The 144,179-nt window shown below is 34.1% G+C and overlaps 6 protein-coding genes, 1 long non-coding RNA gene and 2 pseudogenes across 8 annotated transcripts; 5 read left to right on the top strand and 4 right to left on the bottom strand.

The window, feature by feature from the left end:
• The first annotated feature begins 32,883 nt into the window (after positions 1-32,883).
• On the top strand, positions 32,884-35,274 carry LOC18436197 (putative E3 ubiquitin-protein ligase RHC2A). The gene has a single exon (XM_006846219.4). It carries the CDS (start codon positions 33,608-33,610, stop codon positions 34,805-34,807), a length of 1,200 nt encoding a protein of 399 aa, XP_006846282.1. The 5' UTR covers positions 32,884-33,607; the 3' UTR covers positions 34,808-35,274.
• Positions 35,275-47,083: 11,809 nt separating this feature from the next.
• Positions 47,084-53,847, top strand: LOC18436198 (uncharacterized). Its single transcript, XM_006846220.4, has 2 exons — positions 47,084-47,436; positions 53,624-53,847. Exons 1-2 carry the CDS (start codon positions 47,117-47,119, stop codon positions 53,760-53,762), a joined length of 459 nt encoding a protein of 152 aa, XP_006846283.2. The 5' UTR covers positions 47,084-47,116; the 3' UTR covers positions 53,763-53,847.
• A 13,215-nt stretch (positions 53,848-67,062) lies between these two features.
• On the top strand, positions 67,063-67,497 carry LOC148780746 (uncharacterized). Its single transcript, XM_088873841.1, has one exon. The coding sequence runs from the start codon at positions 67,063-67,065 to the stop codon at positions 67,495-67,497; it is 435 nt and encodes a 144-aa protein (XP_088729967.1).
• A 5,244-nt stretch (positions 67,498-72,741) lies between these two features.
• Positions 72,742-74,753, top strand: LOC18436200 (glycerol-3-phosphate acyltransferase 5). Its single transcript, XM_006846222.4, has 2 exons — positions 72,742-73,379; positions 73,591-74,753. The coding sequence occupies exons 1-2, from the start codon at positions 72,795-72,797 to the stop codon at positions 74,488-74,490; spliced, it is 1,485 nt and encodes a 494-aa protein (XP_006846285.2). The 5' UTR covers positions 72,742-72,794; the 3' UTR covers positions 74,491-74,753.
• Positions 74,754-75,337: 584 nt separating this feature from the next.
• LOC148780745 (U4 spliceosomal RNA) lies at positions 75,338-75,494 on the top strand (annotated as a pseudogene).
• A 24,569-nt stretch (positions 75,495-100,063) lies between these two features.
• LOC148780744 (U4 spliceosomal RNA) lies at positions 100,064-100,220 on the bottom strand (annotated as a pseudogene).
• Positions 100,221-100,804: 584 nt separating this feature from the next.
• LOC148780743 (glycerol-3-phosphate acyltransferase 5-like) lies at positions 100,805-102,816 on the bottom strand. Its single transcript, XM_088845629.1, has 2 exons — positions 102,179-102,816; positions 100,805-101,967 (listed from the first exon to the last, which is right to left on the bottom strand). Exons 1-2 carry the CDS (start codon positions 102,761-102,763, stop codon positions 101,068-101,070), a joined length of 1,485 nt encoding a protein of 494 aa, XP_088701755.1. The 5' UTR covers positions 102,764-102,816; the 3' UTR covers positions 100,805-101,067.
• A 5,211-nt stretch (positions 102,817-108,027) lies between these two features.
• Positions 108,028-108,462, bottom strand: LOC105420789 (uncharacterized). The gene has a single exon (XM_011625871.1). It carries the CDS (start codon positions 108,460-108,462, stop codon positions 108,028-108,030), a length of 435 nt encoding a protein of 144 aa, XP_011624173.1.
• A 24,820-nt stretch (positions 108,463-133,282) lies between these two features.
• Positions 133,283-137,645, bottom strand: LOC105420778 (uncharacterized). 2 transcript variants are annotated; one of them, XR_002281226.2, is made up of 3 exons: positions 136,909-137,645; positions 133,996-134,555; positions 133,283-133,902 (listed from the first exon to the last, which is right to left on the bottom strand). It is a non-coding gene; the product is annotated as an uncharacterized LOC105420778 (long non-coding RNA). The 2 variants fall into 2 exon arrangements; XR_016039753.1 differs by having other exon boundaries at positions 133,996-134,356; positions 136,909-137,538.
• Positions 137,646-144,179: the final 6,534 nt, after the last annotated feature.

Genomic DNA, 144,179 nt, shown 5'->3' with positions numbered 1-144,179 from the left:
AAAAAACTCTAAAAGTATATTTAAAGCAATGATTTAACAAAGCACATCGTTAAAAATTAATGAAAAAAATAGATTTTAAAAAATCCATTTGTATTCCAAAGAATATTATGTTGACCACTTGGTGACACACCAAAATCCTAAATTTTAGTTTTACCTCTTCGCTTCTACTCTGTTTTTATAAAATCTTATTTGATTTGTTACATCAACGCTTACAGCCATCAATATCAATATTTTATACACTAATATCAGGTATGTGTTGTATAGATCATTCATTTGAATGAGATTTTTAATAAGAGCTGCATTTGGTTGTGCATGGCTTCTCATGAAGGTTGGCTTACTTATTTTTAAGGCTTTGTTGAGCCTATGTTAGAGTGAAAGACTCGCATTATTTTTCGTATATGTCGTCGACCCAGTTGTATAAAGCAATCTTGGTTTCAAAATCCCATAATTTTCCTCTATTTAATACTTTATCTAGAAAGTTAATATGGATAATGAGAGATTGGGATGAACTAAATTTACTATGTACAAATTAATGTTTGTTCTTTCTCTCTTTAGTTGTAACTCTTGTAGGTAGTGTGGAACTCCATAAACTAATGTCATGCATTACTGAGGATGGTTGTAAATAGTGTTTTTTTTTTTTTTCTCAACCATTGTATTGTGGGTAGATCCCCCAAACCCTTCCCCCTATTAAGGGGGAAATATTACTTAATTATGCCTTTTCGGGGTGCTTTTTTTCACCCTCGATGATGCCGCTTATGCACTATGTGCTATACAGCCGCATATGCGGACCGATTTTGTTGTTGGGAGCAGGTATGCAGGTGCATCCCAATAAAGCGCATATGCATTGTTTTATGATGCACTATGTGTTATGCGGCTGTATTTTAAAAGACTAGCTTGTTCTTCTTTAGTTGTAGCAATTTCCCTCTATAAATTATATACTAGATTTGTTTCTCCACATTAATAAAATAAAATTTTGGACTTGTGTAGTCGTTCCATATTAAACAAAATTCTCTCTTGGAATCATTTTTTTTACAATTTTCAATAAAGGAAATAGAGGTTCTCTTTTGTTTTGAGCTTCCGAAGCATGGTAGGCAGGTTTGTAAGTACGAATTGCATGGATGAAGGGATAGTTTTGAGGATTTCGTGTGACATCTCGTTTTCTGCTTCTTATTTCTTAGGTTTTGATATTGTATCAAGATGTGGAGGATTGCATCAACGTGGAAGAGGGGCGTCGTTTTTTGTATTGATTTCTTTAGTTGTATGGAGCAGATGGAGGAACGAAGAATGAGAATGGGCTTTTCACTTTTTGTTTACTCCTTTTTTTGTTGAAAGATTTGTACAGGGGGCTCATAATGTAAAAAACAAATGTGGATGAGGTGTACGTGTGTTTTTCTTTTCTTTTTTTATATATTTTTTCTCTACTTTTTTTAATGGTTTTTGTATGTCTGAAATTTGAGAGATGTTGGTAAATGGCTGCAATCATTAAATAAGAAGCCATGTGCCCATCGTGGATGTTTTGGTTGTTCGTTAATAGAATGGAGATCTATGAAATTTGTCTTTTTGATGAGAAGCCCATATTTTTTTGGTACTAAAAAATATGGAAGGTTAAGAACATTATTGTTTCTGAACTTGTATAACCTTGGCTATTATATCAAGCCAATATTTTCTAAATTTGATTTGAGAAATATCGGTAACTGCATATTCAAATGTAAAACAATATGTCATAGGGCAACAATGATCAGTTCACAAGCTTCTGCTTCTTCTTCTTTTTTCTGATGACATCTATTGCATATACATCTTTAGAAGGATAGTAACAAGCAAAATAACACCTGGAAAACCCTTTTGTACCATACAAGATCGATATTATTCCATGTTTTTTCCATGCAACATCAAATTAGGCCAGGCAGAGATGACAAATTGTTCTACTATGCCCATTACTAAAATTCAATGAGTATGGATATATTACAGTCCAATGCACCCTCTAAAATAGGACATGATCCTTGAGGTGAGATGGGTCATCCTCTAGGGAGCTACTCTATCCCACTGTCGGAATGAGCCTTGTCGAGCATGCAGATCTCCAAAGGCAAGTAGAACAGTTGATGAGGAAAGGGCTCGTGCAGAAGAGTTTCAATGCTTATGCGGTTCTAGCCCTTCGTACACCAAAGAAGGATGGCACATGGAGGATGTGCATCAACAGTCGGGTTGTGAACATCATAACTGTGAAATATAGGTTTTCAATTCCTTGACTAGATGACATGATAGATATGCTTGTTGGTGCAAAGGTTTTCTCTAAGATTGATTTGTGAAGTGGTTACCATCAAATACGGATAGAGTCGAGTCGGGTGATGAGTGGAAAATTGGATTCAAGACAAGGATGGTCTTTATGAGTGGTTTGTGATACTATTTGGACTGTCCAACGCACCAAGCACATTCATGAGACTTATGACCAAAGTGTTTAAGGGAGTTTATGGATAGATTTGTTGTTGTATATTTTAATGACATCTTAATTTACAGCAAGGATGAACCACAATACCATGAGCACTTGAAAAGTGTATTTGAGGTTCTTCACCAGAACAAGTTATACATTCATCTGAAGAAGTGTTGCTTCATGACTAATCACACTCTATTCCTGGGTTATGTGGTGTCTGCATATGGCATTCAAATGGATGCTGAAAAATTTTATGCCATTCTTGATTGGCCTACTCCCAGAAGTATCACTGATGTGTGTAGTTTCCACGGCATGGTTGCATTTCATCGGTGATTCATAAAAAATTGCAGCAAATTAGTTGCACCCATGACTGATGTATTGGAACATAAAGACTTTCAATGGACTGAGGCAGCATAAAAGGGATTTCAATTAATGAAATCAAACCTCACGAAAGCATTAGTATTAGCATTACCAGATTTCTCTAAGACGTTGCAAGTGGAATGTGATGCCTCACATGTTGGTATTGGTGCTGTCCTTACTCAAGAAAGAAGACCCGTGGCTTATTTTAGTGAAAAATTAAGTGATACCGAGAAAAGGTACTCTACTTACGATGTAGAGCTACATGTTGTTGTTCAAGCTTTATGCTTTTGGTGCCATTACCTCATCAATGAGGAGGTTATCCTTTACTCTGATCACGAGGCACTAAGATTTCTCAATGCCCAATAAAATTTGAATGCTTGTCATGCAAAACGGGTTTCATACTTGCAATAATTGAATTTTGCAAGCCTTGCAGCTGCTTCTGATGCTCTTAGTTGAAAAATGCAGCCTACTAGCCACCGTTTCATATGAAATTATTAGCTTTAAGCTTTTGCCTGAGAGCGATTTGATAAATCCATGTTTCTCAAAATTGTAAAAGAATGTCAAGAAAGAAGCTGTGAAGGCTACGTCATACATAAAAGTTATCTTATTAAAGGACATCAGCTATGTCTGCCTGCTGGTTCCTTACGACTACAAGTCCTCATCGAGTTACATAATGGTGGACTTGGTGGGTATTTTTGACGAAATAAGACTGAGGCATTGGTAAGGGAAAGATATTATTGGCCTTTACTAAAGCGTGATGTGTCACGCTTTATGGAGAGATGCATAATATGCCAGCATGCTAAGAGCAAGACACAGAATGTGGGTTTGTACCAACCCTTACCCATACCCAAACTTCCTTGGGAAGACCTTTTATGGACTTTGTTCTTGGTCTACCTCAAAATCTATGTTTGTTGTTGTTGATAGGTTTTCAAAGATGTCACACTTTGTGCCTTGCAAAAATCAAGTGATACATTTCATGTAGCCATACTTTTCTTTCGTAAAATTGTAAGGGTACATGGCATACCAAGGACCATTACATCCGATCTTGATATGCGGTTTGTGAGCCACTTTTGGCTCCTCCTTGGAAGCTTATGGGTACATGAGTATCATTTTCATGTGCCTACCATCCACAAGCCGATGGTCAAACCGAAGTAAATAGAACTCCTGGGAATCTCTTAAGAAGTTTAGTGGAAGAGAATCCAAAGAGATGTGATGCCATACTACCTCAAGCTGAATTTGCTTACAACAATGCCAAAAATCGTTCGACACAAAAGTCTGTATTTGAGATTGTATGTGGTCGAAACCCCCTTCATGTTTTGGACCATTTACCATTGCCTAATCTTGGGCGAACCAGTATGGAAGCAGACGAGTTCGTTGAACACATCAAAAGTGTGCACAAGAAGGTCCAACAAAACTTACAACCGGCGGCCCAATAGTACAAAGCAAGTGTTGATGGGGCATAGGCGCCACGTTGAATTCAAGGAAGGAGATCTTGTTATGGTTTATCTACGCAAAGAAAGATTCCCAAGAGGCACCTATAATAAATTGAGGAAAAGAAAATTTGCTCCTTGCCACATTCTAAGTAACTGGGCTGAAATGCCTATCGCGTAGAACTAACCCCAAACTTGGCCCCCATCTTTAACATTTGTGACCTCTACAAATCCAACATTTTTAGAAACTGCATATTTATCTACCTTGTCAATTCCTTTGCCTCGAGAAACTATTGATGTTTTGGACATGCTCTCTATTATAACTCGTCGTGGGACTCGAACACAATACCTTGTTCGATCGAAGGGTAAACCGAGTTCTGACAAAGCTGGGTCCCGGAAGAAGAGTTAAAAAAACTTGACGAACAGCTATGGAAGGACCTCACTCTGAACTCGAAGTCGAGTTCTTTCCAAGAAGGGGGAAATGATATAGTTCTGGGCCTACGTTCCTAGTAAGCCCAAGGTGGACTCCTAGTCAGCGTGGTTGTTACCTTGGGCTTGGGAATTGCATAATGCATGTGCAAGGTTTACTTTATTTGAAAAAATTGTGTATGGAAAATAGGAGTGCTGCATTGAAGTTAATGTATTTTGCATTAGAATTTATGTTGCATGGGTAATAGGTTAGTTTTGCATGTAGTTATTATTTTAAGAGTTCCAAAAGCGCGTTTTGGTCTTTCAATGCATAGGGACCTGATTAGATTAGAGGTCTTTAGAAACATGTAGACTTAGTAGGTTTTGAGTTTATAAAAAAGCTATACAATTGCTGTAAAAAAAGACTATGAATTTTGAATGAAAAAAAAAATATCGTTTGCTAGCAATTTTCAGCAGCACTTGGAGTTGATGGAGTCACCCCTTGGAGTTGAGTGATTCCTCCTTTCCAGTATGATTGATTCCACCCCTATCTTGTCGGTTGAAAGATTCCTGGCAACATCTCGCAGACCTTGGCCTGCATCAACTTCACTTTTACTATAAGCCATGATAGCAAACTCTAAATTCGCTTAGAAAATAGAAAAAATTAAGAAAGAACTATTGACACAAACCTTGATATTATATTCTTGAAAAACCTATTAAAGCGTTCAAACAATCGAACTAATGAATAAAAAATTTTGCTCAAAGTAGTTGGAAAGGAACTCAACACAACTGAAGTATCACAAGGTTCAAATATCATTCCACAAAAGACATCAATGATAAAAGTAAATAATCCAAATCGCCTTTCTACGACCTAACACTGCTATTTAAATAATAGTGAACCCTGAAAACCCTAGGATGTTCCTTTAAAATCCTTGCACATCGATTCCTATCTTGTAAACTTATTCATAAATACTCGCATTACTCAAAGAATCACAAGTTCAATTTATTTTCAACTTTCTCCTGTGCTAGTTGTACACACCCAATTTCAAATTCATTAATTCCCTTAATATTAAAACCCTATATTTCCATAAACCTGTAACCTTAAGCCAAATGGACCATACTAGCTTAGTTTACCCTAACCAATAGTCCACAATTTCTAGGAAAAACACTGAATCTATTGAAATTTAGGTAAATAGACCTAAATCCAGACCAAATCTGACACTCCAAAACTCATCAGAACCACCATTGTTGGACTTAGCAGGAGGCCGGACACCTCCAAAACAAAATTCAACAAAAATGGACCAGCAACGCTGTACGCATCCTTGCGTCAGTGACCCCTTTTCGACCCCAATTTTCAAGGTGTTCCTTACATACTGGATAAAATGTTTTTCCTTTCTAGCATGATGTCTGATTTTGCTTCTAGACGGTAGTTTTCATGAGTTTTCCAGAATCCTAGAACTTGTACAAGGTTGAATCCTTTGACCGGTCGACTAGAACTCAATGGAAGCCTTGAATAAACCTTGGAAGCCCTGAATAAACCTTTGTAGCCTCCTATAATTCACTATAAAAAAATCCTAGAATTTTGTTTAGAAATTAAAGAGAAAATCCTTTATGATAAATAAATGCTAGGAACCCAAGAGAAACTCTAGAGCTAGGAAACCCTAGGTGACTTAACCATAACCCAAATCCAATTTCTCTACAAATTTCAAAACCCAAATTCATAGGGCTCAGGAAGATTATGTCTTAAGCAAAATCAAAACCCTACAAGGAACATGATACAAATTCTTGAAGAAAAGATAAAATAAAGGAGTAAATCAACCCGTTTTTTGATACAGATCCTAACTTTGGTTTTGGATATCTTGGGCCAAAGGACTTGAGTTCAGGTAAATTTCATTTCTTTTCTTTGATTTTAATTTATTTTTTTATTTTTTTTCTGTTTTCTTGGTTTCTTTATGGCTTTTGTATAATTCCAAGCCGGCTTTGCTGATCGTGTATGAAGAGAGGACTATTTCTACGGATCTATCTCATCATATGTTGTAATTCAATGGGCACCACATTCTCTATTGATATTTTTAATTGCTTAGTTTGAAGCATAATATCAACACCCCTTTGGTCCCAAAATTCATGACTTATTTCATAAATAATATCAAAACCCCTTTGGTCCCAAAATTCTTGACTATTTCATAAATATGCATTGAAACGCAAAATTCATGACTATTTCCTCCCATTCGTGTACAAGTTTAGCATATGAAAGTTTCTTCTTTCCCATGTTTAGTGAGAACACTCTCTAAAAAAAAGCGACTCTGGTGCTTTAGATCTCATGGTACTTGTACATTTATATTGGTAAGCTAGTCTTCACAATCTTCTGCTCCTATGTATCCCGTTGACAAATTTTCCTCATAGAAACTTATATGCACACTGATTCTCTTCAGTAAGGCAAATATTGTCTCGAAAAAGCGATATATCGTGATATATCGTGCCTTTGATAAAAAGATTGTAACGTCTTTTGTCTCTTATTTTGCCCTATGTCACCCTCTCTTATTTCGCCCTATGTCACCCTCTCTTATTTCCAACAGCATCTGAGTTTTAAAACATTGGTCCCGCACAGAAAATGACTTTGAGAGATAATACAAGAAATTCTTTTTGAGCAATAGCCATTAAAAAAGATTCTCTTATGCAAAATAGTGATTTAACAAAGTCGATCCATATTGGGCTACACACATTGGGATGTACCAGTTTCTTCCAACTTTTGATGTTGTGTTTGACTATATTTGTTTTGCAACTTGAAAAGTTGTACAAGGCAAAACTTTGTTGTGCAAGCGAAGTAACTGGAATCAAGAAAAGAAAATTAATGCAACAAAGCCTGAGAGGAAAAAAAAAAAAACATTTTTTACTTGCAAAATGGTTTTTAGTTAAAGAAAAAGTGTACAGAGAGACCATTTATTTTTAGCATAAGAATGTCGCAATTAAACCTGTCTGTTAAATTTTAAATCGGGTAGTTGTAAGTATGTCATTGAATTTATAAAACGTGGCACATCCTAAACCATCAAATTTGACATCCAAAATGATTGTAAACTTCTTGTAATAATAGTAAATGTTCTCAAAATACACAATCCCATAGTTAAATTGTCACATTTCACACGAGATGAACGTGAAGCGGCACGTTTATATAGCTAGTTTAAAGTAAAAGTCACCAGTATGGGGTTGTCCGTTAAGTTCACACCTAGATTGATGTACCTTTGTTAAGTCTTGAAAGGATTGTATGCACCCACAGGAGGGGTCAATGCACACTTGGTCCCTCAGGTCAAAACCTCGTTATTTAGGACCCCAAATTTTGGGGACGTAAGTTCCTTGACCTAGCTACCAACCTGCAAAAACGAAAGTGAAAACATACCCTACATTTAACTTAAAAATTATGTCCTAGAATTGAACAACGATTGTTTGACCTTTGGATGGCCAAATGTAGTAGTCAGGAGCTCAAAATCTTTGTTCCTTTTGCTTAAAAATATTCACTTGGTAATTCTAGCAACCATTTGAAAACTTAATTTTTTTTTTTACTTTTCTTTTCACCGGTCAGAATGAGTGAGTATTATGTCTACTTCTTGGACCCTAAACAAACAACGGCATTTCAATAATTTGGCTCGCTCAAGGAGCATGATCAAAATGGTAATAATACCCATGGATTTTAAAAATTAATGAAATAAAACACCAAATTATGATAATACCCTTGGTTGCTCAATTAGTAACACAAAGGTTATTTTTTCCATTGTAAAATATAAACACATGTTTCGTATTACTAACCATGAACAACCAAGCATGTTATCATCATGCAGCTCTAGCCATTTGAGTGGACAAAATTATCAAAATGACCGTGTTTGTTTGGGGTTTCAAATCTTGAAAGAGCTAAAATGCTTTTTTAATGAGGTATCCATGTGAAATAAAACTTAGATGATAACTATTTGAATGTAAATAACATGATTTAACTAGCTTCATGATTTATGGTTGTTTGATAATTTAATTGATATTTTCCCAAATTGTAAGTGGGGTAACTTATGTTTGTTTTGCAATGATCACATGCATGGCATAAAGGAGAAAACAACCTTTACACAAAAATAAAAAGGGGAAAATTTGGGTTAAAAACAGAGGGGCAAAGAGGGGAGAAAAAGAGTAGAGAAAAATGGAAAAAGTAAAGGGAAAAATATAGACAAAATTATCATTTCACTTTTTTGATAAAAGGCCTTATTTCAAAATTATCAACGTTAAAGTAATAACTATTATTTCCATTTTTTTTACATTATTTTATTATGAAAAAAAATTATATATGCTTGCAAGCTTACAATGTAGAGCTACGGATGCACCTCAAAAATCCATCGGAAAAGGTAGTTTTAATGTTGAAAAAACCTTTGATTGATCATTTCGACATTGAGATGTATGACCATGAAAAATAAAAAGATTTTAAGTCTTATAAATAGTGCATTTTACAACATATTATCCGTACCGTCCATTTTCAAGATTTTCGTATGTTTATAGATCTATTTGATTTTAACTATTTTTTAAATTTAAAATTTTATAATTAAATATAAAAATATATTTTGAGATAATCTTAAAAATATTTTACATTAAAATTATATACCATGATAAAATTTGAAGACGCGCCTTACCTCTTACGGCTATGGATGCATCTGTATGCCAACTGAACCCTTTTATTATTGAAATGGAAATGTGATGTCATGTACAGTGAGCCACTACCACATAAAGGTCGTTGAATGGAAATTGTCGCCGCTTAACCCACGGTTTAGGCAATTACTTAAGGAAAAAGTTTATATAAGGCTGAGGGCATAAACAATTAAATTAAGGTGCACTTGAAAACTTTACTAGAAAAGGTTATTTTGATGCTAAAAAATCTTCAAATCGATCATCTCGACCTCTAGATATATGGACATGAGAAAAAAATAGATTTCAAGTCTGGAAAATAGCCTATCATGTAGTGTGTTTTCTAGATCATCAATTTACAATATTTTTCTAACCCCATCAATTTTCAATGTTTTCAAATGTTCGTCGTGCTCGATCTACACTCTTTTTTAAGCTTTAAATTTTACAATTAGACATGAAAATAAAGTTTCAAGCCATCACAAAGATTTCCAATACCGATGAAATATTATGACACTACTTAAAAATGTGCCTTACTTTGATTGTTTGGGGCCTCAGCCGTATACAAATCACGCCTATTATTTTACTTTAATCCCTATTATCCTGAATCTGTATATCTTCTTATTTGACCATGTTGAAGTGGTAATACTTTGGAAAAGTAATGATTAAACCATACCCATTACTTTACTTTAATCCTGATTATCGTTAATTTGTATTTCTTCGCATTTGACCATGTTGAAGTGGTAATACTTTGGATAAGTAATGATTTCGATTAATTTGTATTTCTTCTTATTTGACCATGTTGAAGTGGTAATGCTTTGGAAAAGTAATGATCTCGATTATTTTGTATTTCTCTGTATTTGACCATGTTGAAGTGGCAAAAATTTCCAAATTTCCCTTCGTGGATAGGAATCCTGATAATTAGGGATATTTTAGTAATTTGAAGTCACTTACCTAGCCCAAATCATTTTATGACAAGGAAAAGTGTTTTATGAGTCCGCAGGGTACAAGAGCCCGTTGACTCTTCAACGCTCATCTTTATGATGGACGTTCTGTAAAGCACACCGGGTCAAATTAGATATAGATGGTGCCAAAAACGTCCCCATAAAAAACATATTTCAAAGTTCAATTTTTTTTTCACATTTATGATAAGCTTGGCTTAAGCGATGAATCCCTTAAATTTTGGATAAAAAATCTATCTTTAATGTGAATTTTAAAGGGGCCCAATGTGTACATGTGAGTTGGTTGACTCATAGAAACCCCATCCTTGCAACAATATTCGTGCTTGTTCAACATTAGGAACATGGAACTATCTAATGACAATAGCACCTCTAATTATTCAAGGTCAACAACATGAACCTTATTTTCTATCTTTGTAAACCCTTGCTCTAGTTTATAAATCTTAAAAAATTAGGGGCATTATCATCATTTGGCTTGAGCTACTTAAAGTGAGTCCAAATGGCCAAAATGCCGTTAGCTGATCTGCTTCCAGATCTTAAACATGGCAATTAGGGAAATTTTTAAGAAAACTTTCTAGGAGGTACTACAGTGAAAATGGAAATGTCACTAAATATTGTTGTGGTAAATAGTAATATTTGACAACCTTGATGATTTTGTAAGATGGTTTCAGACGATTTAAGTGATTTTCCCCTTCGATTTATTTCCACTTTGTTCTTGTTTTGTCTAGAAAATTGGTCATAGTTTTTCAAAATTTTAAAGAAATATTTATGAAACGTTAGCTTATTCAAATGCTTTATGACATGCAATATTCGATTTTCATATGTTACGGTAAAGACAATTGTTTATGGTCCATCAAAAAGGAATTGTAACTAACGGTCCAAATGTTTTCTTAATATAAATATTAAATATATTCATGATCTTCAGGTTAAAGATTATATATTCTCTAAAAATTAAAATATATATTCTCTAAAAATTAAAATATATATTCTCTAAAAATTAAAATATATATTCTCTAAAATTAAAATATATATCTTCAAGTTAAAAATTATATATTCTCTAAAAATTAAAATATATATTTATTGCGAAGCCCACATTTCTACAATATGCGGGCGGGCCGCATAAAAACCGTTTATGATAGACTTTGTTTTTGCCAAACCTAGCGGAAAATTCAGAGCTTACGTGATCAAACGTAATCAATGACGAGCCTATTGTTGCTTTAATTTCAATGAATGTCACCAAATTATGTATGGCTTTAAGTCATTTCTATGATAATGATAGGTATCTCCAAATTATTTTTCTTAGAATTTGGAACTGACAACATAATGTGAAACATAAGGCTTCATGTATGGGAAATTGAGGTAAACATCTTTTTCTAGGGATATTAAAAAACATTGTTTCCATGAGTCCATGTAGAAATAAGTCACATCTTAAAAATCTATTTTTGAGATAGATTTTTGGAACTAATTTTTAAAGACATGTAATCTCTAACATGGAGATCATGGATATGAAAAAATAAATAAATTTTAAAAATTAAAAGTAATAATTTTATAAAGAAATTATTTGAGCCATTAGTTTCATTTATTTTTAAATGGACAACCTATTTGCATCTATCTTTAAGATGGAAGCTTTATGCCTCGGGGACCGCAAATGTAGAAATGTTGTTCCTGTCACATGAAACAATTTTTCTTAAAAAACATATTTAAAGAATAATGATCTTATGATACTTTCCCACACCCATGTGGGTAAGACCCCAAAGGATCACCTTTAAATTTGGCACAGATCTCTAAAAAAGTTATTATATGGGTGTGGGACTTAACTTTTCTAAAGATCTGTATCAAATTTAATGGTGATCCTTTGGGGTCCTGCACACATGGGTGGGAGAGGGTCCTGTAGGATCATCACTCGTATTAAAATATGAGTGATGATCCTACAGGACCCTCCCCCACCCATGTGTGCAGAACATCAAAGGATCACGGATCTCTAGAAAAGTTATCATATGAGTGTGAGACTTGATTTTTCTAGAGATCTGTGTCAAAATTAATGGTGATTCTTTGGAGTCGTACATACATGGGTGGAAAATGATCATATATGATCATTTCTTTTAAAATATTAGATTTTATGTAGATGTACCTGTTTTTCTGTGGTAATTTCGCAATTGTTAGCCTTATTGAAGGAGTTTGAGGTTCCTTATCATTTTGGTAATGCTAAAGATGAGGTGGTTTGTCAGTTGATGGTCTAATTTTTTGTTAAGTCAGCAAATCAGATTCTTTTTCATGACCATGCGAGATGGGAGCAACTAGTATTTAATTAAGATTTAGAAATGTCTTAATAAAAGAGGCAGGGTTACTGTTAACATTTGTTTGTTGCGCAAGGAGGATGAAGAAATGGGTGGTCATTTGTTCTGTTCTTTTTTACAGACCGTATTTAGGAATTGGCTCTTCATAAGATGGGGATTTCACCATATTTAGGAATTGGCTCTTCATAAGATGGGGATTTCAATGATGCTACCAAGAAGACAAAAAGACATTAATGAGCCGTCTGAGATTACCAAAAATAGTTAAGACGATTTGAAAGATTTTTAGAACAGCATTATTGTAGGAGATTTTGTTAGAAAGGAATAAGAGAAATGTCGATGGGTTAAACTGAATTAGGAGAGAATTAAAATAAAACTATAGCATTTTATGGAGTTGGTTCTCAGTTATTAAAAAAGGTGTATGGGTTTCCAAAGTGGAAGCGGTTCTCAACTTGACGAACTTGATCGATCAGAGCTCTATGAAGTCGATGCTTAAAGGGAGGTGGGTCCCTCCAATGTTATCATGTATAAAATTAAATTTTGATGGGAGTGTGCTTGGTAAACCCAAAGCAGCAGGACTAGGAGGAGAGTTTAGAAATTTTGGGGGTTTTAACATTTTTTGTTATTCTGATCCGTGTGGAAATGTTTCAACAAATAAGGTGGAGTTTAATGCTCTCTTGCAAGGATTTAAGCTTTTATAGGGGAGGCACAAGGACGATTTTGCATAGTGGAGGGAGACTCTTTCAATGTTATTTAATGGTGCAATAAGAAGTTAGACCACCTTTGAGACTGCAGGCTATGAATATATGCAACAATTTGGAGGTTTCTTTTACACATATATAATAGAGTAATATTATCAAAATATAAGAATAACAATGTATTAGGGATTTCTTAAAATGGATGTATATTAACAAGCTAAGACAAATGTAATGATTTTCTTAGCTTAGCCAAAAGGAAAAAATTGTGCTTCTTTTCATTAATGCTTTAAAAAAACTATGTATTTATTTTTATTATTATTTAAATTATCTTCCAATATTTATCAGGTAAGACTTTTTTAGAAAATTGCTCAAAAATCAACTCATCTTAAATCTATGGTTTGGACCTTAGACCAAAATTGATACCATGTAGTCAATTGGCTCATTCACCAAACCACAGGCAGGCTCTTAAAATCCATGCTTCTCCAAACATTAATTACAATACCCATGATTCAATTCAAATGTCATGCATCATGTTGCATATGTAAGTAGATGAAATGCACCAAAAATGGATTACTATACTTAACACATTGATCCCACTTGTGCAGCAGCTTTGAACGTTCTAGATGCATTGCACCATGCAAACTGCATAGCATTAACAAAATTTGGTGTACATAGCCAAATTGGTGTAATGGGTTCCACTTTCTTTTCGATGGTTCAGATTTGAGGGGACATAGTTTGCATTTTAATCTTCACCTTAATATTTGTTGTTCACTAGTTTGATGGACGTTTCAGGTTTCAAAGAGGCACGTTTGTCTTTTGAATCCTCGCGGCCATTCAATTGTGATCCCATTTTGATTAAGATATTCTTTTTAATTCTTAAGGAGGTGTCACTAGAGGTGGCAACGGGTCGATCAGATCCGGCCAGACTTGGGCCCCAAAAAAAAATTTATGGGACCCGACCGGATCTGGCCCAAAAAAAATAAATAAATAAATAAATATTATGTTATATATATATTATTTAAAGGGTGTGGTTTGTATAGAGCCAAGGATCTAAACAATCAAGTTAGAGCCCACCTTCAAATAGTATCGAGAAATATGGTTTCAATGCTGGAAAGTTTTGTGATAGCCTTAAATTATATTTTCATCTTCATTTATAAAATTTAAAACTTCAAAATAGTGTAGATCGAGCTGATCTATGAAAACCTTGAAAATTGACGGTTCAAAAATGCCTTACAAGATGCACTATTTCCAAAACTTGAAATCCATTTTTTTATCATGTCCATGCATCTTGATATCTAGATGACCAATTTAAAGATATTTGGTCATCAAAACAACCTCTTCTAGTGAAAGTTTTGATGTAGGCTCTAATTTGATTGTTTAGAGCCTAGGCTCTATATAAACTTTTCCCTTACATAAATATTATAACTCAAAATATATAGTTATGTTTATTAAATATTGTTAAAATATTATATCTTAAATATTATTTATATTATGACTCTATGCGAGTTGGGTCCGGGTCACATCCACGTAGACCTGGACCCAAATAGTGGGTTGGTCGGGGTCCATTGCCACCCCTCGTGTCACAAATGGTTTATTGAAATATTCATTAAACAATAAACTCACAATTGTATTCTCTAGCTGATGCTTCCGGTTAGGAACTTGGAAGGTAAGCATCAAATACCTGGACTACAGGGGCCTCCCATCTTCTAGAAATTGACCTATTTGAGCTACGACCATTGCACTCTTTATTTTATTTATTTATATTTAAGTCAAAGGTGGTTGGATAGTAAGAAATATCATAGATGTCATCCGTGACTTTCTTTATTTTCTAATAATGTTTTAAATTCTGGATCACCTGTAAATACATTCCGTTGAATAGGTAATCGACCAACTCTATACCAAAAAGTAAAAGTAAAAGTAAAAGTAAAAGGTCAAGGTAAGGCCGCGGCCTTATAATAAAAAGTAAGGCCCCATTCTAATTCTAGCTGGAAATTATTTAGAAAAATATTAAAATTACTCCTAAGCTTTACGGAAAAAAGTAAAGCCTCATCTCAAAACTCATGGAGAAATGTGCATTTTGGCATCAGAAAAACCTTCAAATGGATCTATCAACCTTGACTATTATAGTTGTGAAAACAATTGGGATTTCAAACCCTAAAAATAATGTAAATTGTATTACATTAATTTTTTGAGCTATAAATTTGGTAATTGGTAGTGGAAACTTATTTTAGAGCTATTATAAAGATTTCTCATGATGATAGTAGTTTTCAGAAGCAAGGTTTCAATATGAGGCTTTACTTTTTTTGTCATGAAGCCTAAAACCTTATAAAAACTGCATCTAATTATTTTTTGATGAGGAATATATATATATATATATATATATATATATATATATAAAGACATTTCAAACTCCATTATTTCGATTGTTATTTTCAAGTGTTTGCAAATTCATGATATCTGTTCCATTTTTCGAGCTTTAAATTTCATAATAATATATAAATATTAATTTTCAAGCCATCATAAGAGCTTTTTTTACGTTGAAACTAAATTTTTTAGTGAGATTTTGAGGTGCCACCTTACTTTTTCCGGTAAAGCCTCAGCCTTAGCTAACCGCACTTAAAAGTAAAATCCTTACTTGTAACAGATTATCACGAAAGATTACGATATTTTTGGTGACTCAAGGCTATTATGAGTTTCTTGATGTATGAACCTACAGTTCTTTGAGGTCGTATATTGAGACACAAGAAAGGAGGGCATATAACCTTGTGCCCTAGATAATACCATTTTTCTTTTATTTGTTTGCTTCTCCCAACCCAATTTATGGGTGCGAATGCTAGTTGGGCGTGGTTCTTTTGGATTTTATACAAATGCTTTGGGTTGGGAATAGCAAAATACGGGAGATCATTGTTTATGTTATCATCATCAGAATCTTTTTCCAATTATTTGGGGTCGCCTAGAACAGTATCCACATATTCAGTAAATAACATTAATTTGAACATAATTAATAATTATCTACAACCATTTTTTTTTTTTTTTAATAAACATTAACAACCATTAGGATTTTAAAAACGATGGTGCTCCCATGGAAGCAAAATGTCCACTTGCTCCCATGGGCAAAAGTGCAAGCTAGGAGTATCCTACCTTGTTTTTAGGTGAGTCAATGAAGAGAGGGCCCTTACCCTTTGTAGGAATTGAGCCTAGGATTGCAAATCGTCAAACGCTAATCAATTAAGGCTGGCTGAGATTGCAATCTAACCTATCGAAGCCCCAATTTTGAAAATGATCTCATCGTGAAACTTCCCAAAAAAATTCATGTCCCAAGAATGCATTAAAACTTTTTTAATTTATTTTTGGATATTTAGATCTAGGTGTTTATGAACTCAATTTTCTTAAATTATTTATATAGTGATTTAAAGTGAATCCACAAATTTCAGATAAAATATATCTTCCTAAGTTGGTGTTTTGCCTGAAGGAGCAAGGATATAATTGACACTTATATAATTATACTAAGAAAAAGTTTATATAAGGATGCAACAGAAGTACGGATGCACCTCAAAAATCCATCGAAAAAGGTAGTTTTAATGTTGAAAAACCCTTTGATTGATCATCTCGACATCGAGATGTATGATCATAAAAAATAAAAAGATTTTAAATCTCAGAAATAGTGCAATTTACAACATGTTATCTATACCGTCCATTTTCAAGATTTTCATATGTTTATAGATCTACTTGATTTTAACCATTTTTGAAATTTAAAATTTTATAATTAGATATAAAAATAGATTTTGAGATAGTCCTAAAAACATTTTACATCAAAATTATATAAAATTATATACCATGATAAAATTTGAAAGTGCAACTTACCTCTATAGCTACGGATGCATCCGTATGCGAACTGCACCCTTACACTAAAGTGCAATTATAATTTTTGTGAAAACCCTATTCAGTCCAAGTAGGGGAAGAGAAATATGCTGGAAAATTTGAGCTTTCAACTAAAGTGTTCCACACAGGACCGAGATAAGCTTGGCGTACATGCATCTGAACCAAATTCAAACCGTGTGCCATTCTTTTCTTTATTTTTTGTGGAAAAGTATAATATGATTACATGCAGCGCACAAACAGTATGTGGCATGTTATTATCGACCACAGGCAGTCGAAATGAACCTTCATCCGCTCAAATCCATCAATGATTGCTTGGTTGAGGTGACAGCCCCTTGATCATTTATTATTAATAAGGACCCGGTTTCTATGGCCAAGCCCACCCGCATTTGTAGAAATGCACCTCTTAATCTATTTTTGAGATGGATTTTAAGATTTAATTTTTAAAAAACATGTAATCTTTAACATGGAGGTCATTAATATGAAAAAATAAATAAATTTTAAAAATTAAAAATAATAATTTTAGTAAAAAAACAATTTGGACTGTTAGCTTCCATTGTTGTTAAATGGAACTCCTACTTGCATCCATCTTTAAGATGGATGCTTCAAACTTTCTAGACCGCATAAATGCGGTCCAGCCCGCATGAAACAATTTTTCTTAATCCGCATGAAACAATTTTCCTTAATAATCGACAATCGAAGTTACATGGAGTATTTTGTTTTCATGGTGCATTTATCATAGCATCAATATTGGAAAAAAATTTTGTAAGGTTGAGGCCCTAAACAATCAAATTAAGGTGCACCTCAAAAATGTAGTAGAATAAGTTGCTTTGATGCTGAAAAACGTTTAAATCTGATCGTCTCGGACGTGAGATACATGGACATAAAAGAAAATGGACTTCAAGTATTGAAAATAGTGCATTTTGTAATGTATTATCTAGACCGTCATTTTTCAAGTGTTCATAGATCTGCTTAATTTACACTATTTTATAAATTCGAATTTTTATAATTAGAGATGAAAATAAATTTTCAAGCCCTCACAAATATCTTCAAGTTGAAATGACTTCTTTCGACACTATTTGAGGGTGCGTCTTACTTTGATTGTTTAGGGCCACAGCCTTATACATACTACACCCATACTTATTAATATTATTGTTGTTAGTATAATTTTTATTATTCTTGCCATTTTTTTGTTTTTGTCATCGTTGTCGTCGTTGTTGTTGTTACTCAGCCGAGTAATAGGATGAGACCGAGTTTCCCCAAGTTGGGTGCAGAACTCTAGGATATAAAAATAATTTCTAAAAAATTTGGAAAATGTTGGATGATATTCTTTTATATGATTCAGATGTATTTGGTAGAGATTGGTGAGTGTTTTTTTTTTTTTGACATAATCACTATTTCTATATATTTTTAAAAAAATATACCTAGGTTGGCTTTTTTCAAATCCAATTTCCTTTATATTTTAAAGCTTGTTTTAAGTTTTTTAAGTTTCAATATACTTTTATTGCATGTTTATTATTTTTCAATTTTTCTTTTTTTATAAATAAAAATTATTGGCCTAAAAGGCCATATACAGAATTCGGACGAGTCTTGAGGACTTACCTGAATTACTCGCCTCCAACGGCAAGTACCTTAGCTGTGTCGATTTTCTCTAAAACTAATGAAAATTTAGAGTTTTAAAGGTCTCTTGCATAATGACATTTTGAAAAACATAATCATGAAAAGTACACCATAATAAACTGTGTATTACAAAGGATACACTACTGGTGGATTAACCCACCTGTTTACGGATAAAGGGCAATCGGGCCTATATGGATGTGTTATTTCACCGAATGCTACCTAACGGTACCGTCCTTCCTTAAGATGTAAGGGTGGATGTTACAAACTTGCAGTGTGCAATTATGTTTACTTCCATATAACTTTGAGGCTTACACGTAGGACTAAAACCTACATGGAGTAAGGGTTATTACGTTTGGTACACGCCTTCATAATTCCAAATAATTTGTGTGACAACCAAATTGAACAATTTATATGAATGATTAAAATATTGTCGATCAGATTTGGAATCGCCCCGAGTTAGATCGTGTGGGATGTGGACGATTATAAATAGCAAATTCCCAAAACGGCTTTATTTTCGTGGTTTTTTTTTTCTTGAGAAAATATCAATCAAGGGGTTAAAGTCGCATTAAAAGGGTTAAATAGTCACAGTTTGGATTTAGAGACTTGGTTTTAAATTTCAATTTCAACCAAGTATCTCATAAAAATTTAAAAGTTTTGAAATTGCCTTTTTTAGAGAAGGGAAGTCCAAAAAATTAAAATCATTTTGATAATTTTATATTCAAAGAGGCGTTGACAAAATGGTTAAAATACCTATTTGACTATAAATTTACCAAAATACCCTAAATTGTTAGGGCTTCCCAACCCAAAACAAGCCAACTTGGTAACTCTTTTAAAGTGTTTTTTTGAAAAGATACCTGATTCAAATAAAATTTTGTATGATGAATGCAAATTGCAATCTTTTGAGCCCTTTAATATATTATAAAGAGTTTCATCCCCTCAATTGATGTTTGCCCTTTTTATTGAATTTCACTGTAATTATAGTCTGACTAGAAAACTATCCAATTTAAACAAAGAGAATCGGAGCCTGACCCTACCGATTTAGGGCTGATCCCGATTTTGTAAGGTGCAGTTGGCATACGGATGCATCCGTAGCTGTAAAGGTAAGGTGTACTTTCAAATTTTATCATGGTATATAATTTTGATGTAAAATGCTCTTAGGATTATCTCAAAATCTATTTTTATATCTAATTATAAAATTTCAAATTTCAAAGATGGTTAAAATCAACTAGATCTATAAACTTATCAAAATCTTGAAAATGGACGGTGTAGATAATATGTTGTAAAATGCACCATTTCTGAGATTTAAAATCTTTTTATTTTTCTTGATCATACATCTTAATGCCGAGATGATCAATCAAAGGGTTTCAACATTAAAACTAATTTTTTCGATGGATTTTTGAGGTGCATCCGCAGCTCTACATTATAAGGTGGCAACCTTATATAAACTTTTTCCAACATTTATTTTGGAGCCTTGAATATTTTTGGTGTCAACCCAGTTGGCAACGAGTGACATGTGACGTGCCACTTAAGCCAAGCATGGTGACAAAGTGGCTGTGGGATCCACTTTTTAATAGACGGCTCTGATTCATTAAGGCACGTCATTATGAAATCTCGACCTTTAATTTGCGTTTGGGGTAATGACGCAGCCAATGACGTGAAATCCTAAATTGCCTATGAATTCTCAGTGTTCCACCCAAATAGAGCTTCTTAAAATAAGACCACGGCTTTAAGGAGAAAAATAAAGTCCCATCCCAAATCTCATTTAAAATTGTAGTTCCGGTGTTGGAAAATATTTAAATTGATCATTTGACCTTGATCATTATGATTGTGGAAAAAAATCATATTTCAAATATTAAAAATAGTGTATATTGTAACACATTATTTAGACTGCTTATTTTGAAATATTAAAAATCGTGTATATTGTAACACATTATTTAGACTTTCTATTTTCAAGTGTTCATGAATCAACAAGATCTGTATCATTTTTTTGAATTACAAATTTCATATTGGGTAATGGAAATAGATCTTAGAACCATGTTAGATAATGTTCTCTAGACAAGATTCTTAGGCGAGGCTTTACTTTCTTTTTATAAAACCTAGGCCCAATAGAAACTACATCCATTACTAAAAGGAAAATAGTTTGAGCGGGCTGCAACCCTATCAAAATATGTAAATCCTCACTTCATAACTCATATACATCAATCATCTCGACTTGAACATTATGGTTGTGAAAAAAAATAAAATATCAATATCTAAACATATTGTATATTTTAACCAATTATCTAAACCATCTATTTTACTTTAAAAATAAGCGGTCACAAATCCGCAAAATCTATATAATTTTTTGAGTTCCAAATTTTATTGTTAGAGTTGGAAATTGATTTTAGAGTCATCATAGAGATTTCCATTGCGGAAAATACTTTCCGTTCGGGGATAACAAGTGAGGCTTTATTTTGTTTTCATAATGCTGAGGCCCTATAGAAACCTCATCCTTACTAAAATATCAGAAATAATACAGTTTTTATAGAGCCTAGGCCTTATGAAAAAAAAGTAAAGCCTCACCTCAAAATCTTGCCTGAAAATGTGAACATACTATTCAAATTGACCTCAATATCGTGCTGAAAATGTGAACATACTATTCAAATTGACCTCAATATCGTGTCTAAAAATGTCAACATACTATTCAAATTGACCATTAGAAGGCATTTATAAATTCTTCCCCTGTTTTAAAAGTTGATTTCACTTTGTAAACTGGGTTCTATCTTGGGATGCAAGGCATAGAACTCCAAAGTCCAAAGAGAGGAATGACGTGAATGTTGTTGAAACCTATTGCTTGAGAAACACAATGGTGTGAGAGATGACGCAATTGTGCTCTAATAAGTTGCTAATTTCTTTATGCATTATGGTCAATAAAAATATTAACCACATTAAAATAAGGGATTCTATATCATGTGACCATTTACACTCTTTGCCAATATATTTCATATTGGATGGTCCAGGGTGTCTTATGAAGGTCAATATATATTTTTTTGGGGAAATATCTTCGTATCACAATGGGGACATCAGCATAAAGTTATCATAAATGTTCGTGACCCGGTTGAAAACTCCCTCTATTTTCATGGAACAACCATTAGTAAACAATCTCATGCTCCTGACATTGGGTCTCTATTTATATTAACCAGTAATATGTATGTGCGTTGCACATGATATTTAATATTAATCATTGAAAAAATTTCAATAAAACATGATCTAGAGAGAGAATTTAATGCATTATCTTCACAATTGAATATTTTATTAATTAATAATAAATATGATAGTAAATATTATTTTTAAAAATAGTAAAAAAAAGTTAGACGAGATGGGATCACAACATATCAGTTATTAATGATTTTTAATAATTCAAATTTCATAATTAGAAAATAAAAGATATTAAAGTATCTCAAAAAATAAAGAATCAAATTTTGTATATGCTAAATCACATTAAAACATATATATAGTATAGTTATTAAAAAACTAATGTAATATTAAAATAGTCATAAAAAATTTTAAAATATAAAAATTATAGTTAAAATACGCAAAGACCAAAATTGAGATATAAATAAAATTATTATTTATTTTATTTTATTTTTATTATTAATATTAATAATATTATTATTTTTTATTTTTAAAATATAAGAATAATAAAAAGACTGGAATATTATTATTATTTTATTTTAATAAAAATAAATTATTGTTATCATGATTTTACTTTATCTTCTAAGGTAAGGCCCATTGATCTTGAATACTAAAGAAAAATAATCATTTTTCTTTTGGATGCATATGTTAAATGATAAATTGACTTTGCTTCGATCTCAATTTTGCCATTTGATTTTGTTTTATAATAAAGAGTTCAAAAGAGGCGATAATACAGTTAGAAAATAACTAGAGAAAACTATTACTATGGTTAAAATCAGAAAGGGTGAAATTGAGATAAAAACAAATTTAATATAATATAGCATAAGAATCAAGAAGGAAAAAAAATCATTTTTTCCATTAGCATTTAACATTATGTTATACGATAAAAATAACTTATAAAATAGAATTAAAATATTATTTCATAATAGAGGAATAATAAATTTGGAAAATAGCAAATGAAAGCTAAAAGAGACAATAGCATAAATAAATAATAATAATAATAATAATAATAATAATAAGTATTATTTTATTACTATGTTCAAGTTATAATAAAAAAAATTAAAACTATTCACGAATTTAAATCCTTAGATTTTTCAATCTAATTGAGTTTCACGATATGTGAGAGAGAGATAGATCAAACCCCCTATTTTTTACATGTAAAAAAATCATATTACAATTTGAAAAATATAATACTATTTTATTACTATGTTCAAGTTTATAATAAAAAATTAGAACTATTCAAGAATCTAAACTTTAGTTTCTTCAAACCAATTGAGTTTCACGACCTAAGAGAGATCAAACCACTTAGTTTCTATATGTAAACAATTCATATTACAATTTTAAAAATATACTACTATTTTATTCATATGTTCAAGTTTATAATAAAAAAATAAAACTATTCAAGAAATCCTTAATTTTTTCGATCAAATTGAGTTTTATGACCTATGAGAGAGATCAAACCACTTATTTTCTATATATAAAAAAATCATATGACAATTTGCAAATATACTACATAGAGATAGAAACATACGTAGTACATTTTACCTTTTTTTTAGTAAAATATTTTCAAGCTAAAAAGTCTTTATGAGAGATCAGTAAAGAAATGAACTTTAGAGAAAGACAAATACATTGTTTTCTCATAGGATAAGGTGGGGCGTGATAGGCTTTTGGCCTGGGCGAGAGTTTATGACGAGAGAGGATGGAAGAGGTTTTTCCTAAAGAGATATTTTGGGAGGGAGAAATTAAAAGAGAAATCAAAGGAGAACGAAATGAGTGAAATATGAGAAATATTATAGGAGAGATTTAAGATAGGAGTTATCACATACAAGGAGTGAAAAGTAATGGGTTTCTTTATTATACATTTTTTGGAGTCACTACAAGATAGATAAAATAAAGAGAGAGAAAAACTGTTGAGAGTGACCTTTGAGAGGGAGAAATTTTAAAAAAATAAATAGGATAAAGATTTTATCGAAAGAGGGAGAGAGAGATAGAAACGGTAGATGAAAATATAGATGATATAAATAAGAGAGATATATGAGATTTTAGAAAAATAAATACGAGAGATATTTTAGGAAAGATGGAGAGAAATAGAATCAGTAAAGAAGAAAACCGTAGATGATGTAAATATGAGAGACAAAAAAGAGAATTTAATAAAAATGTAAGATATTTAAGTAAAAGTGTAAGAGGAAGAGAGAGAGAAAAAAAAAAGAGAAAATCGTGTGGGGTGGGGGGAGGGAGATATTTATTAAGAAAAAAAATGTTGGGAGTGGTGGTTTATTAAGATGGAGGTTGATGAAACCCATGGCACAAAACACGGGAAAGAATTTTAAAGAAACGTGTAATAAGGAGAGAGAAGAAAAAACATCGTCTGGGTGGGGGTAGGGATTGTTAAGAAAGAAAAAATGTGATACTTGGCACAAAAATAGTGGAGGTATGCCTCTAGGTTAATATATAATAAATAAATGGACAAATAAATCTATTGAAAGGAAAGTAACAAAATATGGGGTTTTTATTTGAAATTTGAAATTTCTCAAAAATGCATATTATATGAAAGAATAAATTGATGTATTTTTTTCATATATTTTCCATAATTTTATCAAATTTTTGTTATATTATATTTTGAAAAAATTTCTCGATATACCTCAATTTGATGTATCATTTCTTAATAAACCCACATAATAGAAAAGTAGCTAGTGGTTTCATGTTTTAAATAAGATTATTTTTTAACCCCCAAACCCATTTGACCGAATAATGTTTTAAGGTCGCAAACAAATTTTGAAATGATGGACTCTTTTTCTCTCTCATTTTTACCATCCTCTCTCTCTCTCTATTTATAAGGCCGAGTGACCGTCAGTTAATAACTCACTAATATTATCATGTGTTCTTTGAGCTCTTTGCATGCCTTTCACACCCTAAAACATGCCCTCATCCATAGAGATGAAGAGGGGAAAATAGGACGGTAAAAAAACTAAGAAAAAGAGAGCACGTCATTTTAAAAATTGTTTGGGACATAAAAACTTCATAAAATATAATTAAATAGGTTTACGAGGTTAGAAGATAGCTTTTCCGAAAAACTAATGATGTTGGATATATTTTGAGTACGTGGGTCTTAGCTTTTTTGGAAAAACTAACGCCGCTAGAAATATTTTCAATCTATCGGTCTACTAAAAATGATACAATTTTTTTTTTTTTTGACCTTTTTGCATTTTTAACTCTTTTTTATCCTTGTGGTACGAAACATGTGAAAGCCGTTCTTTGAACCTTGCATACATAGGACATAACCATGCCTAGAACGTGTCATTGCAACTAAGCCAAGAAACCACAAGAAAAGCATGAAGCAAATAAATGTAAATGACAATTGTTTGGGAGCACGTGCCAAAAGCTAGATACATGATGTCCCCATACATGGTGATTTGAAATAACCCAAAGTTCCACGAATGGGAAATCCCAAGCCCTGTCTTTTAGGTACCTCATTTTGAGCCATTCCACACACTCAATGAGGCATTTCATCAAGGCAAAAGTTTATATAAAAATGCAACTTTATAATATAGAACTACGGACGCACCTCAAAAACCCATCGAAAAAGGTAGTTTTAATGTTGAAAAACCATTGATTGATCATCTCGACATCGAGATGTATGACCATGAAAAATAAAATGATTTTAAATCTAAGAAATAGTGCATTTTACAACATATTATTTACACCGTCCATGTTCAAGATTTTCATATGTTTATAGATCTACTTGATTTTAACCAATTTTAAAATTTAATTAGATATAAAAATAGATTTTGAGATAATCCGAAGAACATTGTACATCAAAATTATATACCATGATAAAATTTGAGGGTGCACCTTAACTCTACAGCTACGGATGCGTCTGTATCCAAGTGCACCCTTTCATTAAAGACTATATAATTAGTTTTCGGAAAGAGTTTAATATAAGGTTGCAAACTGGTACTATTGAAGTAAGGTGCACCTCAAAAATCCAACATAAGAAATTGTTCCGGACTTGGAGAACCCTCCAATTGATCATCTTGACTTCGAAATATATGGATATAAAGAATAAAAAAGAATTCCAAGTCCAAAAAATAGTGCTTCTTGTAATAAGTTACTTGGACCATCAATTTGCAAGATTTTCAAATGTTTATTGATCCGCTTGATCTATACCATTTTTATAATTTTAAATTTTATGACTAGGGATAAAAATAGATTTTCACATATTTTTTAAATTTTCCGACACCATAACATTGTCTCTGACCAAAATTTAGAGGTCCACGTTACTTGTATAGTGTAAAGAGGCAACCTTATACGACCCTCAACTTAATATTCTCTAAGCAAGTAAGACAAATAAGGAGGATTTCATAGCTAGGTTGTCAATTAGTTTCTTATATTAAATAGAGGGCATCAACTTTCAACTGAGTCGTCAAAAAGTAGATGGTCCAATTTAAGCAAAAATATCCCAAGCTTTTAGAACTGGACCACAATAATTGATTTCAACCTCCATTCCTATTCATAATAATCTTAATTTATGGTTTGTCATGTGATTAGGTGTTTAAAGAGATCCATAACATTTACTCTGGACAGTCAGGGGTTCGTTAAATGGTTTGAAAATCCAAAAATTGCAAGTTTGATACAACTACTGGAATCAACACTCAGAACATAAATAAGACAGTACTCTCCTCAATTCCCAAATCTTAATTATATTGTCTAGGTTCATTGTCCCACACTATTGCTAATTAGGGCTTGGCCGCGTCTCTATAAAAAATGGGCACACTTCTTTGAAAATTTAGCTATGGGTTGTTGAGGAGTGGTATAAGGGGGCCGCCTTATACTATTCGAATAAGGTGCACGCTTTTGCTAAGAGATGTAATTCCGGTGTTGGAAATCTTATGATGGTCTTGAAATCTATGTTCAACCTTACGTATAAAATTCAAATTTTAAGATTAGTACAATTCGAGCTGATCTAAAAACACTATAAAATCTTGAAAATAAACGATCTAGATAACTTGTTATAAGATGCATTATTTTTAGGACTTGAAATTTTTTTTGTTTTATATCCATACATCCTAGAACGAGATGTTCAATTGGAAGGTTTTCCAGCATACAAAGTTGCAATGTTATATAAACCCTTCTACACACACTTTTATTGCTCATATCCACTTTTAACAATATTTTCGGTCTACTTTCTGACCATTTGGTTGCCATCCAATGGTTGAGACTTGAGAGTGAGTGTAGTCAATGATTTTTTTTTTTTTTTTTTGTTCCAAATCAATTAGGGTTGAGATTTTGAAGGTATTTTTGCCTTACTTGGATGCACCCAAAGAAATTAAAAATAATAATAATAATAATTCAAAAAAAAAGATCCAAATTAACCATATATTTTTAAAAGGGTATTTTGATTATTTTGTTTTAATATTTTTCTTATTTTCAGCTATGCGAGGTGAGAATATGGCCAAATTTTTAAGTGAATTTAATGTGTAAAATATTAAAATTTAAATAACAATATATATTTTCATCCATCCAATGAAAGATTAGACTGCATAGAAATAAAACAAAATATTATAAAAGATAGGTCTAGGACTATTGGTAAATTTCTATCTATACATATATGGACACTGTTTTTATGCTGTTAGCCCGCATATTGTAGAAATGCGAGCTTGGCAATAAATACATTTTTAAATTTAATTTGATCCTAGGTTTTAGAGAATATATAATCTTTAACATGAAGATCTTGAATACGTAACAAATTTTTTTTTGAAAACCAAAAATAATAACTATATTAAAAAAACATTTGGACCGCTAGTTACAATTATTTTTAGATGAACCATATATTTTCATAAAGATAGATACTTTATACCTCTAGACCGCACATTGTAGAAATGCGGTTCAGCCCATATGAAACGATTTTCCTATATATATATATATATATATAGACACAAATTTTTTTTTGGTAATTTTGCATTAAATTTGAGTGGTGTTTTGTCTCACATAAAATGACAATGTTGGCTTCGTTGGTTAGGAAAAGTAAATGCAAGTGGCCCTAAAACAAATAATTTTTCTCCCTAATTAACGCAGGCAGGGAACAAAGCAGGGCATCTTGTCCACCCCAAGTCATCTCTTTTTATCTCTAAATAAAATCAGGGTTTTTTTTGTTTGTTAAAAAGGAAAGAAAAAAAAAAGGCCGGATTTCCTCATGTGGCTTCCAGAAAGGAGGTCCCACACCCCGTAAGTATGAAACAAAATAAAAGAAAAATATTTCTTTTGATTAGCATTGAACGTGGACAGCATTGTAAGAACGTGATCTTGCCACGACGATGCGATCCATGCCGCACGTGTTACGCGTGATTCGAAAAGAAGCCATTCTTCGTGTCACACTGACTTCGAATATCACCTCCGAAAATTCACCGACATATTTAAAATCTCAGTGTCCACTAAACCCAGGAAACCTTTAACGAAATTTCCATTCAAATTAAAATTATGCGAAAATCAAACCGGCCTCGGAAACGGGCCAAGGGTCAAGTCCGAGCAATCGGTAAACGGGCCAGTTCACTCGCTGGTTTAAAAAGTACTAAAAATTAAAAAATTCAATAAAATATGAAAAATATATTTAAAATATGATCAAACAAAGCATATCCGAATAAAATTGAAAAGTAGTAAAAAATAAATTTTAAAAATCATTTTATACCTAGAGATATTTTTTAAATTTTTTTAAAAATAAGAAAGTGTAAAAATAAAAATTCATGATCAAAACACTTTTCAATCTTTGTTAAAATAACAATAAAAATTCAAAGACACATTATAAACAATAGAAATCCCTCTTTTTTGAAGTTTTATATATATATTTTTTAAAAATATCCTGCCAGACCACCAAAACTGGCCAATGAAGAGTTAAAAAATGTTGTTACATCGCAGCCGAAATTTTGGATACAAAGCGATTTGATTTTCCGCTATGTGGCCTCAATTCGGATAGTATATGCTATTTTTGAATTATTGATAGTTGGGTTTGTTTTAATAAAAAAAAAATATCTTCTATCCGGGTTGTTAACAACCGGGCCGAAATATTCGGCAATATATTGCGGACAAAACTTCGGTCCTGCTTATCGGCGACGACGAAGCTTCCGATCGGGAGAAATGAGAAAGCCGCGTAGTTTCTGAAATCCTCGGCGCCGGGACCCGATTTACCGTCGGCCGTAAACTGATTCCGAACCGCATCAACAGGCTTTTGGGTTACATTAGGCAGTGAGAGACCGGAAAGTCATCCTGGGCAGCCACGTGTCGGTTCTCTCCTTTCTGTCTCATTCCTTTCTCTCTCTAGTTTCTCGCTCTTTGTTGTCAACCATATTCTCTCTCTTGACTCTTCTCTCTCCCCTTTCTCTCTCTAGTTTCTCGCTCCTCTGATGTCTAGCATTTTCTCTCTCTCACGCTCCTTCCCTTTCTTTTCCTCTCCTTTAATCATTCGCATACTTTCTCTCACCGCTCTCCGTTTTTTTGTATGGATTTCTAATGAGCCAATGAAGAAATGAGTCGATTTTTAAAAATTTATTTTTGAGATAGATTTTCAGATCCATTTTTATAAATTTAAAAATTAAAAATAATAATTTTATGAAAAAAATTGGAACGTTAATTTCAATTGTTTTTAGATGGACCACCTATTTGTATCTACCATTAAAATAGATTCTTTATACCTTGCGACTCCATATTGTAGAAATACAATCTAGCCCCGCATAAAACAATTTTCCTTCTTATATTTCATTATTATTATTTCTTGGATAACTGTCTTGTATTCCATCTTTGCTTTCTATTTATTAGTTGGGATTTGGAAAGCTAAGTGCATAGTAGTAAAAGATATATTCCTTCCTTTGTTAAAATAATATTTTTCATTTTAGATTTTTTGAATCCACAAGAAAAAAATTGAAATGGTGAGGTTTATATAAGGGTGCGAATTTTATTTGTATGGGTAATGTCGTAATATTCTACATCTTATATTATATTTAGATGGTGTAGATTTGACGTGTTTTTTAAAATAATATCAACTAGTGATAAGTATTTTAAGATAGTATCAAATTTATACGATCTAAATACCGTTCTAATTAAATAGACAGTATAGATTAATGCAACTTTACATCTACAAGCAAGATTGCAGCTTTTTGTTTTAATATTAAGTAAGGTTGTAACTTTATATAAACTTCTTCTAAAATCAATAGTTTTCATATGATATTTTGATATCCACTTTAAAAATTAATTAGTTATTTAAAAAAATACGTGTTGGTATGAGATTTAATTGATCATATTAACTTTCATGATATTATTTTCTCAAACACATATAAAATGCATATGATTTTCTTTTTAGGATAGGATACGATGAGACCATTTACTATTATTACAAGAAGATCACAAATATCCCTAGCCATCCGATTTCAAATTAGATAGCTTTAGTTATTTTACATAGTTCGAGATTTTTTTTATCTTGAAACTTAGTTAGTGACACACTCAACACCACCCCATTTAAAGTAGCTCCTCATGTTTAGGATATTTTAAAGTAGCTCCTCATGTTTAGGATATTTTTGGGTGAAGCATGTTTAGAAAGTTACTCACGTTTTTTATGTTTAGGAATTTGTTCATCATCCTCATCTTTTATTTTTCTCTATTAATAGTCATATCTTCAATACGACCAAAAGTCATTATATCTTTTTTCTATTACTTATATTCATGTCTTTTTAGGGATTTTTTTTACGTTTTTAGAGCTTTCTACTTGAACCAAATCGCACTTTTTAACCGGTGTTGTATTAGGTCTAGTGTACAAATAGCCAGTGTTGTATTAGATCTAGGGTACAAATAGCGAGTCCACCTAAATTTACTTTCCCTCTTTTTATTGCCTATTGAAACCACACTTGAGTTCCATTGTATGTACTCATTTAGAATTCTATCATTTCTTGTCATGCCATTCGTCTATCTTAACTTCCTCATCCAGCTACACCCATTTTATAAATATATTATTTTTTTACTACCTGATATTATGTCCCATAAAGCATGATTGATCTTACAGTCGTCTTATAGATTTTCTCATTCAGATTTTTAAAAAATTACTTTCTCTAAAATATTTGACATTCCCAAAATACTACTAGATAACCTTATTCTAAGGAAGTAATAGCTGCCAAAAAGAATATATGCTCCTCCTTACACATTTCTTAGTATTTTTAGGATCAGAATTTTGTAATCTACGCTGCTAAAAAAACAAAACATTATATGCACCATTTATGAAAAATAATGTCCTAATGTTAAACAGGACAAAGATATGGTGAGTCTACTTATGAATTTCCTTATGTGAATATACTTATGCATTTCCTTCTCAAAAAATGGTACTTGCACTACACCTCAAAATGGATATTGGAAAAAAAATCTTTTTTAAAAAATAATTTTTATTTTTCAAGAAAAACTTCATATTTGTAATTACCACTATAGTTGAGATTAATAAATCTAAAATTTTGAATCCAAAATCCATCTTTACAATGGATTTTGAAGGGGGCCGCACTTCAATAGGTGAGTCGACCAACTCACGAAACACTTTGCCCTTAAAATAGTTGAATCCAACTATTTAGAAATTCAAAATTTAATGGTTTTTCTTCAAAATACTCATCTTGTCATTATAAATTGGACAACAAAAATTTAAGATAGAAAAGATGATTGAATACTAAAATGATTGACCTTTTCGGTCACACTTACTCAGAACCTTCAAATTTGAAATCTGACAACTTGAACTGTCTCAAAAATTTAAAATTTTTGGAGAAAATTTTTGAGACTTTAAGCCCCATATGTGGCACATTTTCCCCCTTATGAGACGGAGTGTAAACATGACTTCGCGTACATGATAACTAGACTAACTGCGCATTCTTTCAGCAATAGAAATCATTATATTATAGGAGATTTACCAAGATACACATTAATTTTCAACAATTTAACGATGGAAATTTAGAGAAATACCCACAGGAGATGAATTATTTAACATTTATTGATTTGTAACTTTTCTAACTTGTGATTATGTGAGCTAGTATTTTGAAATTAAATCAAAAGACATGGTCAACCGTTAAATAGTTTATCCCTTATGAGAATTTGCATAAATTTTGTATTTAATAATTTGATTTCTTTTAATTATTCAAACACGAATCAAGTGTATTTTGAGGGGTATTTTGAATTAAATAGAAAAATAAATAAAATACTATGTGGGGGGGTTTATATACTGGATTTTTAGATTGAGGTTATCTTATCTGGATTGAAATCGTATGATCTGGACTGGAAATTAATGATGGCCGACCTAGTTCTTAATTAGAGTTGGGAATCAGTTATTTCAAACAGCCAGGGAATCCGAATTGACCGAATCACTTGGTTCCCACATATTTTATTTTTATTGATTAATTAGTTATTTTTATTTTTATATTATTTTATTTTTATCAACTGATCTCACCCAAGAGAACCGAAACATGCTAATTTCTTGGATAGCTGGTTTTTCCAATTGATCCATATTTTAAAGGGGCGGTTTGTACATAGCTAAACAATCAAAATAGAGCACACCTTCGAATAGTGTTGAGAAATGTGGTCTCAATACTGGAAATCTTTGTGATAGCCTTAAAATATATATTTTTCACTTATAATTATAAAATTTAAAGCTTAAAAAGTAGTATAGATCGAGCAGATCTATGAAAACTTGAAAATTAAAAAATTGAAAATATAATATAAGATGAACTATTTTCAAAATTTGAAATCTATTTTTTTTTCATGCAGATCTTGATATCGAGATAATCAACTTGAGGATATTTAAGCATCAAAAGAACCACTTCCAGTGAAATTTTTGAGGTGGGTTCTAATTTGATGGTTTAGAGCCTCGGCTCTATAAAAACTTTTTCCCTCTCTCACTTTTCTATTTATTTTCAGTTATTTCGCTTTTGTCTTTATTTTGGGTCATTATTTCCTTTTTGTCTTTCCTGCGCAAACTTTCTCTCTCTATATGTAACTTCTCTCTCCCTAACCGAGCTGACGGAGCGTCGTTAACACGCTAAAGTGAGCACGCGTCTCCGCCCTTGAAGCTTCCCTCGCGTCGCTTTTCGTTTTAGCTCCCCCCTTAAAAGCAACCCCCTTTCCCCTTCTCTCTCAATAATTTTCTCACTCCTCTTTCTTCCTCTATCGACCCACCGAATTCCGGTCATTTCCCAACGGCCGGCAAGTCTCCGGCCACGGAAACCACCAAATCGAGGCTCTCTTCCCCATTACGCCTCAAAGCCAGCTGTTTCCCTGCTAAAAAGGCGGTTTTCCGGCGCCTGTAACAAGATATATCGAGCTGGTTTTTGGCTTTTTCTGGAATCGAAGGGTGATTTTCTATCGTCTATAATAGGCGAAAAGACAGGTGCCCTTAGATCTCAAAGGGGTTTTCCAGCTCCTATAGGAAGAGGAAAACATCGGACTTATTCGTCCCCTTAGATCTTCTTCAAGCGGTTTTCTGAGATCCCAAGGCCGTTTTCAGCCTCTGTAACCAAACATCAAAGCGGTTTTCCGGCTGACAGTGAAGAAAAAAAGCAGCGGTCTTTTGGCTCCACCCCAATCTTAGAGTTTCAAATTCAAAGCCAAGGTTTTGGGGCATTTGGGTCCTCTGCGATTCCAAAATTTTTACATCTTTGGGTTTTATATTAAGAAAAAAGCACAAGAATATCCATTAATGTCTTCCTCCCCATCAAATTCCTCCTCTTATTGGTGCCACCGCTGCAACCGCTTCGTGCAGGTCTCTAGCGATCCCATCTGCCCCGACTGCCAGTCCGGCTTTGTTGAAGAAATGTCTTCCCGCCGCCGCCGCAGCATCCCTGCTGCCATGTACATGGTTGGCAACAACCCCAACCCCAACCCCAACCCCAACCCCAACCCCCACTCAGAGCCCCGCCGCCGCTCGCGAACCAACGCCGACCGAACGCCATTCAATCCTGTGATCGTCCTGCGTGGACCATCTGATGGAGCAGACGGCGCCGAGAACGGCAGTTTTGAGCTCTATTATGATGATGGTGTAGGGTCGGGGTTGAGGCCATTGCCTACGAGCATGTCAGATTTTTTGATGGGATCGGGATTTGAGCGATTGTTGGATCAATTGACACAGCTGGAGCTCAATGGTGGTGCTGGCCGGTGCGAGCCGCCCCCGGCATCGAAGCAAGCAGTGGAGTCGATGCCGACTGTAAAGATCGTTTCAAGCCATGTTTCGATGGAGTCCCACTGTGCAGTTTGCAAGGACCCTTTCGAACTTGGCTCTGATGCCCGTGAGATGCCTTGCAAACACATATACCACCAGGATTGCATCTTGCCCTGGCTATCGCTGCGAAACTCTTGTCCTGTTTGCCGGCACGAGATGCCTCCTGAAAGCCACAATGAAATTGATCGAAACAGGTCTTCAGAGACTGTGCCGGAGAATGGGGAGGAGGAGACGGTGGGGTTAACAATTTGGCGCCTCCCAGGTGGTGGCTTTGCGGTAGGTCGGTTTTCAGGGGGGTCGCCTGCGGTGTCAGGTCGGCATCCCGTTGTTTACACGGAAATGGACGGTGGATTTAACTCAAATGGTGTGTCCAGGAGGGTTTCATGGGGGTCCAGAGTCTCCAGGCCTAGACAGAGTGGTGGGATTGGCAATGCATTTAGGAGCTTCTTCTCCTTTTTTGGTAGGTTGGGAAGGGGGTCTTCTTCAAATTCGAATTCAAGATCAAATTTGAGTTCGGCGGGTTCTGGTTCAGGTTCTCCTGCTCTCTCTAGCTCAGCTTCATCAAGGTCAAGCTCGGAAAATGGTAGCAGCAGGCGGTCGAGGTCGGTTTTTAGCAGGAGCTCTAGGAGGAGAGGTGGGGCTTGGGATATTGAGACTGGTGCGAGCTTGCCCAGATGGTGAAGGTAGATTACTGGGGTTTTTTGTGTGTTTGAATAGATGACCTCCTCTCTCTAAATGGATATATATTCATTGTTTCTGCTTTGCTACTGTAAATGTAAATATAGAAGAAGCTTGGTGCTGTTTCAAGAGTCCTACAACAGGTGGAGTATCGAAACTAAAGAGAATTGGGGGTTTTGGCCTACAGGTAGTGATTTTTTGGCTGAAACTCGGCTGGAAATCTCGATGTTTGTTGCCGGAATTCGGATTCTCTTTTTGGAATTTTGGCGATGGAGATGGAGGGAGACCCATCTTGTTTAATTTCTTTCATTTGTTCTTCTTTTATTTTTCATGTTTAGATCAATTCATGAAAAGTTAGTAGCCATGATGGGTGAGAGGACTTTAATGGAGCAGCTGTACAATTAAGAAGCCATGGAATTTCAAAGAAAAAGAAAAAGAAAGAAAACATTCTTTATTTTTAATTACACAAAGCCTGCATCTTTCTTTCCGCGAATAATTCTTCTCCAATCGAGAAAAAAAGTTGTTCTTGAAGGTTAAAGCGGGTTCATTTCTTTGAGTGTTTTCTGGAATGGCATCCATTTCTTTGATCTTTTGTTTGGCACTTTCAGCAATTGATGTTGTTTCTGTTCCTTTTGGAATCTCAAAGTGCTTAATTGCAGGGCCTAGTGGATCATTCATTCACAACCCTAAAGGTTGGGTTCTCAAAATTGCAGCAGGTCAAAATGTAGGACTTAGGAGAGCAACCCCCAATCGCCCAACCTCTCTCTCTCTCTCTCTCTCTAAAATGGGTCTCTTTCTCTCTCTAAGTGAGGACTCTCTCTCTAAAATGGGTGTATTTCTCTCTCTAAATGAGGACTCTCTCTCTAAAAAAATCTCTCTATCTCTCTAAGTGAGGACGCACTCTCTTTCTCTCTCTGTGAGTGAAGTGGGCTAATGGACTTTGGGGACTTCTATCTCCCCTTCCCCCAAAACACCTTTTCTCTGTGACTAATCTCTCTCTCTCTTCACCTCTGACTTTAGATTGATCTCTCTCTCTCTCCTTCTGATCTCTATGACTTTTTCTACTGTGGCCTTTCCTCTCTCTCTCATCTTTCATTAGCTTGCTCCTTAAGGCTAAAAGTGGGAGGAAAAGGGTAATTGTTTAAATTTTGTATAGTAAAAGTATTTTCATTAACATTTCATTTCTTGTTTATTCTCATTTATAATATATTATAAGTGGTGCCAGCTATGTGTACACTTGTTGTAGAGCTGGCCTTTTAGTTTCATATTCCTTCTTGGAGTGGAAAAGGATAATTTTCTGAGCTTGAAATGGACAATTCCTTTTTTTTTTTTTCCAACTTTATTCTCTTTCTAGTTTTTTTCCTTTCCAACTTTTTTCTCTCTCTAGAATAATTGGTTTTGGTGGCCAACTGGCAAAGCCAGCCAGAATTCCACACCCGTTTTAACTGTTTGATATTTTATAATATTATCCTCCTTTATGAGTTCTCTCTTTTATTTTATGGCTTACATGCTCTGAGATATTTGGGGCAGTGCGATACCTGACTTGTTTCTAGAGAGATGGGTGGTTTGCCTTATTTTTATTTTAGGAAAATTGTTATGTGGTCCACAAAGTGTAAAGCATGTAAGTAGGTGCTGCATCTAAAAATCAATAGAAACTAGCTGTCCAAATGTTTTGAATTAGTATTTTAATTTTAAAATTTATTTATTTATTTATATTCATGATCTCCATGGCTTTAAAAATTAAGTATTAAAATATATCTCAAACATGAATTTATTAAGAGGCCTGCATTTCTATTGATGCGGCTTGGCCGCATAGAAACCAGGTCCTTTGTTTTAATTTGGTGTTTGGATAACGGTGTGAATCCACGAACAAGTATACGGCTACAATATTGAGCTGACCTTGTCCGAAAATAGTTTCATTAATTGTACGCGTCCCAAACCTACCACCTCGTGAGAGGTATGGACTAGGGAGAGGTGGGCTCATCTCTCTCATTGACTCTCTCTAAACCGGATAGGAGAAAAAATAGGCTGTCTCACCAACCTGATTAGAAATAACACTAATAAGCATAGCATGGCATTGCAATGGCCAACATGTTATATGAGATTGGGAGATCCAAATTCCAAATCTTGTTTTGCTAAGTAGAAGATTGGAAGTCAAAAGATGTACTCGTGCGAAAAGCTAAGTAGAAGAGCAGAAGTCGAAATATGTATTGGTGTAAAAGGTGCACTAGGATCAATTGATGTGAAAATATTTTCACATCTAACCACACGAGAGAATTCTTTCATGGAAAAATATTTTTCAAAAAATATTTTTATGTGGACATGTTTGTTTTACATGAAAATATTCTATGAGAAATATTTTTACTTAACAGAATTCTATCGTGTGGTTAGGTGTAGGAATATTTTTACTTCAATTGGTTCCAATGCATCTTTTCACACCAACAGACAACTAATAGGGTATAAAAATAGGGAATATTTTTCATAAAAATATTTTTACGTGAATCAAAGATGCCTGTAAAAAAACTCCGTCATGTGATGGTGTGAGTTTTTCCTCATCAAATTGCTATCAATTGGCAGTGTAAAATGCACTCAAACCAATTAGTGTAAAAAAATTCCTATACCTAATCATATGAGGGAATTTTTTTTAATGCAAAAATATTATGGAAGTATTTTCGCACACACCAAATGTGCCTGAGATAAAAATTGAAGGCATATCACATAGGCCCCAAAAGATATATGCTATTGTAGAAGGGAAAAAATGCCATGGTAAAGGGGACCTTTTAAAAACACACTCGTATATGCTATTTGGATTGAGAATTGCTCATCTTGATGAATTTCGACAGGTTAGCAACCTAGCCCCCCGAAATCACCTGATTTCATTTTCCTAATTTTTTCTTTATGGATGTCTTAGATCTAGGTTGCCTATCTAGATTGGTCTAGTTGGAGGTCGATTCACACAACCGTTATGAGTTCTAAAAAAAATGGAGTATAAAAGATCACCTATCTGGATCGCTAAAACCCGGGCTCAATAGACGCAGCCGTTGTGGTTTCTAAAACAATATTTTAAAATCTGGTTATTTCTGATCCAGATTTTCGATTTGGATGTGAATTAATTAGGACTGACCGGTTTTGGGATGGGATGGGTCCTGGCCTGATTACCCTTTAAACCCCTTGTATAGCTTATATTTTCTTATGTTCCCTTTATAACCTCACCCAATAAATTTCTATTTTATTTTATTTTATTTATTTTTAACATTTTTTTAGATCATCGAATGGATCCAGATTTGATCTAAATCGCCAATCCAACATCCAATATGAATCTATACATGAATGATCTACCTACCGATCCGTGTTTTGAAACACTGCTTTTTAACCTTGGTGGACATGATCACTGCAACTAGCAACTCTGCAAAGCATCTATGCAAGAAAACTAAGGGAGAGAACCCAAAAGCTACTATGTTTACAAGGAAACATGTATTGTCTCCAATCAAGCAAGCATGACATGGGGCCCGCATAAAAAATTGGACCTCTCACATTCTTAGATTTTAAATCAACAGAAGTGGATGGTCAAGATGCTCCACTGCATCCAAGCCACCATAGATAGAATCACTCCAATGGATGAAATTGCAACAATGAAACGGAGGTGCCTTTGTGTGGTCACCCATTACATTGAAGGATTACATATATCAAAAGCAATCAATCTAGTTGAAGAAAGGGACTTTACTATGCAAAAGCGTCGTCTAAGAAAAGGCATAGCTCTAGGAAAGGGGCCGGGTCATGGTGGTAGCAGTTCTATACCGAGTTGTCATGTTGTGGTTTTCAATTCTGCTGACAATACCCACGGGCAACTTAAAAAAAAACTAACTCCCTAATCTATTTGAAAAAACGGGCATTTCGATGCGCCTCATGACACCCATCCAAATGGGAGATAGATAAGGAAGTGGAGAGGAAGTATGGATTTAGATGGCAATTGCTGGTATATGTATCGGAGTATACACCTTTAGAAAGGAAGTGTGTGAGATGGCAATTGCTTGTGTGTGTTAAGAGTGTACACCTGTACATATTACAGACGTGTTCGGCTATCAAACTCCTTAATCCTAACATGGTTTTCTCTTATAAATTTGGTAGTAATCTCAGTCAAAATTGTTTAAAGTTGGTGTATATATTTCCAAACTTAGGGGACCACATGTTCCTTTCTCTCTAAGCTGACTTGACAAGTGATGTTTGATTTTGTTAACCTTTTTAACACACAATGGAGTGGAAGTTTCGACGTTGTAGGACAACTAGGAATCTTATGCACACCATTTCCAAAAGGAAAAAAAAAGCTTATATGAGGTGTGATTATTGAAACACGACCTTAAAAAGTCACTGGAAAAAGCTGTTTTGATGTAGAAAAACCCTTCAATTGATCATCTCGATCTCGAAATTAATGGATGTGAAAAACAATTGGCCATTATAAGGATTTTCCATACATGAACGACATCTTTCGACATTGTTTCAAAGTGCTCCTTACTTTGATGGTTTAAGACGGCAACCTCATACCAACCTCAATTACCGCGAAGAAAAGCAAAACCTTTGATTGTCCTATAGCTTTTTTTAAGGGACCCACTTGGCAATGCTGCCTCCCCTTTTGACTCATCTAATATGTGTTTATTATGTGGGTAAGTGGGATTAAAAGTTTTAATTAGAACTTTTGGACAAGAGTGGGGCATCACTTAACACCTTATCTACGGTTCAAAGTCTCGGTTAATCAAGCATCTTTGTCAATTAATGGCTGAGATGGGCTGCGTATGGGTTTTATGCATTTGTACAGTATGCATGTCCTGCGTCTTTCAGTCAAATCATTTTGGCCGGTGCGGACTTTGGCCCATTTGTCATTTGATGCACCACTAATTTTGTCCTCGAGAGAGTCGAGAGCATTACAGGCAACCTATTAGACTTGAAGCGTTTGGCATCAATGAATCGTCCAATAGGAACCTTAGAGTTCCTTCTTTATATTCGTGCCCTTCAAGCGTTTGGCATAAATGAATCGTCAAGGAACTCGGTTAAATCCCCACTAACTTACCATTTTCTTTATTTAAAAAAAAAATTAGGGAATTCGACCTACTTGAATATACAAAATTGTAAAAATTATGAAAATGTGGACTACCGTAAACCGTTATATACGGAATTTGGATAGCTTTACCAATGAATTTCGAGTTTTTCTTATCATATAACCTATTTTTATAATTTTTTTTTTTTTTTCATTTTTCTAAGATGTCTCCAAATAGATTTTTTTTTCTTTTTCGAATCTATGGTTTATATATTTTTGGGTGACGTTTTTGGACTTTTTATATTGCCTTTAGTTTTATTTCACTCTTATAATTATTGATTTATTTTTTATTTTCTTAAATTTTTAACTTCTTAGAGGCCTTTTGGGCAATGCGTACTACATGGTTGAATCCACTCGGACTCGACAGAGTTGCTCACCTCCGGCCATAGTCGAGTCTAAGGCTCGAGGTGAGTTATAAAATAAAAACAAAATCTTTGGGAACTTGGCAAAACAAACGGGTTTTAGACTCGTACCATTACCCACTCGTTCCAAACTGGTTTCAGCTGTTCCGAACAATTTTTAATACGATGTGCCAAACGCGCTTCACTCAAATGAAGCGATGTAGCAAAATTTCCTTTGCTTTTACAAGTTCCAGTCATGGGAAAACTTACTATATCTTCTATCGTCCCATCTAAATGGAAATGGACAAATAAAAAAAAAAAAAGGAAAAAGTTCATATAGAGCCAAGGCTCTAAAGAATCAAATTAGAGCGCAACTCAAAATTTTCACTAGAAGAAGTAGTTTGATGCTCAAATATCCTCAAACTGATAATCTTTGATCATCTGGACTATGCATAGACATGAGAAAAAAATGGATTTCAAGGTTTGGAAATAGTGCATCTTGTAATGCACTTTTGGACAGTTAGTTTTCAAGAGTTTCAAGTTTTCATAGATCGGCTCGATCTACACTATTTTTAAAGCTTTAAATTTTATAATTAGATATTAAAATATATTTTCAAACAGATTTCCAATATGGAAATCACATGTCTCGACGCTATCGGAAGGTGCGCTCTACTTTGATTGTTTAGAGCCTCGGCTCTATAGCACCCAAAAACGAAATGACACTCATTTAGTCATTCTCTCCCCCAAAGAAGCCATGGGTATCTCTCTATACATTGAAAAGCCCTCCCTCTACTCTCCAATCCCAAATTCATCTACTGCAATGCCCCCACTCCATCTCTCTCTCATTCCCTATATTACTCCCTACATCACTCTGTTGAATTTCCCATTTTTCTTATACCATGATCTTTTGTTGCCGCATTGCCCTAGAGAAGTAGGAGCATTCATGTTGATTTTAGGGAATTAAAGCAGTAATTAGGATCAATTATGGTTTGTGATTTCTTTATTTCTTTTTTATGACTTGATCATTGACTAAAAAAATGAGGGTTGGGTAGAGGATAGAGCATAGAAGAAATTGCATTGAGTTTTGTGAGGAGGTACCACCCCCAAAGTGGCACAATTTTCTTGTAAGGAGGTAGTCCCTTGAAGTGGCCAGCAACCAGTTAGTTCTTAATTTTTCTATTTATTCTTGATTTTCTATTTGATTGTGACCTATTTATTATCCTTTATTCTTGTATTATTTCCTGGGATTCGTTTCAATACGAGTGAGGGAGAGCGAGAAGCGCATGAAAGAGGCGGCCATGAGGGTAGAAATATGGAGGCTATAAATATGATTTGAGAGGGGGGTTTTGTAACGGTAAGGACAGAGAGGGGTTAAAAGATGGTGGGGAAAGAGAAATGGGGATTTCAGTAGATAGGAAAGAAAGAAGGTGGGGGACAGAGGAATTTTAGATTGGAGAGTACAGGGAGACAGAGGGTTTTTCAGCACAAGGCTTCATTGTATGAGAAAATTGGCAACCGATGGACATGCATCAGTTGCCTGATTTCTAGTTTTTTGTGACATCATCATTCAAGCTATCTTAACTATCTATTTGTAATGAACGGTTAGGAACAACATGTTAAGATTTAGGGAAATTATCGTTAATATACTTAAATTTTAATAAAATCGTAAAAACATCCTAACTTCCCAAAAACTCTCCCACACCCTTTTTTCCAATTTTCGGTGTTTTTTGGACGAAAATACTCTTTACGGTAGTCTTTCTACCGTAATATATTTTGATCTTTACGGTAATTTAAATACCGTTACAAATTGAGATAGTATTAATATATGTAAAATACCATAATAGTATGAAATTATATTACGGTACTTCGAGTACCGTAATAACTAATCTTCTTTTTACGGTATTGTTAATACCGTAATTGTTTGAATTATTACCGTAATTTGTGTTGAAGTCCTTACGGTATTCTTATTACCATAGTAGGTTGAAAAGCTTCAAACCGAAGCTAATATCAGAGTTACCTCTCTCCTCCCTGTCCTCCTCGTAATTATCTGTAAATTACAAAAATGAAAGAAAAAAATTTCAAATTACAAAAGATCTCACTAATTCAAATAAAATCAGGTTTTTTGCTAAATAAACCTTACAATAGGAAAACCCGAACAGAAATCATGTGCAACGAAATACTATCATCCAAATATAGAGAAATTTTAAGCAAAAACCCTGTATAACTCCCGTTGTCAAGATTTAAGACTGAAGGTGCATCAGGCATGGTTGAGAGGAAGGGAAACAATGAGAAAAGTAACATTAAATTTTCAAAAGAAAGAGGAGAAGGGTAACCGTGATATTAGTTTCGGTCTGAAGTTTTTCAACCTATTACGGTAATAAGAATATCATAAGGATTTCACCACACATTATGGTAATTTAATTACCATAATAATTCAAACAATTACGGTATTAAGAATACTGTAAAAAGAAGATTAGTTATTACGGTACTCGAAGTACCGTAATATAACTTCATATTATTACAATATTTTATATACCGTAATACTATCTCAATTTGTAACAGTATTTAAATTACCATAAAGATCAAAATGTATTACGGCAGAAAGACTACCGTAATAGGTATTTTCGTCCAAAAAAAGTTGAAATTTGAGAAAAAAGGTGTGGGCAAGGATTTGAGAAGTGGGTTTTTTTTTTGCTATTTTATTAAAATTTAGGTATATTAGCGATAATTTCTGTAGGATTTAAGAACCTTCTTAGATACAAAAATATGAATCTCAAAGTTGGATTCCACCAAGACCGTGTACTTATCGAGCTAGAAACAAAAATAGGAGAGAGCATGAGTTATAATACGAGAAATAAAACATGAAACACACAACACAAGCACAAATATTGATACGAGAAATAAAGCATGAAACACAAAACACACAACACAAACACAAATATTGACATGGTTTATACAGGCACAACAAACTGAAATCCACTATACAATGAAAGTTACATTACAAATTTTGGGACATAGAGTTACCTCTATAACCCTCGACAAAGCTCAGTCGAGTAAACCCTTTTATACCTAGTCTCCTCATCAGTACCATCATTAATCTCATCTCTATTTCACAACTAAACCACTATCTAGGAAGAGACCATCTTCATTCCACAGCTAAACCATTGTTCAGGAGGAGAACTTTGAGAGCAATTGAGGCTTTTTCTCTTTAAAAGGGGAAACCATCCAAAATCTTCATGGGAACCACTTCTCTATAAAAAAATCAGTCTGTCAAACTACAAGAGGCACATCGGGGTGTTTCTTTCCATAGGAAGCCCTCTTCTCTCTAAGGGAGGCCGATGCTGAAGAGGCCCTGTCTCTTTCTTTAGAGGAAGCCGACGCAAATAAGGCATACAAATTCTCTGTACTTTATATATATAAATATATATATATATATATATATATATAAAATATTAAGAATCCACACTAAATAGAAAACTTCCTATAAGTGTTACGTATATTTCAAGAACAAAAAGATATATCCCAGAGTCCTAATCTTTTTGGATTTCTATTTCCTTTAAGAAACTTATCAATATCAATTTCAATCCCACATAATATGGGATTTTCTTATGTGGATGATTTTGGATAATCACCACATCCAAAAGAATATGTCATATTTTCTTTTTATCATAGTAAATTTTTCCTCAAGGAAGTTTCTCTCTAGCAATCTCCTTGTTTCTCTTCACTTTATGGTGAGGTTTGCCTAATGCGCTCTCCTTACACTGTAGAAATAAGGTGCACCTCTACCAGGAGTATTGAGAGATTCAAGTAGGTCTGTTATCTTATGTTATGTAGGGTCTTGTGGGCTTTCAACCTCAAATGAAGTGGGGTTTCGTGGTATTTTGCAGGGCATAAGATGCGTTAAAAGGAATTTGAGGGGGTCATAGTTATGGTGGAGGGTGATTATGAGAATGTCATAAATTGGTGCAACAAAATTTCAAAGCCTTCATGACGGTTTTATTCGATTTGGGTCAAGATAGCGGATTTGACTTCCCCTCTCTTTTAAACACGTCTAGCAGGAGGCAAATGAGATAGCATATGGTTTAGCTAAGTTTGGGGTGTCATTGGCTGAGACAATTGCCCTTGATGAACTACTTCATGTTTGATATTCTTGTAATAGCTTTTTGAGCAATAAAACTTCTTAATATTGTCAAAATAAAAAGAAATAAGGTATCCTACTAAATTTTGCATGAGATATATATATATATTTTGGGTAAATCAGTAGGGATTTGGACCCTTACCTGTCTTTCATTAATAAATAAGAATGGTACAAAAGGATAAAGAGTTTATGGTGCAGTTCTCTCATGAGAAGTCCTGACCATATCAGAATAAATTAGATGAGAAATAAATTCAGGTGGCAGGGCATGCCAAACCGTGGCCTCGGAGAGACTTGTAGCATTCTTGGCCAAGTGCTCGGCCACCGAGTTGGTCTCTCGGTAGACATGCTTAATACTCCAGGGGCGGTCGTCCAAGTGGTAAAGGCAATTTAGTGTCATAATAAGGAGATTCCAGGGGGGGCTTATGGCTGCTGTAAAGGGACTGCACTAGAATATGCGAATCACTCTCAATTAGTAGTGGAAAGTAATGCAACTCAATAGCTAGCTAAATGCCCATATCAAGGGCTGAAAATTCAGCAACATTGTTAGATGTGTGCCCTAGAGGAACTACAAAAGCAGCACAAAATCCTCCCATATCGTTTTTGATAATTCCTTCATAAGCAGCTACTCCATGGTTGCAAAGGGACGAGCCATCAATGTTTAATTTATACAGACCTACTGGGGGTAGGGACCATGAGACCAATATCAAAGTTTTAGGATGCATTGGGTGCCACTAGATTTTTAGGTTATCAACTATAGGCTTCTCTTATGGGTGGAAAGTTCATCCTTTCACCTTTGCTAAGCCCACAACAATAGAAATGATCTAGTGCAATAGTTGTTCTCTTTTAGGTTTCTTTCCTTCAAAGATACACAAATTCCTCTTAGTCCAGAGGAGCCAGATGGTTATGGAGAATAGAGAAATCCAAACATTACATAATCTTGCTGATCGGAACCGAAATTTGATACATCTCCCAAATATTGAAGGTATCGATGAGACTATAGGGAAACTTTTGCCACATCACCATATAATAGACCGCTAGAGAACCAATGAGAAAGTACATAACAAAATAATATGGTTAACAGAATCACGTTCATTCAAGCACAAGCGGCAACGGTGTGCTAGATGGATCCCTCTGGACTGTAGTAGTTTAGATGTAGGGAGGCGAAGATGAAGGGCAATCCAAATGAACCATTTGACTCAAGAATGAGAATGAGAAGCCCATAAATTTTTGAAGATCTCTCTGGTGGGGGCCTTGTCTCTAATATAGTTCCAAGGGCTCTTAATAGAAAAGATCCATCCGAGGAGTGAATCCATACAAGGAAATCATCAAAAGGTTTAAGAGGGATTGTGAAAGACTTTACCGCTTGCCAAGCTCGAAACAAAAGCCTTGTAGTAGTTCTCCGCAGAGAGTAGGGTTCAGTGGTGAGGTAAGGCAGACACCATTATTGGGGATTATCAAAGAGAAAATCAGCATGACTAGACTTCGCAGGCAGAGCCAAGTCTTAATGTATATTATGTCCAAACTCATCCCTGAGAGAGACCTCTGAAAGTCATGGATCTGCTCAAAATTGGATGGAATTACTGTTACCGACAACTCACTTAACATTGCGCTTGAGTTTATTTAAACCAGAAGAGATGCCCTTCCAAGCGTGAGACGAATTCTTGGTCTTAGAGAGCCATATGGAGGAGTTTCTGAAATATCTGTGCTGGAAAAATCTAGAAATAAGTGATGAGGGTTTGCAACTAGCCTCCAAGCAAGCTTCATCATGCCGGCCAGATTCACATCTTGTGGATGTCTAATACCAAGACTTCCCTCCTCAAAGGGAAGACATATAGTCCCCTAATTTAGAAGATGTAGTCCCTTCATATCTAATGTACCTGCCCAAAGAAAGTTTCGTTGACATCTCTAAAATATTGCACATCTGAATTAGAAAAAAAAATGATAGAGTCCAGTAAATTGAGGAAGCACTTAAGACCGATTAATCAAATGAAGTATCCCTGCAAAAGATAATGTTAAAGCTTGTCAGGATCCAAGTTTAGCAACTGTCTTTCCCACTAAAGCCTAACAATGGGAGTATTTTAGAGCGCCATGAAAGAGAGGCAACCCAAGAGATATCGTTATGGAAATAACTTGAAAATCTAATTTTATTCCTAGTTAAAAAATGGTACAAATCGAGAATTTATAAACACTTGAAAATATTGAAAATAGACAATCTCGATAACTTGTTACAAGATATACAATTTTAAGACCTAAAATTTATTTTTTATTCATATCTATACAAAAATGACCTACAAATTATCCCGTTCCATTGTTTGATATTAGATGGCCTTATGAATATATATATATATATAAATTGGTCGGATGTTTCAAACATCTGACAGGGTCCAAAGCTGGAAAAACCAAAAAAAAAAACGAGGGGATTAATCCTTCAGTGTAAATACCGCATATTTTGAGCCTTTTAATTGTAATGGAAAAATAAATCGGTACAAACATAATTTTTTCCCATACATCCCATGTCATCTTTACATATCTAATTTTTTTTTTTCCAGTTCATGTTTGAGCTAGATGCAAAACAACAAGATTCTTTCCCCTCCCATAATAGACCATGAATGAGAAGATACTTATCCTTTCTCAAGGTCACTTTTGTCATTTGAAGAATTTAACATGAACCACATGACCATATCTTATTTATGGATAAAACTGGAAGCTGACATGGCCTTATCCAAAAATTGAAGCATGAAATGAAGAGGCTCAGCAGCCCCAATCACCTACACACATTCTCTTCTCTTGTCATGGCCTTCTCAGCTGCATCATCCTCTCTTCTCCCTCCTAAATGCCCCAAATTCTCTCCTTATATCCCACAAAAGAGCAGAATTTCCAACTTCGTCCCAAATAGGATTACTGGTTTTGCCCCTAAGCAGAGGATGGTGAAGAAGCCCCTCACAGTGGTTTGTGCGGTGGGGGATGTATCCTCCAGTGGGACCTCATACCTCATTGCTGGTGCGGTCGCCGTTGCGTTAGTGGGAACTGCTTTTCCGATCCTCTTCTCTCGAAAAGATTTGTAAGATCGATTGCTCTTTATCTCTGCACAATAATGCACATTTTTTTCTTTCCCAACTTGTATTTCTCGTAGTTTTGTGATTTTGGGCTAGAGAAAAAAAGAGGAAAGGTAAGTTTTTGTGGATTTTTTTTTCAAATTTGGGTGAATGCATCTGAGGGCAAGATTTGTAAGATCGATTGCTCTTTATCTCTGCACAATAATGCACATTGTCTTTCCCAACTGATATTTCTCTTAGTTTTGTGATTTTGGGCGACGGAAAAAAAAGGAAAGGTAAGTTTTTGTGGACTTTTTTTTCCAAATTTGGGTGAATGCATTTGAGGGCGGGTGTTTGAGTGCTAATTTTTTCAGACACCGTTTTTACGAGTCTGTCGACACACATGTAGATATGCATCCTTTCTTCATGATCCATTTTTGACATAAAAAACTAAAAATAACAATTTTTGAAGGTTTTAGAGTCCTTAGAGCTAGCTCATTTGCTCTCCATTTTCTTTTTTCATTGAAATAAATGGCGAAAACTAGTAAAGGAAAAGTATACATAGAAACCTTCAATGGCTACAAATAGTCTCATTGGGTAGATATCAAATTAGGTGATTGTAAGAGTATGACTCGATTCAAAGTTAAAAGAAAAATTTTTAACTTCATGACACATCCCAAGTCATCTATTTGAACATCCCAAGTCATCTATTTGAACATGGTTAGAAGTAAATAATTGTGATCTCCTTGTAACAAAGATAAATGGTCTCATAGTATACAACCTTAATAGTAAAAACGTCTTCCATCCATACTATTAAGCTGGCACGGTCGATTTCGAAAACATTAAATTTTATTTATTAAGATTTATACTAGCAACCATTTGAATTTCAAACCGTTTGCTGCTCCTCAACAGTTAATGCCCACTATAATGCTAAGGATATCAATCCCACAATAAGATGATGTGAGAAAAATTAGACAGTTTGAGTGACCCTTCGACCAACCAATGGATGAGAAAGGACTTGCTTGAGTGCTAGCACATTGCAATGGAGGAACGTCCACTTTCTTTCTCCAAACCATACTAAGCCTTAGATTCCCAGCTAATTTTAATTTAAAATGGGAAAAATGTTTGGTGAGTCGTCGACTCACACTATTCTTGTGCGGTCTCTTCACAAAAGTATATCTCAAAGATGTATTTCGATCGTGGTCTCTCTACAAAAATATATCTCAAAGATGTATTTTCGATCACGGTCTCTCTACAAAAATATATCTCAAAGATGCATTTTCGTTCCAAAAGTTTAAAGTTCAATAATCTCAACCATGATAATGATCTAAATTTGGATTTCCCAAAAGTTTAAAGTTCAATAATCTCAACCATGATAATGATCTAAATTTAGATTTCTATTTTAAAAAAAATATAAATGTTGTTTTTTGAATTCCTTTCTTCAGTTTTAACTTTTAGTGAATGTAACATTTTTTGACGTCCATCTTAAAGATGGATGTTAAATAGACAAGGGACTGCACGGTAATAGGTGAGTGTGCCGACTCACCAAAACTGTGTCCTTTAAAATCACGTGGTCTAACTTCTCAACTATCTCTAATGGTGTTCATGGTGTATTTAACGTTTAAATGTGAATTTTGTACAACCTTGAACCTCGTCTCAATATCAGATATAATAGGATGTAAAGTTGCACCTTTAAAAGGAAAGCATAAAGCCTAGGCTTTACACAAAAAAGTGAATTTGCATCTTAAATCTCAAAAGAATTTTTTCAGGCGTTTGATGGATATGGAAGAAAAAAATTTCGAGCCTAAAATTAGTGTATATATTACCTAGATTATACATTTTTAAATGTCCACATATATGTCAAATTTACATTATTTTTAGAGCTTTAAATTTCATAACAAGAGGGGCAATAGATTTCAAACCATCTAAGGGGTTTCCAATGCCCAAGATTGTACCTTTTGCGGGGTTTTGAGGTGCGTCTTTGCAAACTACATTACTCTATTATAAAAAAAAAAAAAAAAAAAGACCAGACTAAGGGCCACATGATAATTATGTGCGATACCAATGGACAATTAGAGGGTAGTATAGATTTAGTACTTTTTGTACCAATATAGGTTTTCCTTTATTTATTGGCTTTCACTTTTCCTTAAGTTATTTAAGTTACTTTTCTTTGATCTTTTGCAACCTAGTAACATTTTTCTATTTTCAATTTCATTGGATTGGAGATTTTGAATTTGTCACCATTACATGGTATTTTATCCCTTCTAAACCTGATATATATATCTTATCCCATCCAACATCAAATGCTTAGTATTTTTTTCCTTTACCTTGATCTCTTATAGCTGTATTTCTTATACCTTAGAATTTAAGAAATACAACAAAAGGAATTCCAATAATATATATCGCCATTGCATTACCTCAATTGTGCTATAAATCATTAGAAATAGAGATTATAAATGGTTGATTGTGAACACCATTAATTCCTGCACTGCACAAATTAGAGTTCATTAAAGTTAAAATGTTTATACTCCCCCCGGGAGTATACTATTCTTTTACTTCCCAAGTAAAACCCAATATAGGAGTAAATTTAGGGCCTCAAATTTCGGGAATTTAGCATTTTCACCCACAGACTATCCTTAATAAAAAAGAAAATTTTCTTTGTACTAAAAAAGGTCTCAGACTTGAACATAGACTGTCCAATTGAAGCGTGAGATCTAAGAGTCAAGAAGGCTAAAAAATTCACACTTTTTCTTTTGAAAATATTCATCTAGTAATTCTTCTTAGGTGGTTCCCAAAATTTTTCAGACAAAAATCAAATCCTCCCAAGCAGTCTTTTGACTAGGGGAGTAGATGCACAATATGTCCTATAGAAATATAGTGTATGCGAGACTTCTTAAACTTATATCTTATGTGTTTCTACCAATGGTTTAAAAAACGGATCGGTGATCCGGATCGGTTTTCCAAAAAACAGATCCGGATCGGCAAATCGGCGATCCGGATCGAGAATCGGGTGAATCGTTCAGAATAAAGCTTAAAAAAAATTCGAAAAAATTATTAAAATTCATTATAAATATTGTTTTTTAGGAATTCAATAAAAAATGAGGGTACTCCATTAAGAATTTTCATGTTTTTGAATGAATATGCGAATATTGATATGTTCTTTCCCTGCATGAACCGCCATTCAGCATTTAATTTACAGTATTTCGTGCTCATCCCTACACTGTTGCTGTTGGGACTCGATATGTGAATAATATGGCTGGGATAGGGTGGCTTCAGAATCATCATCTCTCTCGTTTTCTCTTTGAATAATATGGATTAAAAAAAAATAACAAATTTTCAAAAAAATCAATCATGGATTAAAAAAAAAATCACAAATTTTCAAAAAATTCTATCATGGATTACAAAAAAAAATTCAATCATGGATTAAAAAAAAAAATCACAAATTTTCAAAAAATTCAATCATGGATTACATAAAATTCGATCATGGATTACATAAAATTCGATCATGGATTACAAAAAAAAACAAACAAAAAAAAACAAACAAAAAACAACAAAAAATTTAATCGTGGATTACAAAAAAAGAAAAAAACAGTTCGATCATGGATTACAAAAAATTCAATCATGGATTACAAAAAACTCTATCATGGGTTACAAAAAAAGCAAAAAACAAAAAATTCAATCATGGATTATAAAAAAAAAAACAAACATTTCGATCATGGATTACAAAAAAAAAACAAACATTTCGATCATGTATTACAAAACATTCGAACATAGATAACAAAAAATTCTATCATGGGTTACAAAAAAAAAAAAAAAACAAAAAAATCGATCATGGATTACAAGAAAAGAAAACAAACATTTCGATCATGGATTACAAAAAATTCTATTATGGGTTACAAAAAACCAAAAAATTCGATCATGGATTACAAAAAAACAAAAACAATTCGATCATGGATTACAAAAAAATCGATCAAGTATTACAAAAAAATCTATCATGGATTACAAAAAACAAAAAAAAAAAAAAAAAAAAAAAAAAAAAACCGTACGGACTCGCCGATTCACTGTTCGGACTCGCCGATTCCGTACAGTGAATCGGCGATTCACTGTACAGAATCGTCCGGTTCTCTCTAGAACCGGACGATTTCCGATTTTTAAGCGATCCGGTCCCATTTTCACGATTTTCGAGTCGAACCGGGCGAGTCCGGTTCGACTCGGCGTTTTTTAAAACGCTGGTTTCTACTATGTTAATACACTTAGTAATCTACTCGGTTCCCTTTGATGTTGTAAACGGAGTTCTTAGAACATGTTTCAGCACATAAGGCCTTGCATGATATGCTAGTATTGGGTTTCAAATAGTATGCTACCAATTCTTTAACCGCCAATATCAACAAGGAACGGTTGTGGTGTGTCTTTTATCTGTTCAAAGTCCTTCAAGAAAATGTTAGCATGTTTTCCATCAAATATTCTGATGAGCGTATTTCTATATTCCAAGATTGTCGCATTTATAAACTTTTTAAGAAATACAAACTTAAGGAAGGGAAAATGAACTACTTCCCCTTCTCCCAAATTTATTGGCCAAATAAACCCTTGGGTCCACCAAATTCATATGGAACCCATCTCACAGTTATCTATATAGGCCGATTACTCCCCTTACCTTTTTTGGTATTCATAAATGGAAAAGCTTTTTATGTTTCCCCTGCAACATAGAAGTTCTATGTTCTCCCTACTATCCAGCCGTCCATTTTTTATTAAGAGAGCCACTCACCATTTGATCTTAGAGACGTCTTAAAGTATTTTATTTTTAGTTTTTTCAATACAAATTTTTTAAATGTGAAATTTGGTATGTTTCATCTTTTCATTGGGGCGCATCTATAAAAAGTATTAATAATAATTTTTGATAAAACATAATGACCAAAATACCCCTTGATACTTTCAGGGGTATTTTGATCATCTTATTTTATTGAAAAGTTAGTACGAGTTTAATATAAGAATGGACGACCAAAATTTAGTGTCAAAACAGTTTATAAAAAATAAATTAAAATAAAACAGTGTAGAGACGGGACATTGTGATTGGAGCAATATTAGCCCTCCATTAAAAAATGGACGGTTGGATAAGGGGGACATAGAACTCTTATGTTGTAGGGGGACATAGAAATAACTTATTTTTTACCCATTCTCTTCTATCTTTGCTCTTATTCCGTCTACGTCTCCGTCTCTTCACTCTTTTTCTCTCTTGAACTCACTCTTTCTCCCTTAGGCCTAGTTAAGCCCGAGCAGGCATAATACACCAAGAAAAGAGAAAAGAAAAAAATATAATAAAACAAGACCCGACTTGGCAAGCAGTGTTATGGCCCGGCCAACCCTTAGGCAATGCCCTAATTGTTGTAGAATCGGGATAACCCAATTACCTTTTTTGAGCAAATCGAGATATTTCAAATCCCACTAGATGTGGTGAGCACTCCACCACAATGATTTCAACGCTCAAATAACATGCCCCAGATGCAATTACAAGTGCAATATGAAAAATTACGTAGTTCATTCAAGATTGGACTACATCCAGGGGCAAGACGGCAAAAATATATTCACTATCAAGAGGAAAACTTACAAGAATAGGGTTACGTTGTTTCAATAGCATAAACCTTTTTTATGATCTGAAAAATTATTTTCATCTCTAATTATAAAATTGAAAGATTCAAAAATAGTGTAGATCAATCCAATATATTAAGACTTGAAATTTTAAAAAATTGACAGTCTACATAATACATTACAAGATGCACTATTTTCAAAACTTGAAATTTATTTTTTCTCATGTCCTTACATCTTGAGATCTAGATGATCAAATTGAGGATCTTTCAGTATCGAAGCGGCCTCTTCTAGTAAATTTTTGAGATTTTGATTGTTTGGAGCCTCACCCGTATATAAACTTCTTCTTTAGACGGAAGCTATTTTTCATTGATGTGATCTACCATCCCAATTTCTTTTTCTTTTTGGACGATGGGCAAAGGAAAGGACAATACTGTACGGTCTGGTCCACAGAGCATAAAATGCTTAATTTCCAGCATCTAACCAAAATTGGGCGGTGGAGATTCCATTTGGGAGGTTTTCCACATTATCATCCGTGCGATGCCCTGCATGCAATCCAAAATTTCAATTGTAAATAAAGCTAAAACTAATTGTGAATTGGTCATTTAATACTTGAGGTGACTTTTTCAGGTGTCCAGAATGCGATGGTGCAGGGTTCATAAGGAAGTCTGGTGCGACTCTAAGGGCAAATGCAGCCCGTAAAGATCAATCCCAAATCGTGTGTCCTCGTTGCAGTGGCTTGGGCAAGCTTGGTCAAATTGATAAGTAACCAAATCATGTAATTCTTTGAAGTGATGTCTTATATATCTCAATGTTCTTACAAATTTTTATTTATTGAATTATGTTTGCGGCCATATACTATGTTCCTGCCTGAGTTTTGAATTTTCTAATACCTAGATCTCATCTGCCCTTCAAACCACCAAAAATAAATAAATAAAAAATGATCCCGCCCCTCAAAAACTAGATGGTTTCTATTCAATCTTGAGGTATTATTTTTTCAAGACTATAAAAAATGGAATTTGGAAATTTATTTTATTGAGTATAGCATAGCATATAGGTTGAAGGGGTTTGGGTTCTAAAAATACTCCTAGATTGGGTTTTGCCTAAAGGAGTAAATAGGCAATATGCTCGCATTATGTTTTTACGATGGCGTGGGATGGACAACACTACCTCAAGAAAATAAAAGGCAAAAAGTGTAAAATAATAAATCCAAATAAAAAGAGCAATAAATGAGCATAACTCGTACATGTAGGATGATTTGAAGTTATTTAGACTTGTTTAAACAAAGAATTGTTTAAACATTTAAAATTGGCATTTTTTTTTCCCGTGTAATATAGCAGAGTCATCTGAGCAAAGTCACTAATTCAGCCATTTCGATATGAAATTGCTGAATGACTATTCAACCATCAGTTCAACTTTTAAAACACTAATTTAAATTATTTAATACAATGACCCAGTTTGTGTCGAATAAATGTTGACATATAAGTGCCGCCCTAAACAACCATTTGAAATATAAGGTAAAATGTCAAATGAAGCCCTTAACATTAGGCAAGATTTTCATGACAAAATGTCTCATGGTAACTTGGGTCCAAGTAGAGGTCAACCTATTCAGTATTATGGAGAAACGAGGTTACAATTCTACACAAAAATATTAGGTAAAGCTACATTGAGATGACTTCCATCAAATGTCATGGGGTGTAACATATTTATATAGATATTTCAAATATACTTTAATGGAATTGTATACCATGAAACCATTTATGTTTGATAAAAGGTCACAATTACTTACAACAGAAATCTGATAGCTTAGATGTGTCATGAAATTTCAAAAATAATTCTTTTAAAGTTTGAGCATGGTCAATGGTATAAATGCAAGCATCTTAATTCACATCCAATGGTCAAGATTAATTGTGACCATCTTGTACCAAAGATAAATGGTCTCATTGTATAACTTTCTTACTTTAATTAAGGTGCAACCAATTTCTCTCTCAGCTTCTCAAGCACTAAAAGAACCAAATTCATAAAGGATCGACTTTATATTATAGAAGTAAGCACCTTACAAGCCTATCCAAAAATATATTTGGTACTAAAAAAAAAAACTCCAATTGATCATCTCCACTTCGAGATATATAGTTATGACAAAAAGAAGAATTGGAATCCTATATGTAGTGTTTCTAATAACGTATTATATGGATAGTCCATGTTCAAGATTTCTAAGTGATTATAAATTTACTTTATATTTATTATTTTGGACTATAACTACATCTTTAAGCTAGATTCGGTGATGCGCCTTTGATTGATTGTTTGAGAAGCAAACATTGTTGTCAAAGTAATAGGTGAAACGGGGGCCATGGTAATTGGTTGAGGAAGATTTAAGAAAATACAAAGAAGGATGGTAAGATCTTGCTATTTTCAGCCACGCTAAAAAGGCTCTTTCGATGCAGTATTATGCCCTTTTAATGATAAAAAATCAGTGTGCAATTATCCCGATGACTATACAAAACAGTCCATGGGATATCTGAAAATAGAGGAACACATAATAATTTTGCCAATTAATGCATTGGAAAAGGTTAGTCTATAAAGCACCGCTGAAAATCGAAGAACACACAATAATTTTGCCAATTATTGCACTGGAAAATGTTAGTCTATAAAGCACCAAAGTGGTCTCAATATAGATAGAGAAAGTGAGCATGCTCAGAATTGTTGGGATATGGATATCTAGGGTTCATATTGATATACATCATTATGAATGTATATGTATATATCTCTTGATAAGGTTAGATATCTAGAAGATAGTGACCAAATTATTTGGTCATCGAGTTATCATACCATAATTATCTATTCTAATTGTGTGATTGTCCTATATATATAGACATACTTCTTGATGTAAAGATTCATCCAACATAATGAGGATGTAGCCAGTTAGGCTTTGGATCCGCGGACGTAAGGCTTTGGCCGGAACCACGTAAATATTATGTTCTATCTTCTTCTCTCTCCATTCTATGCTCCCATAAATTCATAAATGTTGTAGTCTATCTTCTTCTCTCTCCATTCTATGCTCCCACATATTTGTAAATGTTGTGTTCTATCTTCTTCTATCTCCATTTTATGCTCTCATAAATTCGTAAATGCTATGTTCTATCTTCTTCTCTCTCTATTCTATGCTCCCACAAATTCTAACATGGTATCAAAGCAAAATTTTAACATGTATGCGCATGCTTCTTGGCTCAGATCTGAGCTCGCCAACTTCAGATCTGAAGTCGGGAAATTTCATAGCACAGAAGAAAAATCTGATTTGCTCATCTCCCGGAACCCTTTGTCCACCGCAGAGAGTTTTCATCTCTACATTTTAGCCCTGGAAAACTTCCATCGGACTTGATACTGTCTCCGCCCTAAGAATTTGCCTTCGAAAGCCACACTTAGGTCTCTGGTTTTGTGAAAGCCAGTGGTTTCAACAGAAGTGGTATTGAGAAATCTGGTGGCTTTATGATGTTTATTATCTTTTTTTTAATCATGCCAGAAGAACTGAGTTGATTGTGCTAGAAGATTTATTACAAGCATGTCTTATTTGGGAGACGTCTTGAGAGAGAAATTCTAATCTTTGGAGAAGCAAGGTGATAGAGAGAGAGGAGTAATTATTTGATGAGAGTAAGAGGGGGAAAAGATGAGGAAAAAAAAGGTTCAATTGCAAAAGTTGGAAAAACTTATCAAATATTGAATTATGATGATCATGCAAAAAAAAAAAAATGGGTCATATTTTTTTTACGATGTGGGCTATTGTCTAGAAGTCCAATTTCATTGGCATTTTTTTTTATATGATTGTACTCAAAAGGAAAAAAGAAAAAAAATTGTATTTTGCAAGTTGGGTGTTTCTTTGCATCCACACCCAACTTGAGGGAGAGAGTATAGGAGATATGGAGATGAGATGAGTAGAGATGAACTCTAATTTAACAGCTAAAGAAAATCCATATTCTGGCTCAGTCAAACTACTATGCAAAGGGAAGTTATTGTCATATTGATTCCAGAGTTCTAGTCTCCAGATGAGAAGATAAAGATGATCGAATTTCTCGATCGAAGTCGATGATCAAGAGTTCCGTCTCCAGATGAGGAGATGAAGATGATTGAATTTCTCGATCTTGATTGATGATCAAGTTTTCTGTTCTTTTATCTTGTTTGATGATGTAGTTTTCCGTTGCTCTATCCTGTGTGATGATCGTCGAGTTTTTCGTTACTCGATCTCAGATGTTTCGAAGAGAGAGAAAGAAAAGTCATTTTCTTTTAGAGAGAGAAAGCCTCTAGAAAAAAAGATGCCTTTGAAGAGAGAGATCTTCAGAGAAACCTCTAAAGAGAGAAGATCTTCAGAGAAAAAAGTAGAGAGCCCTAAAAAGGTTGTTTCTTGGAAGACCCTAGAGAGAGAAAGTCTCTAGAAGAAAGTAGAGAACCCAAGAAAGGAGCTCAAGAAAAGTTGTTTTTGGAAGACCATGGTAACATGTGATTTTTTTGGCAATTTAGTATTATTCAAACTCGAGCTGCTTTGTATCAAAGCATCTTGAGTTTGAGGGGGAGTGATGGGATATGGATATCTTGGATTCATATTAATATAGGTCATTATATGTATATATCTCTTGATAAGGTTAGATATCTAGAAGATGGAGACCAAGTTACTTGGTCATCAAGTTATCATACTATAATTATCTCTTCTAATTGTGTGATTGTCCTCTATATATAGACGTACTTCTTGATGTAAAGATTCATCCAAAATAATAAAGATGTAGCCAGTTAAGCATTGGATCTGTGGACGTAAGGTTTCGGTCTGAACCACGTAAATGTTGTTTTCTATCTTCTTCTCTCTCTATTCTATGCTCCCACAAATTCGTAAATATTGTGTTCTATCTTTTTCTTTCTCCATTCTATACTCCCACAAATTCTAACAAGAATAAGGTTCTTACTGTTGATAATCTCATTAAGAGGGGTAAGATTTTATCAAATATATGTCTTATGTGCAAGGATAATGGGGAGTCTAACGATCATCTGTTTCTACACTGCTCATTTGTTGTGAGAATTTGGTCTTAGTTCATTTCTCAACTGGGGGTTAGTGTTGGTTAGCTCTTACAAAAGAGGATAAGGGTATCTCGAAAGTTGATGCTTATATTAATCTTAACAATCTGTTTAGAATGGGAATGGTTAAATGTCGCTCGAGGTTGCTTTGGGTTATGCTTATATTAATCTTAACAATCTATTTAGAATGGGAATGGTTAAATGCTGCCCGAAGTCGCTTTGGGTTGCCTCATCACAACGAAGTTTCAAATTTAGTGTTGATGGTAGTTCTCTGGACAATCCTGGTTTGGCAGGCATTGTAGGTGTTCTTAGGGATTAGAATGGGTCTACAATATTTACCTTTGCTGGTCTCAATGGCACAACGACGGTTAATCACGCTGAAATCCTTACTCTTTTCCATGGTCTTAAGATTTTCATATCTAAGAATTTGGGTGGTGCTTGTATTATGGTGGGGGATTCTTTGAATGTGATCCCGTAGTGTAATAGGGAGCAGCGAGTACCTTGGGAGTTGAGGTCTGTCTGGCTTCAATTGTGGATTTGGCAAAACCTCTCATGATTTTCTTTCAATATGTTTATAGGGAGGCCAATGCAATGACTGATTCGCTCGCCAAGAGTGTATTGTCTTTTACCCACCCTTTTCATTTCTGATGATATAATTGATCCATTGTAACCGCTCTCCATTAAAAATTTTTTTAACATTTGTGAAAAAGAAGTGAGCATGATTTATGTACGTCTAATCTATTTGAAAAAATAGGTAGAGATTGTCTTTCTCACTTAATTACCTAAAAAAGAAGAAGTCATGCACGCTACACTTATTTCACCGCTATCCTTTTCAACGAAGTTACTTACCTCGATTAAATCCTGCACACCAACGGTCAAGTCTAGATTGCTTCTAGTAAGATGACCCCAACCTGCATTTGTGTATGGGCACTTCATGTGCTCCACGGGTGGATCGTCAATATCTCTTATCTAAAGACATAAAGCATGAGAGTGTTTTTATATAAATGCCATTATTGTCTTGCTCTATATTTAACTATAAGACTAAAACACATAAGTTTCTTGTTCTATTTATTAAAAATTCAATGAAGAACCATTTAAAAACTTATCATTTTAAAATACTCTTTAATATTTTTCAAAACAAGAAATTCTAAAACATATACAAGTACAGGTGCCTCACGAAAGCAAGTGCACGTTGGAAAAGAGACTTGGTTATGCAGTTTGGATTTTAATCCTCCTACTAATCGATTGTCCCACCAAAGATCACATGACAGAGCCAATATTCTTAGGATATTCTTCTTTATTAGTTTTAATTTTTCAAGAATTCAGTAAATTTATTATGAAAATATATACAATGTAACCATTTATTTTTATACAAAGACCATTTATTTTTTATACAATGAGACCATACGGAAATTCTTTGACCTTTAAAATCAATGTAACACTATCATGTCAGGGATGATTAACTATATGATTAAATATATCGAAATTCAACTTCGAAGGGGGGTGGGGGGTTCAAATATAATTACAACTCGATATAAATATCTAATTATTAAAGTGTGAATTATTTAAAGAAAAACATGGACTCTCCCTATCACATCACTATATCAATTCAACTACCGAGCAGATCAAGTTATCCACCATTTAGAAACAAGCACACATAAGAAATATCGTTTATAAGGAAGTTCCAATAGACAAGTCAACTCGGTCATATACTTTACAGTTACCAACGTGAGGAGTTTAGATAACTGCATATTTCAGTCCATGTATTATGTAATGTCATGACTTCCATTCTTACTACAGGTAGGAATCTCTCTTCCCAAAGATATATAATATATCATTGGTAAATGTATCTAAGAGTCTGGTAAATGTAACTAACATGGTCTCTCTCTCTTTCCCCAACCCGCCCGACAACAAATGTATAATAGTTGTATGTAGGTATACATTGTTAGCCCATCACAATTTGCTGTGATAAGCGCTCTCTCTCCCCCTATATATATATATATATATATATATATATATAGGAAAATCATCCTGTGAGTCGGTGGATTAAAAAAAAACAAAAGAGTCTAACGGTCCAGATTGAAGCTGGGTCGATCTGACGATCATAGATGTCTGGTAGTATTTGAATTAAAATATTTTTTTCTATTAATACAAATCAATTAAAATTTTAGGCCCATGTTCTTCTCATCAAGCCGCACCTAATAAAAATACAAAAAACAATAATACGTAAAACCAAAATTGACCAAAATACCCCTGAAATTTTATGGGGTGTCTTTTGGTTTTTTTTTGATATAAAATATTTTTTTGATATTTCTTAGCCAAAGAAATAGGTAAAAAGCAAGAGCTTATTCCCCATATTGTGGAACAAAATAATTATACTAATTTATATATGCAGTCTTTAGGAAAACAAGCAGAACGTATAGAAAGATTAGTTTCAAAGGAGGTAACTCCTTCCCTTCCTAAAGCAGTCCTGTTTAAATCACCTCTAGAACTTAATAAAAATAAATTTCATATTGGTGACAATAATAAAACCTTAATGGATCAGTTAATAGCCAAATTAGCTCAATTAGACATAAAAGGAATTCCTTCTCCCAAACTCAGTATTCCTATGCCAAATATACCTGTTCCATTACCAGAATCTTCAGATAAAAGAAAATAAAAAATACCAGAGCATGAAACAATGATGCTCCAGGAAGAAGAACCAATTATCGAAGACACCATATAAAACCAAAAAAATGCTTTTATGGATACTACACTTATTGATATAAATAGAATAACCTATGGTAAAACTTGGAAACCAATTACCGCTTTACCATATTATAAAAGACCTACACCTGTTGATGTCCAGCTTGAAGAAGATGCCATACAACAAGTTATTTCCTATTCAGGAAGATCAATAGTTAATTGGACAATAGATTGTTTATCTGAATTAAAAATATTAGATGTCATGAGACACATGACAATGTTTGCTTCTGCAAACAAAATGGCAGGCAATCCAAATCAAGAGGTTGCTAAAGCAATAGTCAATGGATTCACTGGCTGGTTAAGAGGATGGTGGGATTTCTATGTAGATGATGAAACCAAAAATAGAATTCTTACCAATATAAGACAATGGACCGCCAGGAATGAACAAAATCAAGAAATAATCTATACTGAAAATGATGCAGTAAACACCTTAATATATATCATTGCACTTCATTTTGTAGGCAGTACGACATTATTTGCAGCAAGATCAGAAGATCTGCTATCTAATCTTCGTTGTCCTACATTATCCCATTATAAATGGTATAAGGATGTCTTTTTCTCAATATTATTAATATGGGAAGATTGTCAATTAGACCATTGAAAAGAAAAGTTTATTGCTGGTCTACCCTACTTATTTGCAGAAAAAGTCAAAGACAGACTTAAAAAGAAACATAATGGAATTATAGTATATTCCGCCTATACACTAGAACTCTCAACAGAAATATGTGCTGAAGGATTAGCTTTATATACTGATCTTAAACTCAAAAGACAGTTAGATAAACAACAAATTACCAAGCGTAAAGAACTTAGTGATTTCTGTGAACAATTTGGATACCATATAGATATGAAAAATACACCTGAAAAGTTATATAAGAAAAAGAAAAAATATAAAAAAGATAAATATAAATCCAAATCAAATAAAGTACATAAACAATATAAAAAGTCTAAACAGAAATTTATAAACAAATTTTCTCCAAATACAAAAAATAAAAAGAAACTTCCAGTATGTTATAAATGTGGAAAAGTTGGTCATTACAAACACCAATGCAAATTAAATAAGAAAATGGAATCATTACAATTAAATGATTCGATCAAAGAAAAATTATATAATATAATCAATTATGATTCAATATCTTCAGATTCTACTGAATCACATATAGAACATATTCAGGATGATGCCTTATTATGGACAGAATCGTCTGATTCTTCGACAGATACAAAAACATCCAATTCCATGAAAGATGCTAATTGTACTTGCCCTATACCTACACATCAAGAAGATAATTTAATATTAGATATTATTGAGAAAATTACAGATCCAGAAGAAAAAAGATCTGTAATCACTAAATTTATTTAACTAAAACAAAAGCAAAAATACCTCCAATTAGTAAAACACCTGATGAATACAATTTTGCTTCTATTATGAAAAGAGTAAGTGAACAACATACTTCTCAACATAAAAAACCTTCTATTTCAGACTTAAAGCAAGAAATCAAAGAAGTCAAAAAAGAAGTATATCAATTAAAAAATAGAATTAAGACTTTAGAATTACAAAATCTATCTCAACCAGAGATAGATACAGATGAACTAGAATTCGATCAGCTTATGACATATGATCCTGATCCACTAGAAGATATACCAGAAACTTCAGAAGCCAAACCTCATCTGGTAACAATTCCCTCTGTTAATTTAATAGATAAAATTATGATTCAAAAATGGTTTGTTCAAGTCAAGATAATTGTAGCAAAAGATTATAGCTTTCAAACTTCAGCCTTAATAGATTCAGGGGCTGACTTTAATTGCATCAATGAAGGTTTAGTACCTTCAAAATATTTTGACAAAACAACTCAAATCTTAAATACTGCAGATGGTAGTAGACTCTTTATCAATTATAAATTATCTAATGCTTCTGTCTGTAATAACCATCAATGTATTAATACACCATTTATTATGGTTAAAGGATTAAGTCAAGCAGTTATACTTAGAGTCTCATTTCTTACACTTTTATATCCTTTATCAATAGATCAAACATGAATATCTTCGAATTATCAAAATGTACCAACACGCTTTGACTTTATTCATAAACCAAAATTAAAAGAAATCAATAATGTCAAAAGCCAATTACAGAATAAAGAAAAATTTATTTGTACTTTAAAATAAGAAATTAAATATAAATATATAGAAGAACAAATACGAGATCCTTTGATCCAACAAAAGATTCAATCAATCCAACAACAAATAGAAAGCTCTATATACAGTGAACATCCCAATGCTTTTTGGGAAAGGAAAAAGCACAGTATTAGTCTACCATATGAACAAGGATTTGACGAAAAACAAATACTTACAAAAGCTAGACCAATACAAATGAACACTACTTTAGTAGACATGCGTAAAAAAGAAATTGATGACCTCCAAACAAAAAAGTTAATACGACCAAGCTCATCACCTTGGAGTTGTGCAGCTTTTTATGTCAATAAAAATGCTGAGAAAGAACGAGGAGTCCCTCGATTAGTTATTAACTATAAACCTCTTAATAAAGTTTTAAGATGGATTAGATATCCTATCCCCAATAAAAAAGATTTATTAGATAAAGTAGCCAATGCTTGTATCTTTTCCAAATTTGATATGAAATCTGGATATTGGCAAATACAAATTCAAGAACAAGATAAATATAAAACAACATTTAATGTGCCATTTGGACAATATGAATGAAATGTAATGCCATTTGGTTTAAAAAATGCTCCATCAGAATTTCAGAAAATAATGAATGATGTCTTTAATGCTTATTATCAATTCATGATAGTTTATATTGATGGTGTCTTGGTCTTCTCTGAATCTATAGATCAACATATCAAACATATTAATACTTTTATTCATGTAGTCCAGAATGCTGGATTAGTTGTATCGGCAAAAAAGATAACTTTATTTAAAACCAATATTAGGTTTCTAGGACATCTAATTCATCATGGCACCATTATTCCAATAGATCGATCCATACAATTTGCTGATAAATTCCCTGATCAAATACTCGATAAGAAAGAACTTCAAAGGTTCTTAGGATGTTTAAACTATGTAAGTGATTTTTATCCTAATCTTGCCATAGATGCTAAACCTTTACATGATAGATTAAAAAAGCATCCTTTACTATGGACAAATATTCATACTAAAGCAGTTCAACTCATTAAACAAAAGGTAAAAACTCTTATTTGCCTTTCTCTTCCTCATCCTACTACTTTCAAGATAATAGAGTGTGATGCCTCCGAAATAGGCTTGGGTGGTATTCTCAAGCAACGCATTGATAATCAGGAACAACTACTCAGGTATACTTCTAAAGCCTGAAACCCAACCCAGAAAATCTATTCTATGGTCAAAAAGGAATTACTGGCCATTGTTCATTGTGTTACAAAATTTCAGAGTGATATTCTCAATCAACCATTTCTCATACGAACTGATTGCAAAGCAGCTAAAGATATTCTGTAAAAAGATTTTCAAAACCTTGTTGCTAAACAAATATTTGCCCGCTGGCAGGCTATCCTGTCCGCCTTTGATTTTACCATTGAACACCTTCCCGGGTCTTCCAATTCTCTTCCTGATTTTCTTACCCGTGAATTTTTGCAGGGGGGGCAACACTGACGCCAACGACGAAGAATCACCACTTTCACTTGCACTACAACTCTTTGCAGCTAATAAAAATAATACTACTCTATCACATCCACCTACTCTCATGGGTTCTCGTAGCAATTCTCGCACCGAAAAACACCCACTGAATATAATATCATTTGAAGGTGAATTCCGGCCTTTGGCAACCCTTTCACCTTCCAATTCTCTTATTCACCAAATAACCTACCCAGAGGCTAATACATCGACTCCTGTTTATTCTCAAGTACAGTCCTAATCAAATCAGAAGCCTAATTTTCCTAGGTCTTCATACATTGAAAGAGCCTACCTTATGGACATCACCATTGATGATCACCATATAAATATGGACCCTATCAAACTTGCTCCATTATACTTGATAAACCATTTAAACCCAACCAATGGAGTCAAAACCAGAGAATATTATGAAGCAATTCTCATGGAAACAGGATCCATATATGTTGTCCATTACTACCAACAAAATACTAGAGTCATTGCTTACTCCAAAGTCCAGATTAAGAAACTACTCTCTTATGATGAGTGGGGTTGCAATCCTGCTCAAGGAAAGAAATTACATAATCCTGATTTTTCATACAAATATTATAAAATATGCCGAATACATAGAAGCTTGGCATAAAATGTTTTATTATCAAAATCCAAACAATTTGTGCAGTTCAATAATAGTGATAATAATACTGACAATCACCTATACTTTGTGGCACTATATCAACTCCCATGGATTATGAAATGGGAATATACCATCTCTGTTAATAACACAGTCGACCATACCTACATTCCAAGACTGGGCAAAACCATCTCTGTCAAGTTGTGGGACATCTTTAATATGGATCTCACAACCATAGTTCCCAAAAGAATACCTCCACAAAAACCTATATATAATCCCAGTCTAAGTGACCATAATACAGCCAATACTTCATTTGACTTTCTTACGTATTTACGAAATATGCTCCAAGTAAACCCAAATGCTTCCAAAGAAATGCTAGAACAACAAATGAAGGAGATCTTTGCAGAAGCAGGAAGAAAACAGGTCTCATCAGATGAAACCGTACAATCTTTACCATTACACACCAATAAATATTTTCCACTTGAAGAAGCAGACCCAGAAGAAGAAGAAACAGACCCAGAAGAGGAAGACCCCAATGAATTCAGCCAAAGACCATAGAGATGCTACACAGTACCAGGTCACCTCAAAGATACTATATGCCCTTCACATACGACAAAAGAATGATGCCTTTCACTGTGCTGCCGACATATACGACAAATGATTGATGCCCTTCACTGTAGCCGCCGACATAAGAAGACAAAATGCCACTATTCAAAGATGCCTTTTCACTGTAGGCACCGACATAAGAAGACAAAATGTCACTGTACAAAGATGCCTCTTTAAGCATCTTCTTTTCCTTTTTTGTCTTTTTCCTTTTTGCTTTTTTGCTTTATGTCTTTTCCTCTTCCTTTTAGTCTCATCAAGTCATCTCACTTCTTTACTTCCTTACGAAGTAACCTTCTCCTGCCTATAAAAGGGAAGCCTCTCCCTCATTCTAAGCAGGTCTCTCTCCGAGCTTCTTCCCTCTCATACTCCGCTCTGCTCTCTCTCTCTCTGCTCTCCCTCTCTCTCTCTCTCTCTACTCTCTCTTCATCTGCAAGCTCTCTTCATCCATCTGCTCTCTCATCTCCTTGCTCTCTAAGCAAGACCATCACAGCTTTCCCAACCTCACAGCAAGAACCTGCTTCATGCTATCCAGGTTTTCCCTATCTTTTTGATACATCAAACCAGATTCTCAACTATCTTATTATCTCAGTTTTCCTATCTCAGTTTTAGTAGTTTACAAATGTGTGATTGTAACTTCCATACACTCCCATCATATTGTCCCCACAACTGGAAGTTATTTTCCAGTTATTGTATCTTAAAAGAATAACAGATATTGTATCTCCAGTTTTGCATGAAGTTTATGTGTCGCAAAATGCTTCAGATATAGTCATATGGGAGATTGAGTCAGATGGTCTGTATTCGGTGAAGTCAATGTATCACTTACTGTTTCATGACCATTGGAGGCGGTCCTTGCCTGAAATTGCTTGCATTTAGAAATTGTGCATACCGCTGAAAGTTCAAGCTTTTCTATGGGTGGCTGTGCAAGTAAAAATCCTCACTGTGGATAATCTTATCAAAAGGGGTAAAGTATTGCCGAATATTTGCTTATTCTGTAAGAGTAATGCAGAAACAGGGCCTCATATGTTTCTCCATTACTCTTTTATCTTAAGAATTTGGCAGTAGGTTTTTGATAAATTGGGGATCACTATGGTTATGCCTACGAATGTGATTGGGGTAATTTCAAACTTGTTTGTGAGTTGGTTACCTAGAACTGGAATGGTTATTTGGCAGATTGCTAAGGGCATGATTTTATGGGATGTTTGGAAGGAAAGAAATTGAAGAATTTTTTACGGTATCGGCCTGCCTGTTGAGAGAATTTTAGAGAAAATATTGCATGCGATGTGGCTCTCATGCTCAGTTACTAAAGTTGGTAAAGATTTTTTGGAAGTAGATGTTAAGAGAAATTTAGCGAATTTCTTTCATCTAGGAGTAGTGAAGAGTAGACCGAAGGGTGCCACCTATGGAAGAGTTTTTCAAACTCAATTTTAATGGAAGTTCGTTTAGAAACCTAAGCCTCGCTGGTTTTGGAGGTATTGTAAGAGATTGGAATAGAGTTGTAGTATTCTCCTTTGCAGGACTATTGGGGGAGAAAATGACAAACTTTGCTGAACTTATGGCGCTTTTCAATGGACTAAAACTCTTTGTAGACAAAATGGTGGGGATGTATTGTGTGGTGGAAGGGAATTCGTCGAATGTTATCAACTGGTGTAATGGGATCCTAAAACCGCTATGGGAACATCGCTCTATCCTGCTGCAGAATTGGGACTTGTCTAGATCCTTCACAGTTTCATATGTTCATGTCTTTCGAGAGGCTAATGTTGTGGCAGACTATCTTGCTAAAGGTGGCTCTACCTTAACTGAGATTGTGGTCTCAAATTCTGTAATCTCTTTTTAGTCTTTGATCAATAAAATTACTTAACTTCGATCAAAAAAAAAAAAAAGGTGAGCACTTTATACAAACCTCACCCTACTAAAAAGTAGAGAACACGTTAAATTAGGTTGTAATTGCCTCATTTTATGACCCGAATCACCGACTCCTCTGATAAAATGACCTAATTCTCTAACAAAGCTGAAGCGATTAAATTCCAGCAAAACTTAAAGGATTCTGGGCATTAAAAAAAAAATATAGTTAGTCCCTCGCAACTGTCGATTGTAATCGGCAATTGCGAACCCAGAGTGCTAATTAAAACTCCTCTATACACATTGCCATGGACAAAACAACGCTATCTCAAATAGATACTGTTCATGAATTAACGAACATGACCTAAAGAAGAGTCATTTCATAATAATAATAATAAAGAAGTGATAATAATAAAAAAGAAGTGAAAATATGCGATTTAGCTGTAAATGTTTGTTTATTTTGCTCTCCCAACGCTGTGTAGTAGCCATTGTTCAGCAATCCTGTTCAGCAATCCGGCTAGGTTGAAATGGAACAGACCGGGTTACTTGGACTTGGCCGCTTTGGGTGGTCAACAGGCTTGACTGTACTAGCTTAAAAATAAAAATAAAAACGAATTTATAAAAATCTAAAAAGTAATAAATTATTTATAATAGGTTTTTGTAATATTTTCTACAGAAAAATAATAATTGGAGCTTAAGTCATTCTGAAGGGGCAGTGTGGTCCATTACTACTATAAATGAGGCTGGAGGTTTCAGAGACGTCCAAAGCCATAATATAATATTTTAGATATGGGAAAAGTTTATATAAGGTTGCACCTTTAAAATTTCAAATCACAAAAGCACCTCAAAAGTCTATTGGAAATGTTGTTTTAATGTTGAAAAAGCCTTCTAATCAATCATCTCGACATCGAGATATATGAATATGATTTTTTTTTTTTGAATCTAAAAAATAGTGCATCTTGCAACACATTATCTAGACCGTCCATTTTCAAGATTTTTATATATTTATAGATCTACTTGATGTTAATCATTTTTGGAATCTAAAATTTTCTATTAGGTATGAAAATAGATTTTAAGATAATACTAAGAATCTTTTACAACAAAATTACATGTTATGATAAAATTTTAAGGTGCACGTTAATTGGATTGTTTAAGGTTGCAAACTTATAGAAACCTCACCTTTTAGATATAAAACGTGTTAAAAAAACATCTCACACATTTTTCTCTAAACCCTATTTTCCAAAATTCCAAAGAAAATGATTTTGGAAAGTATACGATTTAAATCCCAAAGGAAAGTAGCACAATTACATTTGCTTTACTGACTTACCGAGAAGTATGTTGTGAACCATGTTCCTCAAATGTGCATCGTAAAACGTGCCTCACAAGCATCCTAAGTTTAGTTTTTTTTTTTTTTTTTTTTTTTTTTTTTTTTTTTTTTTGCGGTAATTCAGTGGGGAAGACATGCTTCTATAGATATTTTTTAATTGTTTAAGAGTTAGTTTTTCGTAGGTATTAATGATGTGGTGTTGTGGACATGAAAACCACAACATGATGACTAGGGGTGTAGGGTTGCTACCACCACAACCCCAGCTCCCTTTTCCGTGTTTCCTAAATTTTAGATATAAAAAGCATCCCAAATCTGACAACAAGGTTGTTACATATGTACATGTTTTTAACTAGAGATAAATAATTATGAGATTATAAAAATTCGTAAAAATTATAAAAATTTACATTTATACTGTAAAAATGTAAATTTAGTTTCCAATAAAAATCTTTTTGGAGCCTAAGCGACAATCAATAGTTTACTAAAACGCATATATTTAAATATCTTTATCCACATTTGAAATATAACAAAAGTTTATGTAAGATACAAGCTTATATTGTTGAAGTTAGGTGCATCTAAACAATTCACCAGAAAAAATGTTCCGATACTGGATGCCCTCTAATCGATCATCTTAAACTCAAGATATGAAAAGAAAAAGGATTCTAAGTCTTGAAAATAGTTACATCTTGCAATATGTTATCTGGACCATCCATTTTTAAGATTTTCAAGCATTCACTTATAATATTTGATCAATATTATTTTTAAAAATTTAAATTTTATAATTACGGTGTAAGATTAAAATTTGAAATCAGGCATCAACATTGTATCTTGTGATAGAATTTAAATGTGTGCCCTAATTTTATTGTTTAAGATATCATCGTATACAAATCTCACCTTTCTTATTATGTTTACGGGATTATATGTTATGAGATTATTTATCTTTGTTACAAGAAAGACACAATTACTCATAGGCATTAGATGTCAAATTGGACGGTTTGAGGCGTGTCATAAAATTTGATTTTTATTTTTCAAGTTTGAGACTAGTCAAGGATATTACTTACAACCACCTGATTTAAAATCTCACATACAAGAATGATTGTAACCTAAAACAAATAGTCTCTTCATGTACTTTTGATGCGTTTATACATACATCCGGCTAACAAGGAAGTGTACTACGACACATGGTCGGCCCTAAAAAACATGGCTATGACGATTTATTCATCGATAATTTTTCGGATGGCATTAGTGAACCCATGATCAACCCCATAAAATGGTTTGATTAAAGGCTCATAAAGTACCCTATTAATGCGTCCTCAGTGGCAGGCTCTGAATCGTCCATTTGAGAAACAATCCGATCTTATGCTTAAGAGCTCAATGGCTAAAGTACAATTTCGCGTTCAAAAAATGTTTTTTTCGATATGTAATTAGGCAGGTAAGAAATCCCCCCTCCCCCCAAAAAAAATTTAATTTGAACTAGTCATGATTCACAATAAGAAGATAAAACCTATTTAATTCTTCTCAAAAGAAAATAATTTTTCTCAAAAGAAAAAGAAGCAACCTCTATAATTATATCTACTTAATTTAATACAAATAGTAAGAATTAATTATTTTTTATAAAAAGAGAAGGGTGAGTTTTATGTAAGATGCCCACCTTATTCTATACAAGTAAGGGACCTTGTTTGAAGAGGCAGTTTGGTACTAAAAATCTTACGATGATTGGAAAATTCATGTTCAACTCTAATTATGAAATTTGAAATTAGAAAAATGGTACAAATTGAGTGCAGCTATAAATACTGATTTTGACAACTCTAATTATGAAATTAGAAATTAGAAAAATGGTGTAAATTGAGTGCAGCTATAAATACTTATTTTGAAAATAAATGGTCCAGATAACTTATTGGAAGATAAATTATTTTTATGACTTGAAATTTTAGTGTTTAAAAACTCATCGATCAGATCTGAAATCGGGAGATCCAAATCGAATGGTCCAGATAACTTATTGCAATATAAACTATTTTTATGACTTGAAATTTCTTTTATCTTTATACCAGATAACTTATTGCTATTCTTATGACTGATAAACTATTCTTAGGACTTGAAATTTCTTTTATCTTTATACCAGATAACTTATTGCTATTCTTATGACTTGAAATTTCTTTTATCTTTATGCTAGATAACTTATAGCTATTTTTATGACTTGAAATTTTATTTTCTTCATCTTTATACCATATGACTGATAAACTATTCATATAACTTGAAATTTCTTTTATCTTTATACCAGATAACGTATTGCTATTCTTATGACTTAAAATTTCTTTTATCTTTATACCATTGTTTAAAAACTCGCTATTCTTATGACTTTGAAATTTCTTTTATCTTTATACCATTGTTTAAAAACTCGCATGAAATCGAGAGATCAGAATCGAATCGCGTATTAGTGATACCGCTCGCATGGGTGAACTTATTGCTATTCTAACGGTTTGAAATTTCTTTTATCTTCATACAAGATAACTTATTGATGTTCTTATGATTTTTGTTAAAAACTCGCATGAAATCGGGAGATCCGAATCGAATCGGGTATTAGTTGTTACATAGTTATATATTTTTATAATAATATAATTACAAGTTTACGTTTTTAAATTATATACTTTTATAGATTTGGTTATTATTAATAATTATACATTGATAATCAAATCTTGTATTTTATTTTTTATTTATTTACATTATAAATTATATAATGTATTAATTTTATTATAGCTGTAAATAATTTTTTCTTAAAAAAATAGATGATATTATAAGACAAATTTTAAATTTATTCATACAGGGAAAAAACATCTCAATATTCGCATATTGAAGAAAAAAAATGAAAATTCTTAATATAGTACCCGCATTTTTTATTGTATTATTAAGAAACAACATTTATAATGATTTTTAATGAACTTTGTTAGATTTTTTTAGGAATAAATTTGATCGATTCGACCGATTTTCGATCCGAAACGCCGATTCACCGATCCAGATGGATTTTTGAAGTGCCTGATTCAAGACACCAATCCGTTTTCTAAACCATCGCTTTATACTAATCTCGAGGTCAAGATGATCAATTCCATACCAATGCAACGTGTCATATATCATACATACGTACTGTGTAGTATAATCCTCCTTTCCAAATTAAAGATTTCACACTAATAATGTGCTGTTATTATATGAAATCAACAGTATTTTAAAGCATGGTGACATATGATAATCCTACGGTCAATGCCTCGTGTAAACGCACAAAGCAACGGCAAAGATTTAAGGGCTAAGTGCACAAGGGCGGAGGCGTAGATGAACAAAAGTTTGTGCAGTAGACATGAAGTAGTTGAAAGTTTGAGTAAGCAGGAGGGCCTTAAGACCAATGGCGTGCCCCATAATTTATCCTCTTTATTCCATTTTTTTTCCATTTTTAACAACAAACAATAAATAATTAAACCCAATATATGAAAAGTTGGGTCACCTGTTTAAAGATTTTATGTTCATATTTCATATCCATTAACTTCTCCCTCCAAATCTCAAAGTTTGGTCACCTAGTTACCATATATTCAAAAACATTTCTCTTTCTCTCTCTACACGATATGCTAAAAAACATCTCTCTCTCTACGCCATATGTTAAACAACATAACACTCTCTCTCTACATATGTTCAACAACATAGCTCTCTCTCTCGACACCATATGTTAAAAAACATATATCTCTCTCTCTATTTCCTCTATCTCCTCTGCCCCCAACTCTCTCTCTCTCTCTCTCTTCTGTACCCTTAATTTTTGGACAAAAAGAGGTAACCCCAAGAGCGTGAAAAGGTTGGTGAACTGCTAAACTGCCCATACCCTAAGTCAAAAGACCCAAATACCAAATAACCCTTCACCTTGGTTTTTATACTTCATTTCTTCACGTCCCCCCCACTCCAAGTTTCCCTCTCTCTCTCCAACTGCCATGAAACTATACCCAAGAAAAAATTCAGGCGATATGCCCGAAACCATAGTGTCCGATCTTGAAGGGTCTTTGCTTAAGGAACCTGACCCATTCTCCTATTTGATGCTTGTTGCCTTTGAGGCCTCTGGGGTCCTACGATTTGCTTTCTTATTGCTGGTTTGGCCTTTGGGCCGTGTCCTAGACATGGTTGGCTTGGGAGATGTTGGCCTCAGGCTCATGGTTTTTGTTGCCATGGCTGGGATTCGAGAATCCGAGATCGAAGCTGTGGCTCGTGCTGTTCTTCCAAAGTTTTACATGGATGATCTAGACATGGAGGCATGGAGGGTGTTTAGCTCTTATGGGAGGAAGGTGGTGGTGACCAAGAGCCCTAGGGTTTTGGTCGAGTGGTTCGCGAAGGAGCACCTGCGAGCCGACGACGTTGTTGGGGGTGAGCTTGTGGTGAACCGGTTCGGGCTGGCGACCGGGTTCTTTGCAGACCATGGTTGCTCTACTGATGAACGCGTTCGGAAATTGTTTTGTGGTGAGAGCCCTGATGTTGGTCAAGGCAGGCTACCGTGTTGCTCCTCTGTTCAATCCTTGTGCAAGGTGAGTGCTAGAGGTGCTCTCGTGCAAAACACATACACACACATGCATGTGAACACCCCAACCGAACCGTGTATGCAATGCATGAATGAATACATTGACACACGTACCGCACGCACCTACACTCGGGTGAAACATGTAACACGTGCATGGACATTGCTAGGTTCCCATCCTCTTCCTCATCTGGTTAACATGGCTGATTCTTGCTCTGCAGGAGCACTTGTATGCACCCTTCTCTGATGGCAAAGCATACGACCTCCCACTCTCGAAGCCGCCTCCTGTGATATTCCATGATGGTCGATTAGTCCGTCGCCCGACTCCCTCTACCGCCCTCCTCATCCTCCTCTGGCTGCCTCTCGGTGCCCTCCTGGCGGCCATCAGAATACTGGTGGGCCTCCTCCTCCCAATCCAAGCCATTCCCCACATCGTCAACCTCTTTGGTGGCAGCATCATCTTCAAAGGCACCCCACCACCCCCGAACTCCGGCATCCTCTTTGTGTGCACCCACCGCACCCTGATGGATCCTGTGGTCTTATCGGTCGTCCTAGGTCGCAGAGTTGCTGCTGTCACATATTCGATTTCTCGACTGTCGGAGATCCTATCTCCAATCCCGACGGTGAGGCTCTCTAGAGACCGCCGTGTCGATGGCGAACGAATCAAACAGGCCTTGTCAGAGGGCGACCTCGTCGTCTGCCCCGAGGGAACCACATGCAGGGAGCCCTTCCTTCTAAGGTTTAGTGCCTTGTTCGCTGAGCTTACAGACCGGATTGTCCCAGTAGGGATGAACTACCGGGTCGGCTTCTTTCATGCCACCACCGCCCGAGGTTACAAGGCCATGGACCCAATCTTCTTCTTCATGAACCCCAGGCCTGTGTATGAGGTGACATTCTTGAACCAGTTGCCCGAGGAGCTCACTTGCTCCGGGGGTAAAAGTGCCCATGACGTCGCGAACCACGTGCAGAGGATTCTAGCGTCTACGCTAGGGTTCGAGTGCACAAGCCTCACCCGGAAGGACAAGTATCGGGTGCTCGCCGGAAACGATGGCACCGTCCCGGATTCAAAGGATTACGGTGGCCGGATTCTCAAGTTGGTGGACACTTTGATACAACACTAGCTCTGGAGACATTCATTGTATATATGCCCACATGTTTGTGCTCCTTATATAATTTTTCTTAATTTTTTCGATAATTTGATTGGTTTTTTTTTTGGTATGGTCGATAAATGGATAGTTTGATAGGTCTTACGATAATTCTTCTTATTGGATTTGTCTTAAGTCTTTGAAAGTGGGGAAGGCCGCCCTTGAACAATATTTGAAGTTGTAATAGAGTGGTTTTGCATCATTTTGGGTGACAATTAAATGCATTCTTTCTAATTGTATATTCTCCTACAAATACCTTTTTTTTTTCGTGGTTTTTCTTTTCTAAGTAATTTGGGTAAGGAACGGACAAAAACAAGAGAAAATCATTCAAACGAAAAAAGAGATGTGACATAACATATGGTCCATATTTTGGGCCATATCACTCTTTGTGCCAAATATCTTCGTATGAGAAAAGACTCCTAGCTTGATGAAACAATCGGATAGGGCCGGCAATGGATCTAGACCCGACGCGGGACCTGTCGGGTATACCCGACACGGGCCAGTGTATGGGTCCAAACCTTGGTCCCATAGATAGGATCCGGGTTTTTCATAACGGACCCAAAGATTCTTGAGTACGGGTCCATGTACTAGCCGACGTGCCCTATACCCGACCTGTGACCCGAAAGTTTTCACCCTTTTTGAAATCTACCATTCATTATATAGCAAATCCCCTCATATCACGTGGAACTAAAAGATCTTCTCACCTACGGAGAAGTAAGTATGAAGTGATAAGAAGAGAGAGGATGTTGTCTACTGGAAGATTAGCTCCACATCAATGGGAATAGAAAGAAATAAGTGGGTCAAGTTCTATAAAAGCAGAGGCATTGGAGCGCTTGGGGCAATGATGCAGCCAGTGAGGTAAAACCGAGGCGCATCAATTGCTGGTTGAAAACTATTTCCAAACTGGGCTAGTGTCGGGTACGGGTCCTGATCCCTCTATTCGAGGACATTCTCAAACCAAATTTGAATTATTATTATTATATTTAGTTTTTTCGTTAGTAAGGCACTACCCTAAAGCTTGGAGCACTGCCCTACTAATGAAATAACTAAAAGAATTCGGACCCAGGATTCCATCCTCAAATAGAAGGGCAATTTTGGAAAAAAACAATAAAAGAATTCGGACCCAGGATTCCATCCTCAAATAGAAGGGCAATTTTGGAAAAAAACAAAAAAAGTCAGTTAGTTTGCAATTTGCTACAATCATCTCTATTGCGAGTCTCATAGATCTAAAAAAGAAAAAGGAATTCTCATATCAACCCTTTAATGGATAAAAGAGCATTCAGTGAGGAACATTTTCACCAAATTTTATTAAAATTTTCCTGTCGTCTATCTGTTTGATGAACAAATTTAAGAGAATTGACCTCCATGTATAAGAAAACTGGTCAAATCTAATACAAATGACTGGAATTTCAACCATAGGTTTATGCTGCCTCAAGGCAAATTCTCATAAAATTTTATCTTCATATAATAAAGTTGATGTATGGAACATTTGTCAAGCCATCAGGCATTCCTTGATGTCGACAATATAGGAAATTAGGTCAAGTAAAATCCATGACTCAAAACTTTGGATTTAAACTTACAATGTCTTTGATTACGAATCAATTTATTGTCAATTTGAGGAAAATTGTTTTTCCTTTATTGTCAATCAATTTATTGTCAATATAGTACGGGGTTTTTTTTTTTCCTTTATCAAGTATGGGTTTTTGTTTTTGTTTTTCTTTTTTCAGGTAAATCAATGGGGAATACAGGCCCTTGGCCATTTTTAAAAGTAGCCAAATGCGTAAGTGAGAATGAAAATCAAGACCGGTAGCTGAAGCTCAGGTGGTGCTACCACCACAACCTCAACCCCACTCTTGCTTATGGGTTATTAGTTAGTCTACACGGCATTATTTGACCAATGGTGGATAGATCCTGACCTCTATGTATAAGAAAGGAGGTCAAATCGAATCAAATTGATTAAAACTTTAATTATATGCATATGATGCCTTGAATAACACTTCTCTAGGATTCCGTCTAAATGTGGGAAATTTGGTTTATAGACTGTTGGTCAAGCCATAAGGTATTCCTTGACCAATGTTGGGTAAAAATCTTGAACCCTAATGTATGAGAAATGGGATTAAATCAAGTTTAGATGGCTTGACACTTTTGAATTAGGCTTATAATGGCCTGAATATCATTTCCTCCCAATTTAATCTCAATTGAACTAAGTTAGTTTATGAACCATTGGACAAGCCATAAGGTGTTTTTCTAACAAAAAATGGATAAAATTTTGACCTCTCGTATATAAGAAAGGGGATTAGAGCAAATCAAAATGACTTAGAACATTAAACTTAAACTGCCGAGCTCTAAGGCACTCTTGAGGCCGATGGCGAACTAGAAGGGGCATTAAACTGCAACCAATCTTCATGATGGTTTTTTTTTTTTGGGTGAGTCAATGGGGGAATTGAGCCTAGGACGTAGTATTGCAAATCGTCAAGCGCTAACCAATTAAGCCCCGGCTCTTTTCCACATCTTCATGAAATTTGATATGTAGCTTTAGGAGCATGATGTCCAACTACTTGCGAAATTACAGATTGGTATGGGCTCATTTTAATGAGTTTCGGATTGGATCATTGCCACGCCTATTCGAGTGGTGGCCAAGCAATCTATCCTGTTAAACAAATAAAAAAACACATCATACACGATCCTCTCTTTAAGAAACTTCATATATGGGCTTCATCTCATCCCACCCTTGTGAAGTTCCAGATCCAATCTGGGCTCATTTTACTGGATTTTGTACTCGGCTAGTCACTAGGGCTAATGGATTCGGGACTCAGCTTATAGAGTGGAGACTAAGATTCTTTAGCCTATTTAATCTATATTTAATTGAATTGAGGTCCAATTTTATGAAAACCTAGATTATGGGCACATTACACGCCTACATTAAAAGCTTTATGGGACCAAACTCCCTATAGAGGGGCAACGAGGCTTTACAGCCATGCTCAATCGTCTTATCTTCATACTTCAACTATTTAGAAAGTTGTTTAAGGTATGCTTTGATTTTATGATCCAAAATGCACTTAAACAATTAGGTCAATGTCCCATTAGGTTGTTGACCTACCTTTTTAAGTCTTTTTATTCCCATTTTACTCCTAATTCGAAAGTCGGACTTTTGAATTGGCCAATAACAAAAATATTGATATATTTGGGCGGTACAAAAGTTAATTTTTTTTATATTTGGGTGGTTCGGAGTCTAACTTGCAAATCACCCAAAATACAAAAAAATATGCATTGGGGTGGTTCATTGAAATCACTCAATACTGAGTCTTTTTTGTTTTTTGTTTTTAATTTAGTTTTTTTATTTTTTAATTTTATTTTAGGCAGTGCAAAAGTTAGAGTTTTGAACCATCCACGCCACTTCTTTTTCTTTTTTGGATGGTATAAAAGTTGGTCTTTTCAACTCTTAAATCACATATTTCATAATCAAATTCTTTTATTTTGGGCGTTTGAAAGTTTCACTTTCGAATTGGTGTGAATTGGAAATAGAAATATCTTAAAATAAAGGACCTTGACATAATACGACTCAAAATATGGACCATGGTAGTGCCACGTCTTTTTTCCAATTCACACGTAAATTTGCCTAGAAAAAAAATGTAGAGAGGAAACGAAGCTTTCATATAGTACGAAAAAATCTACAATCTATCTCCCAAAAACTTCATGCTCATATAAGATTGAAGCAAAAACTGAAGATGGCCACTTATTCACCTTATTGAATTGGCATTAAATATAATTGAAGAAACCTAAAATCATGATTTTAGAACAAGTGTCGAATTTCTGTCCATTAAATCCTTGGAAGACACACCCTTATCGCTCTTTTTAAACGAGCTCCATTACGATTTCTCTTCCGCCTTAAGTGCCATTTGATAGCCTCTTCAATGGTGTGAGGAGAATGCATCATTAGCTCTTCATGGATACAGGATTTCAGCCCACTTAAGTACCGGGCCACTAGCTTATCATCACTGTCATACAAATTTAAGCGGCTTAACAATTTGTAAAATTGTTGTGTAATCGGTAATCCTGAGAAGATGTTGTTGCGGGAGCCCTTTGCTCGTTTACCATTGGACGAAGTTCTTGGTTGGATTGTTGAGACCCTCCAAGGAAGCTTGTCTATGAGACTGTCTTCGTGGAGGCATCACATAGTGTAGTTTCAAAGGGATTGAATTTCAAGTTCTTCCTGCTTTGATACTAACTTGATGCAGGCCGGCGACTGCGAGATGTTGCAAGGAATCTCTCAACCGCACCTCCAAGACGCCTTCAAGCGAATAGGGGTCTACAACCCCGTCCTCACTGAATCCTACCTGGATGGCTTAGTGGATCTACCACCAAGTTTTGTATGACTGGATTTTCGTAATCGTTTCAACGAGAAGGGCGACCAGTAGTTACATGTAAAAAGTTACCTGCTCGGCATCTCCATGCTACGGGATAAGCCAATACCCCTAAAGGCTTTATTCGATCACTGTCTCGCAGGTACAATAATTTTGTAAGAGATTATCCGAATGCCTCCTGTCGAGAGATGTTATGAAAGTTTGTGATGCATTATCGGGCCACTAAACCATACCCAATTTCCCTCGGTGAACTGGCGGCGCTCAAGAAAACTCATGATGAACCATTCATGAAATTTGTAGACAGATTCAACAGTGAGGCTGCCCCAGTCCAACAATGTCCAATGGTAGAACACACGAAAATTAATCTCATACCCCAAAATGCCAACCTCGAGTCTAAGAATTTCTTCTGCCATGGTAGCATCCCCCGGACCTTCCACATCATGTTGGAAAGGGTCGAGTTGTATAAGAGGACTAAATGCCTCACAATCGGTACCAAGCCGGTTGAAAATCAAAAGATTACTTAGCACCCAAGAGCAATAAACAGAACAAAACCACAAGAAGCCGGTGAGGTGAATCAAACCATCCTCAACCACACTAGCACAAAGGGTCAATATCCCCAGCATGGACAAATCAGAAAACAAATTATCAAGCCAAGACAGATAATAGAATTAAGCCATACAATATGAATATGTTATTAATAATTTTTCTAAGCATAGTTTCTCTTTGAAATTGACATACTAGTTTTCAAGGATTTATACTCTAATTAGGCTTACCTTTGGTATAAATAAGTCACAGTCACCCCTAGCCTTCATATGTCAAATCTAATTTCTTAGTTTTTGTCGCAAAATCCTCTTTTGAAATTGTGAATTTGTCAATTATATATTTGTTTTTGTGAGTGTGTAAGCGTGCACGCGCATGTTATATAATTATATATACATTTTGCGATCATCTTTATCCCAATTATTTGGGGGAACCGGGGTGTCAGTTAACAATTTATAACTATATATAACCATATATACACTTGACTGCTACAGTATCAGTCAATGGTCCAGATTGAATATGGGCCGATCTGACGGTCACGACTTTATTTTGTATTTAAATTTTTATTTATTTTTTAAAAATTCAAATCACTTGAAAATTTAGATGTAGATTCTAATCATTAAGGCACACCTAATAAAAATATTAAAAAAATAATTCAAAAAGTATAAATTGACCAAAATACCTTTGAAAAGCTTTTGACGGTATTTTGGGCAATTTATATTTTCTAATTATTTTTTAAATATTTTTATTAGATTATGCTATTTTTTAAAAATAAACGCTCAAAATTTCAAGCGATTTAGATTTATATAAAAAAAATGAAAATTCAAATACGAATGAGGTCGTGACTATTGGATTGCGCTTATATTCAATTTGGGCCACTGGCTAACACTGTAGCTATCAGCCCATGGGCTAACATGATCTTTTTCCTATATATATATATATATATATATATATATATATATATATATATATATATATTTATTTATTTATTTATTTCTTTATTTATTTGTTTTATTGGGGATAGGATATCTAATTCATCTTAAAACTTTATTAAGAGGTTTAGAGTTAATAACTAATCGAGGGACTCCTCGTTCTTTCTCAGCATTTTTATTGACATAAAAAGCTGCACAACTTCAAGGTGATGAGCTTGGTCGTATTAACTTTTTTGTTTGGAGGTCATCAATTTCTTTTCTACACATGTCTACTAAAGTAGTGTTCATTTGTATTGGTCTAGCTTTTGTAGGTATTTGTTTTTCATCAAATCTTTGTTCGTATGGTAGACTAATACTGTGCTTTTTCCTTTCCCAAAAAGCATTGAGATGTTCACTGCATATAGAGGTTTCTATTTGTTTTTGGATTGATTGAATCTTTTGTTGGATCAAAGGATCTCGTATTTGTTCTTCTATATATTTATATTTAATTTCTGGTTTTAAAGTACAAAGAAATTTTTCTTTATTCTGTAACTGGCTTTTGACATTATTGATTTCTTTTAATTTTGGTTTATGAATAGAGTCAAATTGTATTGGTACATTTTGATAATTCGAAGATATTCCTATTTGATCTATTGATGAAGGATATAAGAGTGTAAGAAATGGGACTCCAAGTATAACTGCTTGACTTAATCCTTTAACCATAATAAATGGTGTATTAATACATTGATGGTTATTACAGACAGAAGCATTAGATAATTTATTATTGATAAATAGTCTACTACCATCTGCTGTATTTAAGATTTGAGTTGTTTTGTCAAAATATTTTGAAGGTACTAAACCTTCATTGATGCAATTAAGGTCAGCCCCTGAATCTATTAAGGCTGAGGTTTGAAAACCATAATCTTTTGCTACAATTATCTTGACTTGAACAAACCATTTTTGAATCATAATTTTATCTATTAAATTAACAGAGGGAATTGTTACCAGATGAGGTTTGGCTTCTGAAGTTTCTGGTATATCTTCTGGTGGATCAGGATCATATGTCATAAGCTGATCGAATTCTAGTTCATCTGTATCTGTTTCTGGTTGAGATAGATTTTGTAATTCTAAAGTCTTAATTCTATTTTTTAATTGATATACTTCTTTTTTGACTTCTTTGATTTCTTGCTTTAAGTCTGAAATAGAAGGTTCTTTATGTTAAGAAGTATGTTGTTCACTTACTCTTTTCATAATATAAGCAAAATTGTATTCATCAAGTGTTTTACTAAATGGAGGTATTTTTGCTTTTGTTTTAGTTAATGTAATAAATTTAGTGATTACAGATCTTTTTTTTTCTGGATCTGTAATTTTCTCAATAATATCTAATATTAAATTATCTTCTTGAGTAAGCATATGAAGATTATGTGTAGGTATAGGGCAAGTACAATTAGCATCTTTCATGGAATTGGATGTTTCTGTATCTGTCGAAGAATCAGATGATTCTGTCCATAATAAGTCATCCTGAATATGTTCTATATGTGATTCAGTAGAATCTGAAGATATTGAATCATAATTGATTATATTATATAATTTTGCTTTGATCGAATCATTTAATTGTAATGATTCTATTTTCTTTTTTAATTTGCATTGGTGTTTTTAATGACCAACTTTTCCACATTTATAACATACTGGAAGTTTCTTTTTATTTTTTGTATTTGGAGAAAATTTGTTTATAAATTTCTGTTTAGACTTTTTATATTGTTTATGTACTTTATTTGATTTGGATTTATATTTATCTGTTTTATATTTTTTCTTTTTCTTATATAACTTTTCAGGTGTATTTTTCCTATCTATATTGTATCCAAATTGTTCACAGAAATCACCAAGTTCTTTAGCTTGGTAATTTGTTGTTTATCTAACTGTCTTTTGAGTTTAAGATCAGTACATAAAGATAATCCTTCAACACATGTTTCTGCTGAGAGTTCTAGTGTATAGGCAGAATATACTATAATTCCATTATGTTTCTTTCTAAGTTTGTCTTTGACTTTTTCTGCAAATAAGTAGGGTAGACCAGCAATAAACTTTTCTTTCCAATGGTCTAATTGACAATCTTCCCGTATTAATAATCTTGAGAAAAAGACATCCTTATACTATTTATAATGGAATAATGTAGGACAACGAAGATTAGATAGCAGATCTTCTAATCTTGCTGCTAATCTGCCTACAAAATGAAATGTAATGGTATATACTAAGGTGTTTACTGCATCACTTTCAGTATAAATTATTTCTTGATTTTGTTCATTCCTGGCGGTCCATTGTCTTGTATTGGTAAGAATTCTGTTTTTGGTTTCATCATCGACGTAGAAATCCCACCATTCTCTTAACCAGCCAGTGAATCCATTGACTATTGCTTTAGCAACTTCTTGATTTGGATTGCCTGCCATTTTGTTTGCAGAAGCAAACATTGTCATGTGTCTCATGACATCTAATATTTTTAATTCAGATAAACCATCTATTGTCCAATTAACTATTGATCTTCCTGAGTAGGAAACAACTTGTTGTATGGCATCTTCTTCAAGCTGGACATCAACAGGTGTAGGTCTTTTATAATCTGGTAAAGCGGTAATTGGTTTCCAAGTTTTACCATAGGTTATTCTATTTAAATCAATAGGTGTAGTATCCATAAAAGCATTTTCTTGGTTTTGTATGGTGTCTTCGATAATTGGTTCTTCTTCCTGGAGCATCATTGTTTCATGCTCTGGTATTTTTTATTTTCCTTTATCTTCAAATTCTACTGAATCACATATAAAACATATTCAGGATGATGACTTATTATGGACAGAATCGTCTGATTCTTCGATAGATACAGAAACATCCAATTCCATGAAAGATGCTAATTGTACTTGCCCTATAGCTACACATAATCTTCATATGCTTACTCAAGAAGATAATTTAATATTAGATATTATTGAGAAAATTACAGATCTAGAAGAAAAAAGATCTGTAATCACTAAATTTATTACATTAACTAAAACAAAAGCAAAAATACCTCCAATTAGTAAAACACCTGATGAATACAATTTTGCTTCTATTATGAAAAGAGTAAGTTAACACATACTTCTCAACATAAAGAACCTTCTATTTCAGACTTAAAGCAAGAAATCAAAGAAGTCAAAAAAGAAGTATATCAATTAAAAAATAGAATTAAGACTTTAGAATTACAAAATCTATCTCAACCAGAGACAGATACAGATGAACTAGAATTCGATCAGCTTATGACATATGATCCTGATCCACCAGAAGATATACCAGAAACTTCAGAAGCAAAACCTCATCTGGTAACAATTCCCTCTGTTAATTTAATAGATAAAATTATGATTCAAAAATAGTTTGTCCAAGTCAAGAAAATTGTAGCAAAAGATTATAGCTTTCAAACCTCAGCCTTAATAGATTCAGGGGCTGACCTTAATTGCATCAATGAAGGTTTAGTACCTTCAAAATATTTTGACAAAACAACTCAAATCTTAAATACAGCAGATGGTAGTAGACTCTTTATCAATAATAAATTATCTAATGCTTCTATCTGTAATAACCATCAATGTATTAATACACCATTTATTATGGTTAAAGGATTAAGTCAAGCAGTTATACTTGGAGTCTCATTTCTTACACTCTTATATCCTTTATCAATAGATCAAACAGGAATATCTTCGAATTATCAAAATGTACCAATACACTTTCACTTTATTCATAAACCAAAATTAAAAGAAATCAATAATGTCGAAAGCCAGTTACAGAATAAAGAAAAATTTCTTTGTACTTTAAAACAAGAAATTAAATATAAATATATAGAAGAATAAATACGAGATCCTTTGATCCAACAAAAGATTCAATCAATCCAACAACAAATAGAAACCTCTATATGCAGTGAGCATCCCAATGCTTTTTGGGAAAGGAAAAAGCACAGTATTAGTCTACCATATGAACAAGGATTTGATGAAAAACAAATACCTACAAAAGCTAGATCAATACAAATGAACACTACTTTAGTAGACATGTGTAGAAAAGAAATTGATGACCTCCAAACAAAAAAGTTAATATGACCAAGCTCATCACCTTAAAGTTGTGTAGCTTTTTATGTCAATAAAAATGCTGAGAAAGAACGAGTAGTCCCTCGATTAGTTATTAACTATAAACCTCTTAATAAAGTTTTAAGATGGATTAGATATCCTATCCCCAATAAAAAAGATTTATTAGATAGAGTAGCCAATGCTTGTATCTTTTCCAAATTTGACATGAAATCTGGATATTGGCAATTACAAATTCAAGAACAAGATAAATATAAAATAGCATTTAATGTGCCATTTGGACAATATGAATGGAATGTAATGCCATTTGGTTTAAAAAATGCTCCATCAGAGTTTCAGAAAATAATGAATGATGGTTTTAATGCTTATTATCAATTTATGATAGTTTATATTGATGATGTCTTGATCTTCTCTGAATCTATAGATCAACATGTCAAACATATTAATACTTTTATTCATGTAGTCCAGAATGCTGGATTAGTTGTATCGGTAAAAAAGATAACTTTATTTAAAACCAATATTAGGTTTCTAGGACATATAATTCATCATGGCACCATTATTCCAATAGAACGATCCATTCAATTTCCTGATAAATTCCCTGATCAAATACTCGATAAGAAAGAACTTCAAAGGTTCTTAGGATGTTTAAACTATGTAAGTGATTTTTATCCTAATCTTGCCATAGATGCTAAACCTTTACATGATAGATTAAAAAAGCATCCTTTACCATGGACAAATATTCATACGAAAGCAGTTCAACTCATTAAACAAAAGGTAAAAACTCTTGTTTGCCTTTCTCTTCTTCATCCTACTGCTTTCAAGATAATAGAGTGTGATGCCTCCGAAATAGGCTTGGGTGGTATTCTCAAGCAACACATTGATAATCAGGAACAACTACTCAGGTATACTTCTAAAGCCTGGAACCCAACCAAAAAAAACTATTCTATGGTCAAAAAGGAATTACTGGTCATTGTTCATTGTGTTACAAAATTTCAGACTGATATTCTCAATCAACCATTTCTCATACGAACTGATTGCAAAGCAGCTAAAGATATTCTGCAAAAAGATGTTCAAAACTTTGTTGCTAAATAAATATTTGCCCGCTGGCAGGCTATCCTGTCCGCCTTTGATTTTACCATTGAACACCTTCCCGGGTCTTCCAATTCTCTTCCTGATTTTCTTACCCGTGAATTTTTGTAGGGGGGCAACACTGACGCCAACGACGAGGAATCACCACTTTCACTTGCACTATAGCTCTTTGCAGCTAATAAAAATAATACTACTCTATCACATCCACCTACTCTCATGGGTTCTCGTAGCAATTCTCGCAACGAAAAACGCCCACTGAATATAATACCATTTGAAGGTGAATTCCCGCCTTTGGCAACCCTTTCACCTTCCAATTCTTCTATTCACCAAATAACCTATCCAGAGGCTAATACATCGACTCCTGCTTATTCTCAAGCAAGTCCAAATCAAATCAGAAGCCTAATTTTCCTAGGTCTTCATACATTGAAAGAGCCTACCTTGTGGACATCGCCATTGATGATCACCATATAAATATGGACCCTATCAAACTTGCTCCATTATACTTGATAAACCATTTAAACCCAACCAATGGAGTCAAAACCATAGAATATTTTGAAGCAATTCTCATGGAAACAGAATCCATATCTGTTGTCCATTACTACCAACAAAATACTAGAGTCAATGCTTACTCCAAAGTCCAGATTAAGAAACTACTCTTTTATGATGAGTGGGGTTGCAATCCTGCTCAAGGAAAGAAATTACATAATCCTTATTTTTCATACAAATATTATAAATATGCCGAATACATAGAAGCTTGGCACAAAATGTTTTATTATCAAAATCCAAACAATACTCATAGTTGGTATATCCAGTTCAGATTACCTATTTTCGAACGATTCCCTAACTGGTTTAAAAATTGGTTTTTAGTTTGGGGATCAACTACTTCAATTTTACCTCCTGTTTTCCAAAAAGTGCAAGAACAATTTGTGCAGTTCAATCATAGTGATAATAATAATAACAATCATCTATACTTTCTGGCACTATATCAACTCTCACGGATTATGAAATGGGAATATACCATCTCTATTAATAAAACAGCCGACCATACCTACATTCCAAGACTGGGCAAAACCATCTCAGTCAAGTGGTAGGACATCTTTAATATGGATCCCACAACCATAGTTCCCAAAAGAATATCTCCACAAAAACCTATATATAATCCCAGTCCAAGTGACCATAATATAGCCAATACTTCATTTGACTTTCGTACGTATTTACGAAATATGCTCCAAGCAAACCCAAATGCTTCCAAAGAAATGCTAGAACAACAAATGAAGGAGATCTTTGCAGAAGCAGGAAGAAAACCGGTCTCATCAGATGAAACCGTACAATCTTCACCATTACACACCAATAAATATTTCCCACTTGAAGAAGCAGACCCAGAAGAAGAAGAAACAGACCCAGAAGAGGAAGACCCCAATGAATTCAGCCAAAGACCATAAAGATGCTACACAGTACCAGGTCACCTCAAAGATACTATATGCCCTTCACATACGACAAAAGAATGATGCATTTCACTGTGCTGCCGATATATACGATAAATGATTGATGCCCTTCACTGTAGCCGCCGACATAAGAAAACAAAATGCCACTATTCAAAGATGCCTTTTCACTGTCGTCACCGACATAAGAAGACAAAATGTCACTGTACGAAGATGCCTCTTTAAGCATCTTCTTTTCCTTTTTTATCTTTTTCCTTTTTTGCTTTTTTGCTTTATGTCTTTTCATCTTCCTTTTAGTCTCATCAAGTCATCTCACTTCTTTACTTCCTTACGAAGTAACCTCCTCCTGCCTATAAAAGGGAAGCCTCTCCCTCATTTTAAGCAGGTCTCTCTCCGAGCTTCTTCCCTCTCATACTCCGCTCTGCTCTCTCTCTCTCTGCTCTCCCTCTCTCTCTCTCTCTGCTCTCTCTTCATCTGCAAGCTCTCTTCATCCCTCTGCTCTCATCTCCTTGCTCTCTACGCAAGACCATCACAGCTGTCCCGACCTCACAGCAAGAACCTGCTTCATGCTATCCAGGTTTTCCCTATCTTTTTGATACATCAAACCAGGTTCTCACCTATCTTATTATCTCAGTTTTCCTATCTCAGTTTTAGTAGTTTGCAAATGTGTTATTGTAACTTCTATACACTCCCATCATATTGTCCCCACAACTGGAAGTTATTCTCCAGTTATTGTATCTGTAAACAGTAAGTATTTGTTATATTTCAGTCAATTTAATTATATTTCAGTCAGATTATGTTTGAGTTGGTTTGATTATAAGTTATAATTTATACTGTGATACATATATAAGATGATCTAATGCAGTTTAAACTTGTCTTCAGTATTAAAATAGATGAACACACACACACATCATGGTTTGTGATTGATATTTCCGTTATCCCTTTTATTCTAATAATCTTATTTTGCCTTAATTATATTCATATATTACAAGATTAATCAAATATAATGGTATGCTATTTGCTTACGAGTTATAAAATAATTGGTTCAAATTCATTGTAGATCTGGGCGCATATTGACGCGTTTTGTACAAAGTATAGGTGATTGTCAGTATTATTGTCAGTATTATTATCACAATTATTGAACTGCACAAATGGTTCCTGCACTTTTTCGAAAGCAGGAGGTAAAATTGAAGTAGTTGATCCCCAAACTAAAAACCAATTTTCAAACCAGTTAGGGAATCGTTCGAAAATAAGTAATCTTAACTGGATATACCAACTATGAGTATTGTTTGGATTTTGATAATAAAACATTTTATGCCAAGCTTCTATGTATTCGGCATATTTATAATATTTGTATGAAAACTCAGGATTATGTAATTTCTTTCCTTGAGCAGGATTGCAACCCCACTCATCATAAGAGAGTAGTTTCTTAATCTGGACTTTGGAGTAAGCAATGACTCTAGTATTTTGTTGGTAGTAATGGACAACATATATGGATCCTGTTTCCATGAGAATTGCTTCATAATATTCTCTGGTTTTGACTCCATTGGTTGAGTTTAAATGGTTTATCAAGTATAATGGAGCAAGTTTGATAGGGTCCATATTTATATGGTGATCATCAATGGTGGTGTCCATAAGGTAGGCTCTTTCAATGTATGAAGACCTAGGAAAATTAGGCTTCTGATTTGATTTGGACTGTGCTTGAGAATAAGCAGGAATCGATGTATTAGCCTCTGGGTAGGTTATTTGGTGAATAGGAGAATTGGAAGGTGAAAGGGTTGTCAAAGGCGGGAATTCACCTTCAAATGGTATTATATTCAGTGGGCGTTTTTCGTTGCGAGAATTGCTACGAGAACCCATGAAAGTAGGTGGATGTGATAGAGTAGTATTATTTATATCAACTCCCATGGATTATGAAATGGGAATATACCATCTCTGTTAATAATACAGCCGACCATACCTACGTTCCAAGACTGGGAAAAACCATCTCAGTCAAGTGGTGGGACATCTTTAATATGGATCCCACAACCATAGTTCCCAAAAGAATACCTCCACAAAAACCTATATATAATTCCAGTCCAAGTGACCATAATACAGCCAATACTTTATTTGACTTTCCTACCTATTTACGAAATATGCTCCAAGCAAACCCAAATGCTTCCAAAGAAATGCTAGAACAACAAATGAAGGAGATCTTTGCAGAAGCAGGAAGAAAACCGGTCTCATCAGATGAAACCGTACAATCTTCACCATTACACACCAATAAATATTTTCCACTTGAAGAAGCAGACCCAGAAGAAGAAGAAACAGACCCAGAAGAGGAAGACCCCAATGAATTCAGCCAAAGGCCATAAAGATGCTACACAGTACCAGGTCACCCCAAAGATACTATATGCCCTTCACATACGACAAAAGAATGATGTCTTTCACTGTGCTGCCGACATATACGACAAATGATTGATGCCCTTCACTGTAGCCGCCAACATAAGAAGACAAAATGCCACTATTCAAAGATGCCTTTTCACTGTAGTCACCGACATAAGAAGACAAAATGTCACTGTACAAAGATGCCTCTTTAAGCATCTTCTTTTCCTTTTTTGTCTTTTTCCTTTTTTGCTTTTTTGCTTTATATCTTTTCCTCTTCCTTTTAATCTCATCAAGTCATCTCACTTCTTTACTTTCTTACGAAGTAACCTCTTCCTACCTATAAAAGGGAAGCCTCTCCCTCTTTCTAAGCAGGTCTCTCTCCGAGCTTCTTCCCTCTCATACTCCGCTCTGCTCTCTCTCTGTCTGCTCTCCCCCTCTCTCTCTCTTTCTCTCTCTCTCTCTCTCTGCTCTCTCTTCATCTGCAGCTCTCTTCATCCCTCTGCTCTCTCATCTCCTTGCTCTCTACGCAAGACCATCACAGCTGTCCCGACCTCACAGCAAGAACCTGCTTCATGCTATCCAGGTTTTCCCTATCTTTTTGATACATCAAACCAGGTTCTCACATATCTTATTATCTCAGTTTTCCTATCTCAGTTTTAGTAGTTTACAAATGTGTGATTGTAACTTCCATACACTCCCATCATATTGTCCAGTTATTGTATCTGTAAACAGTAAGTGTTTGTTATATTTCAATCAGTTTAATTATATTTCAGTCAGATTATGTTTGATTTGGTTTGATTATAAGTTGTAATTTATATTGTGATACATATATAAGATGATTTAATGCAGTTTAAACTTGTCTTCAGTATTAAAATAGGTGAACACACACACACATCATGGTTTGTGATTGATATTTCCGTTATCCCTTTTATTTTAATAATCTTATTTTGCCTTAATTATATTCATATATTACAAGAATTAATCAAATATAATGGTATGCTATTTGCTTACTTGTTATAAAATAGTTGGTTCAAATTGACTGTAGATCTGGGCGTGTATTGGCGCGTTTTAGTATCAGAGCCAACAGTAAACTGTTAGAGTAAAAGTTACAATATTACTATAGAAACCTACTTAAATTTACATCTAAGAAAGTTGGTCCGAGAGTTATGACAAGAGACGAAAGGACAAGTCTAGGCAAAGTACCCGCCAAGGCCAGGAAGAGCCGCTTAAGGGAACACGCTTGACCCTTGATCGTCCATATTGTCATTATCCGCGTCCTACAGATGGCAAATTTAATTAGGAATCTAAAAGGTAATAATGCAACTCAAACTCAGACATTAAGAGTTAAAAATAAGGAACAGATTATTATAAATGATATTGAAGATCATATCCAAAATTGGAATATTCTTAAGGTACCAATAAAAGATATTTATAAAAAATGATCATTTAAATTCAAATTAGGTTATGCTATAAAAACCGTAGAAGAAAGTCTATCCGTAACTCAGAACCAAGAAGACTTTCAATTATTATCAAGAAAAATTATTGAAAAACATAAAGAGAATAATTATAAATATTTGCACATTGGGTTAATACAAATAGCTATTAAACCTTTAACCCAACTAGGGTTAAACACCGCAGTGCTTGTATGCCTAAGAGATACAAGACACAATAACTTTGTAGATTCACTCCTAGGTATGGTAGAATCCAGCCTATGTAGTGGACCAATATATTTTAATTGCTTTCCAAATTTTTCTGTTTCTTTAACAGACCCAAACATATTAGATATATTATCTATAAATTTGAAAACTCATGGCTTTAATATGACACATGGTTCTCAGAATTTAGCAATATTATATAGAATTTATTATAAAGTAAAGAATACCCTTTGTCCTAATAATATGCAAGTTGATAAAAAAGATCAAACTATATTATTTCAAACAAATATAGAAAAATCACATACAATTGTACCCAAAACAATTACTTGGTCCGATATTATTTTACCTCAATCTTGGGCATTACAACATGCAAACCAACCCCAAGAAGCACCTAGAAATAATATTCCAAACCAAATAATAGAACATCCTGATGGAAATATTGAAATAAAATTCCAACAATCTAGGGTTAAGGATGATATAAATATTAATAGGAAAAGAAATAAAAAACCATTAATACCTCTTAGAAAATCCTGTCATACTACTCCTGCTGTCATCATACTTCCTTCTGCTTCACAACCTACACCATCTTCAGATTTCCAACTACAAGGAGTAAGAAGAACGGCTGATCATGTAGTTCTTCCTAGATATATTCTTGAACCTAATATAGAAGAATTTCAAATACTTACATTACAAATAGAAGATGATACAGAAGAAGAGATAAATACTAATAATACATATGATGGTGAATATATAGCAACATATTTAGCCGCTAAATTAGAACGAAAAAAGAGGAAAATTAATATTGATTATCTTAAAAAATATTATCTTTCTTTAGAAAATAAAAATATTAGGAAATGGTATCTTCAAACCTTCCAACCTAGGTTAATAGAATTACTTCATAAAAAATACAATAAATTTCTCAAAAAAGAAAGAGAAACAAAAGGATTTTTTATCTGGTTAAGAGAAATATGTATGCAATATAAAATTAATATTCCTTCATTCGATAATCTTCAAACTTTAGAAGAAAAAACATATATCAGCACGGATGGTACTACTACTGCTAGTACACACCCTCCTGAAAAAAGTATAATACTCAAAGGAGTAACCCCATCAAGTAAAGGAGAACCACCATAATCTTTATGATATAATAGCCACACCATATAAAGTCTTACCCCAAAGAAATAGGTAAAAAGCAAGAGCTTATTCCCCATATTGTGGAACAAAACAATTATACTAATTTATATATGCAGTCTTTAGGAAAATAAACAGAACGTATAGAAAGATTAGTTTCGAAGGAGGTAACTCATTCCCTTCCTAAAGCAGTCCTGTTTAAACCACCTCAAGAACTTAATAAAAATAAATTTCATATTGGTGACAATAATAAAACCTTAATGAATCAGTTAATAGCCAAATTAGCTCAATTAGACATAAAAGGAATTCCTTCTCCCAAACTTAGTATTCCTATGCCAAATATACATGTTCCATTACCAGAATCTTCAGATAAAAGAAAATAAAAAATACCAGAGCATGAAACAATGATGCTCTAGGAAGAAGAACCAATTATCGAAGACACCATACAAAACCAAGAAAATGCTTTTATGGATACTACACTTATTGATATAAATAGAATAACCTATGGTAAAACTTGGAAACCAATTACCGCTTTACCATATTATAAAAGACCTACACCTGTTGATGTCCAGCTTGAAGAAGATGCCATACAACAAGTTGTTTCCTATTCAGGAAGATCAATAGTTAATTGGACAATAGATGGTTTATCTGAATTAAAAATATTAGATATCATGAGACACATGACAATATTTGCTTCTGCAAACAAAATGGCAGGCAATCCAAATCAAGAGGTTGCTAAAGCAATAGTCAATGGATTCACTGGCTGGTTAAGACGATGGTGGGATTTTTATGTCGATGATGAAACCAAAAATAGAATTCTTACCAATACAAGACAATGGACCGCCAGGAATGGACAAAATCAAGAAATAATTTATACTGAAAGTGATGCAGTAAACACCTTAATATATACCATTACACTTCATTTTGTAGGCAGTACGGCATTATTAGCAGCAAGATCAGAAGATCTGCTATCTAATCTTCGTTGTCCTACATTATCCCATTATAAATGGTACAAAGATGTCTTTTTCTCAAGATTATTAATACGGAAAGATTGTCAATTAGATCATTGGAAAGAAAAGTTTATTGCTGGTCTACCCTACTTATTTGCAGAAAAAGTCAAAGACAGACTTAGAAAGAAACATAATGAAAATATAGTATATTCCGCCTATACACTTGTAGAACTCTCAACAGAAATATGTGCTGAAGGATTAGCTTTATGTACTGATCTTAAACTCAAAAGACAGTTAGATAAACAACAAATTACCAAGCGTAAAGAACTTGGTGATTTCTGTGAACAATTTGGATACCATATAGATAGGAAAAATACACCTGAAAAGTTATATAAGAAAAAGAAAAAATTTAAAAAAGATAAATATAAATCCAAATCAAATAAAGTACATAAACAATATAAAAATTCTAAACAGAAATTTATAAACAAATTTTCTCCAAATACAAAAAATAAAAAGAAACTTCCAGTATGTTATAAATGTGGAAAAGTTGGTCATTACAAACACCAATGCAAATTAAAAAAGAAAATAGAATCATTACAATTAAATGATTCGATCAAAGCGAAATTATATAATATAATCAATTATGATTCTATATCTTCAGATTCTACTGAATCACATATAGAACATATTCAAGATGATAACTTATTATGGACAGAATCGTCTGATTCTTCGACAGATACAGAAACATCCAATTCCATGAAAGATGCTAATTGTACTTGCCCTATACCTACACATAATCTTCATATGCTTACTCAAGAAGATAATTTAATATTAGATATTATTGAGAAAATTACAGACCCAGAAAAAAAAAGATCTGTAATCACTAAATTTATTACATTAACTAAAACAAAAGCAAAAATACCTCCAATTAGTAAAACACCTGATGAATACAATTTTGCTTCTATTATGAAAAGAGTAAGTGAACAACATACTTCTCAACATAAAGAACCTTCTATTTCAGACTTAAAGCAAGAAATCAAAGAAGTCAAAAAAGAAGTATATCAATTAAAAAATAGAATTAAGACTTTAGAATTACAAAATCTATCTCAACCAGAGACAGATACAGATGAACTAGAATTCGATCAGCTTATGACATATGATCCTGATCTACCAGAAGATATACCAGAAACTTCAGAAGCCAAACCTCATCTGGTAACAATTACCTCTGTTAATTTAATAGATAAAATTATGATTCAAAAATGGTTTGTTCAAGTCAAGAAAATTGTAGCAAAAGATTATAGCTTTCAAACCTCAGCCTTAATAGATTCAGGGGCTGACCTTAATTGCATCAATGAAGGTTTAGTACCTTCAAAATATTTTGACAAAACAACTCAAATCTTAAATACAGCAGATGGTAGTAGACTCTTTATCAATAATAAATTATCTAATGCTTCTATCTGTAATAACCATCAATGTATTAATACACCATTTATTATGGTTAAAGGATTAAGTCAAGCAGTTATACTTGGAGTCTCATTTCTTACACTCTTATATCCTTTATCAATAGATCAAACAGGAATATCTTTGAATTATCAAAATGTACCAATACACTTTCACTTTATTCATAAACCAAAATTAAAAGAAATCAATAATGTCGAAAGCCAGTTACAGAATAAAGAAAAATTTCTTTGTACTTTAAAACAAGAAATTAAATATAAATATATAGAAGAACAAATACGAGATCCTTTGATCCAACAAAAGATTCAATCAATCCAACAACAAATAGAAACCTCTATATGCAATGAACATCCCAATGCTTTTTGGGAAAGGAAAAAGCACAGTATTAGTCTACCATACGAACAAAGATTTGATGAAAAATAAATACCTACAAAAGCTAGACCAATACAAATGAACACTACTTTAGTAGACATGTGTAGAAAAGAAATTGATGACCTCCAAACAAAAAAGTCAATACGACCAAGCTCATCACCTTGGAGTTGTGCAGCTTTTTATGTCAATAAAAATGCTGAGAAAGAACGAGGAGTCCCTCGATTAGTTATTAACTATAAACCTCTTAATAAAGTTTTAAGATGGATTAGATATCCTATCCCCAATAAAACAAATAAATAAACAAATAAATAAATATATATATATATATATAGGAAAAAGATCATGTCAGCCCATGGGCTGATAGCTACAGTGTTAGCCAGTGGCCCAAATTGAATATAAGCGCAATCCAATAGTCACGACCTCATTCGTATTTGAATTTTCATTTTTTTTATATAAATCTAAATCGCTTGAAATTTTGAGCGTTTATTTTTAAAAAATAGCATAATCTAATAAAAATATTTAAAAAATAATTAGAAAATATAAATTGCCCAAAATACCGTCAAAAGCTTTTCAAAGGTATTTTGGTCAATTTATACTTTTTGAATTATTTTTTTAATATTTTTATTAGGTGTGCCTTAATGATTAGAATCTACATCTAAATTTTCAAGTGATTTGAATTTTTAAAAAATAAATAAAAATTTAAATACAAAATAAAGTCGTGACCGTCAGATCGGCCCATATTCAATCTGGACCATTGACTGATACTGTAGCAGTCAAGTGTATATATGGTTATATATAGTTATAAATTGTTAACTGACACCCCGGTTCCCCCAAATAATTGGGATAAAGATGATCGCAAAATGTATATATAATTATATAACATGCGCGTGCACGCTTACACACTCACAAAAACAAATATATAATTGACAAATTCACAATTTCAAAAGAGGATTTTGCGACAAAAACTAAGAAATTAGATTTGACATATGAAGGCTAGGGGTGACTGTGACTTATTTATACCAAAGGTAAGCCTAATTAGAGTATAAATCCTTGAAAACTAGTATGTCAATTTCAAAGAGAAACTATGCTTAGAAAAATTATTAATAACATATTCATATTGTATGGCTTAATTCTATTATCTGTCTTGGCTTGATAATTTGTTTTCTGATTTGTCCATGCTGGGGATATTGACCCTTTGTGCTAGTGTGGTTGAGGATGGTTTGATTCACCTCACCGGCTTCTTGTGGTTTTGTTCTGTTTATTGCTCTTGGGTGCTAAGTAATCTTTTGATTTTCAACCGGCTTGGTACCGATTGTGAGGCATTTAGTCCTCTTATACAACTCGACCCTTTCCAACATGATGTGGAAGGTCCGGGGGATGCTACCATGGCAGAAGAAATTCTTAGACTCGAGGTTGGCATTTTGGGGTATGAGATTAATTTTCGTGTGTTCTACCATTGGACATTGTTGGACTGGGGCAGCCTCACTGTTGAATCTGTCTACAAATTTCATGAATGGTTCATCATGAGTTTTCTTGAGCGCCGCCAGTTCACCGAGGGAAATTGGGTATGGTTTAGTGGCCCGATAATGCATCACAAACTTTCATAACATCTCTCGACAGGAGGCATTCGGATAATCTCTTACAAAATTATTGTACCTGCGAGACAGTGATCGAATAAAGCCTTTAGGGGTATTGGCTTATCCCGTAGCATGGAGATGCCGAGCAGGTAACTTTTTACATGTAACTACTGGTCGCCCTTCTCGTTGAAACGATTACGAAAATCCAGTCATACAAAACTTGGTGGTAGATCCACTAAGCCATCCAGGTAGGATTCAGTGAGGACGGGGTTGTAGACCCCTATTCGCTTGAAGGCGTCTTGGAGGTGCGGTTGAGAGATTCCTTGCAACATCTCGCAGTCGCCGGCCTGCATCAAGTTAGTATCAAAGCAGGAAGAACTTGAAATTCAATCCCTTTGAAACTACACTATGTGATGCCTCCACGAAGACAGTCTCATAGACAAGCTTCCTTGGAGGGTCTCAACAATCCAACCAAGAACTTCGTCCAATGGTAAACGAGCAAAGGGCTCCCGCAACAACATCTTCTCAGGATTACCGATTACACAACAATTTTACAAATTGTTAAGCCGCTTAAATTTGTATGACAGTGATGATAAGCTAGTGGCCCGGTACTTAAGTGGGCTGAAATCCTGTATCCATGAAGAGCTAATGATGCATTCTCCTCACACCATTGAAGAGGCTATCAAATGGCACTTAAGGCGGAAGAGAAATCGTAATGGAGCTCGTTTAAAAAGAGCGATAAGGGTGTGTCTTCCAAGGATTTAATGGACAGAAATTCGACACTTGTTCTAAAATCATGATTTTAGGTTTCTTCAATTATATTTAATGCCAATTCAATAAGGTGAATAAGTGGCCATCTTCAGTTTTTGCTTCAATCTTATATGAGCATGAAGTTTTTGGGAGATAGATTGTAGATTTTTTCGTACTATATGAAAGCTTCGTTTCCTCTCTACATTTTTTTTCTAGGCAAATTTACGTGTGAATTGGAAAAAAGACGTGGCACTACCATGGTCCATATTTTGAGTCGTATTATGTCAAGGTCCTTTATTTTAAGATATTTCTATTTCCAATTCACACCAATTCGAAAGTGAAACTTTCAAACGCCCAAAATAAAAGAATTTGATTATGAAATATGTGATTTAAGAGTTGAAAAGACCAACTTTTATACCATCCAAAAAAGAAAAAGAAGTGGCGTGGATGGTTCAAAACTCTAACTTTTGCACTGCCTAAAATAAAATTAAAAAATAAAAAAACTAAATTAAAAACAAAAAACAAAAAAGACTCAGTATTGAGTGATTTCAATGAACCACCCCAATGCATATTTTTTTGTATTTTGGGTGATTTGCAAGTTAGACTCCGAACCACCCAAATATAAAAAAAATTAACTTTTGTACCGCCCAAATATATCAATATTTTTGTTATTGGCCAATTCAAAAGTCCGACTTTCGAATTAGGAGTAAAATGGGAATAAAAAGACTTAAAAAGGTAGGTCAACAACCTAATGGGACATTGACCTAATTGTTTAAGTGCATTTTGGATCATAAAATCAAAGCATACCTTAAACAACTTTCTAAATAGTTGAAGTATGAAGATAAGACGATTGAGCATGGCTGTAAAGCCTCGTTGCCCCTCTATAGGGAGTTTGGTCCCATAAAGCTTTTAATGTAGGCGTGTAATGTGCCCATAATCTAGGTTTTCATAAAATTGGACCTCAATTCAATTAAATATAGATTAAATAGGCTAAAGAATCTTAGTCTCCACTCTATAAGCTGAGTCCCGAATCCATTAGCCCTAGTGACTAGCCGAGTACAAAATCCAGTAAAATGAGCCCAGATTGGATCTGGAACTTCACAAGGGTGGGATGAGATGAAGCCCATATATGAAGTTTCTTAAAGAGAGGATCGTGTATGATGTGTTTTTTTATTTGTTTAACAGGATAGATTGCTTGGCCACCACTCGAATAGGCGTGGCAATGATCCAATCCGAAACTCATTAAAATGAGCCCATACCAATCTGTAATTTCGCAAGTAGTTGGACATCATGCTCCTAAAGCTACATATCAAATTTCATGAAGATGTGGAAAAGAGCCGGGGCTTAATTGGTTAGCGCTTGACGATTTGCAATACTACGTCCTAGGCTCAATTCCCCCATTGACTCACCCAAAAAAAAAAAACCATCATGAAGATTGGTTGCAGTTTAATGCCCCTTCTAGTTCGCCATCGGCCTCAAGAGTGCCTTAGAGCTCGGCAGTTTAAGTTTAATGTTCTAAGTCATTTTGATTTGCTCTAATCCCCTTTCTTATATACGAGAGGTCAAAATTTTATCCATTTTTTGTTAGAAAAACACCTTATGGCTTGTCCAATGGTTCATAAACTAACTTAGTTCAATTGAGATTAAATTGGGAGGAAATGATATTCAGGCCATTATAAGCCTAATTCAAAAGTGTCAAGCCATCTAAACTTGATTTAATCCCATTTCTCATACATTAGGGTTCAAGATTTTTACCCAACATTGGTCAAGGAATACCTTATGGCTTGACCAACAGTCTATAAACCAAATTTCCCACATTTAGACGGAATCCTAGAGAAGTGTTATTCAAGGCATCATATGCATATAATTAAAGTTTTAATCAATTTGATTCGATTTGACCTCCTTTCTTATACATAGAGGTCAGGATCTATCCACCATTGGTCAAATAATGCCGTGTAGACTAACTAATAACCCATAAGCAAGAGTGGGGTTGAGGTTGTGGTGGTAGCACCACCTGAGCTTCAGCTACCGGTCTTGATTTTCATTCTCACTTACGCATTTGGCTACTTTTAAAAATGGCCAAGGGCCTGTATTCCCCATTGATTTACCTGAAAAAAGAAAAACAAAAACAAAAACCCATACTTGATAAAGGAAAAAAAAAAACCCCGTACTATATTGACAATAAATTGATTGACAATAAAGGAAAAACAATTTTCCTCAAATTGACAATAAATTGATTCGTAATCAAAGACATTGTAAGTTTAAATCCAAAGTTTTGAGTCATGGATTTTACTTGACCTAATTTCCTATATTGTCGACATCAAGGAATGCCTGATGGCTTGACAAATGTTCCATACATCAACTTTATTATATGAAGATAAAATTTTATGAGAATTTGCCTTGAGGCAGCATAAACCTATGGTTGAAATTCCAGTCATTTGTATTAGATTTGACCAGTTTTCTTATACATGGAGGTCAATTCTCTTAAATTTGTTCATCAAACAGATAGACGACAGGAAAATTTTAATAAAATTTGGTGAAAATGTTCCTCACTGAATGCTCTTTTATCCATTAAAGGGTTGATATGAGAATTCCTTTTTCTTTTTTAGATCTATGAGACTCGCAATAGAGATGATTGTAGCAAATTGCAAACTAACTGACTTTTTTTGTTTTTTTCCAAAATTGCCCTTCTATTTGAGGATGGAATCCTGGGTCCGAATTCTTTTATTGTTTTTTTCCAAAATTGCCCTTCTATTTGAGGATGGAATCCTGGGTCCGAATTCTTTTAGTTATTTCATTAGTAGGGCAGTGCTCCAAGCTTTAGGGTAGTGCCTTACTAACGAAAAAACTAAATATAATAATAATAATTCAAATTTGGTTTGAGAATGTCCTCGAATAGAGGGATCAGGACCCGTACCCGACACTAGCCCAGTTTGGAAATAGTTTTCAACCAGCAATTGATGCGCCTCGGTTTTACCTCACTGGCTGCATCATTGCCCCAAGCGCTCCAATGCCTCTGCTTTTATAGAACTTGACCCACTTATTTCTTTCTATTCCCATTGATGTGGAGCTAATCTTCCAGTAGACAACATCCTCTCTCTTCTTATCACTTCATACTTACTTCTCCGTAGGTGAGAAGATCTTTTAGTTCCACGTGATATGAGGGGATTTGCTATATAATGAATGGTAGATTTCAAAAAGGGTGAAAACTTTCGGGTCACAGGTCGGGTATAGGGCACGTCGGCTAGTACATGGACCCGTACTCAAGAATCTTTGGGTCCGTTATGAAAAACCCGGATCCTATCTATGGGACCAAGGTTTGGACCCATACACTGGCCCGTGTCGGGTATACCCGACAGGTCCCGCGTCGGGTCTAGATCCATTGCCGGCCCTATCCGATTGTTTCATCAAGCTAGGAGTCTTTTCTCATACGAAGATATTTGGCACAAAGAGTGATATGGCCCAAAATATGGACCATATGTTATGTCACATCTCTTTTTTCGTTTGAATGATTTTCTCTTGTTTTTGTCCGTTCCTTACCCAAATTACTTAGAAAAGAAAAACCACGAAAAAAAAAAGGTATTTGTAGGAGAATATACAATTAGAAAGAATGCATTTAATTGTCACCCAAAATGATGCAAAACCACTCTATTACAACTTCAAATATTGTTCAAGGGCGGCCTTCCCCACTTTCAAAGACTTAAGACAAATCCAATAAGAAGAATTATCGTAAGACCTATCAAACTATCCATTTATCGACCATACCAAAAAAAAAACCAATCAAATTATCGAAAAAATTAAGAAAAATTATATAAGGAGCACAAACATGTGGGCATATATACAATGAATGTCTCCAGAGCTAGTGTTGTATCAAAGTGTCCACCAACTTGAGAATCCGGCCACCGTAATCCTTTGAATCCGGGACGGTGCCATCGTTTCCGGCGAGCACCCGATACTTGTCCTTCCGGGTGAGGCTTGTGCACTCGAACCCTAGCGTAGACGCTAGAATCCTCTGCACGTGGTTCGCGACGTCATGGGCACTTTTACCCCCGGAGCAAGTGAGCTCCTCGGGCAACTGGTTCAAGAATGTCACCTCATACACAGGCCTGGGGTTCATGAAGAAGAAGATTGGGTCCATGGCCTTGTAACCTCGGGCGGTGGTGGCATGAAAGAAGCCGACCCGGTAGTTCATCCCTACTGGGACAATCCGGTCTGTAAGCTCAGCGAACAAGGCACTAAACCTTAGAAGGAAGGGCTCCCTGCATGTGGTTCCCTCGGGGCAGACGACGAGGTCGCCCTCTGACAAGGCCTGTTTGATTCGTTCGCCATCGACACGGCGGTCTCTAGAGAGCCTCACCGTCGGGATTGGAGATAGGATCTCCGACAGTCGAGAAATCGAATATGTGACAGCAGCAACTCTGCGACCTAGGACGACCGATAAGACCACAGGATCCATCAGGGTGCGGTGGGTGCACACAAAGAGGATGCCGGAGTTCGGGGGTGGTGGGGTGCCTTTGAAGATGATGCTGCCACCAAAGAGGTTGACGATGTGGGGAATGGCTTGGATTGGGAGGAGGAGGCCCACCAGTATTCTGATGGCCGCCAGGAGGGCACCGAGAGGCAGCCAGAGGAGGATGAGGAGGGCGGTAGAGGGAGTCGGGCGACGGACTAATCGACCATCATGGAATATCACAGGAGGCGGCTTCGAGAGTGGGAGGTCGTATGCTTTGCCATCAGAGAAGGGTGCATACAAGTGCTCCTGCAGAGCAAGAATCAGCCATGTTAACCAGATGAGGAAGAGGATGGGAACCTAGCAATGTCCATGCACGTGTTACATGTTTCACCCGAGTGTAGGTGCGTGCGGTACGTGTGTCAATGTATTCATTCATGCATTGCATACACGGTTCGGTTGGGGTGTTCACATGCATGTGTGTGTATGTGTTTTGCACGAGAGCACCTCTAGCACTCACCTTGCACAAGGATTGAACAGAGGAGCAACACGGTAGCCTGCCTTGACCAACATCAGGGCTCTCACCACAAAACAATTTCCGAACGCGTTCATCAGTAGAGCAACCATGGTCTGCAAAGAACCCGGTCGCCAGCCCGAACCGGTTCACCACAAGCTCACCCCCAACAACGTCGTCGGCTCGCAGGTGCTCCTTCGCGAACCACTCGACCAAAACCCTAGGGCTCTTGGTCACCACCACCTTCCTCCCATAAGAGCTAAACACCCTCCATGCCTCCATGTCTAGATCATCCATGTAAAACTTTGGAAGAACAGCACGAGCCACAGCTTCGATCTCGGATTCTCGAATCCCAGCCATGGCAACAAAAACCATGAGCCTGAGGCCAACATCTCCCAAGCCAACCATGTCTAGGACACGGCCCAAAGGCCAAACCAGCAATAAGAAAGCAAATCGTAGGACCCCAGAGGCCTCAAAGGCAACAAGCATCAAATAGGAGAATGGGTCAGGTTCCTTAAGCAAAGACCCTTCAAGATCGGACACTATGGTTTCGGGCATATCGCCTGAATTTTTTCTTGGGTATAGTTTCATGGCAGTTGGAGAGAGAGAGGGAAACTTGGAGTGGGGGGGACGTGAAGAAATGAAGTATAAAAACCAAGGTGAAGGGTTATTTGGTATTTGGGTCTTTTGACTTAGGGTATGGGCAGTTTAGCAGTTCACCAACCTTTTCACGCTCTTGGGGTTACCTCTTTTTGTCCAAAAATTAAGGGTACAGAAGAGAGAGAGAGAGAGAGTTGGGGGCAGAGGAGATAGAGGAAATAGAGAGAGAGATATATGTTTTTTAACATATGGTGTCGAGAGAGAGAGCTATGTTGTTGAACATATGTAGAGAGAGAGTGTTATGTTGTTTAACATATGGCGTAGAGAGAGAGATGTTTTTTAGCATATCGTGTAGAGAGAGAAAGAGAAATGTTTTTGAATATATGGTAACTAGGTGACCAAACTTTGAGATTTGGAGGGAGAAGTTAATGGATATGAAATATGAACATAAAATCTTTAAACAGGTGACCCAACTTTTCATATATTGGGTTTAATTATTTATTGTTTGTTGTTAAAAATGGAAAAAAAATGGAATAAAGAGGATAAATTATGGGGCACGCCATTGGTCTTCAGGCCCTCCTGCTTACTCAAACTTTCAACTACTTCATGTCTACTGCACAAACTTTTGTTCATCTACGCCTCCGCCCTTGTGCACTTAGCCCTTAAATCTTTGCCGTTGCTTTGTGCGTTTACACGAGGCATTGACCGTAGGATTATCATATGTCACCATGCTTTAAAATACTGTTGATTTCATATAATAACAGCACATTATTAGTGTGAAATCTTTAATTTGGAAAGGAGGATTATATTACACAGTACGTATGTATGATATATGACACGTTGCATTGGTATGGAATTGATCATCTTGACCTCGAGATTAGTATAAAGCGATGGTTTAGAAAACGGATTGGTGTCTTGAATCAGGCACTTCAAAAATCCATCTGGATCGGTGAATTGGCGTTTCGGATCGAAAATCGGCCGAATCGATCAGATTTATTCTTAAAAAAATCTAACAAAGTTCATTAAAAATCATTATAAATGTTGTTTCTTAATAATACAATAAGAAATGCGGGTACTATATTAAGAATTTTCATTTTTTTCTTCAATATGCGAATATTGAGATGTTTTTTCCCTGTATGAATAAATTTAAAATTTGTCTTATAATATCATCTATTTTTTTAAGAAAAAATTATTTACAGCTATAATAAAATTAATACATTATATAATTTATAATGTAAATAAATAAAAAATAAAATACAAGATTTGATTATCAATGTATAATTATTAATAATAACCAAATCTATAAAAGTATATAATTTAAAAACGTAAACTTGTAATTATATTATTATAAAAATATATAACTATGTAACAACTAATACCCGATTCGATTCGGATCTCCCGATTTCATGCGAGTTTTTAACAAAAATCATAAGAACATCAATAAGTTATCTTGTATGAAGATTAAAGAAATTTCAAACCGTTAGAATAGCAATAAGTTCACCCATGCAAGCGGTATCACTAATACGCGATTCGATTCTGATCTCTCGATTTCATGCGAGTTTTTAAACAATGGTATAAAGATAAAAGAAATTTCAAAGTCATAAGAATAGCGAGTTTTTAAACAATGGTATAAAGATAAAAGAAATTTTAAGTCATAAGAATAGCAATACGTTATCTGGTATAAAGATAAAAGAAATTTCAAGTTATATGAATAGTTTATCAGTCATATGGTATAAAGATGAAGAAAATAAAATTTCAAGTCATAAAAATAGCTATAAGTTATCTAGCATAAAGATAAAAGAAATTTCAAGTCATAAGAATAGCAATAAGTTATCTGGTATAAAGATAAAAGAAATTTCAAGTCCTAAGAATAGTTTATCAGTCATAAGAATAGCAATAAGTTATCTGGTATAAAGATAAAAGAAATTTCAAGTCATAAAAATAGTTTATATTGCAATAAGTTATCTGGACCATTCGATTTGGATCTCCCGATTTCAGATCTGATCGATGAGTTTTTAAACACTAAAATTTCAAGTCATAAAAATAATTTATCTTCCAATAAGTTATCTGCACCATTTATTTTCAAAATAAGTATTTATAGCTGCACTCAATTTACACCATTTTTCTAATTTCTAATTTCATAATTAGAGTTGTCAAAATCAGTATTTATAGCTGCACTCAATTTGTACCATTTTTCTAATTTCAAATTTCATAATTAGAGTTGAACATGAATTTTCCAATCATCGTAAGATTTTTAGTACCAAACTGCCTCTTCAAACAAGGTCCCTTATTTGTATAGAATAAGGTGGGCATCTTACATAAAACTCACCCTTCTCTTTTTATAAAAAATAATTAATTCTTACTATTTGTATTAAATTAAGTAGATATAATTAAAGAGGTTGCTTCTTTTTCTTTTGAGAAAAATTATTTTCTTTTGAGAAGAATTAAATAGGTTTTATCTTCTTATTGTGAATCATGACTAGTTCAAATTAAATTTTTTTTGGGGGGAGGGGGGATTTCTTACCTGCCTAATTACATATCGAAAAAAACATTTTTTGAACGCGAAATTGTACTTTAGCCATTGAGCTCTTAAGCATAAGATCGGATTGTTTCTCAAATGGACGATTCAGAGCTTGCCACTGAGGACGCATTAATAGGGTACTTTATGAGCCTTTAATCAAACCATTTTATGGGGTTGATCATGGGTTCACTAATGCCCATCCGAAAAATTATAGATGAATAAATCGTCATAGCGATGTTTTTTAGGGCCGACCATGTGTCGTAGTACTCTCCCTTGTTAGCCGGATGTATGTGTAAACGCATCAAAAGTACATGAAGAGACTATTTGTTTTAGGTTACAATCATTCTTGTAAGTGAGATTTTAAATCAGGTGGTTGTAAGTAATATCCTTGACTAGTCTCAAACTTGAAAAATAAAAATCAAATTTTATGACACACCTCAAATCGTCCAATTTGACATCTAATGCCTATGAGTAATTGTGTCTTTCTTGTAACAAAGATAAATAATCTCATAATATATAATCCCGTAAACATAATAAGAAAGGTGAGATTTGTATACGATGATATCTTAAACAATAAAATTAGGGCACACGTTTAAATTCTATCACAAGATACAATGTTGATGCCTGATTTCAAATTTTAATCTTACACCGTAATTATAAAATTTAAATTTCTAAAAATAATATTGATCAAATATTATAAGTGAATGCTTGAAAATCTTAAAAATGGACGGTCCAGATAACATATTGCAAGATGTAACTATTTTCAAGACTTAGAATCATTTTTCTTTTCATATCCATACATCTTGAGTTTGAGATGATCGACTAGAGGGTATCCAGTATCGGAACATTTTTTCTGGTGAATTGTTTAGATGCACCTAACTTCAACAATATAAGCTTGTATCTTACATAAACTTTTGTTATATTTCAAATGTGGATAAAGATATTTAAATATGCGTTTTAGTAAACTATTGATTGTCGCTTAGGCTCCAAAAAGATTTTTATTAGAAACTAAATTTACATTTTTACAGTATAAATGTAAATTTTTATAATTTTTACGAATTTTTATAATCTCATAATTATTTATCTCTAGTTAAAAACATGTACATATGTAACAACCTTGTTGTCAGATTTGGGATGCTTTTTATATCTAAAATTTAGGAAACACGGAAAAGGGAGCTGGGGTTGTGGTGGTAGCAACCCTACACCCCTAGTCATCATGTTGTGGTTTTCATGTTCACAACACCACATCATTAATACCTACGAAAAACTAACTCTTAAACAATTAAAAAATATCTATAGAAGCATGTCTTCCCCACTGAATTACCGTAAATAAATAAATAAAAAAAAGAAAAAAAACTTAGGATGCATGTGAGGCACGTTTTACGATGTATATCTGAGGAACATGGTTCACAACATACTTCTCGGTAAGTCAGTAAAGCAAACGTAATTGTGCTACTTTCCTTTGCGATTTAAATCGTATACTTTCCAAAATCATTTTCTTTGGAATTTTGGAAAATAGGGTTTAGAGAAAAATGTGTGAGATGTTTTTTTAACACGGTTTATATCTAAAAGGCGAGGTTTCTATAAGTTTGCAACCTTAAACAATCCAATTAAGGTGCACCTTAAAATTTTATCATAACATGTAATTTTGTTGTAAAAGATTCTTAGTATTATCTTAAAATCTATTTTCATACCTAATAGAAAATTTTAGATTCTAAAAATGGTTAACATCAAGTAGATCTATAAATATATAAAAATCTTGAAAATGGACGGTCTAGATAATGTGTTGCAAGATATACTATTTTTTAGATTCAAAAAAAAAAATTCATATTCATATATCTCGATGTCGAGATGATTGATTAGAAGGCTTTTTCAACATTAAAACAACATTTCCAATAGACTTTTGAGGTGCTTTTGTGATTCGAAATTTTAAGGGTGCAACCTTATATAAACTTTTCCCATATCTAAAATATTATATTATGGCTTTGGACGTCTCTGAAACCTCCAGCCTCATTTATAGTAGTAATGGACCACACTGCCCCTTCAGAATGACTTAAGCTCCGATTATTATTTTTTTTTAGAAAATATTACAAAAACCTATTATAAATAATTTATTATTTTTTAGATTTTTATAAATTCATTTTTATTTTTATTTTTAAGCTAAAACAGTCAAGCCTATTGACCACCCAAAGCGGCCAAGTCCAAGTAACCCGGTCTGTTCCATTTCAACCTGGCCGGGTTGCTGAACAATGGCTACTACACAGCGTTGGGAGAGCAAAATAAACAAACATTTACGGCTAAATCGCATATTTTCACTTCTTTTTTATTATTATCACTTCTTTATTATTATTATTATGAAATGACTCTTCTTTAGGTCATGTTCGTTCAGTATCTATTTGAGATAGCGTTGTTTTGTCCATGGCAATGTGTATAGAGGAGTTTTAATTAGCACTCTGGGTTCGCAATTGCCAATTACAATCGACAGTTGTGAGGGACTAACTATTTTTTTTTTTTAATGCCCAGAATCCTTTAAGTTTTGCTGGAATTTAATCGCTTCAGCTTTGTTAGAGAATTAGGTCATTTTATCAGAGGAGTCGGTGATTCGGGTCATAAAATGAAGCAATTACAGCCTAATTTAACGTGTTCTATACTTTTTAGTAGGGTGAGGTTTGTATAAAGTGATCACCTTTTTTTTTTTTTTTGATCGAAGTTAAGTAATTTTATTGATCAAAGACTAAAAAGAGATTACAGAATTTGAGACCACAATCTCAGTTAAGGTAGAGCCACCTTTAGCAAGATAGTCTGCCACAACATTAGCCTCTCGAAAGACATGAACAAATGAAAATGTGAAGGATCTAGACAAGTCCCAATTCTGCAGCAGGATAGAGCGATGTTCCCATAGCGGTTTTAGGATCCCATTATACCAGTTGATAACATTCGACAAATTCCCTTCCACCACACAATACGTCCCCACCATTTTGTCTACAAAGAGTTTTAGTCCATTGAAAAGCGCCATAAGTTCAGCAAAGTTTGTCGTTTTCTCCCCCAATAGTCCTGAAAAGGAGAATACTACAACTCTATTCCATTCTCTTACAATACCTCCAAAACCAGCGAGGCTTAGGTTTCCAAACGAACTTCCATTAAAATTGAGTTTGAAAAACTCTTCCATAGGTGGCACCCTTCGGTCTACTCTTCACTACTCCTAGATGAAAGAGATTCGCTAAATTTCTCTTAACATCTATTTCCAAAAAATCTTTACCAACTTTAGTAACTGAGCATGAGAGCCACATCGCATGCAATATTTTCTCTAAAATTCTCTCAACAGGCAGGCCGATACCGTAAAAAATTCTTCAATTTCTTTCCTTCCAAACATCCCATAAAATCATGCCCTTAGCAATCTGCCAAATAACCATTCCAGTTCTAGGTAACCAACTTACAAACAAGTTTGAAATAACCCCAATCACATTCGTAGGCATAACAATAGTGATCCCCAATTTATCAAAAACCTGCTGCCAAATTCTTAAGATAAAAGAGCAATGGAGAAACATATGAGGCCCTGTTTCTGCATTACTCTTACAGAATAAGCAAATATTCGGCAATACTTTACCCCTTTTGATAAGATTATCCACAATGAGGATTTTTACTTGCACGGCCACCCATAGAAAAGCTTGAACTTTCAGCAGTATGCACCATTTCTAAATGCAAGCAATTTCAGGCAAGGACCGCCTCCAGTGGTCATGAAACAGTAAGTGATACATTGACTTCACCGAATACAGACCATCTGACTCAATCTCCCATATGACTATATCTGAAGCATTTTGCGGCACATAAACTTCATGCAAAAGTGTCAACAAATAAGGCCAGCCTTTAAATTGACAGAAGATGTAGTTCTAGGTCAGAAAAACCTCACAATAGCTTGAAAATCCATGTTCAACCTTAATTACAAAATTTAAAATTCTAAAAATAGTACAGATCAAACAGATTTCTAAACATTTGAAAATCTTGAAAATAGACAGTCCAGATAACTTGTTATAAGATGCACTATGTTTAGGATTTTAATTTCTTTTTTTCTTTATATCTATACATCTTGATGTCTAGATGATCAATTGAAAGGCTTTTAAACTTCATGACATTCTTTTCTATTAGATTTTTTTATGTGCATCCCACATCTATAGTCGTAAGGTTGGGACCTTATATAAAGGTTTTCCTTTTTAATGATGGAAAAAGTTTATGAGTCAACCTTAACCTTATACTACAGAAGTAAGACTGACTACAAAAATACACAAGAAAAGTTTGATTCAACCCTAAAAACCCCTCCAATCGCTCATCTCCAACTCGAAATGTACATATTAGAAAAAAATTGATTTCAAGTCATCAAAATAGTGTAAAATATTATTTAAACCATCAATTTTTAAGATTTTCAAATATTTATAGATCTACTCAATATGCACCCCTCTTTTAGCTTTATATTTTAAATTTTGGATAAAAGTAGATTTAGGCTATCATAAAATTTCCCCATACCATACCAGAACTACATTTTTCGACACGATTTGGTAGTGCACCTTCTTTTCATTATATACAGTTGAGACGTCATACAAACCACGTTTTAATGATTCAATGTGATCTTAAAGACAATCAATTAATCCAGATCAGAATTGCCGATCCAAATTGACTCACTAGATAGCCAATCTGAGGGCCGATTTTCAGGTTTTAGAACAATCAAGGGATGTGATAGTGAATGTACCACAGGAATAGCATCCACCTCCAATCACGGCTGGATGGTACAACATGGGGTAGCCAGGTGGGGTCCCAGCTTCTCTCTTAAAGGGTAAAGAAATGAAAAACTTTCAAAACAAAAAAAAGAAAAAAAGCAACATGCTCAATGACAAAACATTATAGATTCTGATTTCCCTAAAGGCACAAATACTTTGCTCATTTTAAACACATTTCTAGAATTTTCTTGTGAACACATCATTGTGTTGAGCAAAACCTAATGTCCATTGATATTGCAACACTCTTTGTTGTCAAGACATTGAAAAAGTTCGCTCCCAAGTCGGCTTCGTGCTATGGCATAGCCACTATGCCATGGCCAAAATCATTTCATATTTTCTTGTTACCGGTTGCAACGCAAGTAAACATTAATATCGTGTAAACTAGCAAGCCTTCGCAATAATTGCGACATACACGAAACTTCTATAGCCATTTTGTTGATCCAAATTTTGAAATATACACTCTTTTCATTCTAATGAACAATCACAGAAAAATTTAAAAATTATAAACACAACCTAGAAAAAAAAAATTTAGCCCAATTAACAATAACCGTTCATTTTGGTGAGATGCTTAGATCTAGGCTTTAGAAGGATTTTTTCATTTCCAATTTTTTTGGATGGCTTTATTATCATTAGACGAACGATGTTAAAAAAAAAAAATGATTTCGAGTTTATAAAGGCTAAGATCTGAAATTCACATAATGAATGGTCTAGATTCATATTTGGAGGGTACTCATTTTGACCATATCTAGGGTTCAAATTGAACTTTTTTTTGTTTGGGGATTGATTATTGAGATGAAAAGAGTATGTAAATAAAATTTGAGGTCATACAAATACCACAAACATGGTTTTCTAGAAGCGTCGTTACATTATACTATAATACAAGTGATGCATTGGATCATTGCTCACTTCTCTATAATATATGTTTTTGAAAAGGAAAAAGTTTATATAGGATGCAACCTTATAATGTAGAACTATAGATGCGCCTCAAAAATCTATCGAAAAAGATAGTTTTAATGTTGAAAAACCGTTTGATTGTTCATCTCGACATCGAGATGTATGACTATGAAAATAAAAAAGATTTGAAGTCTCATAAATAACGCATTTTACAACATATTATCTACACCGTCCATTTTCAAGATTTTCATATGTTTATAGATCTACTTGATTTTAACCATTTTTTAAATTTAAAATTTCATAATTAGTTATAAAAATAAATTTTGAGATAATCTTAAAAACATTTTACATCAAAATTATATCCCATGATAAAATTTGAAAGTGAACCTTACCTCTATAGCTACGAATGTGTCCATATGCCAGCTGCACCCTTTTGAAAAATGGATTGTATACCATAAATGAGACCATTTACCTTGAGGAAAAAGTTTGTATACCGTAAATGAGACCTTACCTTTAAGAAAAAGTTTGTCTACCATAAATGAATGAGACCATTTACCTTTAGGAAAACGATTATATAATGATGCAACTTTACTTTTGAAAAAGGGGTTGTATACCATAAATGAGACAATTTACCTTCAGAAACTAGTTTATATAAGGATGTAACTTTATGAACTAGAACTACGGATGCACCTCAAAAATCCATTGGAATCTCGAGATATATAACTATGAAAAATAAAAAGATTTTAAGTCTAAAAAATAATGCATTTTACAACATATTATCTACACCGTCCATTTTCAAGATTTTCATATGTTTATAGATCTATTTGATTTTAACCATTTTTTAAATTTTAAATTTTATAATTAGATATAAAAATAGATTTTGAGATAAGGGAAAAGTTTATATTAAACTGAGGCTCTAAACAATCAAATTCGAGCCTATTTCAAAAAATTTATTAGAAGAGGTTGTTTTGATGCCCGAATATCCTCAAATTGATCATCTCAATATCAAAATGCATGGATATGAGCAAAAAATGGATTTCAAATTTTAGAAATAGTGTATTTTGTAACGCATTTTTTGACTGTCAATTTTAAAGATTTTCAAGTTTTCATAGATCTCTCGATCTATATTATTTTTTAAGCTTTAAACTTTATAATAAATATGAAAATATATTTCAAGGCCATCAAAAAGATTTCCATAATTGAAACCACATTTCTCGATACTATTGGAAGGTAGGTACTAATTTGTTTGTTTAGAGCCTAGGCTCTATACAAACCGCGCCCTTGAGATAATCCTACGAACGTTTTACATCAAAATTATATGCCATGAGAAATTTTGAAGGTGCAATGTTATGCCAACTTCGCCTTTATCTCGCAATTATTTATAACCATCCGATATGAAATTTAATAGTTTGGATGTGTTACAAAGTTTAAAAAACTTTATTTTAAAATTTATGCATAATCAACGAAATAAATAAAATAATTCAATTTTACATCGAACGTCAAAAATTAGCTCTGACCACCTTGTACGAGGTAAAGCGAGAGAGGGCGGGTACAAACCATTTCCGCAAAAGACAAGGGTTGTTGCAGTCGCTTGGTTTAGAAACCCATGACAAAGTCACGAAGCAGTCAACCACGACAAAAAGAAACAAAGAAAAACGAAAAGACAAAAAGAGGACAGAAATAAAAATGCAGGCTGCTCCCTCAATTGAGAAGGTGCAGCTCGGCTCGTTTGCTGCGGGAATATGGCTGCTGGCGTGCTCGGTTTCGCTGGAACTCGGCATCTGAAAAACCAGTCCGGCCATGTTGATGCTGGCCATGACTTTGGTCGGAGGACGGACCGAACTTCTCATGATTTCCACAGGTGTAAGTGTCACAGGAAGAAGAAGAAGAGCCACTTCTGGTTATCTCGGCCTCGAGCCGCTTCATCACCTCCATCACAGCCTCCTCTCCAAACCCCCCCTCCTCCCCACTTAGTACCTCCTCCTCTTCATCTCCTCGCTCAGCCATTTTAAAACAGAAGAACAAAAACCTAAACCCAAAGCTCTGCGCTCTCTCTCTCTCTAACAAACAGCTCTGCTCTTTCTCTCTCTAACAAAAAGCTCTGCGTTCTATAGAGAAGCCTTCGCTTTGTCTCTCTCTCTAAAAAACATATGCTCCCATCTCTCTCCCACTCCTCTCTCTAAACTTTTATCCTTTTTTACGTGTTCCACACGGCCAGGCCAAACTCAGGCTCGGCATTCTTTCTTTTTTTTAATCTCTGTTTAAGGGAAAAAAAATTTCATAATTTTTTCTTTTTAAAAAATTTAAAACCCCCGTTGACAAATAAAGCCTAGCCTATAAAGTATTTGCTACGAAGGCCCGAAATTTTTCTTGCAATAAAAAAATATCTGCTAACTATTTTTTCAAAAATTTAAAACCCCTTTATTGAGTTTTAGAGAAGGCGAAATTGGGTTTTTTAAGAGAATGAGATATTGAGATGGATTTCTAAAGAGGGAATGGGTTTTAAAGAGAGTAAAAATTGAGATTTTAGAGAGAGAGCAATTAGGTTTTTAGAGAGAAAAAGAGAATGAGTTTTTAGAGGGAAAAAAGAAATTGAGATTCTAGAGAAGAAAAAGAGAGATTTAGATTTTAGAGAGTGAAAGAAAGATTCTGTTTGTAAAGAGTCAGAGAGTTTTTAAAAAGCGATCGAATTTTTAAAGAGAGTTTGTAAAGAGAGAAAGAGAGATTGGATTTCAAAAAAATGACAGTTTTTAGAGAGAGATGAAAGTTATCCAAATGACCCACATATGCTTGCAAGCTAAATGATTTCTCTCTCTCTCCATTTGCAACGCGTCTGTCTCCATTTAAAATGGGTCAATAACACTTAAATAAAAGGCTGCCATTTTCCTCAAGCTACGTTTCTTTCTCTCTCTGCATTGCAAAATATAAGAAGGGGATAACTAAAATAAGTAGGTTTTTTTTTGGGCAAAATCTCAGTATGTACCCATAAAGAAAGGTGGGCACTGTCCTCTTTAGGTTGCAAAATAGAGGAAGGGAATAACCAAAATTAATGAATTTTTTTTTTTTTTTTGGGCAAAATCTCAACATGCACCAATAAAGAAAGGCTAATACTTTTCTCAAGCTACGTTTCTTTATCTCTCTAGGTTGCAAAATATAGGAAAGGGAATGACCAAAATAAATAGGTTTCTTTTTTGGTTAAAATCTTTTATTTTATTTTTGCGTTACTACCATTACTAAAATTTTGAAGAGGGAAAACAACAAAACAAAAAAAAATAAAAATAAAACAACGTGCTCTATGGGCCGGGCCTTATTTAGGCCAATGCTTATTGGGCCTAGGCGAGGCATTCCACGCTTATCTGGCCATCATGGCCCGTTGGACATTTTCAGGTTCTCCATGGCTGGCCCTGCCCAAAATTACACCATATTTATGCAGGCCATGCCCGACTCAGCCCGAGGCCCTTTTTGGCCCAAAAATTGGTCCGTTAGTGACCCAGAACCAAGCCCAGCCCTGTCCATTGTCGGTCCTTTTCGGAGTAAAGGGGTTAGGTGACTTACCATTTTGCCGTGGATGACGTTTATTTAGAGGACATGGTTTTTATGAGTCCTCTCTTTATGGCCTCTTTTTTATATAGATTTTAGACTTAACCTTTTAGGTGTATCTATTTTTTATTGTATTTTGATAATGGGGTTGGGTTTTTAGTGGTAGCACCATTTGTGCCTCAACTGTCTAGGTTTTTATTTTCGTCTAATGCATTAAAAAACTACTAAAGATTTAAAAAAATGAGTAGGGGCTCATCATCCCCACTTAATTACCCAAACAAACAAAAATCTCTAACGTGGAGATCATTAATGTGTAAAAAATAAATTTTAAAAACTAACAATAACAATTATTTGAAACACATTTAGAGAACATTGATTGGTATCTTTTTTTAGAAAAGATCACCACTTTAAATCCATCTTTATGATGGATGTATGTATGATGCCTTGGGCGCTGATTTAGTCATGCGTCCCACGATGCATAAAACACTTTTTTTAAAATTTTAAATTGAAATTTTTGGCCTCTTAAACCTCCTCTTCACTACGTCGTACTTTGGTTCGGTGCAAAGGCCCAAAGATATTACGCTCCTAGGATTACTTTTAAGAATCCAAATTATAGGAACTTAACCTCTTCAGCCCATACATTAACCTAAATTTAAAAAAATGTCTAATTGTACTCTTTATATACTTGAAAACAATATACCTATAGAATGAGTGTAGCAAAGATGAGAATGTTGAGATAGATTAATGACAAGATAAGAAAAGATAGAACTTGAAATGAATATATTTAAAAAAGTTTTAAGTGTAACACTAATAAACAATAAGATGAGCGGGAGTCAATGTTTGCAAAACCGAACTGGAACGATGAATTGGACATTGGCCTGGAAGCGGTCTAATCGACCTAACTGGTAAACCTGTCGATTCAACCGTTCTAATCGGGCAACTCTCGAGTGGCGAAAAAAGTTTTAAAAAAAAATAAAAAATAGACAAAAAATAAAATCTCCCAAAATATAAAAAACATATAAAGAATGATTAAAACAAAAAAACATTCAAATGAAGTTGAAAATTAATGAAAAAAATAAATTTTAACGAATCAATTTGTGCTTAGAGATTTTTTAAAATTTTTATGAAAAAGATGGGAATATATAAAAGTGAGTATTAATGACGTAAACAATTTTTAATTTGTACCATAATGTAAAAAATATTAAAAAATATATTACAAAGCAAATTCTTTATTTTGAGAATTTAAAAAATGTATTACAAACATTTCGGAAGTATTTTGGTCAATTTATATTTTGAAAATTATTTTTTTTATATTTTTATTAGATTATTATATTTTTCAAGAATATATGCTTCAAATTTCAAGTGATTTAAATTTGTAAAAAAATAAAAAATTCAAACACGAAATAAAGTAGCGACCGTCATATTGGTCCAAATTAAATTTGGACCATTGGCTGATACTGTAGCTATCAACCCGTTAGTTGACAGGATCTTTTCCTATATATATGTATATATATATATGAAAATACTATGCAATACTTATAGCCGAAAAGGAACAGTGATTTCGCTTTGTACAGTTGTCTGATAGTGTTTCAATTTTTTTCTTATAAATCAGAATGATCTGAAATTTGAAGTGTCTATTCATAAAAAATAGGAGAATATAATAAAAATATAAAATAAATAATTTGTAAAATATAAATTAACCAAATTACCCCAAAAAAATTACGGGGGTATTTTGATCAATTTATATTTTACGAAATATTTTTTTCATATTTTTATTAGGTTCACCTTTCTAAGATTTACACACACTTCAAATTTCATATCATTTTGATTTATAGAAAAATAAATAAAAATTAAAACACTACCGAACAGTCGTGACCGTATGATGACCTTTGGACTTTAATGAGCATAGGCGAAATCACTATTCATTTTTGTCTATAGGCGTTGGGAAGACTTTTCCATATATATATATATATATATATATATATATATATATATATATATATATATATATATATAGGAAATGATTATGTGAGCCAGTTGGTTCACAAGTAAAATGAGCCCAATGGCTCAGATTGAATCTAGGCCGATCTGACGATCACAGATGCTGGATAGTATTTGAAATTTATTTATTTTTCTATAAATAAAAATTGCTTGAAATTTTATATGTGTTTTCATAAAAAATAGGTGAATCTTCGACAAATTTTAAAAAAAAAATCACGTGAAAAAATTGACCAAAATACCCCTTTAAAGTTTTGGGGGTATTTTGGCTAATTTTTTTTTATGGATTATTTTTTTATATATTTTATTAGGTGAAGCTTGATGAGAATAACACACGCCTAAAATTTCAAGTGATTTGGATTTGTAGAAAAAAAAAATTAAAATTTAAACACCATCGATAATTTGTGATCGTCATATATATATATATATATATATATATATATATATATATATATATATATATATATATTGAAAATTCTTCCAAAAAATGAACAGTGATTTCGCCAACCCTCATCACCATCCAAATTTCATCGTACAATCACAATAGTCCGGTAGTGCTTTATTTTTTATTTTATTTTTTCTATAAATCAGAATGATCTGAAATTTGAAGCAAGTGTATATATTAGTGAGGCACACCTAATAAAAATATGAAAAAAATAATTTGTAAAATATAAATTGACCAAAATACCCCCATAAATTTATGAGGGTATTTTGATTAATTTATATTTTGATAATTATTTTTTTCGTAATTTTATTAGGTACGCCTCACTAAGAAGTACACACGTTCCAAATTTCAAATCATTTTGATTAATAAAAAGAATAAAAATTGAAACACTACCGGACAACTATGACCGTGTGATGAAGTTTAGAAAGTGATAAGAATATTTATATATATATATAATAACAATCTATCACCAAATCGAACCGAGCAGTTAGCGGTTAAATTGCCCTATGTTTCCAACGGTGCAAACAACTTTTTAGTAAAAGCTTTAAATGGTTCGGTTTTAAACAAGCAACGGTTTTCCTTTATGATGTGAAAGCTTTAATCTATCGTTTAAAGACGAGGAATAAGAGAACAAAATTGAACTAGTTGTAAGTATTAATGAAGGGTAAACGAGGGTAACATGACTGTTTAAGCATTCACGTTATTCACAGTTTCAAAACGGTTGCTTTAAAAAATCCAACAATTAGAAAGAAAGGCTTTATCTGATTCGTTAACCTCTCTCTGTTAACAGCAAATAGGCTTTAACGAGTTTTTCTAAGCCGGGCTGTGAGCACGCATCTAGAAAGGTTTTTGCCTCGAATCACTCTCGAGCTTTTCCCAGCCACTATTTTTTATTTTTTTTTCTTTCCTTCCGAGTGTTTTTTTTTATTGGTTTTTTTTTTTTTTTTCTCTTTTCCTATTGTTTTTTCTATCTGAAAATTCAAAAAAGCAAAAGAAAAAGAGATTGCCGTCATGAGTAAGTCATGCTATAATCACTCCCAGCTCATACGTTGGAAATAAGATATGGTTTAGCCTTATCCATTGACGTAAACCTTATAGTTATCAACCTAGTCCAATATTCGTAAAATCGAATCGGAACTGTTAATCGGACAAGGGCTGTTTAACCGGCTTAACCGGTACACTGGCCGATTCAACTGCTCTAACCGAACAACGCGAGTGGTCAAAAAAGTGTTGGAAAAAATTAAAATTAAAAATCTACTAAAGTATGAAAAACATAAAAAAAATGATTAAAACAAAACACATTCAAATGAAGTTGAAAATTAATGAAAAAAATGGATTTTAGCCTCTTTTATATTTTCCAATGGCTATTTTTAAAATTTTATAAAAAATATGGGAAAATGTAAAAGTGAGTATTAATGACCAAAACAATTTTTAATTTTTACCATAATGTAAAGAATATTTAAAAATGCAAAAATGCATTACAAATCAAATTCTTTATTTTTGAGAATTTATATACATTTTTTGAAAAAAAATTTTAATTACCGGTTGATCACCCCAACCGCCCAAAATCGGAACTGGCTACTAGCTGGTTCCGATCTAACCTGGCAGTTAAAGATGGGATTGGACGATTTTGCGAACAAGGACCTAATCTAGCTTCTCTAAGGAGATTTTTAATTCTCAGGTTTTAAATCAGCATAATTTCGCTTTTTTTTTTAGAAAAGAAAAATCCATTTTGCTATAAAAAAAAGAAACAAAAAAGGAACATGCCTTTAAGGCCATCTCTTTTATCTTTCACCAAAAAAATATATCACAGTTTCCTTAGGAAAAGAAACAAATAAAAAATCCATTTCTTCTCATGTAATTTACCACATCCCTAAGAATTAAAAAATAAAAATAAAATCTCTTTTGCTAAAAGAAAAACTTTCAGTGTTTAAAAAAAAGAAAAAAATAATACCTCTTTGCTTAAAAAAAAAGATTTATTTCTGTGAAAAAAGTGTTTTATTTTCTTTTAAGGTTATTCTATAAAAAATAAAAAATAAAAAAGCAACACTTTTTTTAGGGCTCTTTCTTTCAAAAAAGAAAAATGACCATTCCTCAAAAAAACTAAAAAAAAACAAAAATAAATAAAAAATACTTGTACCCTCTGTTGTTAATAAAAACTACATTTTCAAGTCTTCTAACTTTTCAAAAAAAAAAAAAAAAAAGGAAGAAAAATAAAAATCATTACTTTTTCTTTAAAAAACAAATAATACACTTCAAAGTCCTTCTTTTTCAAAAAAAAAAAAAAAATCCTGAAATTCATTTTTCTAAAACTAAAATTTCTTTTAAGGCCATCCTACTTTGAAAAAAAAAAAATTTAAGGCACTTCTCATATTTAAAAGGAAAATTTACATTGCAAGTAAATAAAATAAAATTAAGGCTTATTTTTATTTCAAAAAAAATCATTTTTTCTATTTTCTTTCATTGTATGTTCACATGTACCAAGTGCTCACATTCTTTTATTGTTTGTTTATCTGTTTGTTATGTTCTTTTCACTTGCATGTTTCTTTACACACTCTTGCACACAACGGACCAGGGAAGTACGAGAAACCAACAAAAATTTTTGAAAGCCCCCAAAATCTGGCAAAGTTTTCAAGTGTAGTATTTGTTTATCTAAGTTGATTAGTCTTGGATCTCAGTCCTAGTCCACACCCGATCTGAATTTGAAACCTTCTGGGTTTGAGTCCAGGCTTGTGCATTGCATAGCCTAGGTTCACACCTAGGTCCGAACTTAGGCTCCCTTTTGGTTTGAGCCAAGGCTTGTGCCTAGCGCAATCTTGATGCAGTCCGGGTCAACACCCAATCTGATATCCAATCCTTCTAGGTCCAAGTCTAGATCTTAGTTTAGGCCCTCTCTCAGTCTGAACCAGGACTCGTACCCATCTAGTCTAGATATTAGTCTAGGTCCTAGCCTAGGTTTAAGTATAGAGTTGTCTCTAGTACTTTACTAGGTTTGTCGTAGCTCAAGGTTCAAACCGAAACCCATCTAGTCTAGCGACATCTATCCAATCTGGTCCTAGCTTAGGTCTAGATTTAGAGTTATCCCTAGAACTAGACTAGATTTCACATCGAATGATTACAAGTAGTGTTTTAAAATTTGGTGACCCATCAGGAATCGGGTAATCCAGACCGGGAATCGGCTATGCCATCTCGGATTCGCTAATAAAACGGGATCTGGACGTATCGCTACAGAAACTCATGTGTATGACATCACAAGCTATGAATCGCCGAGTCTATGTAACAAGGGCATTTTTGAAAGTTTTTTTAATAGTCATGTAATTTATTACTTTTTGTTATAGTTGTAAATAGGAGTTTTTAACTTAGATAATATTATAAGACACAATTTAAATTTATTCTAATTTGTAAAATAAAATAATTATAAAATATAAAATAATAACTATAATTTCAATATATAATGGGAATGGATGCTACCGTCCCATGGGCTGACTGCTACAATGTCAGCCAATGGCCAAGATTGCATATGGGCCGATCTGACGGTCATGACTTTATTTTGTATTTGTATTTTCATTTTTTTTTCTACAAAACCAAATCACTTGAAAATTTAGGCGTACATTCTATTCGTCAAGGCTCACCTAATAAAAATATAGAAACAATAATTTGTAAAATATAAATTGACCAAAATAACCCTAAAATATTTAAGGGGTATTCTGGTCAATTTATATTTTTCAAATTATTTTTTTAATATTTTTATTAGATTCTTCTACTGTTTAATAATAGACACTCAAAATTTCAAGTGATTTGGATTTGTATAAAAAAATGAAAATTCAAATAAAAAATGAGGTTATGATCATTGGATTGGGCGATCCAATTTGGACAGTTGGCTGACACTGTAACAGTCAGTCCGTGAGCTAGTAGGATATTTTCCCATATATAAGATAATAGCTAGTTAGATTGTTGTAATTTTAGATGTGCAGAGGTAAGTAATCAATTTAAAATGTGATAGTAACTTCAGTTTATAAGGGGTATTAGTTTTTTACTCATATAAAATGGAATTTTTTAAAGGAAAAAGTTTATCTAAGGATGCAACCTTATAATGTAGAATTACATATGCACGTCAAAAATCCATCGAAAAATGTAGTTTTAATGTTGAAAAACCCTTTGATCAACCATCTCGACATCGAGATGTATGACCATGAAAAATAAGAAGATTTTAAGTCTCAGAAATAGTGCATTTTACAACATATTATCTACACCGTCCATTTTCAAGATTTTCATATGTTTATAGATCTACTTGATTTTAACCATTTTTTAAATTTAAATTTTTATTATTAGATATAAAAATAGATTTTGAGATAATCCTAAAAGCATTTTACATCAAACTTATATAACATGATAAAATTTGAAGAAACACCTTACCTCTACAGCTACGAATGCATCCATATGCCAACAGCACCCTTACCTTTAATACAAGGAGGTTGCAATTATTTATAACCATCCGATGTGAAATTAAATAGTTTAGGTGTGTCACAAAGTTCGAAAAAATATATTTTGAAGTTTGTGCATGGTCAATGAAATAAATAAAATAATCCAAATTCACATCCAACGGTCAAGATTAATTGTGACCACCTTGTACCGAGGTAGAGTGAGAGAGGGCGGGAAGTGCGAGAGAAAGAGAGAGAAGGAAAATATAGTTTAGTCTTTAAATGATTTACTTTTTGACTAGAGGGTAAAACCAAGAAGAAAGCAATGATTGAGTTTGGAGTGTGACACTCAAAATAGTGGGAGGTAGAATATCTGCGAAGTTCATTTTGGGGGTACCCATAATTTTCCCAAATTTTCACAAGCTCTTTCGTGGGTAACACAAGGAATCAACACTTATTTTAATATTACTCTTTTCACCCACAAATTTCTTACAATATCAGACATTTGAAATTTAAAATTTTATAATAATAATTAAAAAATATTATGTGATCACCACATACCAATAAAGTTGAAGAGCAATCTTTATAGCAGTTGTGATACCAGCTGTGCTTTATGGGGCGGAACGTTGGGCGGTCAAGAAACAACGTACTCATAGAATGAGTGTAGTTGAGATGAGGATATTGAGATATATGAGTGGCAAGACAATACTGGATAGAATTCAAAATGAATATATTTGAGAGAATTTATGTGCGATACTAATAAGAGATATGACAAGAAAAAATAGACTTAAGTGGTGTGCTGTGCAAACTCAGTCTAGCACCTGTTAGGAGATGCGAATTAGTTCAAGTAGAGGGCTCAAAAAGGACAAGGGGTACAAAAGGACATGGTTGAAAGTAATGAGAAAAGATATGGGGATTTACGGCATCAAGGATATGACCTTTAATAAAGAAGAATGGCGAACCATGATTCGTGTAGCCGACTCCAATTAGTTGAGAAAAGGTTCTGACAATATTGATGATGATGATGATGATGACAAATTATAAAAAAATTAAAAAATCAGAACCTCAAAACCATATTTTATATTGTGTGGAGAGAAAAACCACTCTAATCCATCTTGGAATCCCTTTCTACTTTAAAAAAATTACCTGTGAATTCTTATAACACTCCAAATCTACTTGATCTAGCATCCGTTAAAAAGGACGATCCACATTAAAGGTTGCCTATCAGTTGAAATGAAGCATTTTAATTCTCCAAATCTTTTTTGGAAGAATATACCATCAGACTATTTACCTTTGATACAAGATGGTCACAATTAATCTTGACTATTGGATGTAAAATTGGGTGGTTGCATTTATTCTATTAACCAAACTCAAAGTTCAAAATAATTTTTCTCAAACTTTGTGATGCACCAAAGCTATCATATTTCACATCGGAGAGTTCTAAGCAATTGTGATATCTTTGTACAAATGCAAATAGTCTTATTATACATAATCCCATCTTCTTTTTTCCATAAATTAATTATTGGGGGATGAGAGAAAGACCTAAGCTTGGGGTCCTTATTGCACCAGAATCATGGAAAAATGGAGTGCACTAAGGTCCTAGGACTTACAAGCCGCTTCACCAAACATTTTCTAGGAAATTTAGCGTATGTTTATTTTTCTACTAAGATATTTGCAAATATTTTTCAGTTAATTTTATTTTACATGAATTTTTTTAAAAAAATTTGTTCCAAGAATTTTCGTAACTATTTTCTAGAATCAAGCAAGAGTATAGCTCCCCCAACTTCACCAAAAAATTGTTGGAAGAACTCATTTCAGAGAAAATACAATGGGCAAAGGTAGTCAAGGTAGTGAATACTACAACGTGATGTCTAGAGTTCTATTCTTATGAAGCCCAAATTAATATCTAAAAAAAAACAAAAGGAGAAAAAAAACTTATTTAGGCATGTTTGGACGATCCAAAAATTACACAAAGGTAGGCTGTTGTAACTTGTAAATATGTGAAAAACACATTCTAATTTTCTTTTTCTTTGTTTTAGGGTAGACAGGCTTTAGAAAAAAAGCTCGTCAATAAATAGTTGAGGACACCAAGCTGCAGCATTTTTCATTCTCAAGTTGGAAGAAAAAAGAATGATCTTGTTCCTTTCTAAGTGGTCCATCAAAATGGGGCCTCACTTTTCAGTCATCTCATTTCCTTTGATTGTAGGGGTTTCGAATAAATTTATTGTCCCTTCCCTATCTTCCCAAACTAACACTTAGAACTATAGATTTTATAATCAGATCGATTGATTGAACCAGTCACCAGCTGGACTGATTTGGATCGGTAGTTCCCAATCCGGATTTCTTGATCCAAATGGTCCACTTCAAAGAACTCAGAAAAAAGTGAGAGAAAGAAAAAGTAATAAACCTATACTAAACAAAACTTTGATTTTCTATTATTTCAATTTAAAAATATTGAAGCGTTTAAGTTTTAAAGGAATCATCTAAAAACTATTTTGACTCAAAAAATGAAGTTGCAAGTCTGTTAGAGGGATATAGAATGAAAATTTTGACATATTTGCTGAAAATGGGGGAGAAATGAGTGAGAAATTAAAGAAAATGTAGATCTACAAATAAAAATAAAAAGGGTGTAAAAAATTGGAATTTTGCTTTATTTCATTTATAGATCCACAAATATGTACATGTATCTGAGAGAGAAGTCCATAAACAAACAAAAAACCCTCCAATTGGAGGGAACATAATAGAAAATGAAAGAGAAAATAAAACTAATAAGGGGTCATTTTTCCCTAAAGGACGCGGTTTGCATGTGGGCCAAGCCCGCACATGTAGAAATGCGGGCCCCTCAATAAATCTATTTTTGAGATGGATTTTTTGACTTAATTTTTTAAAGATATGTAATTTCTAACATGGAGATCATGAATATGAATAAATAAATAAATTTTAAAAACTAGAAATAATATTTCTATTAAGAAAATATTTAGACCGTTAGTTTTAATTGTTTTTAGATGAATCACATATTTGCATCCATCTTTAAGACATATGCTTTATACTTCTGGACCGCATATGTGCTCCGGCCCGCATCAAACAATTTCCCTTCCCCAAAAGCAAGAAAAATAAAGGTTATACTAGGCCAATTTCCTGATTATGTGAGGGAATCAAGATTACCGGCAAATCTGATACAAATTGGTGATTCTCCATTGGAATCAGAGTTTTTAAAACCTTTCTTATATCATCTTGGAATTCATTGCTTCTATGCTACAGTAAAAAGACTTTTCTTGTGGGAAAAGGCATCCCTTCGGAAAAATGTTTTCTAGGCGAACATATTCCTAGAAAACAAACAAGCCTTTGTAGAGGCGCAAACAAGGCTAACTTTGAAATGTAATGTCCAAGGCATTTGTGCAAATCATCACTCAATTGTCATTTACACTTCATGCTTAAATTATGTACATTTTTCTCCCCACATTTTGAAATTGGACTTCCGGGCCCCTAGTTTGGGTGGTATCCCATAAATGAGGCAGACATGTTTTTCCTTTACAAATTCTTGGGCCATCAATTGATTGGTTGTTTGTAAGGTGGCCAGCCAACCCTCTTCCTCTTTCTGGCCTATCTAGTCCTATTGACTCCCCTTCTTCAGGAAAGGGGCCCCTACGTTTAGTTACCATACATTCAGGAAAGGGGCCCCTACGTTTAGTTACCATACATTGTGGTTTTTAATCCTACGGACATCATTTATGGACATCTTTATAAAAAAAGGAAAAAGTTTATATAAAGATGCTACTTTTTAATGTAAAACAACATATGCCCCTCAAATATCCATCCAAAAAAATAGTTTTAATGTTGAAAAACCCTTTGATTGATCATCTCGACATCGAGATTCATGACTATGAAAAATAAAAAGATTTTAAATCTCATAAATAGTGCACAACATATTATCTATACTCTCTATTTTCAAGATTTTCATATGTTTATAGATCTACTTAATTTTAACCATTTTTAAAATTTAAAATTTCATAATTAGATATAAAAATAGATTTTGAGATAATCTTAATAATATTTTACATCAAAATTATATATCATGATAAAATTTGAATGGCACTGTATCTCTATACCTACGAAAGCATCCGTATGCCAACTACACCCTTAAAAAAATAACTCTCATATGAAAAAATGGGTAGGGCCTGGTCTTTTCCATTGGCTTACTCAAATAAATATCTTTCTCTCTCTCTTGCCATCTCTCTCCAGGCCTATGTCGTCCTGCCAACTCTCTCTCTCTTCCATTTTTTAAGTTTTTGCTAGGGAGTTTTGTTATTTGAAGAGAATTTCCCCTTGCCTCGTCAGCTTCATTTAAAATTTCATGTCATGTTTTTCCTTTTATATTTTTATGTTTCTTGTGATGTATATGGCTTTGTTTGTGTGTACTCGTTGCAATTTGATATAATATAATTAGAATGTTGTCTTTTCTTGGGAAAAGTTTATATAGAGCCGAGGCTCTAAACAATCAAATTTGAGGCTGTCCGTTTGATGTCTAAATATCTTCAAATTGATCATCTCGACATCAAGATGCATGGACATGAGAAAATATTGGATTTCAAGTTTTGAAAATAGTACATTTTGTAACGTTTTTTTGGACTATCAATTTTCAAGATTTTCAAGTTTTCAGAGATCTATCGATCTACACTATTTCTTAAGCTTTAATCTTTATAAATAAATATGAACATATGTTTTAAGGCCATCACAAAGATTTCCAATAGTAAAACTACATTTCTCGACACTATTTTGGAGGTAGGCTCTAATTTGATTATTTAGAGCCTAGGCTCTATAAAAACCGCACCCTTTCTTCATACCGGAAAACTTTGATCTCCTAAGAGGTTACATATCCTATAAAAAAAACAGTATGTGGCGAGCGCTTTGTTCTATTGCCAATTTTGATCCAACAATTTGGCTATTTTTAATGGGAAAAGTTTATACAGAGCTGACGCTCTAAACAATCAAATTTGAGCCTACCTCAAAAATTTCATTGGAAGAGGTTGTTTTGATACCCAAATATCTTTAAATTGATTATCTCGACATCAAGATGGACATGAGAAAAAAAATGGATTTCAAAATTTGGAAATAGTGTATTTTGTAATCCATTTTTGGACCCTCAATTTTCAAGTTTTCATAGAATCATCGATCTGTACTATTTTTTAAGCTTTAAACTTTATAAATAAAGATGAAAATGTATTTTAAGGCTATCACAAATACTTTCAGTATTGAAACTATATTTCTCGACACTATTTGAAGGTAGACTCTATTTGATTGTTTAGAGCCTAGGCTCTATACAAACCGCACACATTTTTAATAGGGGTTGTCTACAATGTGATCATCTATCTTTGATACAAGGTGGTCACAATTCCTTACAACCATTTAATGTGAAATTTGATAGCTTTAATGTGTAACAAATTTCGAGAAAATTGTTTTGAAGTTTGAAGTTGATCAATAGAATAATTACCACCACCCAATTTCACATCCAATGGTCAAGATTAATGTGATCACTTTGTATCGAAGATAAATGGTCTCATTCTATAATTTCCCTGTTTGTTAATATGGGTGTGGTTTGTATAAGGCTGAGACCCCTAAACTATCAAAGTAAGGCGCACCTTCAAATAGTGATGGCCTGAAAATTTATTTTCATCTCTAATTATAAACTTTAAAAATTAAAAAATAGCGTGAATCAAACAAATCTATAAACACTTGAAAATCTTAAAAATTGACAGGTTAGAAAATACATTTCAAGATGGACAGTTTACAATACTTGAAATCTGGTTTTTCTCATGTCTATACATCTTGAAGTCGAGATTGAGAGGTCTTTAAAATCGACACAACCTCTTCTAGTGAATTTTTAAGGTGCACCTTAGTTTGATGGTTTAGGGCCTTAACCTTTTATAATTTTTTTTCCTTTTTATAATTTTTTTTCCTTTTACCATTAAAAAAAATTTAAATTAAATCAATGTTAAGTCGTACGTTACTGTTAAATATATATATATATATATATATATATATATATATATATATATATATATATATATATATATATATATATATATATATATATATATATATATATATATATATATAAGTCGTATGTTATCGGTCAAAAAAATATTGATTCATTGATAAGTCATACGTTACCGTTTAAAAAGTAAAAGATAGATTTATTAAAAAGCCTGTATTTCTACCTATGCGGGTTTGGCAGCATAGAAACCCGGTCCAAAATACCGTATGTATCCATGGCTGGTTATAAAGATCATAATTTCCCATTTGTATGCCACATCAAAATCAAGATAAGAGGGAGGTGACCGGGACTTTTTCCCATTCGTATACTCGCTCAAAAAGCAACAAATGCATGCCGTATGGCTTTACCAGTATTCGAAAAATCAAACCAGCCAAAGAAAAACCATTGTGATCTTTCACCGGGAAATTCAATTTTTTTTTTTTTTTCACCCTTTTCTTTTGGTAAAAGATCACTTACATGTGTTTTTTATTATAATAAGATAAATTTCAAAATAAAATATAAGATTGTAAAAAACAAAAAGAAGAGTGTCGGAGATTACTTAAACCGGGCTTATTACACCCCACACCGAGTCACCACCATCCGATGGTGGGGGATCAACAATCTATCTTCAATCTCGAACCGAGAAAACAAATTTCTGTCAAGCCACACCAATGGAATATGCACTCCTTTGATCACAAACTCAAACCCTTGATGAATTTTCTTAGCAACCTAGTTTGAGAGAGATGGATTCTTTTTTTGCTAAACCCTTAACCATAAATTCATATTTGAGAGATAAGAGAGAGATGAACTCCATAACTTAAACCCTTAAGTTCTTTCACAACGTGGGAGAGGGTTTAGGTTCTTTCATGACATGAGAGAGAGAGAGAAATTTTCTTACGAGAGAGATAGAAAGATAAAGTGTAGAGATTTTGAGTAGAGACAATCTCTTTTTTATAGGCTTGAACAAGATTAAGGTTTTTAGGGTTTTCCTCGGCTTGCTTGTAATATTGAACATAAACCGTCGATCAAGAGTGACTTGTGAGATGAGAGATCTGAGCCATCTATTCCATAGATAGGCCATCAACATTATAGAAAGTGCATAGACCATTATCCCTTTTTTCTTAACCATTTTCCCATCAATAGAAATTAGATAAATTAAATCTAATTAAAATATTATGCATTCCATAATTTTTCACAAAATATTCCAAAGATATATCAAGTCAACATACACCTTTAATATTTGGTCAAAATATTCCATATCTTATTTGACCACAGGCCATAACATAATATTACCAAAACATGAAATAACTTAAACTCCAAGAAAGAATCCGATGGGTGGGAAGTGCCACCCATATGTGGCACATGTGGGCCCCACCCACTTGACACATGATAGGCTCATGTGCACTATGAGCCCTTCTATGATATTTTATATAATTTTAAATTATCAAAAAAAAATCTAAAACATTATTTGAATTTTATAATTTTGTAAAATCAATATCTTCATTTTTATAAGTCCAAAAAAAATTATAAATAAAATATCAAATGACTCATAAAAATTCAAATAATAATTCTAAAATAATTTCTATCATAAAACAAACATAATTAAATTAACTCAATGGAAAATTGATCCATATGGTTAAGGAATTTAATCTGCAATCATGCGACACTCCACCTTCAACTGTGAACTACATACCACATTTGCCTTATCGAATCAACCCAGTGTTTCCCATGACCTATAGTCCGAGCAGGGGCTCATTATCGGGTCACCAAAGTCTAGCGGATGAGCCAAGAGGTCGCAATTCTAGTCTGTGGATTACAGGTCCTCCTTTAGAGACAAGTCAATGTCACCAAGACCGTACGCGACCACAGTTTTATGGCGCCTAGGGGTATCTCTCAAGCATGCATACGCTTTACCCTAAAAGGCTTTTTCGTTTTCCCCAATGATCTATCGATATGGATACCATGTGATGGTACATGGATGAGGTTTTAGCCCCTGTCTCTGTAGGCCACCATCACACACAAGGGTCACACAATCCCTCGGCTCACTCATCCGGGCATGTTCTCCGACCTCATCAAGGGTTAACCCATAAACCCTCATCGGTTTGTTCTTCATGCCCAGGTAACATGGGTTTTTTCCAACCGGCTAGCCTAGATCGTTAAGCACAGATCGGTATTAGCAAACAATTGTTTGCTTAGTATGGTCAACAAGGGACCACACTCCCACTGAGTTCATGTTCCACTATATCATTTCATTTTATAAGCACTCATAAAGCCTTTAAAGGCCACATAAACCCAACAGGTCTTGTCCGAGTAATTGGTAAATCGGTCGGTTCAACCCTTATATCCAAAAAATATTAAAAAAAAAATGTAAAAAAGATCTAAAAAAATATGAAAAATATATTTAAAGCATGATTAAACAAAGCACATCCGAATGAAGTTGAAAAGTAGAGAAAGAATGGATTTAAAAAAAATTGATTTGTGCCCAAGGATATTTTCAAACAGGATATGAAAATGTAAAAATAAGTATTCATAACCAAAAAACTTTCCAATATTTGCAAAATGATAAAAAAAAAAAATACACATTACAAACAAATCCTTTATTTTTTTGGATTTTATACATTTGTTTTTGAACTTTTTATAAAATACATGGCCGGACCACCAAAACTAGGGGTGGCAATGGACCCCAACCCAACCCATACCCACCGGGTATACCTGACACGGGTCCGGGTATGGGTCCAAGTTTTGGATCCACGGGTAGGGTGCAGGTCTAATAAAGGATACCCGGATAGTACTTGGTATGGGTACAGGTCCCGCTATACCCAATCCGGCGGGTACCCGAACCTGAATTTTTAGTTTACCCAAAGGCCAAAGCCCCAACCCTAAAATCGTTTCAATACCTTTCGTCTTCCCCTAGTTCTCCAAACGGCCAAATCACATTGTCATCCTCCCTCTCTGCAATTCTCCCTCTCTCAGTTTCTTGGAGACCTAAGTCTCTCCCTTTCTCTGGATCTCGAATGCCTCTCTCTCTCTCTAATCACCCACTCATCAAAAATTAGTTCTATGTTGTTCACCATTGTAGGCTACAAAAAATGAAGCTCATAGTGAGGGTGGCAATGGAGCCAACCAGACCCAAGACCCGACAGGTACGGGTATGGGTCCAACTTTTGGACCCGACTCATTACCGCCCCTAACCAAAACTAGTCGAAGCTGGATCGGCAATGCCCGATTCAAGTTTGACTGCCTGAGTTTGCGCTTTACCCACCTTCCCTAAGGGCTTGTTTGATAACTGAAAGTTACTGAAGAATTATAACTTTATAGTTCCTAAAGAAGTTCATCATTTATGTGTTTGATAAAATCCCTGGGAAGTTAAGAAGTTCATGGTTTTTGTGTTTGATAACTTCTTGATAAGTTAAGAAATTCTTGCTTTCTATGTTTGATAACCTCTTAAGAAATTAAGAAGTTCCTGGTTTCTATGTTTGATAACCTCCAATAAAGTTAAAGAAAAATCGGGTATCTGTATTGTATTAGCTTAAGTATTAAGCAAGATGTAAATGCTAAAATTGAAACATAGATATTATTATTGTTATTAATTTGTAGAATATTATTTTTGGGAATACAATATCAATTGAAAGTAAAGTACAATATTATTTTTCTGAAATAACTTGAGGGAAAGGTTTCTATACTTTCCTCTATCCTCCCCCTACCATCCAGCCGTCCAATTTTGAACATACATAATTGAAAATGCAACTATTAAAAAATCAACCCATTCAAACACACATGCACAATACAAAGAGTAAGAGATCAGCCCATTCAACAATCACATGTAATAACTTAAGCACTACTTATATTCACCATAGATGCATCCATATCTCAACCCACATCATATACGTCATTCACAATTAAAAAATATACGTCATTCAACAATAACCTGTAATAGTTTAAACATACATAATTGAAATGCAACTACTAAGAAATCAGCCCATTCAAACACACATGCACAATACAAGCAGTTAGAAATCAGGCCATTCAACAATCACACGTAATAACTTGAGCACTACTTACATTCACCACTGATGCATCTATATCCCAACCTAAAAAATATAAGTCATTCAACAACAAACCAACATTGTTGTTTGTCCCTTAGTAGTTTAAACATACATAATTGAAAATGTAATTGAATGAACACAACAGTTCAACAATAACCTGTCATAGTTTGAACATACATAATTGAAAATCAATAAAATGTCAGCTTAACACAAATATAGTTCGCAATAAAAAGATATATTGTGTTATTTCAACATAAAAAATGGGTCAAATAACTTCTAACAACTTAGATAGGACTCCCACAACTGCGTCGCTATGACATCTCGCAGACTAACACCATCATCATGATCAATTTGCCCCTAAGTCAATTGCGAGAAACCAACATTTCCGTCAATTACCAGTTCACTCTCAATCCTCCTTCAAAAACGCAGCTCTCTTCTGCTTTCAGCTCCTCGTGTCATCACGATGTAGTTGTGCAATATTACACATACAACAACTGCATCAACTTGTGTTTGTATAGGATACTACATTTGATTCCTGAGTATTAGAATCTAGCCTTCCAAAGCCCAAATGTCCTCTCCACAACATTTTTAAGCGTCGAATGTCGTTTTTTGAATAACTCTTTGTGATTTTGAGGAGCTCATGGGCCTGAAGTAAATTTGTTAGATAGTAACGGACTCTTCGATATGGTCTTATGAAACCACGCATAGCAGGATAGCCACCATCTACAAGGTCTTATTTTCATGTTTCATGTTTGTGCAATGAGTATATTATAAAGCCAAATATTACACTTCCAAATATTGTACAAACCGAAGCAACAAAAAATATTATAATGGAGTTACCCTCAGGCACTGCAAGCCCATCATATAAAACTTTAGAATCTGATGCAGATCCTTCCCAAGCTGCAAGTACATAATGGAAGCGTATGTCAAAACCAACCGCAGCCATAACATTTTAGCTTAAAAAACCTTTTCTGTTTCGAAAACGATTATGCAATCAACTACGAACTCGAGCATGGATACGAGTCTCATCAATAGCTCCGACATAATCCTATTAAGACAAACAAATCACCATTATTTATATATAGTAAGATGTGGATGTGAGAAGGACAATATAGAATACTTGATACTCATACCTTGAAATATGGGTAAAAACGTAGTGTATCAACAGCAATGTAGGCAAGTGTTTCATTGTTTGTTGGTTACAAGAACAAAGGTTTCAATTCTAAAATCGCTTTTAAAACTCTATTGAAGAAGTGACTTATGGTTTGCCCTAAATGTTGGAACCGTTGCTGGACCACCCTACTCCGCTGATCGTGTGTGACAATGCTTAAAAACATCGTTGCTTGTTCATCAATACCAAATATCTTGTATTTATAATGTTTGTCCTCTCTTTTAACAAATTACATAAACTGAAAAAAATGCTTCTCTCCATGCATAACTTGTCAAAGCACTTACGAGGGTGCCCTGACAGCAAGTATTGGACATAATTAGCCCCCGTAAAAATTGAAGTATGAACACGCCTCCTCCTTGTTTGGGTAATGATATACCAATATGCAATGTAACACACTGCATATGCAGCACATAATATTACCACCAACCGATGTCGTTAGGGATCCATAACTACAAATGAAAGAAGCCATCCACAACAATCAAGCAAACCATGAAGCAATATTGACATTAAAATGAAAGAAGCCATCTACATACAAATAAAAAAAGACATCATCCATAAAGCAAACCATGAAGCAATCTTTGACATTAAAATAAAAAAAGTCATCCACATACAAATAAAAGAAGATCATCCATAAAGCAAAACCATCACAAAAATGAAAGAAGTCATCATTTGTAAAGCAAACCATGAAACAATATTTGACATTAAAATGACATAAGTCATCCACCTACAAATGAAAGTAACAATCTTTGATGTTAAAATTAAACATATGAAATTAGAACTCTATTGAAGGCATTTTATCTCGTCATCTAAGTAAGCATTTTGTATCATTGGATCCTCCAAGTTTAGTAACATCTCCGCCTTTGTAGAATCTTGGAAGATCCTTGCAGCCATTAAAAGGACATCATCACCAACTTCGCCTGCTTTCCACATGCCTTCAACAATTTTACAGGCATCTCTCCTAGCCTTGGACTCTACTGGAGGCTTGTCACATGCCAACGTCTCAATGCCCTGAGTTGCTTTGATCGGTGATGTGCTCCTATCGAAGTATGAGACCATCGTCTTTTTTATCCAGATGATACTAGCTCATCAGATGAGGATGAGCTAGATTCATCCTAGACTTCTAATGGGGGGTCACCAGATAATGCAATGTTGGGCCTTTCTGGCTCAATTCTGACGCCACCCCCAATGGATTTGTATGTCCCATCTGCCGTTCCACCCTAACAGATTTACTTAGCACCGAATACTCGGGCAAAGTCTTGTTTTGGTATTTGTTTGCCCATTCATTCTCCTGCATATGGAAGGCCATAATTTATTTTTAGCGATATTCATATTGAAACATAGTCAACATTTTAAAAGTCGGTGCAAATGAATAATTACATACCGCTAGGAAGTCATTCCAAACAGCAACCTTGACGGTTACTATCCTTCTACGATCATCTCATCCGAAACCGGATACATTCATAAGTTTCTTGATATCAAAGTACATGGTCCTAAGAACTTATGTTTGCTTTTCAGCCTACTTTCATTGTTTCTTGACCCATATTTATTTATCATGGCACCTTCTCCATTAGTTCAATATAGTAGTCCTCTTTTAACTATGTCCATTGGATGGACCTCTTCACTCCCATGCTCTCATTTGCCGCATTGGATCATGTGTATGGGTCCATCGTATTGAGCACCGCACATCCATTGCAAAGCAATTTAAAAAAAAAAAAATCTGATTTCATGAACCCACATCACAGCTGTATATCAAAGCAATTTTTAAAAAAATAGCAAAGCAATTTCAATAAATACTTAGAACAAATGAAACTATTAAGTGAAGAAAATGAAAAAGTCGGTAATTCATGCATTTCTTCTTTGCATAAAAAGAAATAAACAAACCCACATCATAGTTGTGTATCGTAGAAAAAATATATCAGACATCATGAACCCACATCATAGCTGCATAACAAAGCAATTTCAAAAAAAATTAGCAAAGCAATTTCAATGAAATACTTGGAACAAATGAAACCATTCAGTGAAGAAAATGAAAATGTTAATAATTCATGCATTTCTTGTTTACATGAGTCAACACTTGCTATCAAGCTAAGTCAACTTGGTATATGATCCTACAAGGTTTTATAAGATTCCAAGTGCCTAAAAAAATAAACACAAAAGATCCACACTTGGCCAAGACCACCCAATCCAAATCGACTCCGTCAAGTCCAGAGTCAACTCAGGCGATTTTTAACCAATGCTCTGGAGTCTTTACCAGTAGAGACATGAACATTGGACCAAAACCTTAACAAACTCATAGTATCAACATCAAAGGAAAATGAAAATCCAATAAAGGGCAGGAAGCAAATAAAAAACCAATATAATGTTCAATGAAGTCGGTTACAAGTTAACCACATTCAACCTCAACCCAATAGTGATAATTAAAACTACTTAAGGATAGAGATTGACATTAAATATTGTATTATGAAGCACTCGCGAAAACTTATCCTTGATTTCGCACTTTCAGTGTTCATGAAATTTTGGGGATGACGAAATTTCTTTAAACCAAATCAAACAAAAATACCTATAGTTGCATGTACAATTATTGATGTGCACAAAGAAAAAGACACTATTCTTGAGGGAAAAATACATGAAAAAAATTCTTATTAAAGAAACATGAGTAGAAGAGGAGAGTTCACCATAGAATTATAAAGCCTAAGAACCCTCAACTCCTAAGATGAGAAATTATCTACTGAAAAATCAAAACTTACATGTAAATTTGAATCAAATGTTTTTAATTGATTCTTTGTGGACTATTACAGACCAATAATTATTATTTTCTATTTTTAAAACCAGCCATATAACTTTTTCTTTTTTTTAGTTACAATAATACTTTTAACAAAATCCTGATTTTTGTTTTGTTTATAAAAAAAATGTGGCTTATATGGGTTGTATGAAAACTTTACCAATTTAGAATTATATGATCAAAAGAGTTGAAAAACTACTCTCAAGTGAAAATGCCCCAAAAAACCAAATAGAATCCAACAACCAAATAAGCCCTAATATCATTCAAATGGTTAGGATCTACGCACTAAAGTCGACATAAACTCCGAATGTGATAAAACAACGGTCTGAAAATGGTAAAAAACCCACAAAAAAAAAGCCGGAATTTAACCAAAACTTCAAAACATAAAAACCCCATAAAAATATAATTTAGATTCAAAACAAGGAAATATATACTAATTACAATCACCATTAGCAGAGACATCATTGAATAAAACAAATTTTAAACTTTTAATATATGATCAAATTAATACAGTTCCAGATTTCAGAAACAAAAATACATACACAAAGCTAGAAAGTGGGAACCTTTCCACATAACAACCGATATATATTACACAAAATAACCCCATAAAATGGAGAAAATAAAATAAATCTTAATTTTCATCCAAACCACATTGTTACACAATAAAAGAGGCACACATAAAAAGCATAAAAATTAACTCATTTATTGTAACCCAATTCAACTTTTACAAAAAAAATGGACGACACAATGCACTAAAAGAAAAAATCAGAAACAACCAAAAGCAACATAGCAGCATGTAGAAGAGACATAAATCAAAAGCAAAAAAAAATACAAAATTTGAGACAAACAAAAACAAAAAATCATAAACCCAGCATTTCATATGATCTAGTTTTTTACTTTGATCAAAATTATAATTTATTTCCAACAAAGGAAAAAAAGCATCACGACAGAGCATAATGCAAACTAGGGGATACATAATGCAAACTAGGGGATACCTGATTGTTGCAAATTAACTAATATACAGTAAACCCAAATTCACATTTGGCATAAACACAACACCCAAAAAACAAAAACATAAGGAAAATGAAAAAAAAAAAACAAGTAACAACAACAAAAAACACCAAAACATGAAACAAAAATAAAAATTTGGAAACAAATAAATACCGTGTGTGTAGAGAGAGAGAGAGAACAAACAAGTACCTGATTAAAGGTCTGAATTGGGGGTTTGATGGTGGGTTGGTGTGTGTGTGTGTGTGTGTGTGTGTGAGAGAGAGAGAGAGAGAGACAGAGAGAGAGAGATTGGAATTTGGGACTGATTTGAAACTCACAACAGAGAGTTTTGAGTTCAAGGGGAGAGAGAACGTTGATTTAGGGTTAGGGTTTTACTGTAGAACAGTCAATGGCGGCTGCCGATTACCGCTCTATGGATACAAATTCAAAGAAGAATAATGCCTAAACAAAAAACAAACAAACCACCAAATTGCCAGATAAAAAAAAAAAGGAGAAGTCTACCTGAAATGAAAGGGAAGAAAATAGACGATGGCTAGATGTTGTTGAGACGGGAAGCTTTTGACCGGGCGTGAATGAGCTGAGAAGAGAAGAGTCCTAGGTGTTCCTTCCTGTACCAACCAATAAGAGAGTTTTGAGTTCAGGGAGAGAGAGAACGTTGCTTTAGGGTGCTCAGTGGCGAAGAGAGGGTGCTCAGAGGGGTCGTGCTGCGAAGAGAGGGTGCTCAGCGGCGAAGATGGCAAGATGGGAACGAGGGTGCTCAGCGGCGAAGATGGGAACAAAGAGGGCTAGGGTTATCGGGGGCTGAAGCGAAGCTTGACTTCTTATTTCAGGGGGTGAAGTCCAAAACCTAACTTCTTATTACAAGTTCCGACCTTTGGGTCGGAACTTTTTTTACACGGGATAATAGGTAGATGAACAGTAGTGTGGAGTTCTCATTTAACGTTCATTTTTTTTATCAAACACAAAACTTGAACAGTGAAGTTCTTTTTTCCTCTTCTAACTTCCTGGTATCAAACATACTCTAAAACAGGTCGAGAGTCGTTGGTAGCTGTTTATAGCAATCTCATGAATGATATAGAAGAAAAGAACTTCTGAATGTAATATCCCCTCACCGAAAGAAGCTAAATGGATATGGCACAAGAGATATTTCAATCACATCTTAAAGACTTAGCATTATAAAAATGGGAAGGTTTGTATAAGGTGTCATCCTAAAACAATCACGGTAAGGTGCACCCCAAAATCTCATTATAAGATGTATTTTAGATGCCGAAACTCTTATGATCGCCCTAAAATGTAACTTTCACCCTTATTATAAATTGAAAGCTCCAAAAATATTATAGATCTAGCAAATCTATGAACATTTAAATATCTTGATAATGGACAGTCTAGATATACTCTTATTAATACTTAAAATTTAATTTTTCTTTCATATACATACATAGCGAAGTAGAAATGATCAATTAGAGTGTTTTTTAATGATGAAACAACATTTTCCAATGAGTTTTAAGGTGTGTTTACAATGCAAAATCAGAGAGATCTTCCGAGGAATATCCCTCAGATCTGAACACCACAAATTGATTTTAAAAAAAGATGATAGAGAATGTGGGGAAAATCAAATTCTTATTTGAGGCTAGATCCGTCCATAAATGAGCGGATCTGTTCTCATATCAGTGGTAGCGCCAGCATTGATCCGAATATGAAACACAAAATAAAAAGCAATAAAAACTAATATAATATAATTAAAATGAAATAAAAGTAGAAAATAAATAATAAAGAGTAATAAATGATATCAATCGGACCAGATGGTTCGGGACTCTGGAGCCTTCGGGGGCTCGCCCGTATCAGAATCGGTGTCCTCTTTTTCTCTTTTTCTCCAAGTGTTGACCAGGCCTTAGCCTGGTTGAATGGTTTTTCTGATCTAAAAATAGCTTTGAACTAGGGTTTTTAGGTCTAGGTTATTCTTTCTTTGGGTCTCTCTCACTAACTTCTCGCCTCCCACTTCTCAGCTCCTTTTTTTTTAACCTACACGCCCACTTTTTTAAGAGGTGTCCCTAGTCTCCCACGTGCCACCTCCTTCCCAAAATAAAAGGACGTCAATTTTATTTTTCTTAGATACCTAATAAGGATGTAGAATAGATAACGACTAAAACATGGGGATTTGCTAGGTGTAGAATGGATAACTACTAAAAGTTGGGGATTTGTTACGTGTAGAATGGATAACTATTAAAAGCTGAGGATTTGCCAGGTGTGGATCATAGGATGAAACCACGGATTGTGGTGGTCTATGGTTTAGGGGTCTACTGAAATAGTGTGGTCCTATGGGTTCTAAGGTTAGAAAAATCATGGAATTTGTTAGATGTCTACAGTTGCCCTTCTTTGGCACTCCCTGTCCTTCGAGAGACAAGTGAGTAGCAAAGAAGTAGACACTCTTTGGCGTTTCCTATCTTTCGAGGGATAGGTGAGCGACAAAGATAATGCATACATTTTAAAATTCATCCTGACGTTTTGTGATCAGAGGGCATACCAACTATCCCTTAAAGACATGGCGCTCCCCGCTCAGCCACCTAGGGCATTTTCCTCCTAGGGTTTTTAGGCGTGAGATGTCGGTGAGTTACACAAGCTTGAAACTCGGGTTAGATTTTTTGCCCATGCCACTTAATTTTAGGGGTTTTCACAATTTCAAATTCTTAAACCTGACATTTTGTTTAATTTCCTTAAGGTTTCCTAAAGCTTTCAATAGGTTTTTCCTATTTAGGAAAAGGCTTGTATGGCCAATTCTGAAGAGAGAAAGATGAAGAGATGAGGCAACAATGGGGTAAATATCATTTACGGGTGTCCAAGCTCTTTCGTTTTAAAAGATGTTTTAGAGATTTTGAAAAGAGGGAGAGATTCGAAATGGAACCCAGAGCAAGGATATGTTACGATTTTAACAAAGAAATTAAAATTTTTGAAAATCTAAGACATATAATGAAAATTTTGAAAAGAGAAAGATATTTTGAAAACAAATTTTGGTTAGCATTTTTAACTCCTGCAACCATAGAGCCCTCTAAGCAATTTAACGTCATGCAACAAAGGACGGTATAGTCAACAGTTATACTCATATGACCGTGGAGTTTTTATTATTTTGTATTATTACTACTATTATTTTTTTGCTGCCCCTATTGAGCGGTGGCTTACTTTTAATGTAGGTCTTACAGTTTAACCACTTGTGACCCCTTTGGTGGATCCTATGTGAGCGTATTGGGTCCTTGCTTGAATCTTCAGGACGAGGAATCATAAAGTATTTCTTTATCTTCCAACCTAAACTCTTACATTTCAATTCAAATGAGAGTTCTTTTGAGCTTTAGAGTAAAACATAGTTTTGAAAATATAGGATACTGCCCCTGGGTGTTCAGAATCTCTTTGGATTTTCGATTTCGTTCCTCCACACCATTCACCTTTCGAAGCTCCAAAAGATCGAGGACCTTAACAAAGTTCCATCAGGCTAATGCTAAATGATTTTTCTCTTGACACCATTTTGACTCAGGAAGAAGGAAGAGAAGATATTTAGAGAGAAAGGACTGTGGAGAATAGAAGGAAGGAGAAAACTTCTTCGTTTTCATCGCCAAGGGGTCCCTTTTGAGTGTTCAGCCTGGTAGCCTTTTTTCCAACGCTTGGGGTTCCTTTCAAATTTTCAGCCCAGCTGATTTTTATGTATTTTTATCGCTCTAGGATCCTTTTCTGGTATTCAGCTCGGTAGCCTTTTTTCTAACGCTTGGGGTTCTTTTCGGATTTTCAGCCCAACGGATAATTTTTTTTTGAAGAAAAAAATAATGACAAAGGAAGAGGGGGAGGAGGAAGAAGAGTCAAAGGTGCCCCTTCTTTTTTTTAGCAATTCGCCTCAAGATCATGTAAGAATTTGATCACCTTTCTCTCCTCCAAGTGGCAGGAAGGTTCTAATATCGGTCTTCCTCTGATTTTCCTTGACCCAGGTTAGCATCAAAAATCTCTTTGACGATAGTTGTTGAATCTCCGTTGAACTTTTCCTTTCAACTGCTCCACTTGAACCTTGATTTTGATACTAGAAATCACTCTCACTTTCCTAATTTCTCAGTCTTTTGTATGCACAGATAGGCTCATCAGGGTTTTCCTGTTCATGGAGTACTTTATGTTACAAATTAAGCGTTAATGCCTTTTGAAGTGTGATGCATGAATACCTCTGTAACAATCCTTAAATTTCAAAAAAAAAAAAAAAAAAAAAAAAAAAAAAGAGAAAAGATGCTTTTAAATAGGTGATGGTCTGTTTGAGTATGATGGTCCTTGGGGACCATCACTATTTTCAAAAACTTTTACTTGGTTTAAAACTTTTGCTGCTGCTTTTGTTTGCAGCCTTTGCAGTTGCTGCTTGCAGCTGGCAATGTCCTTTAGCGGACGTGGTTTTCCTATGTTAAAAGCAGACGCTTAACGCAACACCTAAGGTATGAGGTAATGCGTAATAAAATATTATAATAATACGTTATAAGAATTTAAATAGGGGAGGTGAGCACTCCCACCCTAGAAACTTTTGCGATCTCTCTCTCTGGTCGAAACACAGTGAACTCCTCTTTCGAACCGAATTTTTATCGGAAGCTCCCTCTCAAATATTTGTGAGTAAGTGACATCGTCTTTCTGAAAAATAGTCTATTTTTAATAAATAGTGATATTTTTGTCCAGGATCTTTATTTTATAAGTTTTGTGTGTAAGTGACCCCATTGTCTCCAAAAATAATCCATTCTTTTTAAAAATGAAATGAAATAATTATTTTTGCTTATTATCATGAATTTTAGGCGCGATAAATTTTATGCACACGTGACCTCATTATCTTGAAAAATAATCTTTTTAATAAAAATTGTGATATTTTATCTATGTTAGAAATTTTGAATGCTGTAAATTAGAAAAATAAATTTATTTATTTTTCTTGTTTATTGTTAGAAATAAATGTGATATTTCTGCTTTTAGTAAAATTGTGATATTTCTTTCTACTGTTCTGAATATTTAGACATTGTAAAATTCATGTGCAAATGACTGCCTTATTATTTAAAAAAATTGACATTTTTGCAATTGATTATAGTATTGTTGTGAAATGTTTATTTGTGGATTGATATCCCATAAATTGTGATAATTCCGTATTCTTGAATTTTACAAGAGTTTTTCTATACATATTAAATTGGCAATTATGCTAGAATGCCTTTACAAACTGCTACCTTTTTCTAAATTTGAGCCCAAAATATTTGATTGGTTATTTTAGAAATGTTATTGAAAGTGACTGTTATTAATGGTTTCAGTGAAATTCATATTAATGATTTCAGTGATATATTGAGTACATGATATTGCTGCTTTCGAATGTTTAAAGAGATTTAGAAATAATTTAAGTATGCAAGTGGACTCATCCGGTTCGCCGGTGATGTATAAGTGGACCTATCTGGGACCTCGGTAGGGATTAAGTGGACTCATCCGGTATGTCGTTGAGGTATAGGTGGACCTGCAGGGATTAAGTGGACCTATCTGGGACATCGATAGGGATTAAGTGGACTCATCAAGACGCTGATGGGGTATAAAGGTGACCTACTTGGGACGCCAGTAGGGTATTTTGTGAAATCTTTTGAATTATGTACTTCCGTTAAAAGTGTTATAAGCATTTCAATTACTCGGATTATACTTAATTATGCATTTATTGAAAGTGAAACTGTTGATACATTTCTGTTAATAGATCTCATTTTGGAAAGTATTGATATCTTTCAATCATGATTATTTTTAGGACTATGATGATCACTTACTGAGTAGCCAAACTCATCAAACTATGGTAAACATTTTTCAGGATAACTGCGGATTCATTTTGAGTGCTAGTCAAGATCAACCTTGGAAGATATTGTTGTTGTGCTAGCTTTCTTTATTTACTTTGTAAGACCTCGCCACTGTAAATTTGTCCTATCAATAGATCTATATATGTTTTGTCTGTCACATCTCAGGAATAACAGTATTGTAAATTCTTGTAGTGTGACAATTATAGTATCAGAGCAATAGGTTTAAGATCCTTAGGAAATTTAAGAAGAATGTGCTTAAAATCACATTTATTGTGTGTACAGACTTGGATAAAGTCAAGATCCAGAATAGCTGAAGCCAATATGGAAGGAATTCACAAAGCCTTGGAAAATATGATTGCTCTAATGCAACATCAGATGGAAAACAACAATCCACCCAGGCAATCAGTTACAGGAAATGGTGGGAGCAATATCGAACAATTTAAGAAATTAAACTCACCTTCTTTTAAGGGTGTTGTAAACCCACTGGAAGCCGAATGATGGATTATGCAATTGGAAAAAATATTCGAGGTTATGGAATGTCCTGATGATAGGAAGGTGGCCTTGGTAGTTTTTACGTTAGAAGGTGAGGCACAACACTGGTGGCGAATGGCAAAAGGAGTATTGGTCAAAGAAAATAAAACCTTGACTTGGGAAGTATTTCTAGAGGCATTTAATGAAAAATATTTCCCAGATTTTATTCGAGACCAAAAAAAAATGGAATTTTTAGAATTAATCCAAGGAAATAGGACAGTAGCACAGTACGAGGCCAAGTTTACTGAATTGGCCAGGTTTGTACCACATATGATTAACAATGAGGCAAGAAAGGTGAAGAAATTTGAAAGGGGTCTCAGGCCAGCTATTAGAAGCAGAATATCAGTCTTGAAATTAAGAACTTATGCTGAAATAGTGGATCGTGCCCAAATTGTCGAAAAAGATTTTGAAGATTACCAAAAGACAAAAAATCAGAACAGTCATGTTAGACCTACATCATCTAATCGACAACAGTTTGAAAGGCCAAACAAGAAGCCAAGGCCCTCGCCATTTCAAAACCCAATAGAACCATGTAGAAAATGTGGGAAAAATCATGGATCAAGCCCTTGTTATTGGAATACCGGAGCCTGTTTTAAATGTGAAAAATTGGGACACCAGATTAAACAATGTCCTAGCTTACAGACACAACAGCTTCCAAAGCAGGGAGAGATAGCTCCAAAGCCTCAAATGAAGGGAATAGTATTTTCGATTACCGAGCAAGACGCTTATGCCTCAAAATCAGTGATCCAAGGTACTCTTACTATCTTCCAAAAAGTAGCTCATGTTTTGATTGATCTTGGATCTACTCATTCATTTGTGTCACAACACTTTGCATGCCACTTAAAGGTAGAACCAGAACAATTAGAATACATTCTAGAGGTAGCCACACCGATGGGAGATTCAATTAACACCAATATAATGTACAAATCATGTGTAATAAAGATAGAAGAAAAGGAACTGTTGGTTGATTTAATACTCTTGAAAATTCAAGATTTTGATGTAATCTTAGGCATGGATTGGCTTTCTGCATACCATGCAAGTATTGATTGTTATAAGAAAATTGTTACCTTTAGTATTCCGAATCAACCAGTATTTTACTTCAATGGTGTCAAAAAAGACTCCCCATCATATTTAATCTCTTGTATTCGAGCTAATCGCCTCCTTCGAAAAGGGTGTCAAGGCTTTCTTGCCTATATCAAAGAAGATAAGAAGGAAGAAATAAATTTGGATACCACTCCGGTTATCCGAGAATTTCCCGACGTTTTTCTTGAAGAATTGCCAAGATTATCGCCTGACAGGGAAATTGAATTCTCCATTGAATTATTGCCAGGGTTAGCACCAATTTCTAAGGCACCTTACAGAATGGCTCCTGCAGAACTTAAAGAACTGAAACAACAATTGGAATAATTATTAGATAAA

Source organism: Amborella trichopoda, chromosome 8 (assembly GCF_054954075.1).
Source record: "Amborella trichopoda isolate Santa Cruz 75 chromosome 8, AtrichopodaSantaCruz75HAP2 v2.0, whole genome shotgun sequence".
Lineage (NCBI taxonomy): Eukaryota > Viridiplantae > Streptophyta > Magnoliopsida > Amborellales > Amborellaceae > Amborella > Amborella trichopoda.
The sequence above is the reverse complement of the archived record's forward strand: the minus strand, read 5'-3'. Positions and strand labels throughout refer to the sequence as shown.

What these genes read in the sequence shown, in the direction of transcription:
- LOC18436197 (XM_006846219.4), top strand. Translation starts at nt 33,608, where the DNA reads ATGTCTTCCTCCCCATCAAATTCCTCCTCTTATTGGTGCCACCGCTGC.
- LOC18436198 (XM_006846220.4), top strand. Translation starts at nt 47,117, where the DNA reads ATGAAGAGGCTCAGCAGCCCCAATCACCTACACACATTCTCTTCTCTT. An exon ending in CTCTTCTCTCGAAAAGATTT is followed by an intron (nt 47,437 to 53,623) that starts GTAAGATCGATT and finishes TGACTTTTTCAG; the next exon opens with GTGTCCAGAATGCGATGGTG.
- LOC148780746 (XM_088873841.1), top strand. Translation starts at nt 67,063, where the DNA reads ATGGAAGAGTTTTTCAAACTCAATTTTAATGGAAGTTCGTTTAGAAAC.
- LOC18436200 (XM_006846222.4), top strand. Translation starts at nt 72,795, where the DNA reads ATGAAACTATACCCAAGAAAAAATTCAGGCGATATGCCCGAAACCATA. An exon ending in CTGTTCAATCCTTGTGCAAG is followed by an intron (nt 73,380 to 73,590) that starts GTGAGTGCTAGA and finishes CTTGCTCTGCAG; the next exon opens with GAGCACTTGTATGCACCCTT.
- LOC148780743 (XM_088845629.1), bottom strand. Translation starts at nt 102,763, where the DNA reads ATGAAACTATACCCAAGAAAAAATTCAGGCGATATGCCCGAAACCATA. An exon ending in CTGTTCAATCCTTGTGCAAG is followed by an intron (nt 101,968 to 102,178) that starts GTGAGTGCTAGA and finishes CTTGCTCTGCAG; the next exon opens with GAGCACTTGTATGCACCCTT.
- LOC105420789 (XM_011625871.1), bottom strand. Translation starts at nt 108,462, where the DNA reads ATGGAAGAGTTTTTCAAACTCAATTTTAATGGAAGTTCGTTTGGAAAC.